The 144,179-nt window shown below is 36.4% G+C and overlaps 2 protein-coding genes across 2 annotated transcripts; both read right to left on the bottom strand.

Moving 5' to 3' along the window:
* Nucleotides 1-7,759: 7,759 nt before the first annotated feature.
* Nucleotides 7,760-8,158, bottom strand: LOC148943205 (uncharacterized). Its single transcript, XM_089101764.1, has one exon. It carries the CDS (start codon nucleotides 8,156-8,158, stop codon nucleotides 7,760-7,762), a length of 399 nt encoding a protein of 132 aa, XP_088957890.1.
* Nucleotides 8,159-63,379: 55,221 nt separating this feature from the next.
* LOC148943204 (TAR DNA-binding protein 43-like) lies at nucleotides 63,380-126,873 on the bottom strand. The gene is made up of 8 exons (XM_089101467.1): nucleotides 126,783-126,873; nucleotides 113,260-113,429; nucleotides 110,042-110,203; nucleotides 73,966-74,220; nucleotides 70,091-70,383; nucleotides 69,419-69,549; nucleotides 67,486-67,676; nucleotides 63,380-64,520 (listed from the first exon to the last, which is right to left on the bottom strand). Exons 2-8 carry the CDS (start codon nucleotides 113,300-113,302, stop codon nucleotides 64,261-64,263), a joined length of 1,335 nt encoding a protein of 444 aa, XP_088957593.1. The 5' UTR covers nucleotides 113,303-113,429; nucleotides 126,783-126,873; the 3' UTR covers nucleotides 63,380-64,260.
* Between the last annotated feature and the right edge of the window lie 17,306 nt (nucleotides 126,874-144,179).

The raw sequence follows: 144,179 nt of genomic DNA, 5'->3' as shown, positions 1-144,179 counted from the left end.
CAAATTTAAAACATCAAATTCTTAAATAAAATTAAATTAAACTAGAACTCTAACAAAAACTCTAAGCTAAGACTCTAAGGTAAAACTCTAAACTCTTAACTAAAACTAAACTAGAACTCTAACAAAAACTCTAAGTCTTAGCTAAAACTCTAAACTAAACTAGAACTGCATCACAAACTCTAAGCTAAGACTCTAAGCTAAAAAACTCTAAACTCTTAAATAAAAATAAACTAAACTAGAACTCTAACAAAAACTCTAAGCTATTAACTAAAACTAAACTAAACTAGAACTTCAACAAAAACTTTAAGCTAAGACTCTAAGCTAAAACTCTAAACTATTTACTAAAACTAAACTAAACTAGAACTTCAACAAAAACTCTAAGTTAAGACTCAGCTAAAACTCGAAACTCTTAAATAAAGCTAGACTAAACTAGAACTCTATCGAAAACTCTATTATAAGACTATAATATAAAAACTCTTAACTATTAACTAAAACTAAAATAAACTATAACTATAACAAAAAACTTTAATCTAATACTATAATATAAAAATATAAACTCTTAACTAAAACTAAACTAAACTAGAACTCTAACTAAAACTCTAAGCTATGACTATAAGGTAAAACATCGAAGTCTTAGCTAAAACTAAACTAAACTATAACTCTATCACAAACTCTAAGCTAAGATTCTAATATAAAAATCTAATCTATTAACTAAAACTAAACTAAAACAATAACTCTAAGCTAAGTCTCTAAGCTAAAACTCTAAACTATTAACTAAAACTAAACTAAACTAGAACTTCAACATAAACTATACGCTAATACTCTAAGCTAAAAACTCTAACCTCATAACTAAAACTAAAATAAACTAGAACTCTAACCAAAACTCTATTCTATGACTCTAAGCTAAAACACCAAACTCTTAACAAAACTAAACTATAACTCTAACTGAAACTTATAGTTAAAAGATCAAATTATTAACTAAAATTAAACTAAAATAGAACTCTAACAAACACTCTAAGCTAATACTCTAATTTAAAACTATAAACTATTAACTAAAACTAAACTTGAACTCTAACTAAAACTCTAAGCTATGACTCTAATGTAAAACAATAAACTCTTAACTAAAAGTAAACTAAACTAGAACTCTAACTGAAACTCAAAGGTAAAAACATCAAATTATCAACTAAAATTAAAATAAATTAGAACTCTAAAAAAAAATTTAAGATAATACTCTAAGTTAAAACTCTAAACTCTTAAATAAAAATAAACTAGAACTCTAACAAAAAATCTAAGTCGTAGCTAAAACTCTAAACTAAAACTAAACTAAACTAGAACTTCAACAAAAACTCTAAACTAAGACTCTAATATGTAACTCTAAACTCTAAACTAAAACTAAACTAAACAAGAACTCTAACAAAAACTCTAAGCTAAGACTAAGCTAAAACTGGAAACTCTTAACTAAAACTTAACCAAACTATAACTTTAATTAAAAATCTAAGCTATGACACTAAGCTGAAATTATAAATGCGTAACATTAACTAAACAAAGCTAGAACTCTAATTGAAACTCTAAGTCCAAACTAAAACTCTAAACTAAAACTAAACTAAACTAGAACTCTAACTAAAACTCTAAGTTAAGACTCAGCTAAAACTCGAAACTCTTAACTAAAACTAAACTAGAACTCTATCAAAAACTCTAGGCTAAGACTATAAGCTAAAAACTCTGAAGTCTTAACTAAAAGTAAAATAAACTAGAACTTCAACAAAAACTCTAAGCTATGACTCTAATCTAAAAACTATAAACTCTTAACTATAACTAAAATAAACTAGAACTCTAATTGAAACTCAAAGGTCATTAAATCAAACTCTTAACTAAAATTAAACTAAAACTCTAACTGAAACTCAAAGGTAAAAAATCAAACTCTTAACTAAAATTAGACTAAACTAGAACTCTAACAAAAAACTCTAAGCTAGGACTAAGCTAAAACTCTAAACTCTAAAATAAAATTAAACTAAACTAGAACTCTAACAAAAACTCTAAGATAAGACTCTAAGCTAAAACTATAAACTATTTACTAAAACTTAACTAAGATATAACTTCAACAAAAACTCTAAGCTAATAGCCTAAGCTAAAACTAAAAACTCTTAACAAAAAATAAAATAAAACATAAAAATAACTGAAACTCAAATGTAAGAAATCAAAATCTTAACTAAGCTATAAATTAAACAAAAAACTCTAAGCTAAGACTCTAATCTAAAACTCTAAACTAAAACTAAACTAGAACTTCAAGAAAAACTCTAAGCTATGACTCTAAGCTAAAAACTATAAATTCTAAACTATAACTAAACTAAACTAGAACTCTAACTGAAACTCAAAGGTAAAACATCAAACTCTTAACTAAAATTAAACTAAACTAGAACTCTAACAAAAAAACTCTAAGCTAAGACTAAGCTAAAACTCTAAACTCTTAACTAATACTAAAATAAACTTCAACTCTAACTTAAACTCTATGCTAAGACTCTAATCTAAAACACCAAACTCTTAACTAAACCAAACTAAAACTCCAACTTAAACTCAAAGTTAAAACATCAAACTCTTATCTAAAATTAAACTAAACTAGAACTTCAACAAAAACTCTAAGTTAAGACTCTAATCTAAAACATTCTATACTTTTAACTAAAACTAAAGCAAGGGCTGGGTGGTCCTTTGGGAGCCGGGGGAGTGCCTTGGGGGGTCGGGGGGCCCTTGAGTACCGATGGGTCCTTTGGGTGTCCGGTGGACCTTTGGGGGCGGGGGGACGGCCTTGGGGGGTCCGGGGGCCAGTTGGGAGCCTGGGGGACCTTTGGGGACCGAGGGTGGGCCTTTGGAAGCCTGGGGAGGGCCTTTGGGTGGCCCGGGGATGGCCTTTGGGGGTCTGGGTGGGCCTTTGGGGGCTCCGGAGGCCCTTTGAGACCTGGGGGGGCCTTTGGGGGGCCGGGAGAGGGCCTTTGGGGCACAGGGAGGGCCTTTGGGGCACAGGGAGGGCCTTTGGGGCCCCGGGAGGGCAGTTGAGGGCTTGGGGGACATTTGGGGGCGGGGGGTGGGCGTTTGGGATCCGGTTGGGCCTTGGGGAGCTGGTTGGGCCTTTGGGGGGCCCGGGGATGGCCTTTGGGGGTCTGGGTGGGCCTTTGGGGGCTCCGGTGGCCCTTTGAGAGGTTGGGGGGCCTTTGAGGACCGGGGGCTTCCTTCGGGGCACAGGGAGGGCAGTTGAGGGCCTGGGGGACATTTGGGACCGGTGGAGGGCCTTTGGGATCCCGTTGGTCCTTCGGGAGCTCGATGGGCCTTTGGGGGAGCCCGGTGAGGGCCTTTGGGGGTCGGGGGGACCTTGGAGGACCGGGGGTGGGCCTTTGGGGGCCGGGAGGGGCCCTTTGGGGTCCGGTGGGCCAGTTGGGAGCCTGGGGGGCATTTGGGGACAGGATGATGGCCTTTGGAGGTCCGGGGGGTCCTTTTGAAGCCCAGAGAACCTTTGAGGACCGGGGGCTTCCTTCGGGGTGGGGGTAGGGGGCGCGGACCCCTTGGGGGTGGGGGTCGAGCAATCGGGGCCCTTTGGGTTGGGGTAGAGTAATCGGGGCCCTTTGGGTTGGGGTAGAGCAATCGGGGCCCTTTGGGTTGGGGTAGAGGACCTCACAACACTGTTCAATTGAAACTTGTGTATTATAACGACCACACTCAAAACCTCCTCCAAAATCTCTTCAAAAATCATATTCTATAATGTCTCTAAGTGTTTCGACGAAATAATTCCATAAACTAGCTAAAACGGTTTCGCCAAAATTACCCCCTAAACGGAATTTCAGCGTGTTCCTTTTGTTTGGCATCTCTGCGCTAACGCATTTCAAATTATTTGGAAACCTTTTCGCGCGCTAAGATCAAAACGTTTGCTCGGAAACGATTCTCTTGTTAGAAACAACAAATTAATTTTCCTTTCGTGAATCAATTCTCTTTAGAACAACAAATTAATTCCCCTTTCGTGTCAATCAATCAATCATGACATCATGTGTGATCTAACTGTTTCTCCTAGACAATTCTCTTTGGAAATGCAAAGACATTAATTAACTTGACGTCATCTGTCAGACATTAATTAACTGTTTCCCGGGAACTCGTAACATTTGGCTTGGAAACAACAATAACAAATACTGTTTCCCGGAAACTCGTAACATCTGGCTTGAACAACAACAAGAAGGAAGTGTCAAAGTTCCTGTTTTTCCATTCTCACTGACAAAATCCATAAAACCATCAAATAATCAACACACATAACCATCCATGAAAACAGACATAAATGTGAGAAAATTCCTGTTTTTTCATTCTCACTGAGAAAGTCCATAAAACCATCCATAAATGTGACAAAATTCCTGTTTTTCAAATTCTCACTGACAAAGTCCATAAACCACGTGGTTCTATGCCCATATAAGGAGCCCCAGTCCGACCTTTAGGGTCATCTCTACTTACCCTCTGATCTCTTTTGATTCTTAAACTAAACTAGAATTTTCAATTTCCAATCAAATGAATCCTCTCTGAAGTTTTTACGAGCATCCCTTCCATAACAGCTATATATGCCCGCCGGGCATAACTTACAACGTCTACCCCGGGCCCTGAAGGATTTTGTCGACCCTGGAGTTTTTGTTATATAATCTTTGAGCCATTTAAAAAAAATGGCTCTCTCAAAGTTTTTATTGAAAGGGTTTGAGAAAAATAAGGCGTGGAGAGGAGGGGCTAGTTGCCCTCCGATCTCTTTTGACTCTTAAAAAGGGAAAGAGAACTTTCAATTTTCAATCAAATGAGCCCTATCCGAAGTTTATACGAGCATCCCTTCCATAAGAACCATATATGTCCCCAGAGCATTACTTGCAGCGCCTGTCCACGGGCCCTTGGGGGTTGCGTCGACACAGGAGTTTTTATTATCTGACCCTTGAACTATTTTAAACGAAATGACTATCTAAAAAATTTTATCAGATGGGTTTGGAGAAAAAGGGTGTGGGGGTCAGGGCTAGTTGCCCTCCGATCTCTTTTGACTCTCAAAAAATGAGCTAGAACTTCTAAATTTCCAGTCAAATGAGCCCTCTCTGAAGTTTATACGAGTATCCCTTTCATAAAAACCATATCCGCCCCCAGGAAAACACTTACAAAGCCTACTCCCTGGGCCCGGGGGGGTTGTGTCGACACCGGAGTTTTTGTTATCTAATTTTTGAAGAATTTAAAAAAATCTCAAAATTTATAGCGGATGGGTTAGGGGAAAAGGGTGTGGGGGACGGAGGGGAGGCAGTTGCCTTTGGATCTCTTTCGATTCTTAAAAAGTGAACTAGAACTTTTAATTTCCAATCAGATGAGCCTTCTATGAAGTTTATACGAGCATCCCTTTCATAAAAACCATATATGGCTTCAGGGCATAAATTAGAACACCTTCCCCCAGGCCCTGGGGGTTTGTACTGACACCGTATATTTTCCTATCTGCCCTTTGAACTATTTTTAACAAAATGTCTATCTCAAAATTTTCATCAGATGGGTTCGGAAAAAGAAGGCATGGGGGGGGGGAACTTTCTATTACTTTTCTAGAACTTTCTATTTACAATCAAATGAGCCCTCTCTGAAGTTTTTACGAACATCCCTTCCATAAGAACCATATATTCCCCCGGACATAACTTACAGCGCCTGCCAACGGGCCCTGGGGGTTGCGTCGACACAGGAATTTTTGTTATCTGACCTTTGAACTATTTTTAATGAAATGGCTATCTCAAAATTGTTATCGGATGGGTTTGGAGAAAAAGGTGTGGGGCGGGGCTAGTGAACTAGAAAAAGTGAACCAGAACTTTCAATTTCCAATAAAATGAGCCCTCACTGAAGTTTATACGAGCATCCCTTTCATAAAAACCACATACGCCCCCAGGACAACACTTACAAAGCCTACTCCCGGGGCCCTGGGGGGTTGTGTCGACACTGGAGTTTTTGTTATCTAATTTGAGAACATTTTTTAAAAAAATGGCTATCTCAAAATTTGAAGCAGATGGGTTTGGGGATCCTCCAGGCCCTGGGGGGCTGTATTGACACTGCAGTTTTTCTCATTGCCCTTTGAACTGTTTTTAACAAAATTTCTATCTAAAAATTTTCATCAGATGGGTTCAGAAAAAGAAGGCATGGGGGGGGGAGGGGCTAGTTGAACTTTCTGTTACTTTTCTAGAACATTCAATTTTCAATCAAATGGGCCCTCTCTGAAGTGTTCATGAGCATCCTTTCCATAAGAACCATATATTCCCCCAGGGCATAACTTACAATGCCTACCCTTGGGCCCTGGGGGGCTGTGTCCACACCAGAATTTTTGTTATACGGTCTTCAAACTATTTAAAAAAAAAAAAATGTCTATCTCAAAGCTCTTATCAGATGGGTTTGAGGAAAAAAGGGCATGGAGGGGGGGGGGGGGGTTAGGTGTCCTCCGACCTCTTTTGAATATTAAAAATTGAACTAGAAATTTCAATTTCCAATCAAATGAGCCCTATCTGAAGTTTATACGAGCAGACCTTCCTTAAGAACCATATATGCCCACAGAGCATAACTTACAACGCCTGCCCCTGGGGAATTGTATCGACACCGGACTCTTTGTTATATGATCTTTGAAGTATTTTTAAAAAAATCGCTGTCTCAAATTTTAGTTCGGATGTATTTGGGAAAAAAGGGCATGGGGGGGGACTAGCTACCCTCAGATACCTTTTGACTCTTAAAATGTTAACTAGAACCTTCAATTTCCAATAGAATGAGCCCTCTCTGAAGTTTATACGAACATTCCTTCCATAAGAACTATAGGTGAGAGAGGGGTGAAACCGTACATTTTGAGGATTTTGACCCCTAAAAAGCGTACTTCTAAAGATACAAACTTCCTTTTTATACGAATAGATAACTCGATTATTCACTTTTCTTGGTGATATTCATCGAGTCGTTTCTTGGTGAGAACCAAAAATGTGTGACCTCTTCAAGTGTCCAAAGCCATCCCACCAGCGGGTGACTTCGGACACATATGGGGCATTTCTGGACATTCATTAGTTAATGCTTGTAATTTTTGATTCAGCTATTATTAACATTTAATTCAGATAATATACAAGTTAAATGTTACATTAAATTTATTTTATGGGAAATTGGGCAAAATCACAGCCAAATACAAGAGCTTTGGCTGTTTTCCCAGTTCCTCCTACTGATACCGGTGCAGGAAGGTTCATAATAATGTCTTGAAAGTCAGTTTCTGCACAATCTCGACATTCAGAGAAGATGAACTTCCTACCAGACTTGCGCAGGCAGTTTATTTTTGCTACTCTGCCACTTATTTCTTCAATTTCACCAACATAGTAAACAGCAGAGTTTTGCTTCTTTCCAACCATAACCTCACAAGCACAAAATTTCCACAAGATAATTCTTCATCTGTCTCAAACTCACTAATAATTCCACAATGTAAAGACTCGTCATTGAGCTGTATATCTATGTCTGAAATGCTGTCTCTAGTTTTGTCAGCAATGAGTGAAACCTTTGACTTTTTTAGTGACTTTTTCTTTTTCTTAGCAAGACTTAGCTCCGTCTCTGCTTCTAGTGCTCTTTTTTCTGGCGTTTCTGTCAGAATTCTACTTTTGCCTTTTCTACGGTTTTTGCGCGGACCCACTTGCATTTTTGCCTGTGGATTTGGTCTGATGCTTTAAGGAGTTACTGCCGTAGGCAGGTTTGACTGCTGTTGAACCAACAGCAGTCAAACAATTGGATGTAAAGGCCAAATTACTGCCTTCTCAAAACCAGCTGTGATGTTTTGAGTATTAAGCTTTTCCATAATGGGATACTTGCAAACTTTTGCTATTTCTTGTATTAAATTTCTCTGGCCTGGGTTCAATTGCAGCCTATTGTCACACGACTCCCTGATTGCATGTTTCAATGGTGCATACACTGAAACATCAAGGGGTTGGAGACGATGGGAGCAATGGGGCGGATAGGTTAGGAGACGGAAGCCGTTATCTTTACACAAGGAAACTACTTCTACTGAGATATGGGTTTCATGATTGTCAAATAAGAGTAAAACAGGGTCTTTTTTCTGGGATTGACCTCTTTTAGAAAGTGCTCCATGGAACAAAGGAAATTGTTCAAAGTCATCCATCCACTGCAATGGGCTAAGCTAATGCATCCTGGTGGTACATCTCAATACATCCTCTCTAGAGCTTTGACCCTTGGAAAAACAAACACTGGTGGAATTGTCTGACCAATTGCAGATACAAAGCATAGCATTGTGGTATTTTCCCCTCTTTCTGCTGACAAAGTCTGTGCTACCTGTTTTGCTCCCTTTTTAGCAATCGCCTTTAGGGCCTGAACAACTGTGAGTAATCCTGTTTCATCGTAGTTCCAAATTTGACCATGAAGAAAATTAAACTTGCAATGTAACTCCTGAAGATTTCTAAAGAAGGCACCAATTACAACGGCATTAAAGCAGGCAGCACGAGCCTGGCTTGTATTTTCGGGTTTTCTGATGGACAAACTGGCGTTCCGCTTGATGAAACTTCTTAGCCAATCCACTCCTGCTCTCTCATTCAGTTTCCAGCTTGATGGGAATTTTATCTTCAACGTTATTGCCTATTGGTAGGCTAACTTTCTTGTTGCATAGGGAGTCGGACCATGGTTCAGCAGGGAATATTTTTGAGTTATGCAGCAAGCTCTTTCTCTTCTTTTGGAGTAAAAACAAACTTAGTGCTCTCCTGAACAATGTCATTGTCAAAATTGCTACCACTAGCACCACTCTGCTCAACATGCTGCATTTTTGCCTTGTATCGTTTCACTGCATCCACAAGGGTACTCTTCTTCAGGGAAAATTCTTCTGCGGTTGCTCGGAAAGACAACTTCCCATGTATAAATTGAATAACAGCACGCCTGACTAATTCTGGATCAGGAAGACCACTCCCCTTTCGAATGTAGTTGCAAACGATCTATAAAAGAAAATTATAATCGTCAGAATCTAAAGAGAACAACATGGACATTAAAACAGTTCTACGCCAGGCTTTGAGGTGTGCTTTGAGGCATAGAATGGAAAGATGCCTGCAGGCAGTGTAATGTTTAGTTTAACATTATAATACAAAACATTAAACAAAAAAACTTTAAAGAAACACATCAAACATTTGCTTATGTTCATTTTTCTTACGTTTCTACTAGTCAAACAAACATTTCGGGGGTTTTCATACCCTCTACCCCCCTGGATACAGCCTTAGACTCTACTGTTTATCTTTCTGATATAAGTAGGCATTGAATAAAGGTTTATTGTTCAACATATTAGTAAATCACTTAATAATAAGTATTATTTTTAAATATGACGAGTGAAAATGAATTGAACTGATCTACATAGCTGTGAAGGTGGACTGTAAATCTAAGCTTATATATATGTCACATGACTCCTTTTGAATTATCACTGTCTAATTATAAATTCAAATCACATATATTATAAAACTAAAAATTATAATATATAAAACAATAATCTATTGAATGTATACAATTCAGAGTATATATTTTAAACAAGGAGGGGGGGGGTAAGGTTTATTGGTACACCAGTTAAAAAGTATTGTATAATATTCTATTAATATTAGATTTAATATTTTTGCCATAAAAAGTGACATGACAAGACTATTTTAAACGTATAGACAGTCAAAAGTACACCTTAATTTTGGATAGAAATTAAAGGTTAAGCTTAGCCAAATCATAGAAAATGCTGTCCAATCTTGAACACAGGATCTTAAAGTTGGAGCAAAGTATCTAAATCATAGGCAGACTTAATTTTGGACAACTTTGATTCAAGACAAAGTTTATTACACAGAGTAGTTGTGTTTAAATAGGCTAGGCTGTAAGGCAAGGGTTAACTTTTGTCTAAGTGTAAATGTTGAAAACAAAGTTTGATAGTCAAAATAAATTACTTCAGTTTCTCTATAACACAACAGGAACACGATCAATTTTACCAATATTCTGCTTCAAGCTACATATAGTTCCATTTTCCAACTTACAAAAGACTTCCGTCAGTACAGGGCGAAACCGGAAACCACGAAAAGTGTCCGGAATCGCCCCCAAAAAAGTGTCCGGAGTTACCCTGTGTTGACGCCATTTTGAAATATTTTTTTCGTAGATAACGGTCTGATATTTACTGATGAAAATTACCATGCAAATAGCAGGGGTATACCTTGTCTGATCGTTCTAACTCACAGCTCAAAAGCTGCAATAGCATAGAAATATTTGACAAAGACTACAGGTGTCAGGATTTCCAGCAAGCATAAAAAAACTTCCTTACCTCTTTTTTTGGTTGTCTCTTCTATCGAAAATTTAAAACTTGCACCATATGTGTACATGTAGCATATCTAGTGGTAATCTTTTGAATGGATTAGCTCAAAAACTTTAGACGACTCGTCAAACGTACGGAGTCGCCCCTGTGCGGTCTCGCCCCTCTCTCCTATATGCCCCCAGCGCATAACTTACAACGCCTGCCCCCGGGTCCTTGGCGGTTGTGTTGACACCGGAATTTTTGTTATGTGACCATTGAACTATTTTCAACAAAATGGCTATCTCTAAATTTTGATCGGATGCATTTGGGAAAATGGGCGTGGGGGAGGAGGCTGGTTACCCTCGAATATCATTTGACTCTTAAAAATTGAACTAGAACTTTCAGTATCCGATAAAATGAGCCCTCTCTGAAGTTTATACGAGCATTCCTTTCATAAGAACCATATATGCCCCCAGGGCGTAACTTACAACGCCTGTCCTCGGGCCCTGGGGGGTTTTGTAGACACCTGAGTTTTTTTTATCTGACTTTTGAACAATTTTTAACAAAATGGCTATCTCAAAATTTTCATCGGATACATTTGGAAAAAAGGGGTTGGGGGGGAGACTAGTTGCCCTCCAATCTCTTTTGACTCTCAAAAACTGAACTAGAACTTTCAATGTACAATCAAATGAGCCATCTCTGAAGTTTTTACGAGCATCCCTTCCATAAGAACCATATGTACTGCCCTCGGGCCCTGGGGGCTGGAGTTTTCGTTCTATGGTCTTCGAACTATTTTTTAAAAAATGCCTATCTCAAAGTTCTTATCAGATGGGTTTGAGGGAAAAAAGCGTGGAGGGGGGGGGGCTAGGTGCCCTCCGATCTCTTTAAGGTTTTTATGGAAGGGATGGTTGTTTAACTTCAGAAGAGGCTCAGTCTTTCTACCTGAAAAAGACTATGTAAATAGAAAACGAACAGAAATTAATCAAAAAACCTTTATGCAAAAAATAAGTTTTCCAAAAAAAGTAAAGAACTCCATTAAACCAAAAATGAAAAAAAATCAAATCAAATAATCTACCAAGCCTACAACTACCACAAATCAGTATCAACAAATAAATGAAACTCAAAACAAACAGAAATTAAAATAAGTCAAACTCAAAACGCGCAGAAATGAATCTGAGTAGGGTTCTAAACCCTATGCTTTTTAAAAGCCAGAATATAATTTGTACTTTACTGAAATTTTTTTTTTAATGTTTTAAGTTTTCGAACTTTAAGAAATAAACATTTAATTACGATTTTAAAGAATAAATATCGGCTTACGTATATTAAATTTTTTTCAGTAAATTCATTTGAATTTTTTCATAATCTCTCAACCTCACAACCTCTTCAACCTCTCTCATCCTCTCCAATCTCTCAACTCTCAGTCTGTACAATCTCTCAACCTCACAACCTCTACAATCACAACCTTTAAGGATTTTCTTATCGATGCACACATAACATATATTTTTTTAAATACATTGAAGTACTTAGTATAATTAGAAAAAGAAAATATCACCATTTAAAATTCCTGAAAACTAAGTTCCTAGTAGTATTTGCCACCCTAAGGAAATTTCATGGCGGGGTGATGATGACCTGCGTGCCTTTTCCACCTCTGTACTGGTAGATAAGGGAATGTAACATATTAGCTGTATAGAGAAACATTCTAATTAATTCCTATTCCCCCCTTCCTCTTTCAAAGTTTATCTGAAGCCTCGTGAAGAGTAAGCAGTTTGTCCATCAAAATGTACTTTTGTAGGAATCTACCCTACCCCCGTCCAAATAATGACTTACCCCCAACCCCCCCCCTCTCATTATAGCTGATACGCAATTACAGATAACCAAACATAGCCTAATTTCATTACAAATAAAGGGAATCAACTTGGTTGAATCCAGCACTACCGCCTTGTGGCATTACTTCTTTTGTAACTTGTAAGCCTAAAATATAGTTATTGATACTTTTAAATCAATTAGTTTCTCAGGATTTTAAATTGATTGCAAATTCTTCCTCTTCGGGTAAATTCGTAGTTTCGTGCCCTAAACCGCCTAAACTGTCACCCAATCACCGCCGCTATTTTGGCCTCTGCCCCCCCCCCCCCTGGCAAATTTTCTGCCTTGCCCTTGATAAAGGGTAAAACTGGGGGTGGGGGGGCGATATCAACCCAGAAGGGAATCTTATTAGACAATTCGAAGTTTTTGTACCAAACAGAGCTCAAAATCTTGAGTCTATAGAATCTATAGTCTATGAGTTTAGTGCGACAAGCTTGTTAAAGCTTACTGTATCTTTGTATTAATAAATAAATAAATAAATAATTGCAATTCACTTACTTTCCTTTTCCTTAAATAGCTTTCAATTTCATTAATATACAACGAAAATAACTTTGGTGACAAACTACAACCTTGTTTTCCCCCTAACCTGCTAAATATTTCCCTTGATGTTTCCTTACCAACCCACACTACAGACTTTACCATCAAATACATTTGTATTAAAATTTGCACAAACTGATGTGGTAATCCTAAATTAATCAAACAATGCATAAGAATTCCCCTATTTACACTATTGAAAACACCTTTTAAGTAAAAAAGGCCACAGGCAAATTTATCATCTTTTTTCCTGGTATATTTCCTAATTGGACTGGTTAAAATAGAAATTTTATCTATAGTTCTATAATTTTCACAAAATCCTGCTTGTATTTCAATACCTTTCTTCATTTTTTTTTTAGCCCCTTATCTATTCCCCAACACTTGCAAAAATCTTGCTTAGACCATTGCCCAAACTGATCATATGGTAATTCCTGAGATCCATACTATCCCCTTTTTATGTAATGGTATGGTGACAGATGTGTTCCATTGCTCTGGCCATTGGGGGTTGTTGATAATTGACAAAAATTTTATAGCAATGATTTGGATGACCCCTACTTTTGCCTATTTTGATACTTGCATTGGGAGTCCATATAAACCAGGAGCTGAATTACTCTTCATTTTTTTTTCATTGTCTGAACTATTCCATCCTTGGTGACAGATTTTAGCAATTTTTAGTCCTCTTCCTTCATCAGTCTTTCTATAATTCTTCCTCACACATGTCCCTACTCATTAAATCTCCATTGTATGTGTAGCTCCTGATTTATTCTAATTCCTTATTTTCTAAGTAGTCTGGCCATCTTGTTGCCTTGATTGCATTCTTTTTTTTGTTTGTATTCCCAGTTGATTCTTTAACAAGCTGCCAAAACTTTTTTGGTTTATTCTTTCTAAAGACTAACCTTAGCCTTTCAGTCTCAAACTTCCCTTTTCTACCTTTTTAATATTCCTTTCTTTCCCTCTTGTAATTCTGACACTGTTGTTGAAAATCCTCTCCTTCATTTAATTTCAATACCTTCAGTGCCTCCCAAAGTTCCTCCCTTGTATTCCTACACTCCTCATCATAGAATGTTATAATAGCCTGGTTTCCTCTATTTCTGCATATTTTCTCTCCTGCACTGTAAACTACCCTACCCAAAATTTCTAGTGCTGAATCAACATTCCCTTCTTGGGCTAATTCTAGACTTCTATCCAGTAAATCCTGATTGCTTAATTCTGTCAATAATTCTTCAAAATTATTTTTATCATCTTCCTCTACTCTTAGTCTGTTATGAATTCCACCCCCTGGATGAGATCTACTTTTACTTCTATGCTGCTTAATTGTTGAGGCTGCTTCTACAACCTTTAACGTTGCACTGATAGGAAAGTGATCAGATCCTATGAACATTAATGCACCAAAATCTACCCCCCTTTCACTCAAAGACAGACTAGTTAAAATGTAATCAATTATGTTTGGAGAATGCCCTGACAAACAAGTAAACTCCCCCAGATTCTTATCATTTCCAAATCTACCATTTAATATCATTAAATTTTCATACCCATAAAATTCTAATAACTTTTTACCCTAGTTATTTCTATGATGGGTGTGGTCCATACTTGTCCTCTGTGTGAGAGTCATAACAATATCTTCTAAATTAACAGTGGATATATCATCATGAACAGAACCCAAAACCGGTAAAATTGCTACACATGCTCCTGTAAAAGCATTAAAGTCTCCCAGAAAACAAAAACTATGATTCGAGAAATTACTTAAAAACTTAAGTTTTTCGTATTCTAAAATTAACCATGTATCCTCTTCTGAAAAAGAGCTTGTTTCTGGGGGAATATAAACAGCACAAAAATAACTGGGATGCAAGCAAAACACACTCTAAGCCAAACCAAGTTATAAGATTTACTTTTCAACCTATACATACTTGTAGTCCCACTAAAATTCATGGAAACTAACTTTGCTACACTGCCATAGCTTCTTCCATTTTGATTGGTTTCTATGCACTCTGTAATGCTTGTATTCCTTAAACACTTTTGGTTCTTTTAGCCATGTTTCAACTAAGCTTGCCAAATCAATATTTCCCTTTTGTTTCTCTAATAAATGTTCCCATTTTTTACTGCTTACCCCTAGGATGTTTCAATGCATTATTTTGAAGTTTGTTTTATATCCATGACCAAACTTATCCTATGTATCTACTGCCAAATAACTGTCCGAATCTTAGCCCCCAGTTTGCACTTTTGTCCCTGAACCAGTTGGTTGATTGGGTTGCATATAATTGTTATGTTCTCATTTTAATCCTTTTTTGTAATTTTAGTCACTTCTTCCACCTCATATACATAGAGTTTCACTTGCAATTTTTTTGTGAGGTATCAGCATGTCCAAAATCCGATGTATTAAGCTGGGGGTATTGATCTTGTTACCCAAATACCTACTGGCTTGATGCCATTTTCAATTAAAATTTTCTTCCTCATTAAAAGCTTTTTTCTTGCTTCTCTCTCTGTCTGCAGAGCATCATCAGTTATAAAAACCTTTGCAAAAATTACTTCTTTTTTGTTTTTTAATCTTTTTGCATTTTTCAAAATCATGGTTCTTGTTTACAAATTTTCTTTTTCCATCACCATAAATTTCTATTCTTTATTTATATATTTTACACCATATCTGAAGCCCTGGGCGATTTCCAGACCATTTGTTATTAAATTCTCAAATCCCGTTTTTGGTTCTTTTTCATTGTTCACTCCCATGTTCAAAATCTTAATGCTCTTTTGTTTTTCCCTACTTTCTACTTTCATTAGCCTTTCGTTTACTCCACTCAACTCTTTTGACAATTGGACACTATCTTTCTGCGTTATGGATATTACTCTTTACAGTATTTGTCTATTTTTCAATCTCACTCTTTCTCAACACTAATACTGCCATCTCTTTATAGGACCCGTCCAGGACACCAAGCCTAGATTCTATGGCTTAACAGAAGATCTCAGGTCATGTAATAATGTCAAATTAGACTGTACAACTGTTAAAATCATCAATTTATTGTCAGCTAGTGATCTTATACTGATCTCTTCAACTGTTTGTGACTCAATTGAAGAATTCAAAACAGAAGAGTCTAGATTCATACTGCTTACTAAATTCAAGAAGCATATACTGTTGTAAAATTTACCGATTAGAGATTTTTGAAATTCTGAATTTCAGTTTATGCACTATCGCCTTCTATTCTTAAATTGCTTTAAAAATGATGTTATTAGTGAATCAGAGGAATTCAAAACATAATTCAGATGTCGTTAGTGAATCCGAGGAATTCAAAACAGAGGAGTCTGAAATGGTTTCAGCAAGAGAAGACGAGAAGAAGATAAAATCTCGAAACGGACGTTGTTATGTAATTTTTTACTTATGTTGTATATGTATTATTTATTGTTTGAGCCACGGCTTAATTTCTATTTCAAAAAAATCAATATTGCAAAATTCACCAGGTAAACAAATAGCAAGTGGAGAACTTATATACTCCATTTCTTTATGTATGTACATTTTTACTCATTGTATAGCAATGGCTATTAAGCCCAAATTTAAAAGAAATGCCGTTATGACGTATTTTATTTTTGGGGTGGGTGGGAATGCCTTATCTTTTTTTTTCTCATCACCAATTCCTCTTTTGTCTTGGGAGTGCTTTTAATGGGTGCTTCACTGGGGTTTTAAAATGCTTTGTACCACAAATGATCGATCTGTGTTTTGTTGATAGACAGGCTGAAACTTACAAATTGATTGCACAAATTATCTTAGAATTAGGATAATATGAATTCCTGTTCTGAGGTTATAAAAAGCACCACCGGGTAAGCTATATATTGCCCAAAAAAATGCAATATTTTGGTTCAAACCTTACATTTTTCTAAACCTCTCCCTACCCTAAAATATCTTTTCTCTCAATTTCTAGAAAGAGATATTCACTCAATAAGATCAGAAATTTGTCTCAGCAACATATATCAATATCCTTTAGTTTGATGATTAAACTAAAACTCCTTGATTAAACATGATTAACCTTCTGTCCAAAGCAATAGGCTGCACAAATATTTCAACGGCTAAGACATTTGAAACAGCTAAAATGGTATATTCAAAGGAATTAGTGACGAGTTCTCAAAATCTTTGCTGTCTGACTTCGGTAATGGAATAAAGCTTTAGGCTTCAATAGTTTTAAAAATAATATTAAAGATTTAGTATAATTGTAATTGTTTTTTCTTTGAAGAAATGAAAGGGAAGGATGAGAAATATGAGATTCCGTTTCAGTCATGTTTTCAGATGGGTATAGGCAATGTATGGTAGCAGTTTTCCGTAAATGGTAAGTAATAAAAATTATTTATGTCGCACATTACAAGCAAGACCGTATCCAGGGGGTGGAGGGAAAGGGGATTTGACCCCTCCCCCCGAATTAGTTTTGCAACTCGTAAAAATGTAACAAAAATGAATCTGAATTCTGAAATGAAGAAGAATATTTTCTTCGCGTCTTCTCTTCCTGAGACCATTTCAGACTCCTCTGTTTTGAATTCCTCTGATTCACTAACGACATCTGAATTCTGTTTTGAATTTCCCTGATTCACTAACGACATAATTTTTAAAGCAATTTAAGAATAGATGGCGATAGTGCATAAACTGAAATTCCGAATTTCCAAAATCTCTAATAGGTAAATTTTACAACAGTATATGCTTCTTGAATTTAGTAAGCAGTATGAATCTAGACTCCTCTGTTTTGAATTCTTAAATTGAGTCACAAACAGTTGAAGATGTCAGTATAAGATCACTAGCTGATAATAAATTGATGATTTTAACAGTTGTACAGTCTAATTTGACATTATTACATGACCTGAGATCTTTTGTAAAGCCATAGAATCTAGGCTTGGTGTCCTGGACGGGTCCTATAAAGAGATGACAGGTTGAGAAAGAGTGAGGGTAAGCGAATATGGTATTTCACTTACCCTGCTCGTCTGGGCATCAATCTTGATTCTCCCTACGGAAGAACTAGGGCCTAAGTTATCCAAACAAATTCATTACTGAGGTCATTGCAGAAGTTGCTTAGCTTTTAATGTAAGGTTGGCTTTAGAAATTGCTCCAGGTGCAAACCTGGATAGATTTTGTGATAAGGTATTTTCCTCAGACGAATAAAGGATCCCTTATTTCAGAAAGTAGATAAAAAGGGGGTCATATTCTGTTAAGTTTTTTTTTTATTGTTTTAAAGATATATTGGCATCTGACATTTTCTCGCATCTGATATAACTGCAAAACTGTTTACTAAGCTATTCTCAAAGAGAGGATTAGCAGAGTATTTATAGATTAGGGAGGTCAAAGTGTGATTGAACCTTAAGCTACCCTGCTTTCTTCCCTTGGGAACAGCTTAGCACGCGACTTTTTTCAGGTTATCTCTTAAGTGTCGAAATGTCAGATACAACCATAGGCGTGACACATCACTGTTATGTTTTTAGAATTATAAAAATGTTTGTGTAATACTAAATGTGTAACTTGATATTTCCGGGAATAGCACTGTCGTTACAGTTTTAAGTTTGGGGGAGGGAGCCATTTAATTTCGGGGAGGGAGCTGTTTAATTTGGGGAGGTCGTTTACTTTACGTTTGGGGAGGAGAGTAGTTTTAAGTATCTTTAATGTTATTGTCGTTGCAATTTTTTGTGACTGTTTGGGGGGGGGGGATTATGCCCAAAACTTTTTATTTTCAGGAATGGCACTGTCGTTACAGTTTTAATCAGATAAGTGTTTTTATGATAATTTATGTTGTATATTTGCTAACCTAAGTTACCATTTATTACGTCAGTGACAATTGTACATGCTGATTATTTTTATTTTTTTTTAATAAAAGAGTTAACAGTTCTCCTCTTAATTCGTTTTCTGATTTGGATTGGCTCTTATTTATATCTCCCGCTCCGTGTTCGCGTTTAAAACCAAAAAAAAAAAAGCAAGCGAACAAAATATTCAAAACTAGAAGCAAAAGCAAGTTATTGGTTTGTCATGAGTTTAATTAAAATTGAGGATTGTATTGCCACTCTACGGTAGGTATCTGATCAACATTCACCGCGTAGAAATCAGCGGCGTCAATTTACGAAAATGTCGGGTCAGGGTCAAAGCGATTTTTTTTCAAAGTGTAGGTGGGGGAGGGTTAAGTTGCTTTTATTAATCATTCTTTATAATGAAGAAATAAATAAAAGGCATTTTGAACACCCCCCCCCCCCACAAAAAGAGATTTTTCAAAATTTAAGGGGGGAATGCCCTGTTCCCAATTGATGCTACTGGTAGAAATTAGATAAGCGGGAAAAAATGTAACTATCCCTGTTGTCAAATTAATGCAGTATATAAGACTTCCTGCTTCACACGCATTGATTTTTCGTCACGTTTGGCTGCTCCGGCCTTCAGCTAGATTTCTTTTTGCTTATACAATACGGTATTGACGGCAGCCGCCTTCGAACTTTCATCGTTCATTTAAGCAAAAGTAAAGAAAATCAAGGACCTCTTCCCCATTTGGTAAATCTCACCCGAAAATTATTTTCTCTCCCGCTGAAAATTTTTCACAGATGTAAAATAACAACTGTATTTTGAAAGTTAAAATATTTAAAAATTTAAGTTAGGATTATTAACTTACCTGTGGGGTGTTGATGGATAATTAAAATCCAGAAAATGTGAACGAAAGTAACTGTCAAGTATTCGTATTCATGGACCTCTGATTTCAGTCAGGGCAAAAAGTATTCGTATGATTAAGTGGGCGTTCCGACACTGGATTCTGACTCAGATTCTGTCCAATTTTCCTGCTCAAAATGGTTGAAAGTCCAAGGTATTTTCAGAAGTAGGCAATTGACAATCATAATTGTCACCTAACTAGGTATCTTCAGTTCTGAAAATGTTGCTCGATAGTTCCTATTTTCAGCTTTCAACCATTCTGAGCGGGAAACTTGGACAAAGTCTGAGACAGAATCTATCGTCTTAATGCCCAATAAGAGGGTTTGGGACGGGTATTTTATACCTCTAACCCATGCAACAGTGCAATCAACAGGTTCTTAAAGTTTCTTGATGATCCGATTAACAGTGTAGTAATGCATTCAATTTTACATGTTTAGATAAGTTGAGATCTGCTCTCCGTTGGCTAGGGTTACATTTTTTGGGGGATTATGTTTCATTAATAAATATGTCGCATTCCAAATAAGTAACTTATAAAGCGCAATTGTTTTCTGAGGATGAAATTGGTAGACTCTAACTCCGGATCCAACAAGTATAAATAGAGGAAATCAATGACAGGAGTGCCAACTGGGGGAAGAGAGGGGATTGACCCCCCTTATTTGTTTCTCCTGTGCCTACCCTGTATTTTCGAAAGCATATTTTGACTCTCCCCTCCCGTACATCTTCTTGAATTGGCTCCCTGGTCAATGAATGGGACAGAATACCCCATTTGTGAACAAAAACCAGGTTTCTCGTTTTTTTTTTTTTTTTTTTTTTTTTTTTTTTTTTTTTTTTTTTACTGAGACTTTGAAATGTTCTATGCTAGGAGTGGATTATTTTAATTTGGATTTCATTTTCAGACTTTTGTAACCACCTGATGATAATTTAATATATGTATGTAGTTAAATACCCATTAATTATTCTTTTAATTACTCAAAATAAAAACAACACACCTTAGGAAGATAATAGTTTGCAAAAAAGGAAAAAAAAATGATTTATAATCTGGTTTATTACTTTAGTCCCTGTTTTTCCTCACAATCGTCACTGGACGCACAGTTTTATAGTTAATATATTTGATCAGAGACAACTTTTGGCGTGTATGACAGGCTTATTGATTGTAATTGAAAGAAAAAAATTCCATAATTTTGCTATAAAAAGCAGAATAAATATAAAATAAGCTTGTTTTGAAATAAATGACAATGGGAATGAAATGGGACACGCGACTAATGGTACGAGGCACACATATTCATCCAGTGCTTTAAAAGCGTATGTTTGCAAGTGGTAACCTAGTTTTCTTATGTAGAAAAGCCAGTATACTATTGGTAAATGTTTTCAATTTATAAGAAAGTGAACACTCATCAATGGAAATTCCTTTTGCCAAGCCATCATGTGACAGGTGTTAAGCAAGGTTGTGTGAGGTTGAGGCTCTATTGTACGTAACTACAAAACCTGCTTTAAAAATATTCCAGGCTTTAGAGGGAATCTTTTAATTTGAACAAGTTCGCGTAAAAAACTAAAAATGAGCGTCATCCCAGTCCAAAAGCTAGTATTGACTGCAGCCATCTTTCGGTTAAAACGCCACGTCCGTCCACCCCTTAGTCTGCCAGAGGCAAAAGTCTTGAAAGGGCTCAGGACTGAAACAGAGGTCAGATTCTTGACAGCTTTCACTGGAATATTACAGAAATTGGCTTGCCTCCGGGTTAACAGCGAAATCCGGGTGTAGAATAAGTTTTTCCCGAAATTGTAGATGTGGCCGTTGTTTTGAAGAAGAATTATAAATTCTTTAAAATTTAGCTAGGAAACCCCCGATCAAAATTGACCTAGGAAACGGCCAAGTTGTAAATTTGGCCTTTTTTTTCAAGAAGATTCACAGATCTTTGTAAAATTGAGCTAGAAATTTCTTTGAAAATTCCTGCTAACATTGGGTTAAATTAAATTGTATGCTATTGAAAGGGAATTTGGCATTTTTTGAGGAATAAAAGTCAAATTACTGAAGCAGAGTGCATGCCGGTAGCCTAATTATATTAAAAAAAAGTTATTATAAAAAAATATGATTCGTCTTAAGAATTATATAAATTTCAAAGGTATTCGTGGTTTTAGTGAAAGGTGTATTTCACGATCTGACCTCAGACTTTTTCAATTAAAACTATGTATTTAATTTACAAAAAAAAAAACTTGGTTCGAAAATTGCGGGCATGTTGCAAAAAAAAATGACATCTACTCTTGCCTTAACTTTTAGAACATGAGTTTTAAACCTTTTGCTGCTGTTGCGCTTCTATTATTGCTACGAAATAATCAGTGAAATTTTACGAATTACTAACAAATCTCACAGCCATTAACTGTTTTTCTATGAAATTCATATTTAAAAGTTTAACAGCACTTGAGTCTTGAGAACGCTTCCTCGTTGAAAATTGTCATCGTAATCGGATCTGGGGTTTTCAGCATATTTAACAGTACTTGAGTCTTGAGTACGCTTCCTCGTTTAAAAGTTTCATTCCATTTGGATCTAAGGTTTTCAGCATATTTAACAATAGTTGACTCTTGAGTACTCTTCCTCGTAGAAAATTTCATCGTAATTGGATTTGGGGTTTTCATCTGAAAATTCCATCGCAATTGGATCTGGGGTTTTCAGTAAAAAAGCTGGCGAGAGCTGTTTACCATCCACAGAATCGCTGTAGTTTCCAGTCAAACCCTTAGCTCTCAATTTTTGTGTTTTGCGGAAAATCGCAGTGAATTTCAGACTGTAGAGGATTTTTACTAACCTTTTTTTTTTTTATCGACAAACGTAAATGCGTGTGCGTTGAAACCTTCCAGCACACTTCGTGAAAAAACGTATTTAGTTAGCTATAGTTATACTACAGCCAACTTTAAGCGTTTTACCGCCCCCCCCCCATATTCAGGGCTACTCTGATAATTTTATCCACGTGCCCTAGTTGACTTTTCGTAAATTATGTCATTGAGTGGAGTCAGAGCGCTGTCACATTAGGAATGTTGTAAATGGATTTTTCGACAAATGTGGCCATTCGAGAATCTGAAAAGGAATCCATTTAAGTTTTTCAGGAAGTTTTGGGAATTAGGGCAAAAATCATGAAGTTGTAATAATAGATAATGATGGTAAGTCTTTTAGACAAGGCCCCATATTTTAATTTTATAATATATTACCACACTGACAAAAGGCAAACTTCCTAAAAAGGCAAACCATTGCCCAGAGGGTTGTGGGGGAGTGTCCTCCTCGAAAACATATTTTCTATCTTGAAATCAACTATGCTGAACAAAATGGCTATCTTAAAATTTTGATTGGATGTGTTTGGGGGAATGATGGGCGTGGGGGGGGGGTTAGTTGCCCTCCAATCGCTTTCGACTATTAAAAAGGGCACTAGCCACTCCAATTTTCAATCGAATGAGTGCTTTTCGAATTTTCTATGACAAATCCTTCGATACCAAGTGCCCGGGTATGGAGAAAAAAAATAATACATTGTGCCAACATTGTTCTTTACTTAGGCAGCCCTATTGCGCTGCCTATGATATTGGGGTCAATTATGTCGAACGCTTTCTGGAGATTAATTAATAAAAGATTCAACCAAGTATCAGGGTTTCCAAGGTTTTAAAGAATGGTGTCAAGAAGACTAACAAGGTTGTATGAAGTAGATGTCTCCTTCAGGCTTCCCAATTGTTGTAAGTCAATAAGTTGTGACTTGACCAAGGCTTCTAAACATACTACTACTACTACTAACAACTCAGCGCAGCACCAAACCGCCTGAGGCCAACACACCTACGCACGCTCCTCCTCCACCCTAGTCTATTCAAAGCCTTCCTTTTTACACCCACCCACGAAGTTCCCATTTCCTTTAAATCTTTCTTTATGACGTCCTCCCACCCCAGACGGGGACAACCTGCTTTCCGTTTAGCTCTAGATTGTTGGCCAAAAAGAACAATCCTCGACAATCTGTCATCCTTCATCCGCACAACATGCCCTAACCACCTCAACCTTTCTTTCATTTTAGACCTAGAGAGCGGTATTGAACCACATTTGTCGTATAGCATATTGTTCTAAATACGGTCAGTCAGCCGGGTATCCAGAACAGTCCTTAAGCAATTTCTCTGGGAAACATCTAGCAAATATTCATCCGTTTTTTGGAGCGCCCATGCTTCAGAGCCATATTTTACCACTGTCATCACTGTAGCTTCTAATATTCTAATCTTGGTTTGCAGACTTATCTTCCTATTCTTCTAGCCTTTTTTTTAACTGTGAAAAATCACCCTGAGCCTTGGCTATTCTATTTTTAATATCTTCACTGCTCCCACCATCTCTACTAATAATACTACCAAGGTAAGTGAAGCTGCCCACCTGATCAATCTTTTCGTTACCCAACATCACCTTTTCATCTTCACTTATTCCTAGCCTTAGTGACTTAGTTTTCCTAACATTAATTTTCAAACCAATACTAGCACCCTGAACTCGCAAAACCTCTAAAACTTCATTCATTTTGCTCGCACTTTCATCTAGGATGCTTAAATCATCAGCATAATCCAAGTCCAGGAGACTTTTTCCTGCCCATTTTAGTCCGTGGTCTCCCATTGCCTTTCCTGCGTTCCTTAAGACAAAATCCATCAAAATGAACCATATAAAGGGGAATAGAACACAACCCTGCTTAACTCCTGATTTAATAAAAAACCAGCTGTTAACTTCATTTCCCACCGTAACCGCAGCAGTGTTATTCTCGCACTTAGCACTAATCATTTTAATGTATTGGCCTGGTATACCATACAAAGATAAAATCTTTACTAAAGCTCCTCTATCAACAGAATCGAACGCTTGCTCATAATCTATAAAACTGAGGACCAAAGGTGTTTGAAAACTTAGGCACTCAATTATTAACCTAAGAGTGAAAATTTGGTCAACACATCCTCTACCTTTTCTAAAACCGCACTGCTCTTCTCTCAAAACTTTGTCTACGGCATCTCTCAGACTAAAAAGTATCATATTGCTAAGGAATTTGGTGTCTACAGACACCAGACTAATGCCTCGATAATTAACACACTATCTTATATCAACCTTCTTATAAATTGTCTTCATTAAGGTTTTACTAAAATCTTTGGGTTCTTACTCTTTTTCAAAAATAATATTCATAATCTTCAGTAACTTAATTCTAACATCAGAGACACCATATTTAAGAAACTCATTTACCACCCTATCAGCCCCTGGAGCCTTATTATTCTTTAATCCTTTTAGTACTGTTGCTAATTCCTCCTCACAAAACAAATCTTCCTTCACATCCAAGGTATCACAAACTTTTTCATTTTCCTCTATATTTTTCCCTGCAACTCTATCTCGGTTAAGCAGGTTCTCAAAGTGTTCGGCCCATCTCGCTTTAGCTTTTTCCTTATCGCTAATTGCCACCCCATTCCTATCTTTAACTGGGACAAATCCGGATTGACTACTACCTCTCAATTTGTTTAAGTGCCAGTACAATATTTTACTATTATGCCGTCTAGCTGCATCTTCTAAATCCTCGGCAATTTTATCCATGGCCTCCACTTCACACCTCCTTAGTTCATATTTCAATGCTTTCTCCACTTTCTTTACATTTCTTTTGTTTTCATGCGATCTATCACTCAGATAATTCTTGCACAAGTCCTTTCTCCTTTCTATTAAACATAAAGCTTTTTCACTAATATTCTTAGCTGCAGTTCTTTCTTTCTTCCCTAATACACCTTCAGCAACTTCACAAATTATTTTTCTAAAATTATTCCAACCATCTTCCACATTATCAAATTTTAAAATCTCAAGTTTAGTATTCAACTGTTCCTGGAAAGTTTCTCTCAAATTCTCATACTGCAGTGTACTAGCATGATAACTTCCCGGGAGGTAGTTACCCTTCCGATATTTCAGCTTTAAATAAACCCTTGAAACTACTAGATGGTGATCTTTACTCTTAACATCAATAACAGCACTCCTATATACCGTAGTAACTTGTATTGATCCTGCCAGTCTTCGGTTTACTATAACATAACCAATAAGGTTTGCTGTCTTATCATCACGTGAATACCATGTTAGCTTATGAGCCATTTTATGACCAAACACCGTATTGGTTATAACTAGATTGTTATACCTACAAAATTGCAAAAGTCTGTATCCATTACTGTTTTCTTTTCCTAAACCAAATTTACCTAAGCTGGGATACCATCTATCCTTATTTCTACCAACCTGGGCGTTAAAATCTCCCAGTAATAACATCATATTTCTGCCTGGGGCCCTGTCTATTTGTTCTTGTAGCTGTAACTAAAATTAATCTGAGTCACTACTATCTCTATCAATTGGTTCAACAGGGGTATATACTAATATAACTGATATCCTGAACTTTTTAATCATAAAATGGGCAATTAGTATCCTATTAGTAATACCTTTCTAGCCGAAAAAAGACTTGGCAACTTCCTTATTCATCATGAGCCCTACTCCCTGTCTATGTACCCCATCCTTCCTGCCTGAGTAAACAAATTCTATATCACCTAATTTCATACTTCCTACCCCCGGGATATGAGTTTCTGAAACTCCTAATAAATCCAGTTTGAATCTTATAAATTTGTCTATCAATATGTCGATGTCATGGCCATTTTTTAACGTCGTAATATTGCAATTTCCAATTTTCATGTTCTTTAAGTGATTGAATTTTTTTCGCCTCTGGAAAAGCAATGATCCCGGATACCAGTGCAGGACGGGGATCACATATCTTCTCAAGTCTACACCGAAGTGCTTAAGCCGGCTTAGAACCAGACAGCAATAAGTCCCTGGGACCTCCAGTTGGATAGAGACTTTGTGCAATTCTGGGCACATCTTGCTTACAACAGGGTTTTCAGCACTTGGTGATGCTCTTCTATCAACAAGAGTCAACATCCTGCACCGACAATCTCAAGCTTATTACCTCCAACTCATTATATATTCATGCCTACAAATATTATGCTACTACGGAGATGCAACCCGTAATAGATAAATTAGCTAGGAAGAGGTTTTTCAGCCCGAAGACGCCCATCAAAACATACAAAGCCCAGATGAATTATCCATTAGTCAGAATCCCGTGCGAATGCTGTGTCGCTTACTAGGCTATAATTTCCTCGAGGGGAGCCACTCCTCAAGTGGGAATAGAGTTGACCGCAAGGTCCCCAGTCTTGCAGGTACCCCGAAAAGGTCGAGGCAGCCCTTTGCAGAGGCCATTGTCCATAGATCTGGATCTTACGCCCTGCCACAGTTGTCCTCCTATAGAGGATCCTCCCGCGATGGTGTTCTGCATCACCATGCAATTTAACCCATTGCTGGAAGAAGGTTTGCAACTCATGGAACTTGTGGACAAACCAGTGGGCCCTTTTGAGTGTACATTCGAGGGGCCTTCTTCCTCCTCCGCCTGTATTTATGAACCCGGGCGAAGGTGCCCCAGTTTCTATTATTGACCCACAGGGACAAGGTCCCCCCTTGGTCCGTGCCTCCTGTGGAGGTACCCTACATATCTGTAGGGCGTTCCCCTATCGCCACCTGGGGACACGCCGAATGGCCTGGGGAGGCCAGATAAACGGATCACTTTTGTTTTGCAAAGGCCATAACTCAGTGACATATTTAACCTACTACTTATAAATATACATAACTCACTGACTAGACCTATATAAGTTATATACAGAAATATATAACTCAGTGACATATTTAACTTACTACTTATAAATATGTGTAACTCACTGACAAGGTCTATATAAATTATGTAGAGAAATATATAACTGAGTGACAAATTTAGCCTACTACTTATAAATATGTAACTCACTGACTAGGCATATAAGTTATATACAGAAATATATAACTCAGTGACATATTTAGACTACTACTTAAAATATGTGTAACTCACTGACTAGGCCTATATGAGTTATATACAGAAATATATAACTCTGTGGCATATTTAGCCTACTACTTATAAATATGTGTAACTCACTGACTAGGCCTATCTAAGTTATATACAGAAATATATAACTGAGTGACATATTTAACCTACTACTTATAAATATGTGTAACTCACTGACTAGGCTTGTATAAGTTATATATATATATATATATATATATATATATATATATATATATATATATATATATATATATATATATATATATATATATATATATACATATATATATATACACACATATACATATATACACATATACATATATATATATATATATATATATATATATATATATATATATATATATATATATACATATATATCGGCACGTACAAACAGGTCCTCTGATTTGATCTGCCATCAGCGGTCCAATTACCCTGAAACACGTATTTTGGCAGAAACTTTCTCAAAATGCCTTTGAAACCAACTTGAGACTTCGAAACCTACTTTTAATTCCTAAAAACATCTAATTATAACATCGCACTACTAATTACTTATTTTTATATATGTATTGAAATAAATTAATTTAAAATTAGTTTCTTCAAAATTTAGAGGTCCAACGTTGAAACCAAGTTTCGCGTTCAAGAGAAATCTGACTTGTCTACCCGTGAAAAGATCTAATGTCGCTTATTTTTCTAAGTTTTATGGAGCACTCGCACCTCGGTCCGGGTTTTTATAATGTTTGAGATAGGGAAAGATCATACTGCCTATTACATATACAGTGTTACCGACTTGCAATTTGTGGCGGGGTGGACCCAACTGTATCGAGACTCAGGCCTCAAAGGTCCAGTGCCTTTAGGTCCCAGGCTACTCAGCTTACAGAGACACAGTACCGCACGCCAGAGCTCGACGTGGGTTCGACACTAGAGCTCGAACCCACGTCCCAAAAGACACAGGATTGCAAGTTCAGTGTGCCATCCACTCGGATAGGGTAACTCTTTTACCACCCACTGTTTATAAGAAAAACTTTTATAAGAAAAAATCTACTGATAAACAAAGTCAGGTTTCTACCAGCACCCAAAGTTTCACCTCATAATCTTTTGAAAGTTTTCTTCTCAAATATTAATCAACCCAAGAAAGTCGAAAAAAAAAACAATAAAACAAATCTACGGGAGCTTGTAAAAAGTAGGAGCAGTAAAAAGTAGGAACATTCAAAACATTCCCAAACAATATTTCTTTTGAAAATCTAGAGCAACCATATTTCGCCAGAAAAGAGAACCATGCAAATTTTTTACATTTAAAGTGTGGATAACAAAAACAAAATTCCTGCTTTGATTTTACAATTAAACATAAAAAGTTTTATTAAAAAAAAATCACCTCTGGAAATACTGGATGGCAAAAGTGATTTTTTCCAAGAGTTTTGTAACAAGTCAGGAATGAAAACAGTGCGAAGTATTACATCCTGCGGAACACTGAGATAGGAGGCAGATTTAGCCCCGAAATCCAGGTCAACGATATAGATTTTCCAGGCGATACAGCTGTGCTTAAGTAAATAAGACGACTTCAAGAACTACTAGATGTGCTTATGAAAAAGGTCAACCATCTTGGTCAGTGAATGAATGCAGAGAAAAACAAATCTATGGCAACTAGCGACTCTCCTCTGTCCATTAAATGTGGCGACCAAGATGTTGAACAAGCTTTCCTCGTTCAGATACCTTGGAAGCATCATCGAGAACACTGGCTCGACAGTGAAAAAATTGTTAACAAGAACAGAACAGGCAAAAGGTGCCTCGAACAAACTATGTCAAGGGTATAAATCTCAGCAATTTTCTCTGCGTCAAAGTTACAACTTTTTAACAGCAATGTTATGACAATACTACTTTATGCCAGTGTTGCCAGAACTCTGATTTAAAGTTGCGCAGTCATAAAAGTGAAAATGCACTTAAAGCCCTATTTTCTATTGTTAATACACCAAATCAACGACCCCCCCCAAAAAAAACTGCCGATAAGAAAAATTCAACAGCCTCAAAAAAGCGCCAAAATGGCGCAAATGTGTCCCATCTGGCAACTCTACTTTACGCCCTTAAAACAAGGCACCTGAATCAGAAACAAGAGAAGAAAGTCCTAGCTTCTGAAAACTCGTTCTTCCAAAGAATACTGAACGTCCACAGATCACAGAAGACGACAAACCAGTCCATCCGTGAAGACGACAACCTCTAGTGATCGACATCCAGAGTGCAAGGTTTAATATATTTGGTACAACTCCTGCGTACGGACAAACATAGACTCCCAAAAGCCACTCTAGACTGAAAACCACCAGAAAGTCATAGCCCGAAAAGACCCAACAATAAATCGCTTCGGACCTATGAGAGGGATCTATGCAACCTGTACAAACCATTCCACCAGAGTGGGAGGACTTCACTGCAGCAGCCGACCTGAGGGATGATTGGCGGCTTCTCGTTGATAGCCTGGGTGCTTCAGAAAGCACAGGTGGTCAAAAGATCTATGGTAAGCTAACTAGTCCTCAGCCAGTTCTTAGTATATTCTCTCATGATGATACCTGATCTTGACCTCAGCCAGGATACGAGGAGATACCTTAAGTCACCTTAACCGCAGGGACGCCCATCCACAAAAAAGTCGGGGGGGGGGGAGCCGAGAGTACTAATTATTCTTTTATTTTTTACCACAAAGGTACAAAAGAAGCATTTTCCAAATCTAGAAGAGGGGGACATACCTGTTGTTGTTTTTTCTTACGAAAATATACAAAAACGTATTTTTCAAAATCTAGGACGGAAACTGCCCAGCCACAAAAAAAAAATCACCAAGAGCAAACCCAGAATTCAATTGGATGGGCAGAGGTGCAGTCATTTTAGGGAGATCTAATTTAACGGAATAGCCAATTCCATTTAAGGAAAACCATATTTAAGCATAGTTTTCTACATTTGAGGAGAGATGCACACTACCAGACCCTCTTGCTTCTAGAATTGCCGCTTGCTCTTACTTGAAAAAATACTACTCCCACTTTTTTAAAGAAAAGACAAATCTTCTTCGTAGTGAAAATTGCTGAAGCCTATCCATCCCTTCCCACTAATAAGCCTAGATTAAAACTAAGCCGAACGTAACAATGACTAAAAACACGCAAGACAAGTCATAATGTACCATGCTTTGCTTACAGTAAATAATTTAAAAAACAAAATTCCAAAATACAATTTTTCAAGCACTTGCAATGATTTGCATTTGTCATAACATCAGCAGCAACACACATAAAAAATAAATTTTAAATATTAATCAAGGTTTAAAAACGTGAGCTACCACAAATAAAGGTGGGCCTACCCCCTTCCAAGCAATATTTCGAATGACGAAATCAAACACATGATTCGCCAATTGATTTTCTGTACATTTGAAAGGAACCCATTTAAAAGGAAGAAAGTATGGATAAAAATTCACTGAATATAGGACTAACGTTTAAGATATAATTATGTTTATTCCTGGAAGTATCAACAGTTCTTGATCTTTCACAGTTATAATGATAAAACCGAAAGGGTTTAGAAATACATTTTGGTTTAGGTAATACGCAAATGATGCTCTGATTTTTGAAGGGTTTTGATGGGGGGATGTCCACTATTTTTCCGAGTTTCAATTTTTGTTCGTTTTCAGTTTGACCTGATTTTTCATTATAACTTCTGTTTATTTTAGGTTTCATCTTTTCATCCATGGTAGTATATTTTTGTATATTGATTTTAATTTTTGTTCATTTTATGTTTCATTTTTTCATTCACAATAATTTTTATTCGTTTTAAAATATGAATTATTATGCGGTTATTTCTACTCGTTTTAGGCTTTAATATGGATCTTTATTTTTCCTTCGAAAATCCTTTTTGGAAATTGTTTTTTTCTAACTTAATATCTGTTCTTTTTTTATTTACATTGTTCTATTATGGGTAATTTTCTAGAATATTTGGAAAGTATTTTTTTTAAGTTTTTCTGCTTATGAGTTAAAATGCTGGATTTTCATTTGACTTTTTGCAAGATTTTGATGTTCACTCAAAATATTCGGTCGGCTGCAGTTTTTTAAATAATATTTTGACGATAAAATTCAGGGTGGATGAAAGGGGAATATTAATCATTCGGACTGGAAATCTGCATCAATGTTTCCTTCTTTACTGGGCTGAAGCCATTCTATCCTGAAGAGCACTTGGGATTCCAGAATAATTCTGAATAGCTTTCTAAATGTACCTGCCTTTCTTTCAATAAGCAAAGGATAATAAATGCTCACACAAATCCTAGCAAAGCATTACTTAATCAATGGTTTTGATGAATACTGCTAAAGGACTGTAGAAAAGAAAAATTAATGATCGTCAATCCATGATACATATTGATAAAACCAAAACTGAAATTTAAGTTGATATAACCTACGCTTTGATACAAGATATACTAAAAGCGAAAGAAATGCTTGGGTCAGCTCTGTCGGTAAAACTGCTTTTGAAACATACAAAGCTACCCAAAAGCATTGTTGCCAAAACAAGAAATAGTGAGAATAAAACAAGAATGATTACTTACCACCAATACTACATGATAACGTGTATCGATACAAACTAAGCTACAGTACGAGATATACTAAAAGAAAAGAGGAAAAAAAAAATACTTGTCAGCTATATTTTGAGCAAGGTGGTTACAATAACATCTCGACCCGTCCGAAACATTGTTGCCAATAGAAGAAATAGGAGCTTCATATCTGACACAGGCAATTCAGACAACCAATGAGAACAACTGTCATTGTGAATTATTATGTTCGCCATATTCCAAAAGAGCAAACTTAAAGGAAGAAGATGGTCTTTCGAACCGAGGTTCCCATTTAAATGTCCAAATCTTCAGGGTTTTCTCCTTATTTATAAATATATAGCCTAATATTTAGCCTATTAGGAATATACAACCTAAACTGAAATATAAGACAAATTAAAGTGAAAGAAAGATAAATGCATTTTATTCAGCAAAACCTTTCGAAGCTCATCAGCTACATCTGAGGATCCACCAAAATCTAACTGAACAAGGTGGCGTCTCGAAATCTTAGACAAAGATAGGACTTTCGAAAAGGAGGGAAAAAATTCAGAAGAGATCTTGATAGGTGCCTCTTCAAAGGGCGTAAACACCGCAATCACGTTTGAAATAACACCCCACTCACTATCAGTGAGAGTGAGGTCCACTTTACCGAGAAGCTGAAGCAAACTTGTTACCGACTATTTCAAATCTTGTAGACTACGCAACATAGTAAAAAGCGAATTCCATCTAGTGATCACATCAGGTTTTAGTTTTTCGGTGCAAACATTGCAATAGAGATTTGAACTTGGCACAACATATCAGTAGCAACGACACTAAGCTTGGAAAAGGCTTAAAATATTTCTAGCTCTTTGGACGAGAGGTAACAATTAAGCGGTTTTATTTATATACCGCACCCCCACATTAAAATATAGAGTTTGGGCGAAGCACAAATCATGTGTCATTCCAGTAACTACATGGGATGCAGCATCCTTTTCGGGCCCAAACTACATTTTGCTCCATTATCAGTTACAACAGCAGAAACATTTTCATAAGGTGAGCCTTAATAGCATCAGCAGTATATATATATATATATATATATATATATATATATATATATATATATAAAGATATCTTTATATATAAACTTATTTATAGACGGCAAATAATAGAAAAAATACAGAAACTGAAAAAAATTGCATTTGTCTCATTGGTATCCCAATTGATCTAATAGATCCCTGATAACACTAGGTAACAGCCAAAAAACCGCCAGGGGTTTCTCAACTGATTTAGACTAATTTCGGTGTTCTGAGTCTGAATATCACATTCATTTTTCTCTATCATATATATATACCGAACAATATATATGTATATATATATATATAGATATATATAGATATAGGTTGTTCCGGGCGGCAGTAAAGGCAAAAGGCCGAGTTTATTTCAACGCGATTCTTGAGGACATTTCTGCGTTCTGGGCATGTATTTCAAAGCTGTAGTTTTCAAAATTTTGCTAATAAGGATATCACAAGACATCTTGTGTTGTAAAACTATGCCCACTTAGATTTGATGATTTTACAATTTACATAATCTATATTTACAATCCGTACTTTTGTAATTAGTGTCTTTTTTTTGTTCGAACCACAAGAAACATTTTCAATACAAACTATACAACAAATGTAGAAAGGACCCCCGCCCCCTGAAAACAACTTTTTTCGTCTTAGCTTCCTAACCCCTTGCCACTATAATTAATTTCGGTAAATTTGCAGTGTACAACATAATTTAGCGAGGATTAAATTGAACGCATCACTTGATTCTTTTTTTATACTTCTTTAGAATACGATAACGCCTTCTGGGGCAAATTCTGTTTTGAGCCCTAAAAGGGCTCTTTTTTTAATTACTAGTGAGAAAAAATGGCCATTTATAGCTGATTCAGGAATGGTAGTTATTAGTTGTCTTAGTCTTAATAATAAAATTTTGTTTTGAATACAAATTGCATTATTTTTAGAGCTGGAAACCCCTCAATAATTATTGTGATGTCATTTTAGAGGGGTTTCAGGTTCTTATTAAGATATCGTACGAATTCGTTTTCTTAACAACATTTTACTATTTCGGCTAAGGAAAATTACAATTACCATTCCTAAATCAACTGCAACTGTTTATTATTTCTCACTCGACAATTTTTTTTAAACATTTAAATTTTTGGCCACTATCTACTGTTTTGCCTTTTGGGGCCCCATTAAGGGATCAAAATGGAATTTGCCCCACAAATAATTAATGAACTCTAAAAGGGCATAAGAAAAGGCATCAAGTGATGTATTCACTTTGATCATAGCTAAATTATGTTGTAAACTACAAATTTACCTTAATTTCTGGATACGCTGTCCTCTTTTTACTGGCTTAATGCGGTGCAACGGTGATAAGTAGAAAACACGACGCCTGATAACTGCATTAATTACAAGAGCAAGAACATACCTGTTTACACTATATTTACAAATAGTTTACATCATATTCTCCCAAAATAAAGTAATCACATACCTTGGGCCGGTGCAGTGGAAGAAGTTGAGACTGCCGGTGTGAAAGATCTCTGGTTCAATCCTGCATGGCACAAGGAACTATAACCTTTAATTACATTAACAAATAATGTTTTGTTCTTGAAGTAGAAATTTCTTATATTGATTATACTGGGCTGATTGTGAAACATTAAAAATTGCATTTTACACTTTTTCTTCACAGACAAGCTCTAGGCCAGGTAATTTTTATTTTGTATTGAAACCTTTATGCTTGAGCTCTCTGATTCACTGAATCAGAACGTGATGAAATTTATATCTTTTTCATTAGTCAATTTCTTTGATTAATATGTTATTACCAAAATTTCATTTTTAGATAATATTAAAGATTGATCAATAATGCCATAATCGTAAGTTGTAGCCAGGTCGTCTCTTACTATTCCAATTAAGAAAAAGCCATAGGTTTTTTCTGTTTGTAATAGAATAAGCTACAATAATCCGGGTTGCAGCGGTAACTGGCAACCTATTAAGAGACAATCACGCCCCATTGTAAAAAGTAACCCATAACTCCTGAAAAAGATTCAGATCAAAACAAGAAGTATACTATTAGAACCGCCTTGTCAAAAACCTGTATATAGCAAACCTTCCGTCCCTTGGCATGATCCGGGTTGCAGCGGTAGCTAGCGACCTAGTAAGAGACGATCACGTCCCATAGTAAAAACTAAAGTAACATGTAAACAAATAAAAAAAGAGATACGTCGTGCTGCTTCTCGTTATGATAAAAATAAATTAAATTACTTAAAACAGAGCAAACCAAAGCAATGGTTTTAAGAAAGTGATTAAATAAAAAAAAACAAGTTTTTTTAACTGAAAGTAAGGAACGACGTTAAAACTTAAAACGAACAGAAATTATTCCGTATATGAAGGGGGCTGTCCCCTCCTCAACGCCTCGCTCTTTACGCTAAAGTTTTTTTATTGTTTAAAAAAATAGAGTTGTGAGAAAGTCAAACTTTAGCGTAAAGAGCGAGGCGTTGAGGAGGGGACAGCCCCCTTCATATACGGAATAATTTCTGTTCGTTTTAAGTTTTAACGTCGTTCCTTACTTTCAGTTAAAAAAACTTGTTTTTTTTATTTAATTTTTGAACGTTTTTGAATTAATGCAGGTTTTGATTTTGGCTCACCGTACATGAATAATTAAAACAAAATTTGCATATTATATTTGGTTAAATGGCTTTCTCGAAACTTGTTTAATTTTATTTACGAACGTTTTTATTAGTAATAAATATACGTAACTTAGAATTAACTTACGTAACGAACTTCTATATTTATAAATTTTTAACACGTACATTAGGGGGTTCGCCCCCTAGTCAATACCCTGCTCTTTAAACTATAGTTCGAATTTTTTTTCCAGTTCTTTAAAAACGACCTCTTAATCACAATCAGTTGATCAGTTGAAAAACTTGTTTTTTTTATTTAATTCCTGATCTTTTTCTTTAATAATGCTGGGAAATCCGGCGCCCCCTTCATAGCAATGTCCCTTCCCCCATGCACACTTCCTTCATGGAAAGATCCTGCCCTATATCCCCCGACCCTCTCCTTCCCCCCCCTACCAGAAACACTCTCCTCTGCAAAAGTCTGTATACTTCCCAATAACCAATACTATATGTTAACATTGAGTAAAGTTCATAACTTTCAGCCCTCCCCCGGGGACTTTGGGGGATCAAGTCATCCTAAAAGACATTTTTATTATATTTTCGACCATGCTGAACAAAATGGCTATCTCAAAATTTTAATCGGGAGACTTTGGGAAAAAAAATGAACATGGGAGGGAGCCTAGTTACCCTCATTTTTTTTTGGTCGATTAAAAAGGACACTCGAACGGTTAGTTTCAGTTCCAATGAACCGTCTCACGATATTCTAGGACCGCTGGGTTGATATGATCACGCCTGGGGAAAAAAAAAAAAACAAACAAACAAATAAACACGCATCCGTGATCTTTCTTTTGGCAAAAAATGGAAAATTCCACATTTTTGTAGATAGGAGATTGAAACATCTACAGTAGGGTTTTCTGATACGCTGAATATGATGGTGTGATTTTCATTAAGGTTCTATAACTTTTAGGGGTCTTTCCCCCGTTTTTCGGAAATCAGGCAAATTTTCTCAGGCTCGTAACTTCTGATGGGTAAGATTAAACTTAATAAAACTTATATATTTGAAATCAGAATTAAAATCTGATTCTTTTGATGTATCTATTGGTATCAAAATCCCGTTTTTTAGAGTTTCGGTTACCATTGAGCCGGGTCGCTCCTTACTTACAGTTCGTTACCACGAACTGTTTGAAAGAAATAGGGGGTCACTCGTGCAAGAACTTTGATTTTCTTCTGGATGAACCGCCTGAACCGACAGCCAATGAGCTAAATAAATACCTAGCTAGCATTGTGCAAACGTTTTCTCCTCTATCGAAAAACACGCTAATCCCCGAAGCTTCGAAAGAAAAATCCCGGAAATTTCAGCGAAGCAAATAATAGAAAAAAAATACAAAAACTGAAAAAAATAGCATTTGTCTCATTGGTATCCCATCTAATAGATCTAATAGATTCCTGATAACACTGGGTAACAGCCAAAAAACTGCCAGGGGTTCCTCAACTGATCTAGACTAAGTTCGATGTTGTGAGACTGAATATCACATTCATTTTTCTCTATCAGGTCAACTTTTTTAGATTCAGCCCAAGGCCTACCTGAAGAGCTATACCTATGCTAATATCAGGGTTTTGAGTTCAATCATATTTTTCTTGAATAATTTATCGAATCAAAACATTATTTTATTTCTCTAAAGTAGCTGCATACGTGTATGCGTGACTGCAAGGTTATTTAATTAACCCTTAGCCAATCAAATTGATTCTAAATTTCATTACCTGGCATTAACCTACATTTTCCCACTGCTTTCACTTGATCGATATTTCACTTCCACGCAATGGTCATGCAGCAATAATGCTGACGCTTTCTGCTACATCTGCGGTGATTACACGCAGTCAGTGGACAGGAAGAACATCACAGTTATGTAAAGTGCACCTACGAAGCTTATTATGAAGTCGAACTGGGTGACCAAGATAAGTCTTGGGCAACACACACGTTGTGCAAGGCGCGTGGAATACCTCCGGCGATGGACGAAGGGTGCGAAAACTTCACTGAAGGTTGAGATTCCGATGGTTTGGAGGGAGCCGTTCGACCATGCTTCGAATTTTTGCTTCTGCGCTGTCAATACTACTGGCGTCAACCGGAATAATTGACCCAGCCTCCAGTACCCAGTTCTTCCAAATGCCCACCGTCCAGTTGCTCATAGCGAAAAAATTCTTGTACCAGTGTTTACAGAGCTTCCCGACAGCTGTTTTCAAAATGTGAGCTTAATGATCTGGTCTGGGAACTCAGCTTGTTGAAGGCTTTCTCCGAGCTGTTGGCCTCCAGACTCAAAGAGAAAAAAATACTTGGTGAGGACGCGTATCACTTTCTTCCGTAGAAGGTATGAGGAATATATGGGCTACTTCTGCCAGGAGGAAGACCTCGGGTACTTCTGTAAATACGTAGATCTTCTTGGTAAACTTGGGGCTCCTCAATATGATCTGAAACATTTGCGACTCTTCTCAGCAACAGGCACTCTATGAAGTGTGCGTTCCTCCACAACGGAAACCAGTTTCTCCTCAATCCCTCTTGTGCACTGTACAAATCTCAAAGAAAAATATGAAGTAGTGAAGTACGTACTTGACTTTTTCCAATGTGTACAGCACCAATAGATTATCTGCATCGACTTCAAGACAGAGAACTTTCTACCTGATCAGAAGTCTGGGTTCACAAAGCGCTTATGCTTTGTATGTATGTGGGACAGTTGAGACAAATCTCAGCACTATGTAAAGAAAGAGTGGCCGGCACCAGAGCAGTTAGAGAAGACATAGATTCCACCGTTACACATGAAGCTTAGAATAATGAAGCAGTTCAACCGCACTCTACCTAAAGGATGGGAGGCTCTTCAACTACCTGTGCCGAGCATTTCCTCGGACAACCATTCAGAAGCTGAAAGCCGGCATTTTCAATCGCCCATAGATATGGCAGATCATGGAGGACATAGTTATAAAACTCAATGAACAAGCTAGAGTAGAAAAAAGTAGAATTAATAAGCAAATTTCGCTTTAATTATTCATGTATGGTGAGCCAAAATCAAAACCTGCATTAATTCAAAAGGTTCAGAAATTAAATAAAAAAAAAGCTTGTTTTTAACTGAAAGCAAGGAGCGACATGAAAACTTAAAACGAACAGAAATTATTCCGTACATGAAAGGGACTGTCCCCTCCTCAACGCCTCACACTTTACGCTGAAGCTTGACTCTGTCTCACAACTTCATTTTTTAAAACAATTCAAAACTTTAGCGTAAAGAGCGAGGCGTTCAGGAAGGACAGCCCCTTTCATATACTGAATAATTTCTGTTCGTTTTAAGTTTTAATGTTGCTCCTTATTTTCAGTTAAAAAAACTTTTTTTTTATTTAATTACTAAGTAGGGGCTATGTTATTGCTCTTTTATCTGTTATTGCTTAAAAAACACTCTCTTTCCCTAGAAAATCGAAGTCAATGCACCAGCTAACAGCACCTACTAGCATTGTTTCGATTAAAATAATGGTTATTTGAATCGTAGTCCAAGTTCAAGTTCTTTATTAATCAATAAAAATGTTTTGACAAAACTATCAAATTAATGACCCATAGTGAGAATAACTCGTGTGTGGGTTTATATACACTCAACAATAAATAAATAATACTATCTCCAGATACTGGAATAAAAAGATTGCTCTTCAACTCTCCGTACGGTAGCAACAAACAAAATCCGAATAAAATCAAAATAACCAAATAAACAAAGCGAAATGAGGAGCATCCACCCCAGAAAATAAATCAAATTAATAATTACTGATTAGGTGATTCATTAATCTTATTTTATTATTAACCAACGAATTACTCAAATCTATACAACTGTGAAATTTATTCCAATTATATATAATACTATGCCTTGGTAAAAAACGGGACCTTTCAGATTTTATTAAAGTCTGATGGACTACAGAACTGCCACGGGTCCAATATCCATGCAAAACCCGATTACCATCCTGAAAAAATTATTATGCAATAAAAATACTCAGGCAAAAGACCTTGAACGTATTTAATCATATAAAGAACAGAATGGAAAGAAGAGAAAAGATCCAGTGGAAGGATATTTAAAATATGATACATACTTTTTGTTAACGATTTACGAGGGTAAGAAAACGGTCTAGGCAGGCAATTTTTCAGTAGACGCAGAGCTTTATTTTGTTGCCTCTGAAGAGGAAGAATATGAGTTTTAAAAGTATTCAAAAAAATAATGGGACAGTAATTTATATATGAATGCACTAGAGAATGATAAAGAGATTTCAGGGCAAAAAACGGTAGAACAAATTTCAGATGATTCATCATTCCAATATTTCTTGCTAGTTTCATTCGAAGATAAATTGTATGGCTTTTAAATGATAAACATGAATCCAGTATTATCCCTAGATATTTAATATCATCAACTCTTTCAATTTCAATGGGTAGGCCTTGAATATTAATCATCATAATTTCCGATGCTGTTTTCCCAGTACGAGAGAAGATGATGAATTTTGTCTTAGTACAATTAATAGTCAATTTTTTTCTCGAAAACCAGAAGATAAGCCTCGACAGTGCTGATTCCAATCTAATCTTCAAAGAACTGAAGCTGGACCTTTTTATATTCTTTGGAAAAAAAATAGAATTGATCTGTAACTAATTTCTTTTTCATTGAGAAAGTTCAGAAGAGAACTTGAACTTTCCCCAATTTCGTTGACAAAATTTAGAATTAAAGTGGAACTTTTTATCTTCATGGAAAATATTCACAACTATGGTATAACTTTTCCTATCTTCTACGAGAAAATTTAGAATAGAACTTTCATTTTTTATGTCTTTGGGGAATCAAACAGTTCGTGGTAACGAACTGTAAGTAAGGAGCGACCCGGCTCAATGGTAACCGAAACTCTAAAAAACGGGATTTTGATAGCAATAGATACATCAAAAGAATCAGATTTTAATTCTGATTTCAAATATATAAGTTTCATTAAGTTTAATCTTACCCATCAAAAGTTACGTGCCTGAGAAAATTTGGCTGATTTTCGAATAAAGGGGGAAAGACCCCCTAAAAGTTATAGAACCTTAATGAAAATCACATCATCATATTCAGCGTATCAGAGAACCCTACTGTAGAGGTTTCAAGCTCCTATCTACAAAAATGTGGAATTTTCCATTTTTTGCCAGAAGAAAGATCACGGATGCGTGTTTATTTTTTTTGTTTGTTTTTTATTTTTCCCCAGGGGTGATCGTATCGACCCAGTGGTGCTAGAATATCGTGGGAGGGCTCATTGGAACGGAAATTAAAAGTTCTAGTGCCCTTTTTAAGTGACCAAAAAAAATGGAGGGCAACTAGGTCCCCTCCAACGCTCATTTTTTTCCCAAAGTCATCCCATCAAAACTTTGAGATAGCCATTTTGTTCAGCATGGTCGAAAATATGATAAAAATGTCTTTTAGGATGACTTGATCCCCCAAAGTCCCGAGGGGGAGGGCTGAAAGTTATGAACTTTACTCAATGTTAACATATAGTATTGGTTATTGGGAAGTATACAGACTTTTTTAGAGGATATTTTTTCTGGTAGGTGGGGGAAGGAGAGGGGCGGGGGCTATATGGAAGGATCTTTCCATGAAGGAAGTTTTCATGGGGAAAGGGACATTGCTGTGAAGGGGGTGCCGGATTTCCCAGCATTATTAAAGAAAAAGATCAGGAATTAAATAAAAAAAAACAAGTTTTTCAACTGATCAACTGATTGTGATTAAGAAGTCATTTTTAAAGAACTGGAAAAAAAATTCGAACTATAGTTTAAAGAGTAGGGTATTGACTAGGGGGCGAACCCCCTAATATACGTGTTAAAAATTTATGAATATAGAAGTTCGTTACGTTACGTATATTTATTACTAATAAAAACGTTCGTAAATAAAATTAAACAAGTTTCGATAAAGCCATTTAACCAAATTAATATGAAAATTTTTTTGTAATTATTCATTTACGGTGAAAAAAAATCAAACCATTCATTAAATCAATAATTTTCAAAAATTAAATAAAAAAAAAACAAGTTTTTTTTAATTGAAAGTAAGGAAAGACATTAAAACTTAAAACGAGCAGAAATTATTTCGTATATGAAAGGGGCTGTCCCCTCCTCAACGCCTCGCTCTTTACGCTAAAGTTTGACTTTCTCACAACTCTATTTTTTTAAACAATAAAAAAACTTTAGCGTAAAGAGCGAGGCGTTGAGGAGGGGAGAGCCCCCTTCATATACGAAATAATTTCTGTTCGTTTTAAGTTTTAACGTCGTTCCTTACTTTCAGTTAAAAAAACTTGTTTTTTTTATTTAATTAAGAACTGAAGTTGAACCTTGCTTGGCGTTGGTGTTTGCAAAAAGTTGTGAAGTAAATCTGTGAGTTAAAAGTATAAGTGCTTCAACATGTAAAATTGATTTAGACGGGATATTAAGAAAGAGCTTGTTCTGAAACGATGTAGTAAAGCTTTTTAAAACTATTACTTGGTGTTGGAGTATGCAAAAAGCCGTAAGGTAAAGTTGTGGGCGAAAAGAATGAGTACTTAAACTTGTAAAATGGGTTTAGGAGGGATATTAAGAAAAGAACTTGTTAAGAAAAGATATAAAGCCTTTTGAAAAGTATTGCTTGGTGTTGGGGTATGCAAAAGTCGTAAAGTAAAGTTGTGGGTGAAAAGGATGAGTACTTGAAGTTGTTAAATGGGTTTAAGAAGGATATTAAGAAAAGAACTTGTTCTGAAAAATGCAATAAAGCCTTTTGAAGGTATTGTGTGGTGTTGGGGTATTCAAAAAGCTATAATGTAAAGTTGTAGTTATAAAAATGAGTACTTCAGGTTGCAATATTGGCTTAAGAGGAAAATTTAAAAAATAAATTGATCTGAAAACTGAAATATAGCCTTTGAAAAGTATTCTTTGGTGTTGGGGTATGCAAAAAGCCATAAAGTAAAGTTGTGGGTGAAATGGGTGAGTACTTCAACTTTTAAAATTGGTATAGGAGGGACATTAAGAAAAGAACTTGTTCTGAAAAAATATAATAAATCGTTTTGGAAAGTATTGATTGGTGTTGGGGTATTTAAAAAGGCATAAAGTAAAGTTGTGGGTGAAAAGGATGAGTACTTCAACTTGTAAAATTGGTTTAGGAGGGACATTACGTAAAGAACTTCTTCTGAAAAGATATAATAAAGACATTTGAAAAGTATTGCTTGGTGTTGGGGTGTTCAAAAAGCCATAAAGTAAAGTTATGGGTAAAAAGGATGAGTACTTCAAGTTGTAAAATAGTTTTAGGAGGGGTATTAAGAAATGAACTTGTTAAGAAAAGATATAAATCCTTTTGAAAAGTATTGCTTGGTGTTGGGGTATGCAAAATTCGTAAAGTAAAGTTGTGGGTGAAAAGGATGAGTACTTGAAGTTGTTAAATGGGTTTAAGAAGGAGATTAAGAAAACAACTTGTTCTGAAAAATACAATAAAGCCTTTTGAAAGTATTGCGTAGCGTTGGGGTGTTCAAAAAGCTATAATGTAAAGTTTTAGTTAAAAAAATGAGTGCTTCAGGTTGCAATATTGGCTTAAGAGTAAAATTTAGGAAAGAACTTGATCGGAAAAATGAAATAAAGCCTTTGAAAAGTATTGCTTGGTGTTAGGGTGTTCAAAAAGACATAAAGTGAAGTTGAGGGTGAAAAGGATGAGTACTTCAACTTGTAAAATAGGGTTAAGAGGGATATTAAGAAAATACGTTGTTATGAAAAGATATAATAAATCCTATTGAAAAGTATTGCTTGGTATTGGGGTTTGCAAAGTCGTAAAGCAAAGTTGTGGGTTAAATGGACGAGTACTTCAAGTTGTTAAATGGGTTTAAGAGGGATATTAAGAAAAGAACTTGTTCTGAAAAATATAATAAAGCCTTTTGAAGGTATTGCGTGGTGTTGGGGTATTCAAAAAGCTATAATGTAAAGTTTTGGGTTATAAGAATGAGTACTTCAGGTTGCAAATTTGGCTTAAGAGGAAAATTTAGAAAGGAACTTGTTCTGAAAAATATAATAAGGCCTTCTGAAAAGTATTGCTTGGTGTTGGGATATGCAGGAAGCCATAAAGTAAAAGTTGTGGGTGAAAAAAATGAGAACTTCAGGTTGTAAAACTTGTTTTAGAGGGATATTAAGAAAAGACCTTGTTCTTAAATAACGTGAAATAGCCGTTTGAAAAGTATTACTTGGTGGGGATGAAAACAGCCCTAAGGTCCGATTGTGGTTGAAACGGGTGGGCACATCAACTTGTAAAATTTGCTTAGGAGTGATATTATGTAAAGAACATATTCTGAAAAGACATAATAAATCCTTTTGAAAAGTATTGCTTGGTGTTGGGGTATACGAAAAGCTGTAAAGTAAAGTAGTGGGTTAAAAGGCTGAGTACTTCAAGTTGTGAATTTGGTTTAGGAGGGACACTACGTAAAGAACTTGTTCTGAAAAGATATAATAAAGCCTTTCGAAAAGTATTGCTTGGTGTTGGGGTGTTCAAAAGCTATAAAGTAAATTTGTGGGTGAAAAGGATGAGTACTTTAAGTTGTAAAATTGGTTTAGGAGGGACAATACGTAAAGAACTTGTTCTGAAAATATATAATAAAGCCTTTTTAAAAGTATTGCTTTGTGTTGGGGTGTTCAAAAAGCTGTAAAGTAAAGTTGTGGGTGAAAAGGGTGAGTACTTCAAGTTGTAAAATTGGTTTATGAGGGACATTAAGAAAGGAACTTGTTCTGAAAAGATATAATAAGGTCTTTTGAAACGTATTGCTTGGTGTTGGGGTATGCAAAAAGCCATAAAGTGAAGTTGTTGGTGAAAAGAATGAGTACTCCAAGTTGTAAAATTGGTTTAGGAGGGACATTACGTTAAGAACTTGTTCTGAAAAAATATAAAAAAGCCATTGAAAAGTATTTCTTGCTGTTGGGGTATGCAAAAAGCCATAAAGTAAAGTTGTGTGTGAAAAAGATGAGTACTTCAAGTTGTAAAATTGGTTTAGGAGGGATATTACGCAAAGAACTTGTTCTGAAAAATATAAAAAAGCCTTTGAAAAGTATTGCTTGGTGTTGGGGTGTTCAAAAAGCCATAAAGTAAAGCTGTACTTCAATTTGTAAAATTGGTTTAGGGGGGATATTCAGAAAGGAACTTGTCCTGGAATGATACAATAAAGCCTTTTGAAAAGCAATACTTGGTGTTGGGGCTCTGCAAAAATCTATAAAGTAAAGATATTGGTGAAAGGAATGATTACTCCAAGTTGTAAAATTGACTTAGGAGAGACGTTACGTTAAAAAAATGTTCTGAAAAAATATAAAAAAGCCTTTGAAAAGTATTGCTTGGTGTTGGGGTATGCAAAAAGCTGTAAAGTACAGTTGTGGGTGAAAGGGATGACTAGTTCATGTTGCAAAATCAGCTTAGGAGGTACATTGCGTACAAAACTTTTTTTGAAAAGATATAAAAAAAGCAATTCGAAAAGTATGGTTTGGTGCTGAAGTATTCAAAAAGCTGTAAAGTAAAGTTTTATGTGAAAAAGATGAGTACTTCAAGTTTTAAAATAGGTTTAGGATGGACATTACGTTAAGAACTTCTTCTAAAAATAAATAATAAAGCATTTTAAAAGTATTGCTGGGTGTTGGGGTGTACAAAAAGCCGTAAAGTAAAGTTCTGTGTGTAAAAAATGAGTATTTCAAGTTGTAACATTGATTTAGGAGGGACATTACGTAAAGAACTTGTTCCGAAAAGATATAAAAAAGCCTTTTGAAAAGTATTGCTTGGTGTTGGGGTATTCAAAAAGCTTTCAATTAAAGCTGTGGGTGAAAAGGGTGAGTACTTCAACTTGTAAAATTGGTTTATAAAGGACATTACGTAAAGAACTTGTTCTGAAAAGACATACTATAGGCTTTTGAAAAGTCTTGCTTGGTGTTGGGGTATTCAAAAAGCAATAAATTACAGTTTTGGGTGATAAGGATGAGTACATCAAGTTGCAAAATTGGCTTAGGAGGTACATTAAGTAAAGAACATGTTCTGAAAAGATATAAAAAAGCATTTGAAAAGTATTGCTTGGTGTTGGGGTGTTCAAAAGCTATAAAGTAAAATTGTGGGTGAAAAGGATGAGTACTTTAAATTGTAAAATTGGTTTATGAGGGACACTACGTAAATAACTTGATCTGAAAATATATAAAAAAGGCTTTTGAAAAGTATTGCTTGGTGTTGGGGTGTTCAAAAAGCTGTAAAGTAAAGTTGTGGGTGAAAAGGGTGAGTACTTCAACTTGTAAAATTGGTTTAGGAGGGATATTAAGAAATGAACTTGTTCTGAAAATATATAATAATGTCTTTTGAAAAGTATTGCATGGTGTTGGGATATTCAAAAATCCATAAAGTGAAGTTTTGGGTGAAAAGTATGAGTACTTCAAGTTGTAAAATTGGCTTAGGAGGGACGTTACGTAAAGAACATGTTCAGGAAAAATATAAAAAAGACTTTGAAAAGTCTTGTTTGGTGTTGGGGTAATCAAAAAGCCATAAAGTAAAGTTGTGGGTGAAAAGGATGAGTACTTCAAGTTGTAAAATTGGTTTAGGAGGGACATTACGCAAAGAACTTGTTCTGAAAAATATATAAAAGCCTTTGAAAAGTATTGCTTGGTGTTGGGGGCTTCAAAAAGCCATAAAAGTAAAGCTATGGGTGAAAAGGGTGAGTACTTAAATTTTTAAAATTGGTTTAGGGGGTATATTCGGAAAAGAACTTTTCTTGGAAAGATACAATAAAGCCTTTTGAAAAGTAATACTTGGTTTGGGGTCTTCAAAAAGCCATAAAGTGCAGTTGTGGTTGAAAGGGATGAGTACTTGAAGTTGTAAATTAGACTTAGGAGAGGCGTTAAGAAATGAACATGCTCAGGAAAGATATAAGAAAGGCCTTTGAAAAGTCTTGCTTGGTTTAGGGGTGTTCAAAAAGCGTAGAGTACAGTTGTGGGTGAAAGGGATGAGTAGTTCACGCTGCAAAATCAGCTTAGGATGGACATTGCATACAAAACTTTTTTTGAAAAGATATAAAAAAAGCATTTCGAAAAGTATGGCTTGGTGCTGAAGTATTCAAAAAGCTGTAAAGTAAAGTTTTAGATGAAAAAGATGAGTACTTCAAGTTTTAAAATAAGTTAGGATGGACATTAGGTTGAGAACTTCTTCTAAAAATAAATAATAAAACATTTTGAAAGTATTGCTGGGTGTTGGGGTGTAAAAAAAGCTGTAAAGTAAAGTTGTGGGTGAAAAGGATGAGTACTTCAACTTTTAAAATTGGTTTAGGAGGGATATTACGCAAAGAACTTGTTCTGAAAAATATAATATAGCCTTTTGAAAAGTATTGCTTGGTTTTGGGGTATTCAAAAAGCCATAAAATAAAGTTGTGTTTGAAAAGGATGAGTACTTCAAGTTGTAACATTGATTTAGGAGGGACATTACGTAAAGAACTTATTCCGAAAAGATATGATAAAGCCTTTGAAAAGTGTTTTTGGGTGTTGGAGTATGTAAAAAACGTTAAATTAGAATTTGTGACGAAAACGGTGTTTTTTTAAACTTGTAAATTTATTTACGATGGATTTTAGAAAAGAAAGTGTTCTGAAAAATAGACTAAAGCCTTTTGAAAGATATTTCTTGGTGTTGGGGTGTTACAAAAGAAATAAAATGAAGTTGTGTGTGAAAAGGAGGAGAACATCAAGTTGCAACATCGATTTAGGAGGGACACTAAGTAAAGAACATGTTCCGAAAAGATATAATAAAGCCTTTGAAAAGTATTGCTTGGTGTTGTGGTGTGCAAAAGGCCGTAAAGTAAAGTTGTGGGTAAAAAGGATGAGTACTTCAACTTGTAAAATTGGTTTAGGAGGGACATTACGTAAAGAACTTGTTCTGAAAAATATAATAAAGCCTTTTTAAAAGTATTGCTTGGTGTTGGAATATTCAAAAAGCTGTAAAGTGAGGTTGTGTCAGAAAAGGATGAGTACTTCAAGTTGTAAAATTGGTTTTGGAGGGATATTACGTAAAGAACCTGTTCTGAAAAATATAAAAAAGCCTTTTGAAAAGTATTGCTTGGTGGGGTATTCAAAAAGTCCTCAAGTATTGTTGGGAGTGAAAAAGGATGAGTACTTCAAGTTTTAAAATTGGTTTGAGAGGGATATTACGTAAAGAACTTGTTCTGATAAGATATAAAAAGCCTTTTGAAAAGTATTGCTTGGTGGGGTATGCAAAAAGTCGTAAAGTATTATTGGGAGTGAAAAAGATGAGTACTTCAACTTATAAAATAAGTTTAGGAGGAATATTAAGAAGAGAACTTGATCTGAAATGATACATTCGGGGGGGGGGGCCAAAACGTTGGAGGGGAGGGGGTCCTTCAATATCTCAAGTTAGCAACAAAAAAGTATTAAAAAATGGGGGCGGGGCGGGGGGCTCTTTGGGGGGGAGGGGGCCCGAGGGTAGGGGGGCCCTTCGGGGTTGGGGTAGGTGGCCTTTCAACACTGTTCAAATGGAAATTTTTTATCATAAAGACCACTGAGTTTTACCCCAAATCATCTTCTAAAATGTCTCAAACTGTTTCGCCCAAGTAATCGCTGAAATGTCTAAAACTGTTTTGCCCAAATAACCTCCTAAAAGTAATTACTGCGTGTTCCTTTGTTTCGGCATCCCTGCGCTATTACATTTGAAATTCTCAGGAAACCAATTCCCGCGTAAAATATATTCAATCTGTCTTGATCACATATGAATTTCTGAAAATATATCTAAGGTGTTCCTAGTTACACTATTATGGCTTCGATAGAAGATTAATATTTATGTCTCAGACCTAAATATCTGAGAAGCCATATTTAAAAATGAAATCCCCTCATGTTTCTTGTCCCAGTCGATTATGCAAATCAATTTCTCAGAAATCTAGTCACCCTTCGTGGATCAATAATCCATGAATAAATTATGTAACATCAGTGAAGGTATTGCGTCACTCCCGTCTGTATCCAATAGGCTTAGAAACATCCCTGATTGACCTTGAAAGAGGTGTCATTGACCCGTTAGTGGATCAATAAACCATGAATAAACTATGTAACATCAGTATGTAATTACCCATTCCTACTTATATAGCCCAAATTTATTTCTGAACTATTATATTTTCATCCTATTTTGTTTTATTTCGTTAGCATTAACGAAACTTCACTTCTCTTGTACTTACCACTTTCTTAACAAGTACCAGTTTAACGCCTGTGCTGGAGTGCCATTTTAGGGGTATTTTCCGTACTAGATTTGAAACTACTGTTTTTTAGTATTTTTACTGAGAAAAAAAAATCGGTACTTGTACGATATAACCCTGACAGTGGCAGATCCAGGGGGGAGGGGTGTATGCCTCCCTAGCGTAGTCTAAAGTATTGTAATTTACTTAATTAACTCTAGTTTGCGTTAATTAAACTTGCTCATAACGCAAGTTTATTTGATCAACCTATTTTGCGCACCCCCCTAAAATATTTTTTCGGATCAACCTTTTTTGCGCCCCCCCCCTAAAAAATCCTGGATCCGTCCCTGAACCCTGACCTAATATTCCTCATCTAAGTAGAACCTGTTTCTCTGACACTCAATCCAAATGAAATATACCTAAGTATGATAAAAACATAATACTTTAGAAACAAATTTGGGCTATATATTCGTTTATTAGGGGGGGGGGGTGTAAAGCATAACGGGCCTGCAAGCATAATGTTCTAGGTACAATTATGTTCCATATTATGAATTAAGAATTGTTTTCTAACTTAACACTGCCCAAATACTTTACCAACACCCCTCCCCCCTTAGGCGCAAGTATATTGCCAAAATTATATATTTCCCATCTATTCTGTCACTTCTCTTTGTCTTGTCTCATGCTAAGCTGAAAGAAACGAGCGAAAAAAAAAACGGTTCTACAATGTGTCAATGGATGAACTACTTGAGTGGTCACGGCTATACCATACAAGTAGCCTACCTAAAATTCTCTTAAATCTTGAAAAAAATGTATGCGGGTATCTTATTTTCTTATTAAACAAGGAGTTCTCACCCTTTCCGATGTTTTCAAAAATTGGTGCCCCCTGCACTAGTACGCAATTCACTTTTATTTATTTATTCAGTGTTGGATTTAAGTTTGATGTGTGTCAGAGTAAAATGCATAAATAAAGACTTGGACTCACGGATGCCTTGATTTGCTGCAATAATTTTGCTTGATTTTTAGATGGAATCCCAGTATGTGACATGCTTTAGAGGCTCCCATTTGAGATATTCGCACGTTTTATAGACTCATAGACTCATAGACTCATTTATTTATAAACAACTATCGTAGCCGTGGCCGAAGCCCCGACTAAATGGCGCTGTTTAGTACATTGCATAAAACTGGTCACTGGCGGTTTAAATAACTGACAAAAAAAGGCACGAAAGAATTGCTGTGACGGGTTGTTCGACACTTTGGCGGCACTAGTTGATTTTTATGGCGGGTGTTGGCGGTGATAGGTGCAGGTGGGGGAAGCAACGAACGGTGTTTCTCGGACGAAAGAAGGGACTGCCCAAAATTGCACATTAACTGTAAGCGCCTATCACGCAACGTTGGCAGTCGTAAGGTACTAAGGGCAGCCTCATAAGAGTTGTATTTCGGGCCTAGTATCACTTTCACTGCCCGTTTTTGAATGGCTTCCAGATCTTCACTTAGGTGTTCAATATTATGAGCTTGAGGGCCCCACACAGGACACGCATATTCAAGGATTGGGCGCACATACGTGACGTAAACCGTCTTCAGCTGACTTTGTAAGAAACCCAGTCGGCGCAAGGTAATTAGCGACTGTAATGCGCAACTACCTTTTTTCACCAGACCGGCGATGTGCGCGCTAAATGAACAGTCGTCACTGAAAGTAACCCCGAGAATCACTGAGGTTGAGGTAGTAGGGTACCAAGGAACCGGGCATGAGAGGTCACGCTTAAGCGGATTAAACCTCATGACTTTTGTTTTATTCATATTAAGCTGGAGGTCATTAATGCTACACGCCTCGAGAAAGGAGTACCTGATCTCACTGCTGAACTGGGGATACACGTCTGACTTTTCAGCAAGATATTTCAGAAGTAGGGAGAGATCGTCCACGTATTTGAATCTGTCTTCAAACTCGAGGATAATGTAGTTAATTACCGCTAAAAACAAAAGAGCTGCCAGCTTAGTGCCTTGTGGTGCGCCACACGTTAGTTCAGCCCACTCAGAGTTTAAGTCACTAGGGAAGAGAGCATAGACACACTGACAGCGGTTACGCAGGAAGTCAACAACTAAGAGCAAAATATGCTTCCTAGCGCCCATCTTTTTGAGGTTATTTGCTGCTGTATAGTGGCGGATCAAGTCAAAAGCCTTACGATAGTCGACTAAAAGCAGGTCAACGAGGCTACTGCCTTTGTCCAACCACTCGGTAATCAGGTGGTAGAGACGTACTAGATAATGCGTCGTACTACTCCCTTTCAAGCAGCCGTACTGAAACGGATCTAGGGCTGGCTGAACTTGGGCTAGGAGCTCTCTATAAATAAAAGATTCAGTCACTTTAGCCATATTAGGTGTAATAGAAATCGGACGAAGCTGATTGCAGGACTTCGGGTCTTTGACTTTAGGTAAGACGCGGACGTAGGCTTTTTTCCAAGCACTCGGGAATTTGTGCTCCTTGAACGACTGATTGATCACTGATGAGAGTGGTTTTGCTAAAAACATAGAATATTCTCTTAAAAGTTTAACTGGCAATTCTCCTGGGTAAGAAGCACAGTTGCTTTTTAACTTTTGAAGTTCTTTATACACTGCGAACTCGGATACTTCAACGATTGTATCTTCAGAGACGTCAGCAATGAGGGCTTCGATTTCGGCTTCGGTGAAGGACGGGTGAGTAGTACAGATTGAAGGGAAAAAGGCGTTCACTTCGGCTGATTTTATCAGCGTTTTGTCGTCTTTCTGTATCTTAATTTCACTGGTGGTACGTTTACCGGTAAGACGCTTGACTTCAGAGTGCCACCTACGGGGCTCAACTTGAAGGAGAGGCGAGACTTTGTCATGAACATACCGTTTCTGCGCTGCTCGTAACAGTTTAACAATGCGGTTACGAAGTTTGTTTGCTTGAACAATATCACCACTGCGACGTAACTGGCAGCGAGTTAAGATAAGCATCTTTAGATCTGGTGTTACCCAAGGTTTGTCAGTATCACTAACAGTTATTTTTTTCACAGGGAAATGTTCGTGATATTTACATGACAGCAAAGAGTTGAAAGTATCAACTTTCTGGTCGATATCTGTCATAGAGCAAATCTCATCAAAGTCAAACGTCCCAATCCACTGTCCAAAGGAACGAATTGCCTCTTTAGTCATAGGTCGAGTGGTAATTTTTACTTTACGTGGTGCTGGAAGGCCAACTTTGGCCTTCCAAAGAAGTGTGTTATGGTCAGAGTTATGCAACGGACCGAGAGAGAAGGGTACTTCGTAATAATCGGGAATGTTCGTGAAAATAAGATCTAAAATACTACCACTGACGTGAGTAGGGATTGAGACAACTTGCTTAAGGTCAAGCATGCTGGAGACCCATGCCTTATTAGTCTGATTGAAATCACCAGCGATTACAAAAGCAGGCGCTGCGTGTCTGCGGCGTAGGTCATCAGTGCAGTTTTGGATATACTGGATCAGTTCTTTTCTGTTCTTTGCACTTTCAGGGTAGTAAACTGCAGCTACAACCAAGCACGAATATCGCTTTGATAGGCGCTTTGGTTTGCATTCGACCCAAATTACTTCATGGCATGATTCACTGGGCTGACTTAGTAATTTACAAGGTAAGTCTTCCCGAAAGTACAGTCCGACCCCACCGCCTCGTCGGTTAATCCCTCGGTCGCGTCTCGTATTAAAAAAACACTTGTACCCCTTGATATGCCCGGTTTCATCGTTAATATCCCAACATTCTGTGATAACAGCAATGGGGGAACTCGTCTGTTTGAGAACTACTTCGAGTTCGTCGGTTTTATTGTTTAGTGATCGGGCATTACATACTAGGATATTGGGAAGTCTGCACTTCGACAAGAAAAACTCAGGTGTTAGGGGAGGTGGGGTACTTGACAGTGACGATACTGGGTCAGCGTACCACGGACGAAGCGAAGGAGGATTTCACTAGGAGGGATGCAGTTAACTACTGTCAGAATACGTTCCCTTGCTGTACTGAGAGACCTCGCTCTGTTGTTAGAAACGAGAACAGGGATAGCACAATTTTTATTTCTTTGGCCTCCTCTTTTCCCTCTGTGGCTACGCTTGGATCGCTGTTGACTTGGATTGACATCTGGCGGCTTTCTCAACAGTCGAAAGAGCCTTAAGTTAATGAAAATAAATGGCGCCACTGTCAGACGAGATGAATTCAGTTCGTATAAATCAGCTTTTCCGTACTTTAATGCCATCGTTATTTCACTAATGGAAACTATGACAGTCCAATTTTCGATTATTCATACCACCACAGCAGAAAAGAAACCATGAGAAAATTCACAAATAAAGCTATACTTGTACGACGCTCAGGCTGCTATTTGAGCGCTCTGGAACGCCATCTCCAATTAAACTCCAAATTACAAAATAGATGGCGCCACTGTCAGCGAGATGAATTCAGTTCGTATAAGTCAGCTTTTCAGTTCTTTAATACCATCATTAGTGCACTAATGGAAACTAGGAAAGTCAAATTTTCGATTACTTACACCATCACAGCAGAAAAACCACGAGAAAATTCACAAATCAAGCTATAATTGGACGACGCTCAGGCTGCTACTTGAGCGCTCTAAACGCCATCTGACTAAGGGTGACCTAGATGCATCTTGACGAAGGGATAGTTATCCGTACAGAACCAAAGGATCCATGTAATACTTCTTGGTTTCCGTAAATAAAATACAATATCAACTATGTACCGCAGTTTCTACCATTTGAAGCCAGGGATGATTGCAAGGACCCAAAAATCACATGAAAAAGTGCAGTGCCGATTTTGAAACCAAGAGCTCAAGCTATCGACCTCAAAATTTAGGAACAAGACTTTCTGCTACCCAAGAGGTTCTTGATCTGGTCGTTACCCATAATCTTATCCATTGTTCTTTTACTTGCCTAATACCTTGAAGCTTATTTTTTTTTCATCAATCCCTGCTCCCTTTAATCCAAGTCTGAACCTTTTCTAATCGCAGATGGAACAAAATTATCCTGAATATGTGGGGAACTACCAACCTTTTAAAGTACCGCTCTTTACGCTAAGGTTTATTAAGACTTGTTATGTTTTGGTATTAAAATCATCCTTCCCTCCGTAACTATAAAATAAATAGAGAACCCCATTTTAGAGGCTCAAAGAAATTTCTAGTCCTTTTTTATAAGTCGAAATGTATTGCAAACCAACCAACAAGGGGTGGGGGTATTAATTTTCGGGGGGGGGGGGGTGTCTCATGGGGAGAGGGGTCGGGGAGGGGGGGGATGCCTATACTAATTTCTGTGACAAATTTGATCTCATCCCATGAATACACCCCCCCAATGTCAAATTCTTAGCCAATGTCTTGTTTCAGGTGCCAAGACATGCAACTTATCGCAAATATGATGTTCGACAGAGAGTTCAGGGCTGGTTTACGTTCACGTTTCATTTTCAAATGTGAATCGTTCAGTGAAGAGGTTACTTTACACACTGAAATGCCCCCAGCACCGAAAAAGACATCGAAACCATCTCACCAATCACATAGTTCGGAATCAGATTTACAGCCAGAAGAAAAACAGACTGAAAAAAAAGTAAAAAAGAACCAATTTTACTACAGAAAGAGTAGCCAAAAGACGAAAGGTCAGCACAGGGATAATAAACGTTAACAAAGAAGCAGTAGTTGGTGCAATAAGCACTGGTATGAGTCATGCCCAAATTCAGGAGCTTTTTTCTACAGTTTGTTCAAACTGTATGTCACAAAAAGTTTTTAAAAAATTTGAAATGGACATTGGTGAGAACTTGGAAAAAACACTTCATCAATATTTACTGAACAATGGCAAGATTGAGCGCAGAATGGCTATTAAAGCAGGCAAAAAAGCCAATATGCATGGTTCAGTGGAGACTTGTATTATAGTCGGTGGTGGCTGGTGCACTAGAAGCTATGACAGTAGTTGTTCTGCGTTGTCTGGTTATGGAGTCGTCATTGGTTTTTATTCAAAAAAGCTTCTACATGTTGGGATCAGAAATAAATACTGTTGCATTTGTATGAAGCATCGAAGGAATGAAAACACTTTGCTTCCCTACCATAGGGGTTTTACGAACTGGCAGGGACCAAGCACAGGTATGGAACCTGATATTTTAGTCGAGGCATCTCGAATCCCTCCAACTATGCACTCTTTAAAATATGTTAGATTTACCGCTGATGGTGACTCTAGCACCCATGCAGAGCTTACAGCCACAGTACCGTACGGCAGATATATCGAAAAAATTGAGTGTGCCAACCATGCATGCAAGTGCCTAAAAAAGAGGGTTTACATGAAGCAAAATGAAAACCTAGAATGCAGGAGGTTTCTTAGTGGTTTGAAAATAAAGAAAATGTGCAACTTTGCAAGAAACGCAATTGCACGCACAACCAAAGAAGGGAAAGGGGTCAAAGACCTTATAAATGAGCTGACAGCGATACCATTGCATTTCTTTCGCGGTGATCATAGACAATGCCCAGAATGCTGCAAAATGGCAGGAAAAATTGTTGAATTCAGCGAAGAAAGTGCCCCAAGTAATATTTTCCTTAGTCATGTGCATTCAACCTTTGACACTTTAACTAGAAGAGTTCGATTTCTCATCGGAAACAGTACTAACAACCTTGCAGAGTATTTTATGAGCATAGTTGCTAAGCTTATCGGGGGAAAAAAACATAATGCTGACAAAAAGAGCCCGATACACAACGCGTGTTACCGCTGCGGGCATAAAATATTCTAAGGGACATTCTGCCCGTTTGAATATTTTTCGCACAAGGTTAGGATCTACACTAAGTCGTTTGTTGAATCGACATTCTGAGCAGCGGGCCAGAAGGGCCATAAACAAGCAGACATGGAAAGCTAAAATACGTCTGTTTAGAAAACCATTTACGAAGAAAGTTTCGAGACCCGACAAAAACTACGGCCCGAAAGCATGTGTTCCAGATTTAGATCCTGATTCTCTTGAAGATGCAAAAAGTGATTTTCTGGACCGTGTTCAGTGTACTGACTTAGAAATTCATGAAATAGAAGAAGCAATACGACTTCAGATAAATTGTATTGACAACAGATGGCTAGAATACAAAAAAAAATAGGATAACTGCGTCAGTAGCTGGAACTATTTGTAAAAGACGGACAAAGACTGTTGCACTGTTAGTGTGCCAAATGCTTTATCCCAAAAACCGCCAGACTAAAGCAATGGAACATGGGCAAATGTACGAACAAATAGCTATATCGGCTTTTGAGAAAAAGATGGACTGCAAAGTGAATCCTACAGGACTTTTTGTTCATATTATATACGGATATTTTGCAGCCAGTCCTGATGGAATAGCCACTTTTTTGTCTGGTGATACGGCGGTTTTGGAAGTGAAATGTCCTTTCAGTGCCAAAAACTTAAATATAGAAGAATGGAGCCTATCCCAAAAAATATTTATTTTGAAAACAAAAATAATGGCACATTACAGCTTAAAAGGTCACATAATTATTTCTACCAAATACAAATACAATTAGTGTTGTAACATAGATTCCGGCTATTTTGTAATTTTTTTTCGGCAAAGGCGATCCATTTATTGAGAAAATCAATCGTGACAAAGAATTCTGGCAAAAAAAAATGCTACCAAAACTACAAAAGTTTTATCTTGAAGCAATATTGCCAGAAATAGTTGACGCAAAATTACAGAGAAATATGGAAATACGAGAGCCGTTTTTATAAAAAGAATTTGAACAGTATTAAGACTCACGACAGACAAATAATTGCTACTATACGAATTAAATTAAAAAAACAAAATATAACAACAAAACGAAGTAGATAATTGCGAATGCCACACTGACTTTCCTTGACGATAAATAAAAGTTCAAATAGGGATAAATCGTTTTAATAGACAGTAATAATTAACAAAAAATACTGGATATTTCTGTCACATTTACAGTGACTGTCACCAGCAGAAACACTCACATCTATTAAAAGGATTTATCCCTATTTGAACATTTATCTATTTAGGAATCTGACATATTAAAATATGATTTAACTATATACGAGAGAGGAAGTCCTCTTATCCCAAGCTAATTATCATGAACTTCAACTGTGTATCGTATTGAAAACTACCGTTTATCGTATTAAAAAAGTACCTCTTAAAAATCTACCCTTTCGGCAATAAAAGGGGAGGTATCATTCCCTTAGAGCCTATTTTACACACTTAGTCCAATTGATTCCTTTAAATTAAGTAAGGTTAGAGGACCCTGTCTTAGTATTATCTAAAGGACCTCTCATCAAGGGTCTGAAAATTTTTGCCTCATTCTTCCCCTAATAAAGACAAAATATTGCCTTTTTGTTCATACATATTGTCTTCATACAAAAATATATCATGTCAATAAAAACCATTCTTTTTGTATTGACTGCATATACGTTTAGGGATAAATGTGCCACCGTGAGACAGCATTGCCTTTGAAACTCGGAGATTATTAAATAGTTTTTCGATAGTTCTTAGCCCATTGTCTATATTAAGACCCTTGCTTGAAACGCCTTATTTTGGCCAAAATTGTTTCTACTCCACTATATCTTAGATACTTATTCTAAAACACCTTCAACCAAACAAATTATTACCCTTTTTTTGCTTGAAACTGATGGTTCGAAAAAAGTTACAAATATCTGTCGTAGCTGGTACAACAACAACAACAGGAAAAATGTCTTAAGGTTTTTTCTTATATATTTATAATTCCAGGATCATTTTGTCTCTGTATCGAAATTCCAAAAAAGGAAATTTATCATCTAACTTTATAGTCAATAGTAAGAATTAAGTCTGCTTATTAATTTTGTTTAGTATTCTTTGGAAAAAAAGAATCAATTTCCCTTTCAACATATTTCCTATATCACAAAACATATTCTATATACCTTATCAAAAATTTAGGCTTTTTTATCACGCTCTGCTTCAACATTTGCTAAAAGGGGAGATAAGGCCCCTTCTATACCTAAAACTCTTACCTTTCTAAAAAAAAAATTCGAAAAATAGAAATAATAGAAGGAGAGTTCCCTCTGCCTTGCTCTAAATGTTTGGTGTTTACTGTCTACAGGTAAAATAATGGTTTTCTTTTTTTTTGAAGAAAGAAAACTTTGATTTGTTTTTATTTATATCAAATTTAATCTTTATCTTGACATATTTTGAAAACTTCCCAAACTCCTTCTTTATAATCACCATGATAGAAAAGACAATGACGACACAGCAAAAGGAAGGTTTGGCTGGGAAACTGTTAATGATATACCTTTCCCATATATCGGAGGCAACGCTGTAGCGTTGCCTATAGTAAAGGCCATACGGTTCCAATGTTTTATTATTTATTTATTTATTTAGAGGTACTTCATACGGAAGGGGTCGTCGTAGAAACTTTAAAGGGGGCTCATTCGATTGGAAACCGAGAGTTCTAGTCCCCTTTTAATAGTCGAAAATGATTGGAGGGACACTAGCCCCCCCCTCCCACGCCCGATAGTCCCCCCAACACCACACAACAAAATTTTGAAATAGCCATTTTGTTCAGCGTAGTTGATTTCCAGATAGAAAATATATTTTTGAGGAGGACCCTCCTCACAACTCCCAGGGCAAGAGTTCTAAGTTATGCCCTGGTGGCATATAAGGTTTTTGTAGAAGGCGTTGTCGTAGAAACTTCAAAACAGGCTCATTCGATTGGAAATTCAAAGGGCTAGTGCCCTTTTTAATAGATGAAAGTGATTGGAGGGCAAATAGCCCCCCACCCACGCTAATCAGTCCCCCAAACACATCCAATCAAAATTTTGAGCTAGCCATTTTGTTCAGCGTAGTTGATTTCCAGATAGAAAACATGTTTTTGAGGAGGACAATCCCCCACAACCCTCAGGGCAAGGGTTTTAAGTTATGCCCTGGGGGCATATAGGGTTTTTATAGAAGGAGTTGTCGTAGAAACTTAAAAAAAGGCACCTTCAATTAAAAATTCAAAGGGCTAGTGCCCTTTTTAATAGTCGAAAGTTATTTGAGGGCAACTAGCCCCCCCACCCCCGCCCATCATTCCCCGAAACACATCCAATCAAAATTTTGAGATAGCCATTTTGCTCAGCGTAGTTGATTTTCACATAGAAAATATGTTTTTGAGCAGGACACTCCCCCACAACCCTTAGGACAAGGGTTTTAAGTTATGCCCTGGGGGCATATAAGGTTTTTGTAGAAGGCGTCATCGTAGAAACTTCAGAAAAGCCTCTTTCTATTGGAAATTCAAAGGGCTAGTGCCCTTTTTAACAGTCGAGATGATTGGAGGGCAACTAGCCCCTCCCCACGTCCATCATTCCCCCGAAGACATCTAATCAAAATTTTGAGATAGCCATTTGGTTCAGCGTAGTTGATTTTCGGATAGAAAATATATTCTTGAGGAGGACACTCCCCCAAAACCCTCAGGGAAAGGGTTTTATGTTATGCCCTGGGGGCATATAAGGTTTTTATAGAAGGCGGTGTCGTAGAAACTTCAAAAAAGGCCCATTCAATTGGAAATTCAAAGGGCTAGTGCCCTTTTTAATAGTCGAAAGTGATTTGAGGGCAACTAACCCCCCTCTCACGCCCACCTTTTCCCCAAACACATCCAATCAAAATTTTGAGACATCCATTTGATTAAACGTAGTTTTAAGTTCTGGAAATTAGGTCTTTGAGGATGACAACTCCCCCAAAGTGCTCAGGGCAAGGGTTGTAATTTAAGGATTCTCCAAATCCTTCATATTATTCCTTATGGAAGGGATGCTCGCATAAACTTTAGGGAGGGCTCATTTTTTTGCAAAAATTTATTGTCCACTTTTTAAGAGTCAAAAGAGATTGGAGGGCGACTAGCCCCCCCCCCCCCCTAACGCAGTCTAGAGTAATGTAATTTACTTAATTAACGCAAGATTACGTTAATTAAACTTAAAGCTCCTAACGCAAGTTTATCAGATCAACCTATTTTGCTCCTCCCCCCTAAAAAAATCCTGGATCCGCCCCTGGTGTAAGGGCACTATAACTTTTAATTTGTAATCCAATGAACCCCGTTCCAAAGTTTATGCGATCACCTCTTCCACATAAAGTGCCCCTGGAAAAATACATTTTTATTTATTTTATGAATATCCGAAATTATCTGAGGGGAATATGTTTGGAGGAGCATATTCCACGGCTGGGAAATTTCTGCTGGGTGGAATTTAACGCGGGGGAATTATCAGCAGAAAAAAAAATGTTCTTGGAGGGGGAGGAATTTCCCAGAGGGTGTTTTCCAAATGTGAATTATTCAGGGAGGGGACGACCAAACCCATTCGACGATATTCTAAATTTTACATCTGAAAGTAACGGGAATAAAGAATCAACGGAAATGTCAAAGATAGCACTTCGGGTTCCTTTGGGCGAATATTTTCATGTCTTTTGAAAAAAAGATGTTTTCAAAAGACAGATTATTTTCATTTGTATTACTTTCTCTGTGGCTGCTCAATTATGCATGTGAGAAGGGAGACTTCCCCCCGCCACTGTTTACGCTAAGGTTTCAGTTTTTATCTCAAGGCTTAAAAATGAACACAATGCGATAAAAGTATAACTCAATAGCATATATAGAATAATGTATGCACATAACACGGAACAATTAATCAAAATTGCATATTATGAGTTGAGGCTCACCCAAATGATGGGCCAGGGGGCTCACCATTCCACAATCTATGAAAGCAATCCTGCAATAACTAAAAATATAAAATATTTTTGAGTATTTTAACGTCTTCCACAACTCAAACGGTAAAACATTCTACAGCCCAAAGAGTCTCTCTAATCTCCTAAATCGGGAACGAAGGAGATAAGTGAAGTTCCGCCCCGTATTGGATGAGTTTCCAACCTCACCCTCCCCCTCTCCTACTGTCTAAGCTAAAGTTTTCTTCTTTATGCCAACTACGGTGCCCCACTCCAAAGACTTTAATAGGGTTAAGTTTTGTATGGGAAGAGCACATAATAAATCTATCATAAAATACTTAAAATTACAGCCATACTTAAAATAAGGTTAAAATACATACTTTGCGATAAATGCTAAATTATTGTGGCTCAAAAAATCCGAAAAATGGTCTGATCAAAACGATACTGTTCTTTCTGCATCAACAAATGGAAAAACCTAGCTATTGTTTTTAGAAGCTATTATTTCGATCCATTCATTGTTGCGTGAAAAAATCAGGTTTGATTTTTCAGAGGCATGTAATTAAGCTGTCTATAGCAAAGGCCATAAGGCTTCAATGTTTTATTATTATTAATTAAAAAAAAACTTACATAAAAAAAAATTCTAAGAAGAGTAAAGAGCCATATTGAACTCAGGACCAGCAGAAATTAATTCCTATTATAGTTAAAACTAAAAAAGACCAGAAATTACTGTTAAAAGAATAAACAAAACCCCGAAGGAACAGAAATTAAAATTAACTATCTGACAAACATAAAGATAACCGTTTCAAACATAAATAAGTGAATAAACCTTTTGTAGCTTCAATATTTTTATTATATTCTCCCCAGAGCTGATTTATATGCAAGGATTAAAAACAACGTTTTGTTAAAAAGATTTTAAATTTTAAATAAGAAAACTCTGCTGTCAGACAAACCCCCTAGGTCCTAGGGACAGGAAGGGATTCTCGTATAAACTTCAGGGAGGGCTCATTTGATTCGAAATTGGAAGTTCTAGTCCAGCTCTTAAGAGTCAAAATTGATCGAAGGGCAGATACCCCCCCCCCCACCACCCCTTCCTTTGAACTAATTCTGTTTATACCTGAAGGCCAAATGAGAGTTAGAATGTTTTGGTATTAACACACACCTATTAGGCATCTGCTCTCATAACTAACAAGGAAAGAAACAGAGAGTGTAAGGCTGTGGCGGATCCAGGGGAGGGGCGTGGGGGAGCCCCCCCTAACGTAGTCTAAAGTAGTGTAATTTACTTAAGTAACGCAAGATTGCGTTAATTAAACTAGCTATTTTTTCAATCCATTCATTGTTGTCAATCGCAGTCCACAAGTTATGCAAGCTGTCTATTGTTCATACACAAGATTTTTATCAAAGAGGTAATCGTATAGACTTTGAAAAAAGTCTCATTCGATTTCAACTGAAAGTTCTAGATCCGTTTTTTAAAGTCAAGAATAATCGGACAGTAAGCAACCCCCCCCCCCCCCCATGTCATAAAGACTTGAGACTTTTTGCAATTAAAAACGAACAAAAATTAATTTAAAAAAAACTTTCCGAAAAATAAGTTTTTCAAAGAAAAGGCCATTTTAAACTTAAGCTCAGTAGATAGAAAAACCTTTAAAAATTCAAACTTAAAACGACCAGAAATTACCATTAAAGAATAAATGAAACCCAAAACGAACAGTAATTACATAAACAGTCATAGCAAAAAACATACAACAAGTAATAAAATAAATGAATAAATATATCTGAAAGCGAGTAATGCTTAGATTGAATATTAAAATAAAGCTTAAAACTAAAAAAAAAAAACAGTTTGCTATAAAAGTATAAATAAAACTTAAAACGAACAGAAATTAAATAAACAATCAATGCGAACAAATATACGATAGATATTAATGTAAATGAATAAATAAATCTTAAAACAAGTGAAACTTAAACTGAATATACCAATCAAGTTTGAATCGAATAAAAATAACTACAAACAAGAGTTTGGGTATCGCCTCACTGCAGAAGCCTAAAACCTACTGCATCATTGGGACTGCACTGAAGACGAATAATGTCACAAATAGTTTCTTTTCTACTTAATGTTGACAATAAATGTTAAGACCTCAGTAGAATTTTGAACCCCTGACGTTTCAACATTTAATGTCATTATACACAAAAAGTTCAGCTTCATTTATTCGTTTTTCCAATGATTCGCTACCACAACTGGAAATTCACTACAAACAAAATTTGGAAACTGCACCCTTATTTAACTGCAAAAACCTAAGGCATTCATCGCCATTGGCGCTTCACTGAAAACGAATTACTCGTATATTACAAATTTACTCTTTTCCAGTTCTTACAGCATTGAAAATGAAAATAAAAACTACAGTGAAAAAAAAAATCTTGAACTGATGGATCTTCAATTTGATTTTGTTTATACTTTCCAAGACTGTTCAAGACTCATATAGTTTTCAGTAAGGCGCCAATGACGCAGTAGGTTTTAGGCTTCTGCAGTGAGGCGATACCCAAACTCTTGTTTGTAGTTATTTTTATTCGATTCAAGCTTGATTTGCATACTCAATATAAGTTTCACTTGTTTTAAGATTGATTTATTCATTTACTTTAATATCTATTTAATGTTTGTTCGTATTGATTGTTTATTTAATTTCTGTTCATTTTAAGTTTCCTTTTTGCTTCAATTTAAAACTATTCTCTTTTGTTTTGAGCTAGCTATTCAAATTAAGTGCAATTATTACTCGCTTTAAGATTTGTTTATTCATTTAGTCCAGTAATTTTTTCGTGTTTTTCTCTACGATTGTTTATTTCATTACTTTTTCTTTCTGGTTTCTTTTATTCTTTAATAGTAGTTTCTCGTCGCTTTGAGTTAGAATTTTAACGGGTATGTGTATCTGCTGAGCTTAAGTTTCAAATGGCCTTTACTTTTCTTTGAGAACTTTATTTTTCGGCAAGTTTTTTTTTTTTTTTAATCTTCAGAAATATTTAAAAGTATACACCAGTTACAACATTTGAGCAGAAAATTATTTGAGCAATCTCATGATTGTTTTCACTAAGGGTATGACTGTGTCATAAAAATGTATAAACGTGACGTAAATAAAAAGTATAACCAACCACAAATCCATTTTGTGTACTTCAAAAAAGTGTTACACGTATTTCTTCAGAAGTAAATAGAATCGGAAAACTATTTGCCCTGTGAGACGCTCTAACATTCAACTTCATACCATGGTTAGTTTAACCACTCAAAAACTAAATCCTCACTTAACATCTCTTAGATGAAGCCAGTCTTTTTATTACTCAATGGACAATAGATATAAAATACACACTCACAAAATACATTGATAATCTGTAGCCAAGCACAATTCACACTCGACCAAAGTCACTGTCACAATGCCATAAACGTGTTAGATTTTGTCTTTATTCCTTCAAATGTGAAGTCGCTACATAGCTAGAAGCATTATAAGATTTGGAACATGTAAAAATCAAACAGAATTCCAAGGAGATTAAGGAAAGAAGACCATAGATTATTGATCTGATACAATTGAGCCAGAATCCATCAAAATGTCTTTCTGAGTGAATGACAAAGTGATTCAAATAAAAAATAATATTGAACGAGATTTATAGCCAATAAATAAGTTTATTTAATAGCCGCGTGGCGTTTATGTAATGTGAAATATTTTTCAGATATATGAAGCATTAGCTATCAATAATATTTAAGTTAACTTTTTGTTTCAACAAAAGCAAATAAAAAGTGGCGATAAAATTCACCTAAAGCCGCCAGAAATTCAAGCTTGGTTTAAAAATTCCATTGCTGAGTTTCTTGTATAAGAAAACACAAGGGGTTAAAAACATATTCCAAATCTATTACACTTCCAATCTCTCGACATAGTCGCATGATTCAGCTCCACCACTTATTCGAACTATAAACATTATAATCCGGCTGACCTCTTCCACCCTGGTAATTTGATCCAAAATTGTTGCCCGACTGCCCACTACCTCGGCCCTGACCACCTGACTGAGGCAGGGGAGGGGTGCCACCTTGACTGTGAGGAGGCCCAGAGGTCACCCCAGCTTGTGCTAGAGCAGCAGCAACTACGGCAGCTATTTGAGCTGCCTGGCTGCCTTCTGCTGCAGGACTAGGTCCATAGCCTCCACCTCCTAACAGAGTAAAAATACAGGTATTAATCATCTTCTAATGACACTTCATCGGTACATAAATTACACAAACACAAATAACTAAAACCTACACGTTTTGTTCATCTAATTTATTGATTTGCCAAAGAAAACACAAGTCAACAAATAAAATATACTTAAATATTTCTAAAGTAGTGATTGAGGCAAAAAGAGTTAACACCCCAAACAGTAGTCTATGAAAAAAAATAGCACGACAATTCATTTTAGGTTAAAGAGGTATAGTGGTATAAACTCCTTTTTAGTAATGCATGTAATTAGATTCGTCAGGATTCTATTGTGCTTTAATCTTTTTATCACCAGGATCTTACGGACAACTTTTCCATTGGACAAGTGTCCACTTTTTGGGGTTCAGAAATATAGGTGCACCGGCCACATGAAGGGGCGATGAAAAAGTGGTATGTACAAGCGCGGTATGACCTTTAATAAAAGCCGGATAACAAAGCGTTTCAACCTCTGTACATTCAAGCGTGCTTTTCTCAGTATTCATAGAGAGAGCGCTTTAAGCGCTTTCCATGTAAACGATGTTTTGTTGACAAATTAAGTAAAGAAGTATTTTTTCTAAATGAAGTGAAATCAAATATAAAATTTAAGGCTGACAGAAATTATCCTATCAAGATAATCTCCTCCCCTTCTTCATTCCATAGATTTAATTTAGACTGACGCATTGACTATATACCTCAATGTTAGTATTCTAGAAGAAAAAAAAATCTGCTATTCCCCAATTTAGCAATAAATAACAGCCTCAATAAATTAGTTAGTCTTTCTTTCAGGTTTCGTAAAAAAATAGGAAAATATGGAAACTCAAAGAAAAAGACGCATAATCTTTGGTTCCTACTGGTCCTATTTTTTTTAAACGAAAAACGGCTCGCGGATACCGGATGCGGGAAATTCGCAAAAATGTTCACACAGAAACAGTTCACTAGAACCGTTGAAGCGCGAAGATACTATGTTATATTTAAAAAGCATATGCATAAGAAGAGGCTAAATCAAATTTTAGAAGCGAAGAAAAATATTCAAAGGGCTAACATTTATATGTTAGCCTTGGCTAACTATGCCTAATGAAAAATATAAGTCTTATCTATAGCATGCTTAGTTTCTCAGTTACCTGCAATTTATGGTTCTACAATCCTTTTAGTTTAAAATAACGGATACGATTCTCAACGGCTCAGTAGAAATATTTTAATACAGTCGTTGAATCGCGGTAACGCAGAAATTGCAGCAAAAAACGAAGGAAATTTGACGTATCACGGAAAAACAACCGTTTTTGCGTGAAATCGCATCAGTGGGAGCCCAGGGTAAAAAGGTAAACAAACTGGGGCTACGTTGTTCTTTGTTTTTTTTTGTCAAAACTATCAAAGTATTCTCTACTTTACGAAATGTCTATGATAATTTAAATGAAAAATTTAAAATTTTTGCCACATTGGATGCCAACATTATGGTTGGTTCCCAACATTCAACTGAATTAAACTTTCTTTCGGGTCTATTTCAGGAGCATAGAAAAACCTTATCGCAAAGCAAAATAAATCCTTGGAACTGGTGATGTGAATGCTAGCTTGTATTCACACACTAGTACTATATAGATCTAGAAAAAAGATTGAGAAAATAAAAAAAAAGAACACTACCGCAAAATGAAAGCGATATGAACAATTTAGAGGTATAGCCATAGCATGTTTTCTTTTGGCCCATTTTGCTGGCTATATGTCACCCTCCTTCGCTCATTATGTTCGACTCCTCGGCAGTCTTTAGTCCTCCTATACTTGTTACCATCAAGTCATATCATCACTGACTGTTACCATCAATGACTGTTATTACCATAATGACTGATGGTAATGACTGTTACCATCAGTCATTACCATCAAGTTACCATAAAGTCATATTTCTAGTTTTGTCCCCATTTTTTTTAGCCTATATACATTTTCATGGCTCCAAATTTTGACTGATTAAAAAAGTCAGCTGTTACGAATATGCTATTTTGAACCGAAATAAGCAAGAGCCTTCATTTAAAATCTTAATTCTATATCAGTAGTGAATGCTCTCTATAAGAGTGTGACTAATTCATTGGATTTATCAACAGAACAAGCTGGTAAGGCAATGAGTAATTCGAAAAGAAACCCACCAAAAAAAGGCCTACGCCTTGAAAAGTATAGTACGCCTTAGTAAAACCGAAAACTAATTTCGTTGGTGAACCCTCGACATGGGAATAATATCTGGTGAGTAATAAGATGGGAAGGTAATGAGAGCCCCACCTATTCAAATAGGTTTTAATCTAGGAGCGAAAATCTTCTTTTCTACGTTACAAATAAAGCCAAACTGATAATTCTAATCATTTTTTGGAAATTACGACCCTCCCCACATACAATCTTAAAACCTCCCCATAATTATGACCCTCCCCATATAGAATCTTAAAATATTCCCACAATTATGACCCTCCCCACATAGAATCTTAAAACCTCCCCACAATTATGACCCTCCCCTTATATTATCCAAAAATGTCCAAAATACTACAGAAGAGCTTAGTTTATTTTTGATTGTAATAGTTTTTAGTTTTACCTTTTGACCAAAAAATCCTTAAAATTGCAACTTTGATATTTTAAAATTTGAACTTGGAACTGTTGTTACTTCTATATCCCGTCTATCTGCTCAAAAATTTCGAATAAGCTAAGTGAAAGCTGTACTTATCTGTTATTTTGGGTGGAGGGGCCCTTCCATCCCTCCTCCGTGTCCTTCCGTTTTCGGGAAGGCCAGAGTTTATGATTACTATAAACATTTTAACAACAGCCAGTAAATTCTGTGTACAAGCACCAGATGGCAAAAGGCATATTTTCTTATCAGAAGATTGCCTGAGGGAATAATTTCAATTATTCCAAGTGGCTAGTAGTCTAACGATATCAATGTTTACCTCCTGAAAACGCAGTAATGGAATCTTTACCAGAATAGTGATATCCTCCTCCATTGTTGGGGTCATAGTACCCTTCTCTCTCCTTTTTCTCCACAGCCTGTGACTTGCTTAATCGGGGTGTTGCTTCAAGGACCTTCACCCGGTTGTTCTTTATAACATGCTCTCCTTTACTAATTAGAGAAGCAACATTTGGATCTACAAACGTTACAAAGGCGAAACCCCTAAAAAAAAGAAGCGATTAGTATGAATAAAAAAAATATATATATATGATGATTATGAAGGTTGAAGGTGCATATGACAAGCAATTGGTATAACAATATTCACATTATTGGAGTAAAAGAATCTTCTTCTCCGGAATATTACTTCAGTGAACTGATTCAAATTTTTAATGTTAAATACTTCATCCCGAAACAGGGCAGTAAGCCATGACCACCATTATTATTGTGGAGAACCTGACTTGCAGAAATGAAACCCGCAGAATTATCCATTTGCTAAGACATTCTCAAGATGGACAACTACTGTTGTCTTTATTTTGGAGCTGTGGTCTTAAAAACTCGCAACCCAAAATTGACATAGCATGATTTATCACTAGTATTTTTTATTTTTTTTATTTTGAAGACCAGACCTTAAATAATGAAATAACACCGTCTATTGACAGGTAGACTAGTGCTATACATCTTCAAAAAACAAAAAGACAAAAAGTTAGTCGTTTAGCCTGAGTTATCCCGAAAATTCAATTCAAACAAAATAAAACATGAGTATTGATCTCTGATATCGCCTTACATATAAGTATAATTTCCTGCTCCCATTTATATCGAGGGTCTCTTTAGGAGGATGGGGAGGGTGCACCAGACTTAGGAACCTCACATTCGAAAAAAAAAATATCAACCAATAATTAGGAACTTGACGTAATCTTCGTATAATAAGCATTTAACACAAACATTTATTTTCATTAAACATCAAAATAATTGTAAGTCATGCTAATTCTAATTAATTGATAACTTCGGATCAAGTGTTAAGAGTGACTAAAATAAACCTTTTACAAGTTATGCTCCTGAGATGTTTTGCCATTCAATCCGATTGAAATTTCCGATTTTAAATTCGTTTTTTTTAATAGTGAATAAGATTCTTCTATGGACACCGATTCCCCATATGTGAATCGCATCAAGTAAAATTTACGTATATGTGGGAAATCTTCTTTTTCAAAGATATTTTAAAACGAAAACTGTTTCTTATTATTTGATCTAAAGTTAAGAAAAACGATGTGACAAAAAGTTGAAATAAGAATTTGCTAATTAAAAATATATGATACAAAAAATAAAAATCCAATTTTTTTTTATGAAGATTCATGATTTTTAAAATACTTGATTATTGAAGCTTCCCGATTTCTAACAACGATATGTACTAAGCTTGAAACTTTTTTAAGGTTTTGAATTATTGTAATCCCTTGTCAAAATGTATACAAATATTTTTACAATTACCAGTTTTTTGTTCTTTAAGCAATTTAATATAAACTTCTCCATACATGAAAGTCTTCAATTTTTCCACAAAAGTGTGACAACGTCATTGCAATACTGATGTATATAAAATGCAAATTTTAATTTTAGGGCCTTCCTACTGACATTATATAACTGGTTGCGTTCACATCTGTAAGCCTAATCACATAGCGAGTGGATTTTATCAAACAAAAAACAAACTAATTTTAAATTTTCAGGCATTTTTCTAGTTTGAATTAAAACATTAAAATTAATGCTCAGGCACCGTAAATATTTTTGCAGTTTACATAATAACTTCAGTAATTCGGAACTCAACTTCAAAAAAAATTTTCAACTTTTTTTCATGTCTTAAAAAGACATTGCTTATACTTATAAGAAAAGAAATTGGTTCTTTGACTCTTAGGGTACCCTATATACCTACCGAGTATTTTTCCTTTTTTAATAGTTAAAGAAAAATTAAACTTTACCTGAAAGGGTTTTTGGGTATATAGGTATCAGCAATTGCTCCAAACTCCGAGAAATATTCTTTTAATTCGCCTTCGGTTATTGCTGGATTTAACTGCCCGACAAACAATGGATGTGAGGTTTCTGCTTCAGTCTAAATAAAAGACAATGTCTATTCAGGAACAACATTGGAAAAAACACATACTTAAACTTTTGAAGACCCTAGCTACTTACATAGCTGGATCACAATTGTTATGCAATGTTGTAGTACATCAGTGGATTGAAGAGAATTGTTGACAACAAATACCGATCCATTTACATTCACTCATACATTGTTGTAGTACATCACTCATACAATGTTGTAGTACATCAGTGGGAAGAGAATTGTTGACAACAAATACCGATCCATTTACATTCACTCATACATTGTTGTAGTACATCACTCATACAATGTTGTAGTACATCAGTGGGAAGAGAATTGTTGACAACAAATACCGATCCATTTACATTCACTCATAATTAGCAAGTACAAATCACTCATAAGAAACAAATTGGTCTCCTGAAGGATACTATGCTCTTTGTAGTAGGGAGGGGAGGGGAAGTCTTCCTGTGCTTTCGCACATCCTTCCTGTTTACATGCAAAGCTGAGTAGAAAGGACACTAAAAAAAAAAAATCTTGATTGACTAAAACTAACCTTTTTGTTAGGTATCTTGACTTCACAAAGCCGACCGCCAATAAAATGTTTCTTGGCTAAAACTTGCACCTGACTGTCGAAATCCTTGAAGTGAATAAATCCAAAGCCTTTCGATTTACCAGTGTGCGAATCTTTCTTAATTTCAGAAGTTACTATTTCACCATACTGAACAAAATACTCCCTCATCGTGGATTCATCACAAGAAAAAGGAAGACCCAACACAATAAGGTCGACTGTCCTCATTTTGGACTTGGCTGAGCTTGCTACATCTTGATCTACCCTTCGTTTGATACCTGAAAAATAAAAGTAAACATTTAATGCCATAGCGTTGGTTCAGTAAAGAGTAATATTCCCTAGTGTTGTAACAGGTAAAATTGGGTATTTTACCGTAATTTTACGGACCACCGTACAATTTACCTATTATACGTAATTTACGTATTTTACCTATTTTACTGGTATTTAACATATTTTAGCGGTATTCTACGTATTTTACCGTTACCTTACAAATTTTACTGACATATTTTACGACGCCTTGCAATTTTCACAGCTTGAAAACGTGCTATTCTGTGTAAAAATATCTCTCTTTAACAGATAGACAAGGACAGGTTTGGATACGATTCTTTGAATTTTCGGTATTTGTATGATATAGCCCCTACCGCTCAAGTTGTTCATTAATTAACGCATTATCGAACCGTTTTTTTTTTTTTTTTTTCGTTTATTTCTTTCAGCTTAGTGTGTGACAAGACAAAGAAAAGTGACTGATTAGATGGAAAATATATAATTTGGGCTATATATTTGTACATTAGCGGGGGGGCGGGGGGTAAATTAATTGGACAGTGTCAAGTTAGAAAACAATTCTTACTTCATACTATGCAGAATAATTGTACCTAACACATTAGGCATGTAGATCCGCTACACTTTACCTCCACTCCCTAATGTGCAAATATACAGCCCAAATTTGTTTCTAAAGTATTATATTTTTATCATAGTTACTTGGGTATATTTCATTAGGATTCAGCATCAGAGAAACATATTAGAAAAATAAAAGTAGGGGCTATATCATACAAGTACCGATTTTTCTTTCTGTATAGCTGTATTACGTCAGGTGTGTTAAAAGGTTGTCTGTGTGACTTCAGTCTCTTGTTATCAAAACAATAAAGTGTATTATAGATTATAGTACAGGTAATTAGATATTTGAAATGGTGAAATATTAGCTAAAATAAAATTATGTTAGTTCTGTGAGCTGTTAAAGACAGAAAGAGCTGCAAGCGAGATTGAAATATGACAAACAAGAAAAAAAATCAAATAATCGTGAAAAAAATGGTACTGTTAGCCAATGGACAGAAAAGAAGCGAAAATTATAGAAGCAGATATTTTGTCAGGGACTTCCGACCAGCCGTCTTCGGTGCTCAAAAAAAGAAGGAAAACTAATTTTTTAAAGTAAATCTAACAGAGCAGAAGAAAGACTGAATCAAACAGACCAAAAAACAAGCTATATTAAATGAAAGATTATTCACCATCAAGATTGGGCAAGAATTCTCTGTACTTGTTAATTAGACAGGACACACTCAAGTTTTTGATCTGAATGTAAGATCCGAGAAAACTGGTTTCAGAGCCACAAAGACAAGTGACGAGTGACAGAATGCATTAGTAAGTAAGTATGACGGTACAATACCTTCAAGGTCCAAACCGGCGGTGCTGATCTCCACTTCAGGGCCCTTCGGCCAGGAAATGCAATGGGCGGTTTGGGGGCAGTCATCCTGTGCTTTTGCACACCTTTACTGCTCACCTTCTCCAGGTGCTCATTTAGAGATGGGTCGAATCTAGCTGAGCTTACAGGAACACCAAACTGACCCCGTCCCAAACCAAGCAACTGGCCACACCAGGGATTAGGATTATAACACTAAAATAACACCAGTAATTTTATAACACTAATATTCCCCCATTTTTTTTTCCTGGGCTCACCATATAGGATGGATGGTCGTAAAAACTTTGAAGAGGACTTATTCAATCGGAAATTTATAGATATGCCGTTCTTTTAGGTCAAAATCGACTGGAGGGCAACCTGATTTCCAATGCACCTCCAAGCAACTCCACGGTCCCACATGGAACTGAATCAAAATTTCAAGAGAATATCTTTAACTAAATCAGTCTAAGAATCCCCAAATTGTGCATCCTAAGTGACATTATATGTGTAATCGATGTTGATACTAGCTCTATTTTATTTTAGTCGTCATAATTCAATTTTCCAGCAACTTACTCCTCTAAACTTTACACGGAGAGCCCAAATTAAAAAAAAATGGAAACTTTCAGTTACTTACAGGGTAACTGAAATGTGTGTCCTAGCAAATTCAGTCCCCCCCCCCTTGCATACAAGTCAAGTCTACATTATCCGTCTTGAGTCAACCCAAAAAATCTCGATCGTCATTTAGTTTTATGACTAACTAGAGTTAGTTCTGCCCTAGGATGGATGGATGGATGATAGACTATCAATCAACAAGTGAAACATCATTTTTAAAACAATCCTGAAAAAGCTTTTTCTCTTAGCTTTTTCCTCTTAGCCTTTTCTCCAATTAGCCATGGCTTGAAGCCAGCAATTGGATTTTAATTTGTGACTTTCAATTACTTACAGTGTAACTGAACTGAAGGATAACCTGCCTTCTTCTCTTCAATTGTTGACTCTTTTAGTGTTTATTCAGTTCTGCACTATGTGGTGGGTACTCGATTTTATCTAGATCAATTTAATGCATCACAACACTTTGTTAGTTACATGTGTTAAACTGTTTTCTATTGCTATTTGTGACGTTTATGTCAATTGTCAATTTTTATCTTTTATTTTGTCCTGTTTCTTTTGTCTAATTTTTTTTTTTAGAGATATTAGTTTTCATTTCATAGTGACAAGCAGTTTGCTTTATGGTAAATATCTAAAAAACAGATAGAATAAATAATGGTGTATAATAAATCAAACTTAAAACAAACTTATAATACTATCAATGATTAAATCAAGCCTAAAAAAAAAAAAAAAATTCAAACTGAAAACAAACACAAATTATCAGTTGAGTCCAAAATACGAGTCAGGCTGTTACTCCCTCCCACCCCCTTCAAAAAGTTAGATTTACACTTTACTGAAAACTAAACATAATGATTCAAAACTGCCAATTGAAAATTTAATATTTTGTTAGTTGTCAATTTAAATGAACTGGAATTAAAAGGAAAAAGTAGTGACGAAAATAATAATGCTAAATTCATTGTTACAAATATATGTATTTTTAGAGGTCACTCTTATGTTTTTTCTTAATTTGTTTTTTCTAGAACTCAATTAGTAGTTCGGCTTTTTAGAATATTATGATAAAGAATTTTTATTTTTACAGGCTCATCAAAGAAAAAAAAACTTGAGAGCCACTTGTTTTTGTTATTTGCAGATTCGTTTCATCCTGAGACCAAACTTTAAATCCGTGAAAAGTACTTTAATAATAATTCCAATAGTTAGCCACCTTGTCAATGTAGAATCTTCATGTACCCAGTACAACCTTGAAATCCCTAGCTATGTATGAATTATGGCAGATGGTGAATTGAACTAAAAACTGACAGTTTACAAAGAACACCTTTTTGATTTTGGATGGCTAATGTACTATGGCTGGTAGGTTTTATCTCTTACATTCTGGATGTTAAAGATACAATTTTACTTCAAAGGGTTTTTATTCATTTTTCTGGAAAGATTATTCTGATCTCCATAAGTTTAAATATACATTTTCAAGGACAAACATTCCGCTTCCCTTCAAACATTGTAAAAGATTTGTCCTTAAATAAATCAATCTTCTATAATTTTAAAAATTTCTTATGAACGAAGGTAAATCTCTGAAAGCAGTTCTTACCTTTGGCAAAGGTACAGAAGTAGACATGGTTTGACCATCCATCCTCTGGGGGTAGCAACTTTCCTTCACTGGCTCTTAGTCCTCTCATAGTCCCTGTTTCTGGAAATTCGTACCTCAATCCAATAGCATCTGGAAATTGAGCTGTCAGAGTAGCTAAACACAGAGAATTATCATCTTCTGTTGGTAATTCCACAGTTTCATCAGAATCAGGACTTCCGACCAGAATGTAAGTAATTTTTGTGTAAGAAATTGAAGCTAAAAGTATAAGCTTTAAAAATACAAAACAGGAGGAAAATAAATGACATCTTCAAGTGTGTGAACATTCTAAAGGAACCATACAAGCTACAGCCCCTATTTCAATTTATTTTTTTAACGTTTTATCTACACTTTTAGTTAATTATTGCTGCTTAGTAGGTATGCATTTTTATTTAGAAATCCTCAGCCCCAAACCAAAAAGATGTTTCACTTTTTCTGAATAAAATTATTGTGCTTTTAAGTCTTTTAGTTGATTTTAGACACACATAGTAGTGGCTCACTTGCCGATATGCAATTACTGCATAGGAGCTAGGAAATGCCTATATTTTGGTGCAAATAAATTGATATTGCATATCATACCAGCACATACAAAAAAACAGGTGGGACTTTCACCTATAATATGTTTAAAGGCCCCATTCCAAAAAAATAGAACACTGTAGCAAAAATACAATTTTTCCTGTTTGCAACCCTAAGAAGAATTCCTCTTCAAAATTACTCTACCCTGCCCTCTCCACCTAACAGTTTAGCCAATGTTCACCTATGTTATACAAAATGAAGCAACAGTGTTCAGCAATGTAATCTTTACAGGTTTGTCTTCATATTTGGAGCCTCAAAGGAAATAGTTTCTTAAAAAAACTCGTAAGCCTTTTTTTTCTTTTGCTGTCCTGTGATGCCAAGAAAATTTTATTTAGACTGTTTTAGTTTTCAAGTTTGGCAATGGCTATTCAATAGCAGTTAAACTAAGTGAAACAAGCTTTAAAGGCTAACAGAAGACATTTAAGGTATTATTAGAGGAAGATGCTAGTTTTTGTTATTTATGAATAAATCTTACAAACTTTTTGCAAATTAATTTAGCTTTTATACAAAAAATACCTCTCCATGGGCGGCATTATTTAAATTGCCCGCATCCAACAAAATAATAAGATAATATCAAAGAGGCAAAACTCTGCACAAGTCCCAACTATAAACAATTTTAAAATTTGCAATATAATATTAAAAAATCAATAAACAAACTTGAGCTGTTATTATAAGTTCTTAGTATAGTATGTTTTAATCTCCAAAGACCTACTCCAATAATTTGAGTGCATAGAGATACATAAATAAATAATATAGGGCAAAATACCACTCTTTTTCACACTGATGAGCCACTAGTGATATTACCTTAAATCACATCTTCTAGCAACTAAGGTTGAAGAACCTGTAGATGTCACCAGGTAACGTTGACTTGATATTCATGTCACAGTTCATGAGTGGATCATCACAAATTACGTATATACAGGACAGTTTGGTTTCATTGTTAGGTGTCACTAGAGGTATCGCCGACTGGGTGTGTTTAAGAGCTAAGAGGGTGGGTGGCTCAGGCTGTGTAAACTCAGCAATTCAAACCCAATTGGTAGCACCACCCTCCGGATATATGACTGGCCTTGGCCAGCCATTACCTGGACAGTTTAAAGTTGAGGCCATGGCACAACAGCAACTTTGGATAAGTGTGCCAGGTGGTAGAGGGTGACAAATGGCAGTTTGCATAGGGTGCCATAACTGAGCGTTCGCACCTAATAAACTCTTCTGGATGATACTGGTTTGTCCCACTGCAGGGACGTACGCAGGGGGGGGGGCTCCATTCCCGCCCCCCCCCCGAAATCTCATGATTTTTTTCATTTTCCCATAATTTTCTTATTTTTCTCACAGAATAATGGGTTTGAAGGATTTGCCCCCCCCCCCGAAACAAATTGGGCCCTCCGAAACAAATTCCTGCGTACGTGCCTGTCCCACTGTATCTTCCATGACTTGCCGCTCCAATGACTATTGACACCAATCTTGAAGCTGTCAACTGATCTGGCTGACATGGTAGATTTGTTGAGTGAGTTCCACAGTGGAACAACGCAATTGGTAAAGAAGTTGAACTTCTCACGCTTTCTGCTAGATTTTTTATGCAGTTTTGGGGGGTTTGCTTGAGTTCTGGTTTATTCACTGAGATTGATAACGGGCTTAATGATGTCCCTGGTCATCCTCGTAAATACGAGGATGACATCTCCTCTCTTTCTACAGTATGTTAGAGCAGGCAGGTCAGACTTTTCTAGTCGCTACTTGTAGGAGATTTGTTGTTTGGCAAAAGGGACCTTGGCTGCTCTACACTGGAACTTCTCAAGTATCTCCATGCCACGCTTAAAGTGCGGGTTAGCAACCAACATGCCAAACTCAAGCTGGAGACAAACACAGGTTGCATAAACTACTACTACTACTGCTACTAGCAATTCACCGCAGCACCAAGCCACCTGAGGCCAACACAGCTACAAACGCTTGATCAAACCAAGACGTTGTTTGCCATAGCTACTTGGTTCCAACACTGACTATGAAATTTAAGCTTATTGTCAATTGTTACCCCAAGATCCCACTCTTCCTTGGCACTCTGAATGGGCATATTGGCACCCACAGAGTCAACCATGTGACAACTATAGCAGGGATTGTTTGGACCAAGATGCAGGACTTTGCATTTGCATGGGATGAACTCAAGTATCCAGGTTGTTTCCCACAGACAGAGGCTGTTGAAATCTTTTTACAGAGAAAAGCATTTTTTTATACAGGCTGCTGGACCAAAGAGTTTGGAGTTATCTGCATACAGTTCTAATCAATTCTTGACTACCTCAGGAGTATCATTTACGTATAAATTAAACAGTGTTGGTCCTAGTTTAGTCCCTTGGGGGACACCACTCTTAACGTGAACTGGTGTGGAGCAGATGAGGTCACCTCTTTCATCATATACAGTGACAATCGGGATTCTATCAGATAGGAAGCTGTGGATACACTGGGAAGCATTACTGTCTATCTGATATGTTATTGTATAAAATGCAGTCACTGGATTTTCTTAAGAATTATTTAGCAAAAACCTCAATGATCTATTGAACAAGAGGTCATCAACTTTTTTAAATCATAAATCAGGTGTCATGTGCCAAGCATGGTAGACCTGCACCAAGCATTGTGGGGACTACGCCACAACTAGTAGAGCTGTTCCACATGCCCTATGCTCTAAGATCTTCACCAGGTGGTAAAAAATCAGTGACCATTCACTGTTGGAAAATAATTTTTATTACTTATAGTTTCCCACTAGAGATGCCTGAAATTAATTCAATGAGAATGTAATTAACAGATCTACAGCCCAAATTGGGACCTGAGAAGGCTTTTTGAAGTGTTTTCCTGACATTAAGACCAATCCTTAACAATTAACACTGAACATTAATATTTGGGAACGTCTGCTTATAACTATTATTCTGCATTATCTGATAGCTCTAAAAGGAAACTGATGCATTACATAAGCTGCACATAGTAATTTACAACTTGAATTTTTTTTTTTAGGTAAGTTAGTGGTATCATGCATGTCCTAGCCTCAGTTTTCTTTTCTTCTAGTGTAAGGTACAATACCATTGAATGAGAGTGGAATTATGGGAAGCTACTATATTTCATAAGCACTTCAGTTTTTTGTATTCAGGAATGTAGTCTGCCCTTGTTATTATGTACGAAGTTTCAAGGACAAATTTGCAAATATTTGAGTATATTCCCATTGGCAACATTTGGTAGATAAGGTACTAAAACCGTACTTTTGCTGGTTCATCTAAAAGTTATTTTTATATTTCCAACTGCCTCACTGAAAGTTTTAACCATTTAGGAGGCAATAACATGGATAGAAGCAGGAGCGTCCTGTGGAAGGGGGGTCGGGAGGTGTGCACCCCCCCCCCCCCAGCTTTTTTGGCATTCGGTAGAATTTTCGCCGAAGGCGAAATTTTCAGCTGAAATGGGCATCCTGGCGAAGCTATGATGGCCATTTCTAATATTTCTTTCCCGTTTATGTCCATATAGCATGATTTAACGTAGCCTATGTATTTGATTCCCATTTCCTACCCAATTTATGTGGATTTGGCAGTTTTATCCCACTAGTTCCGCTTAATTGAAAATTCAGCGATTTAACGTGTTCATTTGGTTGCCTTTCGTTATCGAATTCAGGGAATTCTGCTGTTGTATTGAAGTGGTTCCACTCATTTGCAAGTTTGGTAATTTGACAAGTTCATTTGGCTGCCATACGTTACCAATTTTAGTGGATTCAGTAGTTCTATTGCAGTAGTTCCACCTATTTGTGAATTCAGTGATTTAAGGTGTTCATTTGGTTCCCTTTTGCTACAATAGAACAAATTTGGTGAATTCGTTAGTTCTATCGCGCTAGTTTTGCTCATTTGCAAATAGGGTAATTTGACATGTTCATTAAAATCCACTGGACTCCTATTGCAATTCATTAAACATTCTCAAATTTTGTTGTTGTAGGCAGTTTAAAAATAACCAAATTCGGTTGCTCTACTTGTCCTGGTCTGTCACTAAGTCACTAAATTTTGTCGAAGTTTTTCTTGAAATGGGCTTATTTTGAGTGAAAAAAAAAACAAACAACAATATATGCATATTTTTATTAAATATTTAATATATTGAGGCGGTTAGAAGTTAGGTATTTATTATAATGCATTCTTTGCGGCCTGTTTTCCATAATTCTCTGTTGTAGTTTCCATAATTTTGTTTCTAAAGTGTTATAATATCATCAAACTTTGGTATATTTCATTAAGATTAATCTAACTTCACCTATTGGGTGTGTTTTGTTTAACAGACTAGTACCAATGATTTTTCACTTGACTGACAAACAACTTGTCAAATCAAGCAATTTTTTATTTAGTTCTAAGAAAAACAATTCAAAAGCAACTTTACTCCAGCTTCTTGGGAATTTTTACCATTCTATATAACTTTTAATTCATCTCCAATTTAATCTGTTCTGTAAATTTTTCCACTCCCCTTTCAATGCTTCTTACAGTTGGATTTACCATGCCTTTACCTTACCCAAGTTAGATGTTCAGTGCCTTTGAAAACAAGAAATTTGTTTTTTTTATTTGACTGTATTTTTGTCTGTCAATTGACCAGTTTGAAATGGGTTCAAAAGAAAGGCACAGCGGAATTTTGTGCACAGTTAGATTTCTTCTGAGTAACGTACTCGTGGTTTTGTGAAATTAGCTTGGGTGGTAGTTGTTCTGACATTTGCTTTGAAATGTCAAGTGCTGATAAGAAGTGAAATATTTCTGCAACCAGACCCAACCATACAACCGTCAAATGCTATGAATGTGACGCTAAAATAAATAAAGACAATTTTAAAAGTCATGTTTGTCGCATTCACAACAATCAGAGGCAACGCTACAGTGTTGCCTATAGTAAAGGCCATACGGCTCCAATGTTTTATAATTATTTTTTTTTTTCCAGAGGCACTTCATATGGAAGGGGTCGTCGTAGAAACTTGAAGGGGCTCATTCGATTGGAAATCGAGAGTTCTAGTGCCCTTTTTAAGGTTCAAAAGTGATTGGAAGACAACTAACACCCCTTCCACGCCCACCAGTTCTCCAAACATATCCAATCAAAATTTTGAGATAGCCATTTTGTTCAGCGTAGTTGATTTCCGGATAAAAATTATGTTTTAGAGGAGGACACTCCCCGATAGCCCTCAGGGCCAAGGTTGTAAGTTATGCCCTGGGGGCATATAAGGTTTTTATAGAAAGCTTTGCCGTAGAAACTTCAAAAAGGACTCATTCGGTTGGAAATTTAAAGGGCTAGTGCCTTTTTTAATAGTAAAAAATGATTGGAGGGCAACTAACCCCCCTCTCAAGCCCGCCTTTTCCCCAAACACGTCCAATCAAAATTTTGAGACAGCCCTTTTGTTCAACGTAGTTGAAAATTCAGAAAATTAGGTCTTTGAGGATAACAACCCCCAAAGCCCTCAGGGCAAGGGTTGTAATTTATGCCCTGAGGGCATATAAGGTTTTTATAGAAAGCGCTGTCGTAGAAACTTCAGAAAGGGCTCATTCGATTGGAAATTTACATGGCTAGTTTTCTTGTTAATAGTCGAAAGTGATTGGAAACCAACTAACACCCCTTTGTTCCACGTAGTTAAAAGTTCTATAAATTATATGTTTGATCAGGACACTCCTCCCACAGTCTTCAGGGCAAGGGTTCTAAGTTATGTCCAGAGGGCATGTATGGTTCTTAGGTCAGAAATACTGGTATAAATTTCAGAGAAGGCTCATTTGATTGGAAATTGAAAGTTCTAGTTCATTTTTTAAGCGTCAAAAGATATCGGAGGGTAACCAGCTCTCCCCAACCCTTTTTTCCCAAATACATCTGATAAAAACTTTAAATAGCTATTTTTTTAAAAATAGTTCAAAGATCATATAACAAAATTCCGGTGTCAACACAACCCTCTAGGGCCCGGAAGCAGGCATTGTAAGTTATGCCCTGGGGGCATATGAGGGTCTTATGGAAGGGATGCTCTTATTAACGTCAGGGATGGCTCATTTGATGTGAAACTTAAAATTCCATTTCATTTTTTGAGAGCTAAACGAAAGTCGAGAACATCTAACCCCCCTCCTCCAAGCCCTTTTTTCATCAAACCCATCCGATAAGAACTTTGAGATAGCCATTTTTTAAAATACAGTTCAAGACCATATGAAGAAAACTCCGAGGAAGACACAGCCCCCCAGGGCCCGAGGGCAGGTGTTGTAAGTTATGCCCTGGGGGGATATATGGTTCGTATTAAAGGGATGCTCGTAAAAACTTCAAAGGGCTCATTTGATTGGAAATTGAAAGTTCTAGTTCAGGTTCTTAGAGTTAAAAGAGATTGGAGGGCAACTAGCCCCCCCACGCCCCTTTTTCCCCAAATGCATCTAATGAAAATTTTGAGATAGCCATTAAGTTAAAAATTACTCAAAAGTCAGATAACAAAACCCAGGTGTCGTCAAAATCCCCCAGGGCCTGGGGGCAGGCGTTGTAAGTTATGCCCTGTGGCCTATATGGTTCTTATGAAAGGGATGCTCGTATAAACTTCAGAGAGGACTCATTTGATTGGAAATTGAAAGTTCGAGCTCATTTTTTAATAGTCAAAAGGGATGCTCGTGTAAACTTCGGAGAGGGTTCATTTGAATGGAAATTGAAAGTTCTCGTTAATTTTTTAAGATTCCAGATCGGAGAGCAACTAGCCCCCGCCCCTCCACGCCTTATATACATCAGATGAAAATTTTGAGATAGACATTTTGTTAAAAATAGTTGAAAGTTCAGATGTCAAAAACTCCGGTGTCGACACAGCCGTTGTAGGCGTTGTAAGTTATGCCCTGGGGGCATATATGGCTGTTATGGAAGGAATGCCCGTATAAACTTCATAAAATGCTCATTTGGTTGGAAATTGAAAGTTGTAATTCAATTTTTATGAATAAAAAGTGATCGGAGGGCAGCTAGCCTCCCCTCACATTCCATTGATTTTTTTCCCCATGAGCAGTTCATATAGAACTGGTCGTCGTATAAACTTCAAAGGGGGCTCATTCGATTGGAAATCGAGAGTTCTAAGGCCCTTTTTAAGAGTCAAGGGTGATCGGAGGGCAACTAGCCCCCCTCCCAAGCCTTTTTCCACAAATATATCTGATAGAAAATTTGAGGTAGCTATTGAATCAGATAAAAATCTTACAGAAGCGATGCTCGCATAACCTTCAAAGAGGGCCATTTGATTGAAAATTGTTCGGGCAGGCGTTGTAAGCTGTGCCCCGGGGGCATATAAGGTTCTTATGGAAGGGATAATCGTATAAACTTCGAAGAGGGCTCATTTGATTGGTAATTGAAAGCTCTAGTACACTTTTTACAAGTCAAAAGTGATCGAAGGGGAGCTACCCTCCTCCCCCATCCCCTTCCCTCAAAATACATAAGAGGAAAATTTTGAAAGAGAATTTGGGCTAGAAAAACTTCAAGGGTCAGATTAAAAAAACATTGGATTCAAAACAGCTTCGCAGAGCCCGGGGGCAAGCGTTATGAATTATATTCTGGGGGTATACGATTGTCATGGAGGGGATGCGCGTATAAAATTCATAGAGGGCTCATTTGATTGGAGAAGGAAAGTTGTAGTTCAATTTTCAAGAGTCAAAAGGAATCGGAGGGCAGCTAGTTCCCCCTCCACGTCCTTTTCCCCCAAATGCATCAAATAAAAATTTTTAGATGGCCATTTTCCTAATAATAGTTCAAAGGTCAGATAACAAAATTTTCTGTATTTACACAACACTACAGGACCTTGGGCAAGGCGTTTTCAGTTATGCTTTGGGGGCATATAAGGTTCTTATTGAAAGGAGGATCTAGAATAATTCAAAAACGGCTCATTTGTTTGGAAAGTGAAAGTCCTAGTTCACTTTTTAAGAGTCAAAAGAGATCGGAGGGCAACTACCCTCCCGCCCTCCAAGCCATTTTCCCCCAAATGCATCAAATCAAAATTTTGAGATAGCCCTTTTGTTAAAAATAGTTAAAACATTAGATAACAATAACTCTGGTGTCGACAAAACCCCCCAGGGCCCGGGGAAAGGCGTTGTAGCTTATGTTCTGGGGGCATTTATGGTTTTTATGGAAGGGATGGTCGTATAAACTTCAAAGAGGGCTCATTTGTTTGGAAAGTGTAAGTTTTAGTTCACTTTTTAAGAGTCAAAAGAGATCAAAGGGCAACTAGCCCCCCCTCCACACCACTTTTCCCCCAAATGCATCAAATAAAATATTTAATGCATAAATTAAATCAAATCAAATAAAAAATAGTTCAAACATCAGATATTAAAACTTCTGGGTTTAACATTAAGTTAAAAAGTGTTCAAAAGTCAGATAACAAAAACTCAGGTGTCGACACAACCCCCCGGGGCCCGGGGGTAGGCGTTGTAAGTTGTGCCCTGTGGCATATATGGTTCTTATAAAAGGGATGCTCGTATAAACTTGACAGAGGGCTCAATTCGATTGGAAATTGAAAGTTGTCGTTCACTTTTTAGAGTCCAAAGATTTGAGGGCAACTAGCCCTCCCCCCGCCTTTTCCCCAAACCCTGCCGCTACAAATTTTGAGATAGCCAGTTTTTTGAAAATTGTCCAAACATTAGACGGCAAAAACTCGAGTCTCAACAAAACCCCACAGGGCCCGGGGGGAAGGCGTTTTAAGTGTAGTCCTGAGGCATATATGGTTCGTATGAAAGGGATGCTCGTATAAACTTCAGAGAGGGCTCATTTTATTGGAAATTGAAAATTCTAGTTCACTTTTTAAGTCAAAAGATATCCGAGGGCAACAAGCCCCCCCCACGCTCTTTTTTCCCCAAACCCATCCGATACAATTTTGATATAGCCATTTTTTTAAATAGTTCAAAGGTCGGATAACAAAAATCCGGCGTCGACACAACCCCCCAGGGCCCGGGGGGCAGGCATTGTAAGCTATGTCCTGGGGCCGTATATGGTTCTTAGTTATGCCCTGTGGGAATATATGGTTCGTATTAAAGGGATGCTCGTAAAAACTTCAGAGGGCTCATTTGATTGGAAATTCAAAGTTATAGTTCAGATTTTTAGAGTCAAAGAGATTGGAGGGCAACTAGCCCCCCCATGCCCCTTTTCCCCCAAATGCATCTAATGAAAATTTTGAGATAGCCTTTAAACTAAAAATTGTTCAAAAGTCACATAACAAAAACTCAGGTGTGTTAAATTATGCCCTGGGGGTATATGGTTGTTATGGAAGGGATGCGCGTATAAAATTCATAGAGGGCTCATTTGATTGGAGAAGGAAAGTTGTAGTTCACTTTTCAAGAGTCAAAAGGGATCGGAGGGCAGATAGTCCCCCCCCCACGTCCTTTTTTCCCAAAATGCAGCAAATAAAAATTCTGAGATGCCCATTTTGTTAGTACTAGTTCAAGAGTCAGATAACAAAATTTCCTGTGTCAACACATCCCTCCAGGGCCCGGAGACAGGTGTTGTAAGTTATGCCCTGAGAGTATATATGGTTCTTATGGAATGGATGCTGGTATAAACTTCAGAGAGGGCTCATTTGTTTGGAAAGTGAAAGTCCTAGTTCACTTTTTAAGAGTCAAAAGAGATCAGAGGGCAACTACCCTCCCGCCCTCCAAGCCATTTTCCCCCAAATGCATCAAATCAAAATTTTGCCATAGCCCTTTTGTTAAAAATAGTTTTCCCTCCTTAAACTCCTTAGAAAATTTAAATGCCCTAAATCGAATTGTTTGAGGATTTTACTGTCATTTGTACGGCCAACCCTTGAGTACGCCTGTCCTGTTTGGCATCCTGGCATTTCCATTGAATTGTCGGACAGAATAGAGGCAGTCCAAAAAAGGTGCCTAAGAATTATCTTCAATGAGGGTAAAATGCCTTATATTTCCCTTCTTAGGAGAGCTAATCTTGTCACCCTTAAGGAAAGGAGAGCAAAAATTGTCTTGCGTTTTGCTAACAATGCCCTTCAAAAACCCTCGAACAACTCCCCTTTTCCCTGGTCAATATTCACCCTTTCGACCCCGCCTCCCGCGTTCTGTGTCAACAAAAATCCCCCTTCTTGCCCCAATAAGAGTTTGCACTGAAAGATATAGAAGAACTTTTATCCCTTCCATAGTTGACATTTTCAACTAGTGAATCTCCGCAGCCTCCCCCCCCCTCACTCACTTCTTAATTCATAGTAATTAATTTTAATGCCCATTTTGCAAATTTAGAGGTTTTATATTTATGTTTTTAGTCACTAACTAACTTATGTTTTTGTTTTAATTTTACTTTATCCCCTTGTTAATTTTACGAGTTTTCGTTTTTTTGGCAATTTTGTTGACTTGACATTGGACTTATAATTTTTTGACTTTAATTTGTTTTTGTTCTTACCGTGTTTACCCAATTTACATTGACCCTTTTATAATTTTCTGTTGTTGTTTGATTGTTTGTTTTTCTTGTTGTTTTTTCGCTTTATTTGACGCTAAGGTGCGAATTCGGCCTTTTTGGGCTTGTGATAGCCGTTTTTCAGCAATAAATCTTATCTTATCTTATCAAATCAAAATTTTGAGATAGCCCTTTTGTTAAAAATAGTTAAAACATTAGATAACAATAACTCTGGTGTCGACAAAAGCCCCCTAGGGCCCGGGGAAAGGCGTTGTAAGCTATGCCCTGGGGGCATATATGATTTTTACGGAAGGGGTGATCGTATATACTTCAGAGACGGCTAATTTGTTTAGAAAGTGTAAGTTTTAATTCACTCTTCAAGAGTCAAAAGAGATCAGAGGGCAACTAGCCCCCCCCTCCACAGCCTTTTCCCCCAAATACATGAAATAAAATATTTAGTGAATAAATAACATCAAATCAAATAAAAAATAGTTCAAACATCAGATATTAAAACTTCTGGGTTTAACATTAAGTTAAAAATTGTTCAAAAGTTAGATAACAAAAACTCAGTGTCGACACAACGCCCCAGGGCCCGAGGCAGGCGTTGTAAGTTATGCCCCGTGTTCATATATGGTTCTTATAAAAGGGATACTCGTATAAACTTCACAGAAGCTCATTTGATTGGAAATTGAAAATTCTGGTTCACTTTTTAGAGTCCAGAGATTTAAGGGCAACTAGCCCTCCCCCGCCCTTTTTTCCTCAAACCCATCCGCTACAAAGTTTGAGATAGCCAGTTTTTTTTAAATAGTTCCAAAGTTAGATAACAAAAACTCCGGTGTCGACACAACCCTCTAGGGCCCGGGGGGTAGGCGTTGTAAGTGTTTTCCTGAGGCGTACACGGCTCTTATGAAAGGGATGCTCGTATAGACTTCACAGAGGGCTCATTTGATTTGAAATTGAAAATTCTAGTTCTCTTTTTAAGTCAAAAGATATCCGAGGGCAACAAGCCCCCTCCCCCCCACAATCTTTTTTTTTCCAAAACCCATCGGATAGAATTTTGAGATAGTCATTTTTTTAAATAGTTCAAAGGTCAGACAATAAAAACTCCGGCGTCGACACAGCCCCCCAGGGCCCGGGGGACCGGCATTGTAAACTATGTCCTGTGGCGGTATATGGTTTTTATGAAAGGGAAGCTCGTATAAACTTCAGAGAGGGTTCATTTGAATGGAAATTGAAAATTCTCGTTCATTTTTTTAAGATTCAAAAGAGATCGGAGAGCAACTAGCCCCCGCCCCTCCACGCCCTAAATGCACCAGTTGAAAATTTTGAGAAAGAAATTTTGTTAAAATTAGTTTAAAGTTCAGATATCGAAAACTCCGGTGTCGACACAGCCCCCCAGGACCCAGGGGTAGGCGTTGTAAGCTATGGCCTGGGGGCATATATGGCTGTTATGGATGGGATACTCGTAAAAACTTCATAGAGGGCTCATTTGGTTGGAAATTGAAAGTTGTAATTCACTTTTTATGAGTAAAAAGTGATCGGAGGGCAGCTAGCCTCCTCCACACATTTATTTTTTCCCCAGAGGCACTTCATATAGAAGTGGACGTCGTATAACCTTCAAAGGGGGCTCATTCGATTGGAAATCAAGAGTTCTAAGGCCCTTTTTAAGAGTCAAAGGTGATTGGAGGGCAACTAGCCCTCCCCCTCCCAAGTCTTTTTTCCACAAATATATCTGATAGAAAATTTGAGGTAGCCATTGAATCAGATAAAAATCTTATGGAAGCGATGCTCGTCTAAACTTCAAAGAGGCCCATTTGATTGGAAATAGTTAGCAATAGTTCAAAATGCAGATTAAAAAAAAACACCAGTGTCAATACAGCCCCACAGAGCCCGGGGGCAGGCGTTATAAGCTTTGCCCCGGGTTCATATAAGGTTCTTATGGAAGGGATTCTTGTATAAACTTCAAAGAGGGCTCATTTAATTGGTAATTGAAAGTTCTAGTTCACTTTTAAATCTTCCTCCCCAATCCCTTTTCCCCCAAACGCATCAGATAAAAATTTTGAGATAGACGTTTTGTTAGAGATAGTTCAAAGTTTGGATTAAAAAAACATAGGTTTCAACACAGCTTCACAGGGACTGGAGGTTAACATTGTGAGTAATATTCTGGGGGTATACGATTTTCATGGAGTGAATACTCTTACGAACTTCATATACGACTCACTTGGTTGAAAAATGAAAATTGCCGTTCACTTTTCAAGAGTCAAAAGGGATCGGAGGGCACTTAGTCCCCCCCGCGTCCTTTTTTCCCAAAATGCAGCAAATAAAAATTTTGATGTGGCAATTTCGTTAATACTAGTTCAAGGGTCAGATACCAAAATTTCCTGTGTCGACACATCCCTCCAGGGCCCGGGAATAGGTGTTGTAAGTTATGTCCTGGGGGTACATATGGTTCATGGAAGCGATGCTCGTGTCAACGTCAGAGAGGGTTCATTTGTTTGGAAAGTGAAAGTTCTAGTTCACTTTTTAAGAGTCAAAAGAGATCGGAGGGCAACTACCCTCCCCCTCCACGCCATTTTCCCCAAATGCATCAAATCAAACTTTTGAAATAGCTCTTTTGTTAAAAATAGTTAAAAGGTTAGATAACAAAAACTCTGGTGTCGACAAAATCCCCAGGGGCCAGGCAAAGGCGTTGTAAGTTATGCCCTGGGAGCATTTATGGTTTGTATGGAAGGGATGGTGGTATAAACTTCAAAGAGGGCTCATTTGTTTGGAAAGTGTAAGTTTTAGTTCACTTATTAAGAGTCAAAAGAGATCAGAGGGCAACTAACCCCCCCCCCCCTCCACGCCCTTTTCCCCCAAATGCATCAAATAAAATATTTAATGCATAAATAACATCAAATCAAATAAAAAATAGTTCAAACATCAGATATTAAAACCTCTGGGTTTAACATTAAGTTGAAAATTGTTCAAAAGTCAGATGAGAAAAACACAGGTGTCGACACAACCCCCCCCCAGGGCCCAGAGGCAGGCGTTGTAAGTTATGCCCTGGGGCATATATAGTTCTTATAAAAGGGATGCTCGTATAAACTTCACAGAGGGCTCCTTTGATAGGAAATAGAAGGTTCTGGTTCACTTTTTAGAGTCGAGAGATTTAAGGGCAACTAGCCCTCCCACCCTTTTTTTCCCCAAACCCGTCCGCTACAGATTTTAAGATAGCCAGTTTTTTGGAAATTGTTCAAAAATAAGATAACAAAAACTCCGGTGTCAACACAACCCCCCCAGGCGGTACAAGTGTTGTCCTGGGCCGTATATGGCTCTTATGAAAGCGATGTTCGTACAAAATTCAGAGAGGGCTCATTTTATTGGAAATTGAAAGTTCTAGTTCACTTTTTAAGAGTCAAAAGATATCCGAGGGCAACAAGCCCCCCCCCCCTCACACACACCCTTTTTTCCCCAAACCCATCCGATACAATTTTGAGATGGCCATTTTTTTAAAATAGTTCAAAGGTCAGATAACAAAAACTCCGTCGTCGACACAACCCTACAGGGCCCGGGGGACAGGCATTGTAAGCTACGTCCTGGGGCCATATATGGTCCTTATGACAGGGATGCTCGTATAAACTTCAGAGAGAGCTCATTTGAATGGAAATTAAATGTTCTAGTTCATTTTCTCAGAGTAAAAAACAAACAGAGGGCAACTAGCCCCTCCCGCCCTCCATGCCTTTGGGTTTATCGGATGAATAAACCCATCCGATAAAATTTGAGGTGACCATTTTGTTCGAAATAATTCAAACATCAGATATTAAAACTCCGGGGCCGACACAACCCTCCAGGCCCCAGGTACAGGCGTTGTATGTTATACTCTGGGGGTATATATGGTTCTTATAGAAGATAAGCTGAAGAATACGGCATTGGACTTTACAGTCCCTATCGGCGGTGCTGATCTCCGTTTCTTGGCCCTTCAGCCAGGAGGTGCAATGGGGGGGTTGGGTATAATCTGTCATAAGCAACAATTAAGTTTTAACATGTATTTTATTTCCCTATCTAAGCTTTGTGACTTCTGGTCAATGCATAAATCTTTGATTAATGCTAGTTTGAGCGTGAAAAGACTGATGCGACTAAAAGGCCGACCAGAAACAGAATGTTTCTATATTAAGGAGCAAACTGTGCTTGAAATGTCGATTGAGAAAGACTCTCGTTAGTAGTATGTACATATTGAATTTGCTTGCTGCCCTAGGAATTTCTATACTATTTGCCGGGACGTATACACCTTTTCAAAGAGAGTGAGTATCCTCTCATGTGGCCTTATACTTTGCTTGCTGCCCTAGGAATCTCTATGTTATTTGCGTACGCCTCTACACCTTTTCAAAGAGATTCAGAACTCCCTCACATGGCCTTATACTGTGCGTACTACCCAAGGAATCTCTATATTATTAGCAGACGCCTATACGACTTTTCATAGAGATTCAGAAATCCCTCACCTTGCCTTATACTTTTCGTACGGCCCTAGGAATCTCTACGTTTTTTGCCTACGCCTCTACACCTTTTCAAAGCGAGTGAGTATAACATGATTGGTGATAGGGATTTAAACCAAAGGAATGGTTTTCTTTACAATTCATATAAGTAAGAGAATTGAATTCAGCGAGAATAATTTATTTGAGTGCATATTAGTAGAGAAAAATGAGTGGTGCATTTACATTATTGGAGATTAATGATGGAGACGACAACAGCAGCAACGATATACGAGTACCCAATGTGGCTGTGGAAATAACCGCTGGCTGTAAACTATGTCTTGAATGGGACACTATGTATGCTAGATACGTGATATCAATAAGCAAATTTAAGCAGGAGCAGCAACTATGTTTTGCTGGAAAAGTGAATATTCTCCATATAAATAAACCTCGGTCAGCATTAGATGTCCTATCGAAATATATTGATGAGAACAAAATGTATCAGTGAATATTATTATTGTAATTAAGTTCAATAAAATTGTTTCTAAATCAATGGTATTTTTTTCTTTCTACAGTAGACTAGCGTATATTTTTTAGAGTATAAAAAATTCTGGTTAGTCTGAAGTTGGTTGTAAGAGTGTTAGGACCAAAAAAAAATTAAAAAAATTGATGGATTCAAGAAATAGCGAATCATGAGGAATCTAGTTCTTATGGAAAAACGTTTGATTCTAGATGACGATTTTCTAGAGCTGTCTATTCAAAGGAAGATATTTTCTCGGGGAATACATTTCAACATAACGAAAACTGATTCTCCATCATTAGACTATTGTAAGAAGCTTCTACACCGTTGTTCAATTGCATTTACACAATTTATTGATATATTGATCACGACACGGTAAAATGATATTGTGGATATGCTTTTAAACATTAGTTTAGAAATTTAGGACTTTTTTCATAAGAAAGATGGTGCTCAAGGATGATTTACTCCTCTCTCTCTCTATCCTAGACAATTTTTTATTGTTGCTAGCTCAGTTTCATTGTGGCAGTGAGAGTGTCAACACATGACAAAATGTTCCATACATGTCCGCTATGTATGTACACACTGGGCAGCTGGTCATTATGTGAGAATAGCATAATGATTGATGAGTATGATGAAAAGTGTAGATTATGCAGCCCGTATAAATTGCATAGAGGATATGCTGTACAAATTAAAGATTGTAAATCCTGTTTTGAAGAGGTGTCTGACTCTCATCTTAGAGAACATCTACGCTCCAATTGTCACTAAGATAAATGTAAGCAGTGAGACAATAAAAATCCAAGTATTATTTGAAACTATTCTAAGCGTAATTATAGCCTATTGTTACAAGATTGGTATCGCCGTGGTTTTTGATTGTTCTAGGTGGAGGAACCGGGTCAGCGATTCAACTGCTGGAATAGCAAAACAAAATGGTTTCTACGTCATCGTTGTGAAGATAATGGATCTTTTGATTATAAGCCCACTGATTTTTATTTGGCTCTGACGGAATGTGATTCGCCACTTGAGGACACTGTTTGTGAAATTGCTTCAAATAAGAAAATTGAAACATGTGAATTATATAGAATGAATGAGAATAGTATCAATGACTATACAAAGAGATATGACAAGAGTGAAGTCACGCTCTACTGTAGAAAATGTGACCCTGACATTGCAGTACATCAGGATCAGTACACTGTGAATTCAGACAGTCTACCTGCACTAGTTGTTGTCGACGAATACCTATATCTAGTAGAAGATAAAATCTAAAAAGTAGGAAAGTCGTTTTATTATGTATATAAATTTTTTTTTATTACTAAGCAATTCAATATACATTTTTACAGAATTATATTCTTATGCCATTAAAATCAATATTTAATACGCTTGTAAGTATATTTTACACTAGAAAGTCATTCAATCGAGGTAAGTAAACGTAGATGTTCATAAACTGCTGGTAGGTATAGCCACGACATCTGAAAATTAAAAAGAGTAGTGCATGAAAGCCACATGTCTTAGTTGTTAAATCCTATACTCTTCGTTGATTTTGATTAATAGTTTTTTTCCTGCTTTCAATAACGTTACAGATGTATGGAGCTTAGAATTTATACGATATGCTACGAGGGTAAAAAAATTCAACGTTATTCACTGTTCGAAAGATGCATAGCCATTCGCCGATCTTTAAAGTCAGACAGAATGCTATTAACAATTATTAGGGTGTTGTTCACACTTGTAATTTTTTCAATGAAGTCCGAAGGTATACAATAGGACTTGTACTGGGACATGTATGAATACATCCTAAATACATTGATTATTCGGTTTGTGTTCATGGTGCTAGGTCTAGTAGAACACTGCCATCGGGTGTGATTTCCCAATAGATTTCAAATTGACTCAGTGATATTAGGGTGATACTCTCAGTCAGAGCATCGTCAAATGTACAATCTAAACGTACATTCCCTGTTCGTACTATGCTCATATCCTGAGTCCCTGACAAGTCCAAAACAAGAACCCCATTATTTTTTGAAAACATTGAATCGGTTATTCCATTTTCAAATAGTTGAGAGTCGTGATCTAGGGATTGCATAGTCAACTCGTACAGAGTTCTATAGGATTTTTTGTCAAATGAAAGGGTGTACAGTGGAATACCATTCACTTTTCACACAAGGCTAGATAGACCAAAAAAATTAAAATCGTGGGGGGATTCAGTCCAGGATCCAACGGCACTGCCACTCTTCACAAAGGCCAAAGCCATTTTTGATGGGATTTCTCCATTGATAAATGATGAATCGCTATAGCTACAAGAGCCGGTGGTAGTGTGACGTTGATTGGTCATCGTATAGGGGACAAGAAGTTTAGTGTTGTTACCATTGGCTCTTGTCTTCTCCACTGCCAATTCAACAGAGCTCATAACCTGTTGTTTTCGGACGTGGAGAATTGCCGATATGATAATGACATTTGCATCAGGTGCTGCAGGAAGTGTTTTTTTCAAAATGAAATTCGATAAGGCCATTTGTAACTTTATGTCAATCTTGACATTGGGGGTTAGCCATTGGGATATATTGAATATCTCATGATTTAATTTTCCAACCAGATGATACTCCTGGGTCACTGCAGTAGTCAACTCACCGTCAGTATCAACACCTGATCGATATTCATAGCCCAATGATTGCCTTATCAACTCCTTGTATGACTTTGGTGTCATCATCATAAATTGTATGTAGCTTGCATAGTTGGATAAATTATTGCTAGTGCTCACCAATGCTCCATTAATAAATACATTAATTTATTTGAGTAGGGTGTGTAGAATACAGTTTTTATAAGAGAGACAATCAGCAGTATTTGGAGATGTATTATCTGACTTTTTCTTCACCGCTACATTTAAATCAATAAATGTTGATGACAAATCAATGAAATAATCTTCATTGGAAAATATTTGAAAGTGTATATTTTCCGAGAGGGGTTGCTGGGGGTGAAATTGTTCATAGTAGCCATACTTGACACTGACATCAACATTTTCAGCATTGAATAGATTCAATGAGGAACTGATTGATGGATATGATTCCGAGTGGGGGAGATAATTCATCTTAAGAGAAGAAATCAGTATTTGATCTAACAATCTTTTTCTTTTTCTTTTTCTGCTTATTTGTCTTCCTTGTTTTATTCCTCAAAGTACTTGTTGATGTACTTCGCTTCCCGCCTGGGTGGAGACTGATGAGTGAGAGACACACATCCTTTTCAATCCCTCCCCATTTTGTCGAGATTTTAATTGTTCACCAACGGTTCTTGCTGAAGATCTAATATTGTCCTTAACACTCTCCTTGAAATTCGTGCCCGACCCCAATCCTGTAGTGTGGAGATAGCAAAATTTGATGCAGCAGGCACAAGATATTTTCTGGCAAGGGGTAGTGCAGAACGGAATAGCCTAGAAAACCAGCTAACAAGATCATAGCCAGAGATTGTAGTACGACCCTTGTGGTAGCCGAATCCATTGCCGAATTCACATGGACTCGAATCATCAACATAGAAATTGAAATCAGGGCAAATAAAAGGATTTCTTCTATTGCTCATTTTAAGTGATTGTTCTATCGTCAATAATGAGTCTAAAATGATATGTAACCAATACTAAGCCTCTCTTTATTTCTAGAGGTTCATCCAATTCACTTCCTAGTGTTAGCTGACAGAGTTCCAAATATAAAGTGTTTACAGGAAGATACTGAAGCTGCTTTATTTTGTAGTGATGAATAAGTTCATAGGATGTTTTTCGTTCAAAAACATGTAGGAGGAGTAGATTTGAACTACCGATTCTCGACGTTTCCACAAAAGATGCATAGAAAAATATGCAAGAGTCCGAGGTGAAACCAGGTGGATAATCAGCAAAAATAAATTGATCCATCCCGTAAACGGCGCCAGCATTTTTCCCATCGATCTTATTATGTTTAAAGCGAAGAACGTCTTTCAGATTATCACTGAGAATAATTATTTCAGTGTCAACAGGTGAAGTAATTTAAATTCTATCATGTTCCAATAAATAATTAAAATGGAATGTACCATTCCTACGATATGAGATTTTTCTATTGATTGTACGACACAAATCTGTCATATTATCGTATTCAATATATTTCAATTTGGCATGTAGATATTCACTATATTTAAGTGCTTCAACTCATTCATAGTCGGCAAAGAGTGTCCAAACGAATGGTATAACGTTCAAATCATACACATGATCCTTTCTCAGGATGTCATAGGTATTTTTGAGAATACAGTCGACAAGAACCACTTTATACACACCGTGAAATTTGATGGAGGGGGAGTTTTGTCCAAAAATCACTTGTCGTATTCAAGTCGTTGTAGAGAGGATCGGAAACGTTGGACATGAAAGTTACATAAAAATCATTGGGCATTGTCAATATCTTCAACACTGATCCAAGAATCAAAATCAGAGTTGTATCCTAGCCACCGAACAAGTAACTGTTTCTTACCCCTGCGAGTACGAGTCTTTAATATCTTTTCAATTGATAAGATTTCACAGTTATTTTTTACCTTTTGCAAGTCTTAGTCTCAGAAGCTACCGATAATCTTTTCATATCTGGCGTTACACAGACAATAAACTATGGGTTTAGTGTTTAGGGTTGTTGCAATTTTCTGAAGTTCGGTGGACCAGAAGTAATTATTTTTTTCGAAAACATTAGTTTTCCCATTAATTCGAGCAATATCACCAACATTGAATTTATTTTTCTTCTTGACAATCGTTTCATTGGAATACTGTTTAAGAAAGGTGTCAATTGTATCATGATCAGAATGATGAACTTCCGTTGGGGTTGAGTTGGACAATGATCGATGAGGTCGTTGATTATAAATCAACATGATTTTATCTAGATCATGAATTAAAGCCGATGTATTTTTCAATGTACAATATCTTGAAATTAAAAGTCGAATAGTTCTTATCAATTGTTCGGCCAATGCAGCCTTTATAGGACTATGACTTTGATAGAGCAGTGTGCTATATTTCACTAGTACTTTTGCAATATGGGGATTAACAAATTCACTACTGTGATCCGTTTGAATTTTTTTATACGAACCCTTTTCGAGAATACTTTCAGTGGCTTGGCCAACTTCAACACGTCTCTTTTATCGCAATGGAATTGCATATGCATAACAACTATAAAAACTGCTTGCAAGTAGAATGTATTTGTATGTTGCATTTTAACGTCTTTGAAGCTCATCTAGAGTCAGGAGATCTGCTTTCATTATTTGCAATGGGAAAAAGACTTTAGTTTTTCGATATTGATTGGCACGAAGTCTATGATTTCTATGCAGAGTGTAACTTGATTCATTTTGTAGATAGTCTTGTACACTTTTAGTGTGAACACCCGTGACTTTGAAAAGAGTGGTGGGGGAACTTAAACTCCCCACTAAGCCAATATTTTCATAATCACCTTTCAGAACTTCAACCATTTTTAACGTAAACACGTTGTGTAACGTCCGCTACCCTTTTGTATACTGGATGGTGATGGTGACATGAAACGTTTTCACTTTGTTCTTGTCGCCATTGTCGAGTTTTTTCCACTAGGTTTGCTAGTATTTTCCAATATTGATGTATAATTTTCTTTTTTTTCTTCTTCGTGTTCATATTTTAATGGCGTCGATGTTGATGATGATGATGATGCAAGTTCATTTATTTTTTTTAAAAACTTTCTATTGCTTTTAAGACTTTTGGGGACGTTTAATGTGTTTAGGAAGTTGTATAGATGAACGTCAAGTGATAATAGTACTTTACGATTTGTAACCAAGTTATTGATTAAATAAAGTAGATTATAGCTCTTGCCCTGAATTCTAATCCATTTCTCATTGCTCTCAACTTGAATATGATCTCTACCACTTTCCATGAGATAGGTTAGGGGTCGTGTAATTTGTTCACGATATTAGTGAGGCATTATATTTCCAATTTTCAATACAATTGAATCCGATTCCTCCTTCTTTAACTGTGTTCCAGCAGCACACTCTTGAGGAGATGATTCTTTTTTGGGATCAATACCAGCAGCAGCAGCAGTGGGCTTCGACTGATAGGACTTGTGTTTATTTACTCGGCGAATTGTATCTTGAAGTAAAAGCATTTTTTTATCATCCTCAATATTTTCATTGTCAAGGAATTTACTCAGATTGTTCTCAAAGTGTTCCACGGGTGAGAGAGCGAGTTCTATTGGAGTCAATTTATAGGTTTTTGCCATCTAGAGAAAACTGTTTACAAGTCCTGCAATTTTTGCAGTAAAAGTGTGAAAAAGCTACCACCTACCTGAAAAGGACGTTTCCTTTTAAAATTCTTTCCTTTCCTTTTACAGACCAATGTAATTACAAAGGAACGATGTTGCTTTGCCTGTTGCTTAACTATTTCTGGCAGTTGAACATTACTCTTGGTCAAATTAAAAAAAATTTCAGATGTTAGGTTAATGAAATCATTGTCACAACCGAGTTTGAGCATGGCTTTTCTAAGCGGAGGTTTTGAAGTGCTTAGAACTGAAAACAAATGTCTATTTCTATCTAGTTTTTTCAGCTTCATGATAAGGACTAATAGGTCTTTTTGTGTTCACGGGGAGATATACTGTAATTTCATTGTCGAAAATATCTGTGACTACACGCAGATCCTCGGGTGTATTTTGATTAAGATTCAATAGGATATAACCGTGGGGTTTATTAGTTGCCTGATTGTATGCTGAGAGCAGAAATTTAGGGGCACCTGGATAGATTTGTTTATTGAGGGTTATTAGCGAGCTAGAATCACGAACAACTCTGTAGATGATATAGTAGGTGCAGTTTAGTGCAAGTGTTCGCATACATTTGCTCTGATGAAAGAGCTTTTGTAGATCTAGTGTAATGGAAATCTGTTCAAGATGAGACCGAACAGGAACAATTGGAGCATTTCCGGGGACCACTGTTAAATAGATTCTGCCAGATCGTCAATTATCAGCCAAGAGTTTGGTTCAATTATGCTAAAAACACCAAGTCCCTGTATGAATTATATCTGCACAAAACCCCTGGTGGCAGCAATTGCTTTTATTTTATCGTATGACTCCTGCCAAATACTGTAACAATAGTAGATTTTTTTCAGATTTTCCACAAATATTTAATCACAATTTTTAATTATTTTAGTCAAGAGAGTTGTTTTTTATAACATTAACGGTCAAAACAAGAACGATTTGTATGGTGTTTTAAAGTTATACGTGCTCTCTTCAAAAGTTCACTCGGCGGACAACTAACCGTTGACCATAGTTTTCTTATGACTAAATGATTTCCCTACTCTGTTCAAGAATAATAATAATAAGAAGAAGAAGACGAATAAAAGAATCGTATTTTCTTTTATTATATGCATAAGAAAGTAACAATACATAAAAAAAATACTACATTGAAAAAAAAGCACATTAAACATGAAAAAAATACACTTTTTTAAATTTATTTATAATAAAAAAAATACAACATTTACGTAGGCACAGAGAGAGAAAAACACTTAAATAAATATTTTTTTTGTTTATTTATAGAAAAAATACAACATTTTAATAAAGCACTTAAAATAATATCACTTTTTAATTTGAATGAAACATGTATATTTACAAAAAAGAATCTGCTCTAAGTCAAAAAAGATAACTTTGATAGTGGCGGTGCACCCCCCGCTGGCGTCCACCCCCCCCCCCCCGGGCCGCAAGGCCCCCCCCAAAAGTTTTAGGAAAAAATGTATAGTATTTTACTAAAAACGACCATGTACGTGTAGGAAACCTCTTCGACCTGATACGAAGGTACTTAGTGACCAAGGGGGAGGGTCAACACCGCATCTTGAAAAAAATAGAGATTGTTGGAAAGATTATTTATGGCAGTTTTTTCTATATTTACAGTAAAGTTTCTGTTTTTGAGGGATCAAATTATCACTAATTTGGATCTTGGAATCTTATTTTGAACAATACGATCCCTGAAGATGTCCAAGTCGAAATTCTTATCTACACAGCACGTGCGCACTCCTTTGCCATATTTCTTGATTTCCGCATCGTTTTTCTGTATAAAGTATACCTTTGGACTTACAAATATACCACGGGAAATCATGTCGTTTCCCGTTTCTGATTTAAAAAATAAAAGCTGATTTGGCGCCCGATGTTTCACTAAATCTGGGTAAACCCTACTCCAATTGGTGTAGTCTATCTGTGAGCTAATAATTTCACCGTGGACCAAATCCTCAATTATATTTGGGGTTTTTACTTTTAACAGTAGAGAATCCGTGTCCCCATAGCAGACCTCTACTTGCCCCTTTTCCGGCCACTGTACCCTAGCCACATTGTAGTAAAATTCCAACATGAGCTTTTTAGAGATCTCCAAGATCGCACTGCCTGCAGCAATATTTTTATTTAATACAATGCGTCTTTTTTTCCTATTCAATAGTACCATGTCTGGCCAATGATTGTGAAGGAAGTGTAATTTGGATCGGCAATAATTCGCGCATTATCTTCGGGATTGGTCACAACGTCACAACTATTCCTATTGCAAACATTCTCACACATTTTGCCGAAAGCTGAATTCAAAATGAGCTTATAAATTTCTTTTTCAGCTTTCGTCTGCACTTCAGAACGTTTGTTGAAAAAAGTGTCAACAAACGTTTTCAGATAGGGTTTTTGATTAAACTGGAGTGCTCTGTGAACCTTTGTGACGTTGAAACCGTTGTTGCACATCCATTTTAAAGTCACATGATGTACAACTATGTTTTTTTCGGCAGAAGATCAGCAATAAGTTTTTGTTTTGAAGGTGACCGATGTAATACGTCCAACTCGCCTAAACGCCTATTGCGAGGGCTCAAAGAATCCTTAGCCACAGTTCTATTGATGCACGTTAAAACAAAATGCTTTACTGAATTCTGAAGCTCGAGTTTTATTTCCAAATTAATTTCAAAATACTGTCCCACAGGTCAGTTCTCCTCAGAACTCTCAAGGCTCCGGAAACAGGAAGCTTGAGCGTCATTCAGTCATTTATAGTCACCGAAAGGTAGCACATAATAGCACATGGCCGAGGGGTAGAGAGAATTCATATCAAGGAAAACTGCATCCGATTTTGTCCCCGTCTTCTCTCCAGTTGGATCAGTTTCGAAGATACGATCCCCGTGAAAAACATATCCACCCCTCATTGACCTTTCGATGAACAGATGTTGATCAATGTCTGTGATTGGCCCAATTTTTTCCCCACTAATTTTTAGGATGAGGTCCATCACTAGATGAGGAGACGAAAAATAATAGCCCAAATCAAGATTCCTAATACATTTTGTCCGTATTTTTACACATAATGTCTAACAAAGTTAACACATCACTCGACAAATACGGCTTGCAGTAGTAAAACCCATTTTTACACCCTCCCTCTGCCCACACTTTTTTAGCAAAACTGTATTCGTCAGAGGTGCACCTATGATCCTATAGACTATTGTAAAACATTTAAATTGATGGAATAATTTCGTTAGTAAATCTTGACATAGACCAATAGTAATTATAGGTATATATGCACTTGACCAACAATCAATCATATCGATCATTTATAAATTCCTATTTGAGAAGGAGGGCAGTGTTGCAGCCGTCATCGTTTTTCTGTATTTGAATTAATTCGCTCAAAAATTTGGGGAAAAAACTGAAGGAGTCTAAAAAAAGAATTTTATTCGTATAATCAACGTCGTCTTCAACAAATTTCCAAAACAATTCCAAAACAAGCAACTTTTCCGATGATTTAGGAATGATTTTGTAGGAAAAGCTGTCTATCACCCACGCGTTGTCCATTGTTCCATTTCTTTGAAGATGTGCCATTACTGGCAGCACAAACTTCAGATCGTAATGAGAGTTATGTATAAAAAACGGAAGAAAGACTTATTGTTTAATTTTATATTACGTGATTTGTGAGCCCACCCCCGAAAGTTACTTTTTCCCGTTGAATTGGGGTCAATAAGGTGATTATGATCCTGGACCGCGTCTTTTGGGGCAAGAACACCCCTACAAACCCAACAAATTGTCCCCTTTTCTAGTTCCAGTTGCTCCTTATCTGATAGTTATTGGGTAGTTGGTGTGACGCAATCGTGAAATTGCGCTGTTTGCTGTTTTTATTAAAGATATCAATAACTTTTCCATGCTACCCTCCTCATCCATAGCCAAAAAAAACTCTTCCAACTGCATTTTATTGTTGGAATAGTGACGGGCGTGCGTACAGGAACATGCAACTAGTTTGTGTTCCTTGACTATATTTGGCCTTGATGGGTCTGATACTTCAACCAGTCTTGACTCACAATCCAAAGATACTTTATCAACTTGTAGCAGGAACTTTTTGAAATTTTTAAATTGTAAAGTATCTTTGCCTTTTATCAGCAGTTCTATTCTTTGATTGCCATGAATTTTGTAATGCCCCATGTTATCCGAGAATGATTGCTCATATCCAAATGAGAAAAGACACATGGGGCAATAGAGACATTCTCCTTTGTTTTTGCTTTGGGATAGGAGTCGACTTATTGCTGTAACGGGGAAAAAATGACCATAGGAATTTACATCTTTTGGGGTCTCGTAAATAACCCAAACCCAATTTTTAACATTATCTACTGACGGTGTCCTAACTAAATACAAAACCCCTTTTATTTGGTTTCTTCCCCCCATCTAGAAATTCTGAGTCATACTGGAAAACAACAAGCCCCACCACAGGATTTTCGTACGCTTTATCAAATATGCTTATCTCTTTCAAGGACACCGGGTACCTTCCCTCTAAACAGTCAAAATTTAATTTAGAAAAATTTCCTCCACTTTTACGAGCAAGTTCGTCGAGATTTTTCATTGACGATTCATTTTTTAATGTTTTATGGGCTGCTGCTAAAAATGCATATTTAAAGCATTGCTGCCCCGTTTCAAATTCGAAGCCTTGAACTCCTCCTGTAACCGACAAATCTGGGTGGCATTTTATTCGTCGACTACCCCACCCTCCCCTTAAAATAAAGTTTTTTTTAAATCTACTGAGATTCAGATCCATGTGTTCAATGTATAAAATTGTGGACCCACTTCCCCTCTCATTAAACGTGTCCAAAATTGATATTAATTTATTTACCCAGTTGAAAAAGTTATCCTCAAATTCATTTAGACCAGGGTAAAAAGTCTGGTTGCCAGTTGAAAAATGAAAATAAAAAATATCCCCAGATGTCCTCTTTTGTAAATAAACTTTTTGATTCACTGATGCTTTAACCCTCCTTGACCCCCCCCCAATTCTGAATCTGAATCTCAATTTGTGATCGAATTCTGTCGATGTAGCTATGGAGAACATTCACAGGGTCAGTTAAAATAATGCTCCCGACAACTACGTTTTCCTCGAGAGGGTTAAAGTCTACCCTATATGTTTGTAAGTGACTTAGAGCAGGCTCTAACAAATAAAATTCACGTAGTTCCGGGGACATACCACTATTTTCATGTCCTGCACCTATTTTTACAGGATCCAATTCACCAATAGTGAAACTATCGTCAAACATGTCCCCGGAAAAATTATATCCAACGATTTGCATTGTTGTATTACTACTACTACTACTACTATTAGCATTAGGTCTATCATTAAGGGGACTGGTGGGGGGTGGCATATCAATGTCAATAGCACCATCCCCCGTCTGTTCAGTTACATTAGATGGAGATTGCATAAAGTTCCCTAGGCTAGTTAGCATGTCTTCCAGTGTGTTTGGAGACAATTAATCAAGCCAGACTGTATTTTCCTGTGACATAGTTTGTATGTGAGGATCCGGTTCAGTTGCACTACTAAAATCACCTAAATGCTCAAGCATAAATCTATCTACCCATTCTGGATGCTCTATCATATCAAAGTCACAAGTTAAATCATCTACGCTAGCCATATCCCAAAAACATCGCTAAGAAAACCTCTATGCCATTCCATATTGCCTAAAACTAATGATGATGGTTCGTCTCTGAACTTCATTGTTGGTACTAGAATTAGTTCAGGTCCAGTAAGTGTTGATGTTTCAGCACCCAATAGTATTGCTATATCATTAATCTATAAGAAAAAGAGCTTATTTTTTATGTGAAATAGGCATTATTTATATAAAGTTGATAAACTATGTAAATTTTTCATAGTCGTTGTCCCACCACCTGAACAATTAAAAGAAGAAAAAAAAGTTACATTGGAATATGTCTTTCATAATGACAACTGAACATGTTAAAAATATATTTGGTTTAGTCATGAAAATAAAGTCTTATTCTTAGAGGATAAGTTAGAACAAGAGAATGATATATAAAACTAATGGTTTTATTCGAAAAAAAAATATAATTTTCAGAATGAAAATCCAAACTAGGGATACAACTCAAGTCCCTGTCCCTCTTGATTGTAAGTCTAAATAAAACCCGACCATCGTTCAACCGAGGCAGTATGTTCTATGAAGCATTGCTCTTCAGCCTCGGTTAATGGGCATGCATCCCATCCATTGGTTGCTGGTGTTGGTGTAACTTTCTCCCTTTTCTCGACAATCCGAATTTTCCTATGTCGCTTGGCGACGGATTTGATTGAAGTGCCGGTAGCAGTAAACCTGGACTAAAGAAATCATTGTAAGGGAAGAACTTTTTTCTCCTTCCATATCAACAATTTAAGTGCCCCCCCCAAAGCCCCCCCCCCCGGAATTAAAGTGTCTTTTGCTTAACACCTCCATTTCGATTTCTCCCTGCACGAACAATAAGGTAATAAATTTTTATTTTGATCGTGATTACACACACACATAATACTGCCGTAAAATTTGCCCTGAGAACCCCGATGGCAACTCTTGCAACAACTATGATTATTAACTGAATAAGATAATAATGAAAATAATTAGTGCAATTTGTGCTTCACTAATCATAACAATTGTTTTTACTAAATTCATGGAGATGGAATTTCTGGTTGTTAACACATAATTCCTGACAAAAATTTTGATTAATGAACATCAGCTTGCTTTTGATAGTAAGCGATGTTTTTTTTTGTTTCTTCGTGATTGAAACCTATTGAGAGTCGTTTTAATAGTTCCACAGGACACAATTTTTCTTTTGAAATGAAAAGATTTTAAAAATTTACAAAAGATTTAAGAATTAAAGCTTAGGTAAATAGCCCCCAAGACCATCCTTGTGTTTCAGACGTCGTTCATAAAGAATTAATTAAAAACACTTTTTCTACAAAATAACTTTTTCAAAGAAAACAAGCATAGATGAAGCTGACAGGCCTATAAAATTGTAACACCCAGAAGGTTCCTGTATCTCATTACCCCAAATATATGCATGCTAATTCAGTTATATTTTGCCGCAAATTTTTACATGTCAATCGCGAAATAGCATTATTCACCACAAGCATATAAGAAGTCGATTTACTAAATTATTAAAATATTTTCAGAATATCTATTTAAAACTTACGTCGATAATCACAGCTAGCTCGCCAGATTCCTTCTCTCCTTCGGAATGCGGTGCGAGACGAATTACAGTTGGTCTGATTGCATTCAATGATTCGATTAATCCCGTCTCGGTGTTATCCTGAGTTTCATCCAATTTTGCACGTTTTGCTGCGATGGCTGATCAACAGCATTCTAAAATAAAAATCATTTTAGTTTTCAAATTATTTAGCTTATGAGAGGGCACTGCCCCTTCAATATCACAGTACCAAACTCCAAAAAGTTGAAATAATTACACAATTTAATTAGCTATTTCAATTCTTACTTATTCAGAATATTACTAGAAGGCACTGGGCCTTTCAATTTCATAGTAACAAATACAAAAAGTTGACATTAATAGATCTTTTTTTTATATGCAAAGCTATTGAGACTTTTCATGTATCTAGATTGCGAAATACTTAAAATCACAGAAAAAAGGAAGAAAGAAGACTCCTAGACATAGCCTAAACCAAAAAAATTATTAAGTATATGAAGGGGTTCGCCCTCTAGTCAATACCTCACCCCTTTACGCTAAAGTTTTTTTTTAGCACTTTCAAAAGAGGTATCTATTCTAATTAACCGGCCTTTGTGATTCAAGAGTACGTGATTTGAACAAAATTCGAACTTTAGCGTATAGAGCCAGGTATTCACCAGGGGTAAACTCCTTAATACAAGTGATAAAAACATATAAATATAGAAGTTTCGTTATGTAAGTTAATTCGTAAGTTAATTCATAACTCAATTTTGAGAAAGCCATTTAGCCAACAAATTTGTAAACATGCTCTTCTTAATCAGATAGTGAGAAAACATCCCTTTTCAGGTAGAAGAACGTAAAGCGATTTGATTATTTTACTGGTGAAACTACCCGCCCTGTTTGAATATTAACACCCTTTTCAGGTAGAAGGATGAAAAGCGATTTGATTATTTTATGGCGAAACTGACTGGCCCTGTTTTGAATATTTACCGAAATTTGAAGAAAAAAAACAGGGACTTTTTAATTAGAATAGGAAGCTTTTTTGATAGTGCTAACAGCTTTAGCGTAAAGAGCATGATATTGAGGAGGGGGTGACCCTTCATATCCGGATTAAATCTGCCGAAACTAATATGCAAATTCTATTTTAATTTTTCATATACGTTGAGCCAAAATCGAAGTGAACCTGCCTCTTTTTTTTGAATATTTACTAAAATTGAAACACATGGACTGTTTAATTAACACATGAAGCGTTTTTAAAAGCGCTAATAGTACGGGGAAAAAAAATGTAAGTAAGGAATGTAAAAGAAATTCTTCCATATCTTAATGGCGAGACAAATAGATTTATTTTTTTATTATAATATAAGAAAATTTTACTCACCAGAAGTCGCTTAGAAGATTCCTTATCTCTATCAATGTAAATGATCGTAAAATATAGATATCGATAGAACGAATGAACTATTCAAACTGTATAAAATTCTAATCTGAAACTTGAATATATACAAAAAAAAATAACTGAATATATTAACATCTAAACAAGACACACTGGTTTTCTGACACGGATTTACCCTAAAAGGAATGTATACCATATATATCATGAAGTAGAAATCTAGTCTACGTAAATTATGTCAGAAGCTTGTTCTTCATAACATATTGCGCAAGTCCCAACTAGCACAAGATGGACTAGAAGTATAATACCATGTGAGGGAGTTCTGAATATCTTTGAAAAGGTGTATACGTCCCGGCAAATAACATAGATTCCTAGGGCCGTACGCAAAGTATAAGGCCATGTGAGAGGATACTCACTCTCTTTGAAAAGGTGTATACGTCCCGGCAAATAGTATAGAAATTCCTAGGGCAGCAAGCAAATTCAATATGTACATACTACTCTCGTTTAACAAAAAAAATAGTATTGTGTGTTTTTCCTTATTTATGCAACCCTTTATGCTTTATTTGTATATTGATATCTAAAATTTTCTTTTAGACCACAGACCTAGTTTTTTTACAACCAGTTTTTGGTTCATTTTTGCCGATGTCAACTAAATTTTGATGCAACTTCAACAAATTTTTGGTTCATATATTTTTCCCAATATTAACCAATTTCTGATGCATTGCAAGAGCTTGTAGTTAGCAAATCCCAAGGCAAATTTCTTTGTATCCAGGACCTAAAGGTTTTTCCTGTTCGAAATACACATCAACAGCATCCAGTAACTAGTGAAAATTTACTACCAATTAATAGACTTACAAGTGAATTTAGATCAGTGATATTCAAAACTTAAGATGTATAAGCAGATGGTTTATAGATGGTGTATAAGGATGATGGTTATGCCATTCATTAATTTAAAGAAAACGTAATATGTTGTGTTTAAGTGAAATTTATGACTTCTAAGAAATTTTATGTATAATTTATCCCGGGCATTCCTAAGCCCCGGAAGATAAATTTTAAATCAACCAGATTATCCAAGTAAATTAAAATATTAATGGGAATTAAATTTAAACTCAAATTAATCAAATAGTTTCAAATATAACTTTAAATCTATTTAAGTAAAAACACTGATATAATACTTAAGCCATTGTGAGTCAAACTAAAAGAGAAGATACATATTAGAAAAGGATGTGAAAAGAGAAATTTATTGTCTTCCAGACGAAATGAAAAAAATAGAAAAGAGTATAACAAGGATGAAACACAAAAATTGATATTCCTGAAATCAGACATGGCATGACATTTGGCAATAAAACATAACCCTAAAGAAACCAATTGAGGTTGTATGCACATAATGACCCTTAAATAATGGCAAAATAAGAAGCATATTCAAAACACTTAAAATTTGTTGTTCCAGAAGTAAATTATTTAGAATTGAGGACAACTCTTGCTAAAGCAGAGAGCACTGTGGTAACCATCTAATTAAGCAGAAATAATTTAATAAGAAATAAAATATTTATAACGCAAAAAAATGCAAATTACTAAGTTTCAAAATACCAATGATTTACTAAGATAGGTGAAAACATCCTTTATGTGAGGTTTGAAAAGGAAATTGCTACTAACCACTTTCTTGGTTAAGTACGTAAATTGGTGGGTTTTGATGTGGTATACTTTCAATATATAATGTTAGATTTCTGGGACCGAGGGCCCACTAAACTATTTGCCGGGCAAACCTTTGTTCGTTTTATTTTAGAAATACCTTGGAATATTGTAAGTATTCAAGTATCTTATTGTATTGTACTTTATTGTAGATTGCTTATAATTGTTGACTATCTGGGACCATTAGTCCCCATGACATAATATATATAGATATATATATATATATATATATATATATATATATATATATATATATATATATATATATATATATATATATATTTTTTTTTTTTTTTCTATATATATATATATATATATATATATATATATATATATATATATATATATATATATATATATATATATATATATATATATATATATATATATATATATATATATATATATATATATATATATATATATATATATATATATATATATATATATATATATATATATATATATCCAGACCGTGTAATTGGGTGGCATAAATAAAATTATTATATTATAAGCAATCTCTCTACAACCTTATTTAAGCTTCTCAGTTAATTCCCAGTAGGTACGCTCAAGATAATTAGTCAGGCCAAGGCCTAATAGCACGCTACCGAGATTTACTCACCTTAGGACCGTAATTATACCTACAAAGGGTAGATTAACACACCAACAAAAACCTACGTTATAACAGCTGGTGGCAACATAAACCTACTTTACTTCAGATCATAAATTGCTCCAATGGGATCAACCAGCTGCAGTTCGTCCATGACAGCTACAAGCTGGGACAGGATCTAGTCCAGCGAGAAAAATGATCAGCATTCTTTTTGTTCTTTTTTCTATTTAATACAAACTAAATTGCATATACATTATACATCCATATCCACCTCAGTAAAAAAAAAAACGTTTTCGGCAGCGCGTCAGTCGGGCGCCATGTCCATATTCCATTAAAACAAGTTTTTATCGGTCTGTTATGCTTCGTCTAAAGATGAATCAATAGGAGATTCAGGGGTCTATAACCAAGCAGGAGGCGCATCAATATGCGGTATTCCTCTTTGCTTTTGAAGCTAAATTTAAACTTTGTCAGGAAAAAAAAATACAATACATAATACAGGTTTAAAGACTTAAAACAGCTTCTCGAAAATCAAAGCAGACATCCCGAAGAGACTTTTTCGCCTGTAGCAAGGCTTTTAATTTTCAATTGCCAAACTTTTAAGTTTCCCTCTCAAACGTATATCCCGAAAACGAAAGATGAATAAGGCCTGTTGCACGTCAAACATGAGCTACTGAAAATGGGTTTCATTGAGTACAACGACAAGCGTCATGAAAACACGGAAAAGGAAGAAAGCAAGCACTACCGTTTATTGAAAAGCGAGAGATTGAAAAATTAAAAAAAAAGAATCTTAATCCTACAGATTATTGAGTTTTGTTTTTATACGTCACTTTTGGTGTTTTGAATAGGTTTGAAACTCCTTCCTTATAGGAAAAATCAGCGTAAACGGACGGTGCTCCACTGGACAAAAATCGGTGAAGCGCAAAACAAATTGGGCAGCCATTTTTCCGCTTTGGTCCAGCTATTCGCCACCGAAAAGAAAACCGGCGCTTCCTCGGAGACTACTGGTTCCTATCTTTAACCGGAACAAGTCCAAATTGACTATTCCCTGTCAATTTATTAACATACCAGTAGAATATCTTCCTATTATACTGCCTGACAGCATCTTCCAAATCTTCAGCAACTTTCTCCATGGCCTCCACTTCAAACCTCCTTAATTAATATTTTAATACTTTCCCCGCTTTCTATACTATTCTCGTTTTACTCGTTTGCATGCTTTGATTTTTTAAAATATTGAAAAAAATAAAAAAAATCAATATAGTAATTCAGATGAATGGAAACACCTAATGAAAACAAACTGAATATTTAACATACAATTAGTATGCAAAGGGTAATTTCTGCAATGAATTTTAGACGTATAAAAAACCGTTCAGTAGCCCCCCCCCCCTCCGGAAATATGTACTCCCCATTTTGCACTCCCAAACTTTTGTGTAATTTGATAGATTTCGTTTTTTTTTTTTAACAAAGATACACAGAGGAAGGTATTTTTAATACTCTAAGTGTCAATTTTTCCCATCCGATTGGCATCCCTGGGACCTCTTGCTTAATGTAAGGTTTCAACCAGAATGCTACCAAGAATTGTTCAGATTTTATGGATATTCTTAATCAAACAATGCTCAACGAGTAAGTTAATAAATTACGCATTTTTTTCGAATGTTTTAAATTAAAAATAGTATAGCTATTTCAAATATAAGGAAAATTTCCAGGGGGATTCTCTGTGGTAGAGAGTTTCCGAAGGGGTGGGGGGAAATTTGTCTGCTGAGGTTTTTCATTGGACAACATCCACATTTGTTAATTTTTACCTTTTATTTTAAATGAAAAAAAAACAAAGCGCACTTTTTTGGAGCCATATGGCACTTTATAATTGCTTTATAAAGTCAAATTTATAAAGTGTAGTCAAATATAGAACTTAGTTCACAAAAGAACCCACAATTGGCTCTCTATGATACCTATGTGTCCGAACCAGACTTTCCATTCCAAAAATGCCACCCAAATTGCGCTTTTGGTGTACCATGTGACACTTTATGTCTAATATATAAAAAAAACGATAAGATATAACAATTAGCTTTTGTAAGTCCTTAAACAGCTCTCTACAGGGGCGTCGTTTAGAGGGAGAGGGAGTTGTTCCCCAATAATTTGGACAAAAATTATTATATAGCCAATACCCCTTGACTATCCGAATATGGACCCCTCTTACCCTCCTCCTCAATAAAATTCTAGAGCTACGCCCCTGCACACAACCTTGACTTTTCGGACAAACCCAGGATGAAATACACCCCGTTTTCCAAACGATAAATCCTGCATGTAAAAATAGGCGAATTGCATAATTTAATTTCTTTCCGCGGCGTCATGGCATCACTGGAGGGATGATTCTTCGGCCGTTCGACTATTTTGAACGAAACACGTTTTTGAAAATTTTGAACACTATTTGAGGGAGGGGAGTGGTTTCCTTCCGGTTACTCCTAAACATACCCTTATAGTTTCAAATTAATACCCTGAACCGTTCCTGAGATATTGCTCATATGCCGAAATAGGGGTAAACTTTAGTGCAATTAAGGGGGAACCTCCTCTGGAGCTTCTCTTATAAAACTTCCAAACTAATATACTCACCTTACTTCCTGAATAAAAACAAATGTTCCGAACTAATATGCTCGCCTTACTTCATAAATAAATTCAAACTTATTTTCATTTGATCAAGGTATAATTTCTGATTACATTCTGAAATAACTTTTAATATATAACCCTGACTTTTCGTGTTTTTTTAAGAAATAACACAGAAGAGGAAAAAATTGAACATACTGAAGGAAAAGAAACGCCGACAAGCAAACTAGCAAATGATAGCTACAAAATGAAGTAGACAAACCGACCTTCCAAAACATCAAAGCATTTTTATCTTAATGTAGGTAACTTGTTCTAATGTACTGTTTCCTTCTGTTAATTTCAATCACACTGTAGAAAAATCCTAGCGAGAGAAAAATTCCTATACTGGGATCATTAGAACATTATTACAGCCTACATTTTTGGATTATACATCCCAAAACATACCTTCATTTTGACGGTCTAGTACATTGGTCTCAGGGAAATCCAGCTGAAGCTTCAATTGTGTTGAAGTGACTGTTGAGTCAAACTCATCTTTAATAGGCCTATCCAAATTGGTTTTCTGAACAGGAGAATTCACCTTATTTGGCATTTTATCTTCTTCTAATTCTGAAAAAAGAGAATCAAAGTAAATAGAAGGACCTGAAAACTTTTTAGAAATTTTCAATATTTTCGGAAACGCAAATGAATGCTCCAATCCAACCAAATATAAATGGATATCTATATATTAAATCCTAAATCTTATAAAACAGTAACTACAAAGGGAAAATTACTATAAGCTGTATACGAATTCTTATTTCCACCCTCCTACTCCTTAATATCCATAAAAATTTACATATATCCTGTAACACCAATCCTTTTTCTTTCAATATTCCCAAATTAGATATGATCTTTGGTGAATATGGATGTTACACAGGACACAAGTGATTTCACATGAGAACAACTAAAAGTTCTTACTAAAGTTCTTTAGCCGAAAAAAAAATGCATGCTATCCAATGGTTTGCGTTGAGCAGGTACTGATCTCCATGATTCACTTCCTTTGGCCAGGAGTGTAATGTGTGGTTGGGGCAAATCATCCAACGATTCCTGTGTTTTCTTCCAGACTTCACCAGGTACCCATTTAGAGGTGGGTCACCTCTGGCTGAACTTACAAACCATTGACCCCCTTCCGAACCAAATAACCAGCAACACTAAGACTCGAACCCATGTTCTCAGTATTTCAAGTCCAGTATGCTTACCTCTCAGCTATGACGCCTCAAAAACTCAATACGATCTACAACTTAAGAACAATTAAGTATCTTACGCTACTCAGTAGAAACGCTGAACTACGAACAAAGCAGCAAAAGGAAAATATAAAGCAATAATACCTTTTCAAAATCAATACAAAATCCATAAGAGGAAAACGTCTGGAAATAAAAGCGTCAAGATGTCGCCACAAGTCATCTTCCATGCAATTTAAGTAGATTTTGACCATATTCATCATGATTCCAACATTAAAGTAAAACTAAATCTTTTTTATACCTGGGCCAATAGTAACCTAAATTCTCCAAGGGAATTTTGATGACAGTGGATGAATCGAACAAATGAGCTTTTTCTGCTGATTCCAAATACATAAAATTCGTTAAGTTTCATGTAACTCATCAAAAGCTAAGAGCATAAAAATATTTACCTGATTTTCAAAAAAGGGTAAATATTTGTTTAAATTTGTTAAACTGGTACCCGTTTTCACTTCTAAATGGAAAGGCAGTATGGTCAAAGAAATTATTTATGTGCTTGGAACTCACGAGACTTCTAGAATTTGTCGTAGTCACCCGTAGATAGAAAAAGGTTAGTGATCTTAATTAAAATCACACCATTAGATTCAGTATATCACAAAACTGGTCAAGATATTTCAAGCTTCTATGTACAAAAACCATAGAATTGCACCTTTTTTCCAAGAAGAAAGACACGAATACGTGCTATTTTCCAGGGGTGATTGCATCGAATCGACGTCCAAGATGATCGGAAGAAAATTCATTCAAATTAAAATTGAATGTTCTAAAACCCTTTTGAAGTGACCAAAAAATTAAGCCACTGAAATTAGGCATGTTTACCATTTTGTGGTACCCAACTCTGACTCTGCCCCAAAGAGGACCAGGTTGGTATCCCGTATTGCAGTGCATTCGTTTCTGAACAGTTACATAGTATATACAAGACGATTTGTTAGTAAGGATATTTACTTAATGCTTGATTTGGCTGAGCTGATTCACTACATTTCTGATGAAATTATGTTTAGTGGTGCTTAACTAAGCATCAAAAATGATTAAGAAGGGGTGGTGGATCATTGTGTATATAGCAGGCCAGATACCTAAAAGTGCATTTTAATGCCCAGCTGTCTAACTGTGAGGCTACATATATATATATATATATATATATATATATATATATATATATATATATATATATATATATATATATATATATATATATATATATATATATATATATATATATATACATATATATTGAAATGGCTATAGGGGGGAGGGAAGGACACTAATATCTTTACTGGATGACCCCGATGATAAATAAAGGTTTTTTCTGAACAAAAGAAAAAAACGTTTTATCACAATACTCTTCTGTTAGACCTTTAATTTTTTAATCATGTTCTGGCCTCAAAAAAAGTGATGGGTTCCAAATGTGCAAGAAACAGACAAATAAAATTATTTTGAAGTTTACAGAGAACAATTAAATTTGCTTATAATCAGACAGCAAGGAATTCCCGGAAACCCTTTTTGTATGGGATCTTTCCACATCACATAGACCATTTTGGTGAGTTTGTGGTCTTTTCAACTTAGGGATATGTAAATATACAAAAAACGAATACGAATGAATGTGCATTGTCAGTTAATATACATATACTGATATTTAGTAATTAAAATGTTAATTTTATTTGATTTATTAAAGTTATAAAAGTAAAAACATTTATACTTTTTTTCAGTAAAGTGCAAATTTTGTTCTGGCCTTGGGAAGGCATAGGGGTTTTGCGCCCAACTAATGTTAATTTCTTCTCGTTTTGAGTTTGACTCGGTTATTTATTGCAATTTCTGTTCGTTTTGGGTTTCATCTATTTATCAATGCTGATTTGTGGCAGTTTCACGCTTGGTAGATTATTTGATTTTATTTTTGCTCATTTTTTGTTTAATGGAGATCTTTACTATTCTTTTGAAAAACTTATTTTGTGGAAAAAGTTTTTTTAATTAATGCAAAAAGAAGGACCAAATAGCAAAGGCAAGAAATTTATCAAAAAAATGAAAAGCTTCCTTCTGAAAGCCAGAATTTTATCCTATTTTTTGGCTGTTGTTTCAAATTTGTTAGCTTTAAAACTACAGTGTCAGCAAAAGTCGGGTTTTGGCTGGTCAGTTGCCATAATTGTCAAAATTTTTAAATACCCAGAACAGAAATCCAGAAGTAACAAAGTGGAAACACTGGCCTACATAAAAAATCCTTTCCGTGTGATAAATAATATATGTATCCTTTATTTTCAGAAGTTTAAATTTTGTGTTGAAGGGATGGTGCATTTAATGATTTTTAAGCTTTCACTGTATTACCCAATCAAATGAACACAGACAAATTAAAGCTTCTCATATTAGTTATTTGAGTAAACCTGTAGCAACATCAATTACCTTTCTTAATAGTAGCAGGATCAGAAAGGCCAGTCCTGTTCATATTTAACCAGTCAAGCCACAAACACACAATTCGTTTTCTCAACGAAATTACTCCTGCATTTAACTTCAAATCTTCTGAACTGATTATAAACAGATTAGCAAAATCGAGTTTCACATAAACGCAGAACCTAGAAAATATTAACAATAACTAAAACGAAATTCATTTTAGAATCAACAGTACATGTATTTGTTTAATAATAAACCATGGTTATAAGCACATTAGATCATTTTGAATGAAGGGTGTCATCATGAAAGCACCTTGGTGTTTGGATGTTGGGAAGCTTCGTTGTGTTTGAGATTGCCAAATGAATTTTGTCTTGATACAGTGTTAGTAAGTAACAAATGAGGCTATGAAAGTCTCAACCTTCCAGTTGATCAAGGTAAAAAAAAAAAAAAAAATTACCAGTGTTGGTAGTTGAGGCTTATGTTCCTATTTACACCCTCTTAAAAAACAATACCCATAAATTTGGTCTGCAGCAAGGAAAATTTTAGTAGCCAAAATATTTTTAAGATCTATACAAATTTCAATATAAGAAGAGGAGATGACCAAAAATGGGGTTTTTAAGGCCAAACGAGAATACTGAATAAACAAATAAAGCAAATATTTCGAGAAGACAACCGTCTCTCTTCTTCAGCGCGAAACAAAATAATATATTTCGTTATATTTCGAGAAGCGGTTGTCCTCTCGAAATATTTGCTTTGTTTGTTTTTTCAGTTTTATCCTTTGGCCTTAAAAACTCCATTTTTGATCGTTTCCTTTTCTTATATTATGGTAGGCCAATGTGGTTTGAGAAATTATCTTTATACAAATTTCACTGTTTTAGTTGTTGTTTCCTGTTGTTTTACAATTCGAAATATTTGCATATAAGCGCTTCAAGCCTCTACAATGGGGTTCTATGATTGTTTTGTAGGCTGTATCCAGGACTTTTGTTTGGGGGGTTATTTTTTTCAGGGGAGGGGACAAAAAACTTTAAAAAACACATCAAAGATATAAAACTGATATTTAATCCCTCTTGGTTTCTGGGAATAATTCTGGTCAATGCTGTTGTTATGAAAGTAAAAGTAACATGAAGCCCCAAAATGAGCAGAATTTATTCCATATAGGAGGGGGACTGCCCCTTCCTCATCCCCACCTCTGCCTCATGGTTGTAGTAACTTTGGAGGATGCTCTTTCAATCAGAAATTGAGAGTTCTAGTTCTTATTTTATAATTCAAAAGTGATTGAAAACCAACCAGCTGCAGGGGGATTGTATTTTTTGTGGGGTTGTATTTTCCGGGGGAAGGTGTATTTTCCATGGAAGGATATTTTTCGAAGGGTATTTTCTGCAGGGGACTTTCTGGGGGAATTGGTATTTTCCAGGATGGGGGGGGGTAAATGCCTAGACCTGTAGACAGTGACAGGCCAAAGGGAACTCCCACTAAAACAGCAGTCATCAACCTGTGGTCTATGGACCACTGGTGGTCCATGAAAATATTTAGGTGGTCCACAAAGAAAAGGGACCATTATTAAATAATGTCCCTTTTTATATTTAATGAACATAAAAAGAAATAAGGAAACTTATCATAGATTAAAAATTTAAAATTTATTATTATATAGCTTTATTGCAACTGAAAAAGCTTAAAAAAACTAACATGGGGGCTTTGTTAACACATTTAACAATGTCTGCTGCTGTACATACTTGAATATACATACATCTATATCAGGATGCATTTAATGATTTCTATCACTGTACATTCTTGAATCAGCATACGTCTATGACAGGATACATTTCCATTTGGCTTGCTATTTCTGCAAAGAATTGAAAAAGTGGCTGAAGATACTGAAAATCAAGTTGTAAAAATGGTGAATAATGAACCATTCTATTCAATTCAACTTGATGAATCTACAGACACAAGTAACAAAGCACTTCTCCTTTGTTTTGTAAGGGTTGAGTTTCAAAGAAAATTACAAGAAGAACTTCTTTGCTTGCTGAACTTGCTAGGCAAAACAATTACATTTGAGATTTTAAAGCACTTGATAGTTATTTGCTGAAGCACAAAATCGAGTGGAAAAAATGTATTGGCATGCAAACAGATGGTGCTGCATACATGACTGGACATTGCTCAGAAACTGCAGCAAGAGTAAAAAATGTTAGCCACCCAGACATTCTGTCTACTCTTACATTGTACATTGTGAGCAGCTTGTGGCAAAAAAAGAAATATCCCCGGAACTAAACAAAGTATTATACAGTGTTATATAAATTGTGAATGAAATTAGACATAAAGCTCTGAATTCTTGAATGTTGGAAATGCTATGCAAATAAATGGGTAGCCAGTATACTCAGCTTCTTCTTCACACAGAGGTAAGATGGCTATCAAGGGGCAAAACTCTGAGCCATCTGTTTGTCCTGCATGAAGAAATTATATTATTTTTTCAGCAGCAAAATAATCAGAAATTTCAAGGACTATTGTCTGATGATGACTGGGTAGCAAATCTGGCATGTAGCCAACCTGGCTTATATTTTAATTCTGCTAAATGAACTAAACATATCCTTGCACGGACAACTTAACGACATGTTTACATTATAAGGAAAGATAGATGCTTTACAAAAGAAAATATCACTTTGGCAGACACAGTTGGCAGATGGAGATCTACAAATATTTATAGATGTTGATGAATATATGGAGAGAAGGATCTCAACCTTCAAGGGATATCCATGATTATTCAACAGCACCTACAGTCACTAAAAGAATATTTTGATTTGTATTACCCAAGGGAAAAAGATCCAAGACTTATAAATATGCGGATAATAGGTTGATTTTTATCTAACATTGAAGAGGACAAATTAAGCATAAAGTAAAAGAAAGCCTCATTGATCTTCCTTGTGATGACTGTCTCAAATTAAAATCTAAGTCCCCTTTGTCAAGAGCTGATTTTTGGGTCTCTAAAAAATGAATACCCATTACTGAGTGAGAAGGCTATGAAAATTTTGATTCAATTTTCAAATATATATTTATGTTAAAAAGCATTTTCATCCATGACAATAATTAAAACAATAATAGTGAAAATAATTTGGTACTGCTCCCAGCTTGAATAGATGCAGTGGATTGTCTTGTGGTAACATTATTGAAACCAAATTGCCATATCATGATGTGAAATAAACAAGAGCAACCATCACACTAAAAACGTCAGTTTTTTTGTTCTTTTAGTAAAAATAATTACTATATATTTTTTTACCTTTATGTGTATTTCCCATAACCTAAATTAAAAATTTTCTGATTATCCTGTATGGATGTATTAACAACACTTTTTTTCCTTAATCCATATTAATAGTCTACAAAATAAAAAATGACCCATTTAGTGGTCCATGAACTTCTAAAGGATGGCAACCACTGTTTTAACAGACATAAAAAACGGAAAAATATAAATATGGCTCTAATGGTTTGTGATGTCCATTTTTCTTTGTTTTTGTGACAACAAAACAGATCTTTTCCATGAATCACCTTGACAGGCATTTATATCATGACTTTAAAAAACAAACAATTCCAACATGGGCATACTGAAGGGGGGCAAGGGGGCTGCTGTCCCACCCCCCTAGAACTTCAAATTTATGCTAGATATGGCTAAAAAACCAGGTGGTTGAAAAAACAGTTGATAAAAGGTAGATGGTTGAAAAAGCTAGAAACAAACAGCTGAAATGACAGAATAAAAGTCAAACAAGAGGCAATTATCCATAATGTCTTGGAAAAATTTAGCTCTAATCCAAGAAGATAAATGCTGAAGCTTATTGATGATTTTTGGTGATTACTTATTAATAAGATTCCATAGGTGTGATAGAACTTGCTGGCAATGTAAGGTGTTGTGAACTGACAATATAACTTCAGCTTCCCCCCTGCCTTTCATCACAGAATTGGCTGCCCCCCCCCCCCTAGACAAGAAGCTAATGTACACCCATGAATTCCAACAAGGTTGAACATGTACAAATTCTAACTTGTATTTAACCAATGATAATGCCTCATATTTGTAAAATACTAAAAAACTGAGTATGGTGGTTCAGTTGCATGAGGGTTCAATTATGCAAGGGTCCAATTGCATGGGGGTTCAGTTACATGCACACTCACCAGCACAGCTTTCAGCCAGGGAAATCAGTTGAGATCAATCTCCTCAAGACATACAGCATTATAATAGACCACTTGGATAAAGGAATTTCTGTGGACTTGATTCTATTGGAAAAAGAATTTCTGTAGACCTAATTCAAGAGCATGTGATGTTGTAAGTGGAGTCCCTCAAGGCACTGTTTTGGGTCCAGCTATATTCCTAATATATAACAACAATATGGTAAATGGAATAAAAAAAAACAACATCACTTTCTATACTGATGACTCCAAGGTGTTTAGACCCACTAATTAACAAGGTCTGCAGGTTAACCTTCTTAAAATCCAAACATGGGCACAAGATTGGCTGCATGTCTGATCCCAATTCAATGCCAAACTCAGTACTTAGGACAAGTCCCAAAGAGAAATATCAAGGAGTAGGCCTACTAATAGAAGAACAACTAAAGTTCCAAGCACACTGGCAACAAGCATCTTTGTCATCAAAACCTTCTATGGACAATTTGCCCATATATGGTTGAGTGGGGTGAAAATTACCCCATATACTTTAGTTTGTGAGATTTCTCAATAGCCCCTGGGACTAAGCCATTGTGGATCCACGTAATCTTTATACACCATGCATAGAATCTATGGTGAGTCAGTCAAATTCCAGTATCAATCCTGAAAGGAGATAAGGGCATAAGCTAGTCTATACCCAATAGTAAATTTTTGTCAAAGACAAAAGAAACTCCCAATTCCCCTAAAACTTCTATTTCTTTATCAAGATAATTCAAAACCCAAAACTAGTGGAGAGGACATCTTCAGGCTGAACAATTATAATTTTCCAATTAGGCCTAGGATGTTTCTCTTAATTCTAAAAGGAGAAACTGTTTCATCAATATTTATAGAGCTGTGAAAAGATTATGACTTGCTTTCAGGGTCATTAGTAGCCAAATGCATCCCCCCACCATACGTGAGGGCCCTGCTTGCTTTCTACATGCCCAGTTCTCGAATGGAAAATAGGGCAAAACGGAATGGAAAGAACATTTTTCTTTGACATTCTGGAAAAATAGAGACAGGTTTTTGGACTGCCCCTACTTTACTATAGCATGACACAATGTGAGCATAGTAACAAGATCCCAACTGTTTATATGCCTTCTTGGTGCAATTTTCACTAATAACTTGTTATCATAAATTCAAAATGTGGCCTCTGTTTTGATAAGCAATTGTAAAGAAAAATTATATTTAATATTTGTGATTTATAGAACAAATATCAAGCAATAAAAGTTTCATTTTTAAAATCAGATTATAATCAGCTTTCTGTTAATATGTGAATAATACTGATACACTGAAAGGATATACACATCAAAATAGGATAATTGTTATTACTAAAACGAGGTCCTTCTAGGTAAGTCAATAAACTAATCAGGTAAAATCCTAGTTTAGCTACTTTTGGCTATCATGGAAAGGGGTTAGGTAAGGAAACTGAAACTTTCAGTAATGAATCCAGAGCCAAAAACATACTTTTTGACACAGAAACATTTTATCTTAATTTTCAGTTACTACTTGCTTTTTCTCTGGCTTTAGTTCTGAAAATACAATTGCTGTTTTAGAGTAGAATTTTAAGCCATATTGATGATTTTTTCAAAATTTAAGAAATATATTTGCAGATCTTTGAAACCTCATAAACTAGGATTGGGCAAAGTTATGAAGCTGAAAACAGCTTTGTTATACTTCACTTAAGCAGAAGATCTATTTTGCAAGGTTTCACAGTAAATATTTTGCTGCTCATATTATTGACCTACAAATAAAGTGAACTAGATGCCATTTTTATGCCATTTCTGACTATAATAATTGCTGTTCCTGCAAATTCAGTTTTAAGCCCTTTTTGAACCCTCAAAAATAATAATTTCTTTCTATGTTTTTGGAAAAAAAATGGTTAAACGATTGGTTTCAAACTTGCTATTTCATTATATAATCCATTTTTTGTAAGTTATATAATCTGCAATCATTGATTTGTCACAATTAAGTTATATCAAAAATTCAAAACAATGTCTCCATTTTTCTATCTGCCATTTTTCTTTTGCCAACTTTGATATTTTTTCAACATATAGATGAAACAGCAGATTTTAAGCAGCATAACATAATAAGATGAAAACACAGAGGAATTGTTTTGAATTTTTTTATTGAACTTAATTGTGATAAATAAATGTTTGTGAATTATACAACTTTTACAAAATGGATTTACTTTGAAATAGTAAGTTTGAAACAAATGTTAAAATCTATTTTTATATCAAAAAAATAAGGAATGAAATTATTATTTTCAAGGGTCCAAAAAGGGATTAAAATTGAATTTGCAAGAAAAGTGATTATTATATTCTTAAAAAGCATAAAAAAGGCATCAAGTGGTATATTCACTTTATTTGTAAGTCAGTAATATGAACAGCAAAATATTTACTCATTTCTATGTTTTTTGGTATAAAAAGGATCAAAACATTGGTTTCAAACTTACTATTTCATTAGAAAATACATTTTGTTAAAGTTCTATAATCTGCAAGCATTGGTTTGTCAGAATTAAGTTGGATAAAAAAATTCAAAACAATTTTTCAAGGGTCCAAAAAGGGTTTAAAATTGAATTTGCAAGAAAAGTGATTATTACATTCTTAAAGAGCATAAAAAAAGGCATCAAGTGGCATATTCACTTTATTTGTAAGTCAGTAATATGAACAGCAAAATATTTACTTATTTCTATGTTTTTTTGGTATAAAAAGGCTTAAAACTTTGGTTTCAAACTTACTATTTCATTATAAAATACATTTGTTAAAGTTATATAATTTGCAAGCACTGAATTGTCACAATTAGGTAGGATAATAAATTCAAAACAATTTCTCCATTTTTCCATCTGCATTGTTTCTTCTGTTGACTTTGATATTTTCTGGTATTCAGACTTCATTGTGTTAACACCATAGTTCTTTTGGATATAACCTTTGGATTTACTTTTATAAGCGGATTACCGTTTTGCAAGCTATTTCAAATTCCCTTGGGACAGTAAATTGTAGTTGAATATCTATGCAATAACTGAATGATGGGTGCTAATAACTAGTTTAGACTTGAACTTATTTATTACTTAAAAGGATGAGTGTGGTATATATTGAATATATTCTTGATTATGATGGAGCTTGTCCATTCTGCACTGCTAAACTTTGTACAGTCAAATTTTCATGAAGGAGTGGATAACGAAATTATTGCCAAACATGTGGCTGACTTTTTTGATGAAAAGTCTATTATGATAGCTAAAACTGACCTATGGTCTCGAGTGTTTGTGGGCGAACGTGTGCCTTAACAGCAAGGTGATCTAGCTAATTACCATCACATAAAGGATATAATTGAGACCTTTCAGAAATGCGAGTCTGATGATTTTATTTTGCCTACTTACGTGATTATTTTGCCTACCAAGGTTCCTGTCACTCCAGTCATTGCATATTCAAGCCTTGCATCAAGGCTTCTAAACATTGACTCCAAACTCAAGCAAATTCATGAGAAAATTGTGTCTTATGATCTAAAGTTTCCTCCTCTTAGTGACCCCAAGCCCCAGCCAATCACTGATAATCATGCCATTATTGTCATTCCAAAATTTCCATCTCACCTTAACAATCATAAACAAATAAGTAGAACAACAGGGAATTTTTTTTTTTTTTTTTTTTTTTTTTTTTTTTTTTTTTTTTTTTTTTATACAAGACAGTGGAACGGAACTTTAAATGAATATTTTTAGCCTATATCCAAGGGCCGTCCTCAGTTTTGCTGAGGACGGCCCTTGGATATAGGGTTGAAATATTCACTTAAAGTTGCTTTCCACTGTCTTGTATAAAAATTTCCCTGTTGTTCTACTTATTTGTTTATGATGGAAAGGCAGTGTGGTCTTTGTTGCTATTTGCACCTTAACAATCCTGCAAAACGCTGTGAAGTGATTGACCTTATACCTGGTCATGAATGTATTCATAGCATAAAGCCCTCCAGCAATAAATTGGTGGTGCAAATTGATCAGATTGCTGCTAAGGACTTTTGCAATTCTGTTGCCTCTGTAATGAGCAACTGTGACATCAAAGTAAATGAAACAAAATATATTGGTATTGTGAAAGGTTTATCAAATGCCTTTGACGTGGGCATGCTAATTGGTTGTGGCAATATTAAGGATGCAAAACGAATTGGCAATTCTTTTGCTGCTAAAGTGTTTTTTGAAAATACAATTGCTCTTGCTAATGTGCTGAAGCTTGGCATGAAAGTTGGTCATGAGATTTTCTGTGTTCATGAGTTCCAGCATCCACCAAGGTGCTTCTATATTTGCCAATTGCCTAATCACCTGAAGGGCTCTTGTAATAACCCTAAACATTGCTCCCATTGTGCAGAAGAACATGAATCATTGTGCAATTCCCCATGCCAGGCTACCCCTAAATGTGCTAATTGTCATGGCAATCATGTTTCATTTTCTCTAAAATGCCAAATCCTTTTAATGATGTAGTTAAACGTTCTAGTCAGCTAAAAAAATGACTATTAAAATCAAATTTTCTATATGCTCATTCAACATTAACAGAACAAAGGATAAGGATGATTCTTTGAAGCAGAAACTATCTAATTTTGACATTTTGTTTCTACAAGAACATCTTTTGCCTTTGGTGAGTTAGAACTCCCTTTGCAGGAGTAAAGAACACTTGGTTTTTGCTAGAAGTGCCCAAAAACTTCCAGGAGACCTTCAGGTGGGCTGGCCTGCCTATTAAAACATAAACTACTCCCACTATCCCCTGTGTGTTATTGTGAATGTGATTATTTCATTGCAATCTGTCTTGCTAACCTAGTTCTTATTAATGTATACCTCCCTTGCAACCAAAGATCATTTTCCTCTCTAACAAAGTATACTAAAGCATGTTATTTTTGGATTTGCTACCTAATGGCTATTGGGTTTTTGATAAAGATTCATCCCATTCATACATACATAATAGCAGTTCATTGTCTGATATTGATCACTGTGTTGTTTCTTCTGGTGTTTCTATTAGTGATATTCACATTGACCAGGATGAATGTGATTATGACCATCTGCCCCTTTCAGCCACTGTCACCATCAATATGACTTGGGCTGAACAGAACTTATGTACTAATTACAAAAAATGGATAACCAAAAGAGACTGGAATAAAGCAGACTGGCCTCTATATCTATCAACCCTTGCTCTTCTTTTGTCTACAATTAAAGTTCCATATAATTTACTCTGTACCAGTGTGATATCCCCAAAAGCTTGAGTTCAGCTGAATATATATTACAGCCAGGTTGTTTCCTGCCTGAAAAAAGCTCAAGAAGTGGTTGTCCAGCTTTGTTGTTTTAAGCTTAAGACTAGAGGCTCAATATGGAAATCTGACCCTGATTTAATAAATTGTGAAAAATTATGGCTTAGAATTTGGGTAGCATGTGGCTGCCCTTTAAGGGGTCACCTTTTTTATATTAAACAGAAAACAAAGCTGGAGTTTAAATGTTATCTTTGTAAAGTAAGGTACAATGGTGTAGAATTTCCAAAGACCTCTAGTCAGTGGAAACAAGTGATTAATGTTGCAAAATTTGATTCACCTCCTAATGCCTCTTGGATTAATCATTATAGTAAGATTTTTTAATATTATAAATTATATGGTTCACTCTCAGTTTGCTAGCCTTTGTTCTTGTGTATTACCTGCAAGAATTTACCAAGGCCTTGTGCCTTCCATTTCTGCTGACCATGTTATTTGTTGTGTTAAGAATTTAAAATCTAAATCATTGGATATTGATGGTAATAGCATTTTTCACCTTCATATTGATTTGAAAGAATTGATTTATCATTTGCAGTTATTATTTCAAATTTGTCTATGTATGTCTTTGGTGCCTGATTCTTTTTTGTGGGGGAGTGTCACTTTGATTCTTAAATGTGGGAAAGATCCAACTAATTGCACATCACATAGACCTATTACGGTAGCCTGTTTGCTGAGCAAAGTTTTTGAAGATGTCCTGCCTCCTGAAATTCTTCCAAAAGTTGATTATGTGTCTAATCAATTTGGGTTTAAACCAAATATAGGATGCCAACATGCATATTGAATTCTTACTTCTTTTTTAATTCAAGCACAAAAAGATGGTTCTGAAGCTCATTTATTTGTGTTAGATATTTCAAAAGCTTTTGACTCAGTTTGTCACAGCCAACTATGGTATTCTCTTACCCAGCTTGGAGTGAATTCATCTGTTATATGTGTCCTTTGTTTTTGGTATGCAAATTCATATGTTCAACTTCGGTCAGGAGAGATCTTTTTTGGTAATATTCCTATTCAGTCTGGACTTAGGCAGGGAGGGGTTCTGTCACCATACCTTTTTAATGCTTGTTTATACCCTGTGCTTTCTTGTATTTTTCCATTGTGTTTTATGGGTCTAACTAATTTATCTTATATTGCTTATGCAGATGCTTTATTACTCATTAGCCCCTCAAAATTCACCCTAGCTAAGTCTACTCAGTTTGTTTCTAAGCTTATTGAAAAAAATTGGCCTCATGCTTAATGCTGAAAAATGTGAGTATTTAGTTTTCAATGCTAAAAACCCAGGTAGTGATTTGAGTTGTAGTTCTTTTTCAGTTAAGCTGGCTCCTGCATTGTGTTGGCTTGGGATTAGAATCTGCTATTCTATTTCAGCTATCCATGCTAGTGCACTTGCAGATATTAAGAATAAGCTTAAAGCAGGTTATGCTAAAATTGTCCCAAATTGTGGCTGATGTTCTTGTAAGGCATTGGCTAAACTTTATTCAATGTATTGCAACCATTCCATTCTTTTCCTATCAGGTTTGCACCCATTTTTTAATACCAGTGATATGCAGGATATTAGAGTTTTGTATTTCTGTTATTGTAAATATCTTTTGTATTTGCCTCATTGGTATAGACACCATAAGATTATTTGAATGTTTAATGCAACTGATACATTGATGTCATATAATAAGTTGGACTCTAAGTTAAAAGATGAGGCCTGCAAGTGGTTGGGTCCTTTTCATCCTCTTGTGCAATTGTTCTGATTTGCATTTGTAGTTCTTCTTACTGATATTGTTTTGCATGTGTTTTGTTTTGTATGTCTTTTCCTTTTATTATTATAGATAAAACAGTAGTTTTTAAGTGGCATAACAGAATAAGATGAAAACATGGTGGAAGTGTTTTGAATTTTTTACTGAACTTAATTTTGACAAATCAATGTTTGTGGATTATACAACTTTTAAAAAATGGACTTATAATGGAATAGTTAGTTTGAAACAAATGTTATAACCCATTTTTATATCCAAAAAATATAGAATTCAATTATTATTACAAGGATCCAAAAAGAGCTTAAAATTGAATTTGCAAGAAAAGTAATTATTATATTCTTAAAGAGCATGAAAAACGCATCAAGTGGTATGTTCACTTTATTAATAAGTCAGTAATATGAACAGTAAAATATTTACTAGTTTCACTTTTATAGCACATAGATTTTCTAAGATGACCAAAGGTCACTGTGTAAATTTCTAGGCAGCACTACAATTTAGCTAGGATGAAAGTAAAAACATCATTTGATGGTTTCTTATGCTATTTCATGATTCAATAATTGCTTCTGGTTCTAATTGCATCTTGAGCCCTTAAAGGGGCCCTAAAGGTATTTTATATAAATTATGAAATAGCATTAAAAAAGCATTAAATGATGTTTTCACTTTCATCCTAGCTAAACTATATGGCCCACTGCAACTTTACCCCCCCCCCCCCCCTAATGTCCAAATATATACCCTGAATTGTTGACAGCAAAGTTATGAATCGCAAAATTCAGTTCTTTTTTTGTTGACAGCGTTTGAAAAACTTGAAATGGTAGGAAAATGGTTTATATTTGAGTTGCCTAATAGATGAGTTTTGAATTGTTATAAATAAGTACTTTTGGAATATATTACTCTTGAACAACTTATTTATGAAGTAGTGATATATTTTTAACCACTTTTCAATAACTTAACTAGTGTTCATAACTTCTTTGTGTGGTTAAAAAAAATGAAATACCTTTGGAGCCCCTTTAAGGGCTCAAGATGCAATTAGCCCCAGAAGCAATTGTTGAGTTAAGAAAGAGCATAAAAAGGGCTCAAGATGCAACTTGCACCAGAAGTGATTATTGAATTATGAAAGAGCATAAAAATATACAATTTTTGGTAAAATTCTATTTTAGCTATCTTCGAAAGGGGTTAGGTTAGGAAAATGAAACTTTCAATAATGGGTCTATAGGCTAAAGTATGTCTCAAGAAGGTATTTTAAAGTACCTAGATCTACTCCTCTCTCTAGAGGGTCCTGAGATTTGTTTATGTGACAGGTCTATACCTATTGAAATTTTGACAAAACAATGCTTTACCTTAATTTTCAATTATCAGTTTCTTTTTCTCTGGCTTTATTTCTGAAAATGCAATTCCTGTTATTTCAGTATAATTTTAAGCTACACCAGTGTTTTTTTCAAAATTTAGGAAATGTTATTGTATAGGGTAAGACACCCAGTAGTCGGCCACCTGCCTATTCTCGGACAGAATGTAACTAACAGGGAACCTACCTCTAGGCTAATGTGCCTGGTGGTTTCCCTGGTCACTATTAGATATCCATATGGATATCTAATAGTGAAAACCAGGGAAACCAGCTATGTATAAAAACTTTCTAGCGTAATAAACTTTCTAAGCACATTAGCCTAGAGGTAGGTTCCCTGTTAGTTACATTCTGTCCAAGAATAGGCAGGTGGCCGACTATTGGGTGTCTTACCCTATCTTTAAAACCTTATAAATTGGGATTGAGCAAAGTTGTGAAGCTGAAAACAATTTTGTGGTGCTTCATTTAAGCAGAAGATCTATTTTGCAAGGTTTCACTTTGATAACATGCAGGTTTTTGAAGGTTGTCAAAGGTCAGGACCCTCTAGAGGGAGGAGTGGGCAAAGGTACTTTAAAAAACCTTTGAAGGTAATAATTTAGCCTGTGGATCCATCCCTGAAAGTTTGATTTTCCTTACCTAACCCCTTTCCAAGATAGCCAAAAGTAGCTAAAGTAGAATTTTACCACAATTTTTTATACAATCCTAAAAAGGACTTAGGCCTAGGCTATCCTGGATTTGCCTCTCAGTTACTTAGACTATCTGTCTTGGCTTTTTCTACAATTAGCCATGTTTTGATGCCTGCAAAATATTGATTTTAATTAAATGATGTTTTCGCTTTCATCCTAGCCTAGCTAAATTATAGGGCCACCTAGAAATTTACCTTTTCCTATTGGTCAGTTGATGATGAAATTTATTCCAAGCAAAATAATCAAATTGGACCCAGTGAAATAATCAAGGATTTCTATCTAGTTAGTAATTCAGAAATTTAACTACTAGCCTACCTGAAGAGAGTGATTAAAAAACTCTCATTATAGGCTAATATTTTTTTTAATTTCCTGTGGATTAGTGTTGCCGTACTGGCCCCAGGGTTGCGAAAACTTTTAGGGACAAAAGTGTCCAAATCACCCAAATGGACACTTTAAGTGTCCCTCTAGAAAATTAGCCAATATACAGGGTTGCCACTATGAATTTTCAAAACCTGTGAAATTGGTCCTTCTTTGTTCTGTTACCTCGCGGTCTGTTACCTGCATGAGTTCTGCAGGTATTTCCAGCTTTGAGAATAACGCTACCAATAAATTAAGTTTAGTGCTAGTTCAATTTGAAGAGATGGCATAAAAATAGTCATGAGAATGTCAACAGAGCGAAATTTTATTTCGATTACCGATACCGCTACCTATTTTAGTCGAAAAGTATAGAACCAATCATAGAGATTCATTTTCACTTCGGCATTTTCAAAAGTTTTGCGAAAAAGATGCGAGTCGTTGATCTTCGGTAGCTATTAAGGATCTTTGGGCGCGACAAGGTCCGAGCGGCTGTAGCAACGAAATGTCTATTTTGACCTACATGGTTTTGAAGTTAAACAAAAGACGTCGATCTCCTTAACCACTCAGTCAACTGGTTCGTCAAGTGATTAAAATCGTTTAACAATTCCCCTATCTTGCCCTTTTCTGAACAGTTAGAAGTTTCACTTAGCAGAGATTACGTTTTCGAAAACTAATAAAGTGAGAATACAAGGCCGATTGAAATAAATTAGCTTCGGTTATACTCGATAGAATCTGGTAACCAGCGTTTGACAAAAATCGCAGCTGAAAGTGTAGGATAAGGATCAGAAATATTCGCTAGCGGCTATAAATAAAATTGAGCCGCAACACAGCTTTTCTGCGAAACTCCTTTCTTTCTATGACAGCAGTGTAATAATAGCCATATGCACACGGCTACACGCCAAAGGGATTTACGCGGAACGTGCCAGCAAGGAATGGCAATTCACTCCTTTTTTTCAGCCTTCTCAGCGGCCTTGGTGACTTTGCCACTGGCAGTAGGTGGGTCCTTGAAGTTGACCGACTTGATGACAAACGTCAACCGTAAGATAGAAGAAAAAGATGGATTCGATAGTTTTAGCATACCACATTGGTTAAAATATTAGGTCCTATTCCTATTCGGTTGATAAATGGTGTTCGCGCAGGGCGCAAAAACATATAAGAAAAATCCCCAAGCCGTTACCAATGCTTAAAAGTAAAGTATTAAAAGCAGTGGTATTTATAAAAAAAAAAGAAGAAAATAAAGACATTTAGTTTTGATCTAGAAAAATATCCGAAAAGTGTCCTTTTTTTCAAAAAGCTGCCTTTTTTCACCCAATAGTATCCCGGTGTCCCTCAGAGTGAAAAAGTGTCCAAAAGCCACTAAGAGTGTCCATTTGGTATCCCAGACTGGCCTGCAAGAATTTAATATTCTGAGAGAAAAAACTTACTAAATCGTATCTGTTTTTACTAAATGCTCAAAAAAAATTTGGGCATTGCAGAATTCTTTGATTCAATAGTTTAATTTAGACCCAAGCACCTATAATAAAACAAGCACAAAATAAGCACAAGAAAGCAATATAAGCAAAAGCATACACAAGCAATATATAAGCAAGCACAAGCAAATATAATAGATAATGCTACATCTCCCTTCTTCACACTTAACAAGGTCTATATATCAAGCCATGTTATTGGCCTAATCGCTCTGCCACTGCGGGTCCGGGGCAATTTCAATGATGCAGAAGGGAGTGGTGTAACTTCCGCACCTACAGAGGGTTTCGAATGGCGCGTGGAGGCAGGTCTGATGTTTGGTCATGAGTTTGGCGACAGTGGCGCCTCTTCTTTGTGTGACTCCTGACCAGTTTCACAGGCTTCTTCTGTTGGATAAAAATCAATGTGCGGATATGCTACATGGGAGGTGTCCAGATAGGCTGTGTCATTGTTTTCGTTTCGAGTTGTTGGGGTGCCCGTGATGTGGGGGTAGGAAAACGGCGTCCAGAGATGTGGGTTCTGTTTCTTCGCAGCCTAGATCCGTCAGCGGTTTCAATTACATAGGATCTAGGGTTTTCATGTCGGGAAATGATTTTGGGTTTTGTCCAAGAGCTATTTGCCATTTTCTTGATAAATACTTTGTCACCCGTCTGCAGTTCTGGGAGTTATTTTGCTGATTTGTCATAGTAAAATTTCAGCCTATTCTGTTCAACCAACCTGTGCTGCATGAAATCTTTTGTTGGGACAATTCTTGGTTTTAGCTGTTGGTATGTTGATGGTAGAATTGACCGGAGCTGGCGACTCATTAGAAGCTGGGCTGGAGAAGCATAACTGTCAACTGGGCTATTCCTATATTCCAAAAGAGCAATATGAGGGTCAGCTCCAGCTTCTTTTGCTTTAGTGAGTATTTTCTTCTGCAGATTTGGACAGACTTTTCTACAAGCCCATTGGATCTTGGGTATATGGGGCTAGATGTTTTCAAGCTAATTCCCCCAGAGACTGAGCCAAATCTTTGAATTCCTGGGAGAAGAGTTGTGGACCGTTGTCAGAGGAGGTGAGCTGGGGAATCCCAAAACGTGAAAAATTGGTTTTCATTTTTTCTATAATGGTGGACGAAGTTTGACTTAGCAATTTTTCAGTTTCAAAAAACCTGCTATAATAATCACTGATTATGAGGTAGCATGCTCTGCTCCACTCGAATAGGTCAATACCGAGGTGTTGCCATGGGATTGATGGTATCTGGCTGCTTCTTAGCGGTTCCTTCTGGTTGTTGGCAGAAAACTTCGAACATATTTCGCAATTCTGGACAAACCTCTCTATTTCTGTATTCATCTTTGGCCAGTATACGTTCATTCTTGCGTGCATTTTAGTTTTGTCCATTTCCAGGTGATCATGGTGGAGTTGGTGTAGAATGTTAGTTTTCAGCGTGTGAGGTATGATGATCGGCTGGCCTTTCAATAGCAGACTGTCGTGGACGCTCAGTTCGTAATAGATATTCCAGAAGGCCAAAACTTCCATTGGGCAAGACTGATTTTTTGACGGCCAGCCATCACGTACAAGGGATGCGAGTGTTACTAGTTGGGCATCTTGGCGTGTCTCATGCCGGATATCCTCAAGTTTAAAGTCACTCACTGGTAAGGATTTCATCACTGTATGAACATAAACTTCGATGTCGTTCTGTAATTGAGTGTCTGTGTCAGGTAAGTGAAGACGTGATAGTGCATCTGGTATCTGTATTTCTGCTCCAGGGCTGTATCAAACTTCTAAGTCGTAGGGTTGAATCTGTATCATCATTCGCTGGAGCCGGGTGGGTGCATCATGGACTGGGCGTGGCAGGATAGTCTCTAGTGGGCGATGGTCAGTTGTAACAAACACTTTGCGATCATGTATGTAGTGGTGGAAGTGTTTGCATCCAAAAACGATGGCATACAGCTCTTTCTCCACCTGTGAATAGTTCTGCTCTGTCTTGCTTAGCGCCCGTGACGCAAAACCAAAGATTTTACCTTTCAAGGATAGTTCAGCTGCCAGCCCATGTTTTGATGCATTTACCTTAAGGTCCAGTGTTTTGCAATCATGTTCAAAAAAAGATAAGCTGTCCGATATAGACCTTTTTATTTCTCCCATTGATGATTTGTGGACAGCTTTCCACTTGAATTCTGTGGCTTTTGTCAGGTCTCTCAATGGCTTGTTCTTTGAAGATAGATCAGGTATGTATTTCGATAGAAAATTCAACATTCCGAGTAACGTCTGAAGCTCCTGTTTTGACTTGAGATTCGGCATATCCTTTATCGCTTTTATTTTTTCAGGATCAGGCTTTATTCCTTCTTTGCTGATAATATGTCCAAATTATTTGACCTGATCTTTTGCAAATTCACATCTGTCTTTGTTGAATCGAATTCCTGCTTCTTTAGCTCTGTTGAGAACTGCAGTAAGCCTTTTGTCATGCTCTTTACGGGATTTTTCCGTATACTAAGATGTCATCCACAAGTATTCTGATGCCTTTAAGACCTTCAAATGGGTCAATCCACGCCAAATCATCCAATCGTGACTGCGCGTGAAATTCCAATTTTGCTGAAAAAATTCTCAGCTGTTCTCTTCATTGATAGTACACACAGGATTTTTTTTTTTTTTTTTTGAAAGCTAGTTTTTCAGGAAAAAATTTCCAAAGTTTCAAAATTCGCAAAAAACGAGGTTTTTTGAACAAAAAAAATAATCAAAACAGTTGGTGTTTTTTTCAACTTATTTATCCAATTATCTAAACTGTCAGGAGAGATTGGCTAGAAAAAATTGAGGCAATCCGATAACGACGGAAGAACTGACGGCCAACCGAAGTTTTTGAACCCTTGTGCGAAAAAGCAGAACTTCAAAAATCTGTAAATTCTTAACGGTAAGAGCTAGGATACCATTTTTTTTATTCTTGTCCTCTTGTCACCAGGTACAAAGGGAAGTTTTGCATTTTGTCCTATCGCTTTTAGTTTCGGAGATATTTTCATAGAATTATGACAAATTGTGAAAATTGTCACTTTTCATCCCCAAAAAAAGCTCTGTAGGCAACGCGATCCAGGAAAACTACTTATTAGGTCCTAAACTACCAAACATGACCTACCCTGAAACCGTAAAAACCTCGATGGCAAAATTAGATCCTGATTTTTAAAAGAAGATTGAAGTTCGACCGTTTTTCAAGTTTCCTGTTATCATAAAAATGCAGATTCTTCTATCGCCAATTATCGCATTTTTATTTGGTTAGCGAACATGTCTTTTAATATGGCCACTCATGCTGTATCTCGTGTAACCAATCTCAAACTTTTCTAGTTTGAATGTAATTCATCAATTCAGGCACCTGGTATTCTTAGTATGTAGCATAGTTTACTAAAGTTTTTTAGCCTACCCTTCATGTGAACTTGTCCGGAAATGGCTGATTTTATATTTCTTGAAACAAATAGACGCTTCTTCAAAACTACTTAGATCAATTAAGTTAGAAAAAAATGAAATAATGAAAATAAAACAATTAATGGTTGCTTTCTCTGCTTTTCTTCTTGTAAGTTTTGAATGTTTCTGTAACAACGGCTACTACATCTGGCTCTAAAACAAAGTTTCTTGCAGAGCGACTACGAGACTCAGGAATAGGCAGCTTTTGTAGTAAGTTAGCAGCTGGTACTATGCGCGTGTCGTCAGGCCGAGGCCAACGAAAACTTGAGCATGGTCCATTTGGGTGCATAAACTTAGCTTCAACTTCGCCACTCTCCTCATCAATGCTTACAACACACCCCACCCACCAATCAGAGCCATACACACAGGCTACGTAGTCTCCCGAGTCCAGATCGGTTAAAAGGACGTTCTCGAAATCTAACCGCAACACAATAAATTCTTCCCTTGGCAAGATAGTACCCAAATTCGATAAAACGCAAGCACTGATATTATTTTTGCCTTTGGGCCTAAAACTGTGAAATGACTGAGTTCCAGGAATAGTAATAGCTTTCTCAAAGCGGTCATCGAGGCAACTTTCGAAGTTTTCATTAACGTTATTTGACGAAACCCAAAATACTGTAATGTTGGGTAGGGACTTATCTGCCCACTCATAAAGATCGTGTGCCGTAAGTATCTGATTGTCAAATGGCCTTTGCAAGCTGGCGCGAGCTGCTAGTCTTTTCACAGTACCGCCAATCCAATCACACGCATTCTTTCCATGACACGAAGCAAAGAAATTCCACTCAGCATCTAACCCAAAGTCACTGAAATGGCAGCTCAAATTTGCAAAGTTTTTTCTGTTTTTGTACTGGGATCCTGCACCGTCGCTGAAATAATAGATTTTGCAAAGGCTGGGAATCATAGCCTTAACGTGAAGCAATACGACTTTCAAAAAAGCGTGAACTGCAGGAGTGTTATGGTCCATGTGGTCGCTGATAACACACAAACTGTTGCTGAACAGGCTATCACCCCTACGCCAATATACCACAAACGGATGTAATGTTGCCTGAGAATTTTCCCAGTGAAAACCCTGAACTGCGTCTTGGACCAAAAAGGAAAAATTTTCTGCAAAGTCTAAAGGCAGGAGGACCTCATTGGAGCAGAGATTCTGCTTTAGTTGGTCTATGTAATTTTGCTGACGGACTGAAATGAAATGGTGTACTGTAAGGTTCCGGATTGACTCGACGAAATTCGGTATGAACACATCTATCGTTTCTTCTACTTGTCTAAGAACTGTTCGGTCCACATGTACCCACTCTTTATAGGTCACTGAATCAGATTCAGCTAGTTCCTCCCAGAGAAAACTCTCCAAGTCGTTTTGTTTATAAACACATACCGTGCACTTGTGTAGCATGCACATTTCATTTCTGATAGAGCATACAACTTTGGACATCAAATCCTCGAGCGAAATCCTTATATCAGCGCCTAATGATTCAAGCTTAGCATTTTGGTGGTATAGAAAAACACATACCGAATGAACCCCACTTGAGCCAGCTGTAACACACCAGGGTGGCTTAAGCTCAGCAAATTTGCTGCGTCCGATTTTGAAATCCGGCTTGTCCTCATTGTCCTTCTTATATAACTCGTAAAGTTCAGAAATATTGGCCAGCAGTAATTTCTTTTGTTTTTGTTCCCTTTTGCCATCGATTTTTACGGAGACGAAATCTTTGTTGCCTGGAAGCTGCCGGCTGTTGACGTAAGATTCATAAAAGTCCAGAACAGCCTGAACTACATGTGGCTTAAGAACATTAGGTGGCTTTTTTTAGGTCAAAAGAGGCAATATTCCTCCCTGCTTTCTGATATTCCTAGCTTTTCTAACAAGGTATTCCGATACTTGGAAAAAATCAGATACTTTTTGCCGGGGCCATGTCGGAGGCACTAGAGTGAGAAGACTAAGTTTCCTAGATAAGGTATCCGAGGTTTCAAGTTTGGTTTTCAGGGAAATACAGAAATCCTTTGTTTCTGTGTCGTTCATCAGAAAGGGGACAGATTCTTCAGCAGACTCCATAGAATTCTGAACCAATGACGAAGCTATGCATTTGCGCTTCAGCACAGGAGAGGAAGTAGCACTGGTTGGAACACTCAAAGCGACATTAATAATTTTGGAAACGGATTCTGCAATCGTTTCGGACTTCCGTTTAACGTAGTCTTTTTTTTGTCCAACAGAGATTTTTAAGGAATAAGGCTTGAGCGGCGAGGTCCCAATATTTTCAAATAAACTTGAAACAACTGTAGCTGCGTTCGCTGTAGATTGTCTTGAGGAACAATCAGGCTGGGAATTGTATGAGAAAGATTCGTCGTTAGAAACTTGGGGGATATTAACAATGTCATCATCGGACTCTTCGTAGGCACGATCGTCAATTTCGGTGCGGCATTCAACACACACCTTGTAACCGGGAATAAGTTTGAAACGAGACAAGGTTCTAGCGTTTTCTAGTGTTATAGCTCTTGTTCCTTTCCGAGGACAAGAGGTGTGCAACTCAAATGGATCACAGCAGATTCTCGGAACAGCCTTAGCAAACTGATGAAGGTAGAATTGCTCATGATGAAAGCAAATACGCTCTATGGAGCTAATAAATGTTCTCAATAAAATTGTCTCGCGACTCTGATCTGAAAGTTCGGTAAACTGTTTAAGTCCTTCTTTGCGAAAAAATGTTTTCCTGTGACACTCACTATTTAAATGAAGTCCAGCACAGCATTTTTCAAGAGCTATTTTTTCTAATTCCGACGTCTAACAATCCTCACAGTACGGTATGAATTATACTTCATTCACGGTCAATAGCAATTATTCGACTGTGAGTGAAATATCTGAACTTCAAATAATTCGATGACGCATCCCACTAACTTACTCTGGAGAAAGGAATCGGTCAATTTGTGTGATTTCAATATTTGAATAAACTGCTTGGCAACAAAGAATTTAAACTTGCAGCAGTTCATTCCGCATGCATTTTGTTAACTTGAAAAACGGTCCAACTTCAATCTTCTTTTAAAAATCAGGATCGAATTTTGCCATCGAGGTTTTTACGGTTTCAGGTAGGTCATGTTTGGTAGTTTAGGACCTAATAAGTAGTTTTCCTGGATCGCGTTGCCTACAGAGCTTTTTTGGGGGATGAAAAGTGACAATTTTCACAATTTGTCAAAATTCTATGAAAATATCTCCGAAACTAAAAGCGATGGGACAAAATGCAAAACTTCCCTTTGTACCTGGTGACAAGAGGACAAGAATAAAAAAAAAATGGTATCCTAGCTCTTACCGTTAAGAATTTGAAGATTTTTGAAGTTCTGCTTTTTCGCACAAGGGTTCAAAAATTTCGGTTGGCCGTCAGTTCTTCCGTCGTTATCGGATTGCCTCAATTTTTTCTATCCAACCTCTCCTGGCTATATAGATAATTGGATAAATAAGTAGAAAAAAATACCAACTTTTTGGATTTTTTTTTTCAAAAAACCTCGTTTTTTGCGAATTTTGAAACTTTGGAAATTTTTTCCCAAAAAACTAGCTTTCAAAAAAAAAAAATCCTGTGTGTACTATCAATGAAGAGAACAGCTGAGAATTTTTTCAGCAAAATTGGAATTTCACGCGCAGTCACGATTGGATGATTTGGCGTGGATTGACCTTAATGCTTCTTCCATTTTCCTCCGGAATTCATCTTGTGCCGACACAACGCCAAAAGGATATCTCCTCCACCTGTAGCGTCCAAATATTGTGCTGAAAGTTGTTAGGTACGAAGATCGGGTAGAGAGTGATAGTATCCAATAGCCTGAGGAAGCTTCTAACTTGCTAAAAATAACTACTCCATCTATCTCAGCAACAGCCTCCTCGAAGGTTGGGATAGGGTAGTGTGGGCGTTTTATGGCCTTATTAAGGTCCACGGGGCCAATACATAATCTGACAGTTCCATCCTTTTTCTCAACCATTACCATGGCATTTACCCAATCTGTTGGTGCATTAACCTTTTCAATGATGTCAAGGGATTCCAACCTATATAGTTTGTTTTTAAACTTCTCTTTCATGGCTAGTGGGACTTTTCTAGCTGGGTGTACAGTTGGGGTTGCATTGTCCTTTAAATGTATCTCGCATTCTGTTTCAACTTTCCCTATGCCCTTAAACACGTTAACATTTTCATCTTCTAGGGACTGTTCAATGTTCAGAACAAGCTGGATCAGGTTCAGGTCTTTGCTTGTTTTGAGCCCAATTATGGGTGTGGTATTTGATTTGACTATGTAGAATACATGTGATTGTATAGGTCCATTTTTGTAGCTGCATAACAGGCTGCATACCCCAAGGTAGGGTATGGCTGATCCACAGTAGCTGGTGAGTCGTTGAGTGGCTTTGGTTAGCTTTGGCTTTTCTGACAGTTTACTTAAGTATTGAGATGGGAGTATGTTGACCTGAGCACCAGTGTCAACCTTAAATTTGATCTTCAGCTCTCTACTGACAAATATTTCTGCAAAAAATTCATCACTGCTGGAGTCTTTTCCAATTGCATATAGAAATACCTCGGTTTCTTCCTGATTTTGCAATTCACTAGTGAAACTAGGGCTCTCTGTTGCACCATTGTCAACAGCATTCACTGCCTTGTTTCTGCAGACTTTAGCGAAGTGGTTATTCTTTTTGCACTTTGAGCATGTTTTTCCTTTAGCAGGGCATATGTCTTGAAGAGAGTATGTGCCACCACAGAAGTAGCACTCTGCTTTCTTATGAGGGGGATAGTATTTGCTTTTTGAAATGGCATCCACTTCTTGCTTGATTTCTTTCTGTTTAAATTTTTTGAGTTGCGCTTGGGTTGATTCATATGCACGACAAATTGTGAAAGCTTGGGTAAGGGTGAGACTGTCACCAATTCCCAAGAGTTTCTCACGCAGTCTAGGATTTGTCACTCCACTTACTATTTTGTCTCTCACCATCTCACTTTCATCAGTATATCCACATGGTTTGACTAGAATTTTTAGTTCTGTTATGTATTTCTCAACATTTTCAGTGTCTCTTTGGTCTCGCTTTTGGAAGATGTAGCGTGAGAACACTTGGTTTTTCTTAGGGGCTGCATACTATCTGAACTGTTTCAAATACACCTTGAATTTGTCTTTATCTGCTTCTGTGAGCTCAAATGTGCTGAATATCTCTCGCCCTTGATTACCAACCCATATGAGAAGGAAGGCACATAGCACTTTCTCTGACTTTTCAGCAAGGGGACCTTCGCACATCAGTGTTGCATGACTCTTGAACTTGGTCCATTCAGAAGCAAGATCATCGGTGTTACAGGTGATTGATGGTTGACTTATATCCATGACTTCTGACACCATGTAGAATTCTTTGATTTAATAGTTTAATTTAGACCCAAGCACCTATAATAAAATAAGCACATTAAGCACATAGTAAGCATAAGCAAGCAATATAAGCAAAAGCATACACAATCAATATATAAGCAAGCACAAGCAAATATAATAGATAATGCTACAGTCATTATAAAGCATTACTTTTACTATATTAGGAACATCAATAATCACGATTTTTTCCTTTCTTCTTCTTTCTTTTGTGTTCTTCTTTTCTCTGTCTGTTTCTCTTATTTTTCGTTTTCCTTCAAATAAACCTACTCCTGTCGCTTGTCACTCGAATATTATTTAATATTTTTGTTAATTAAAACTACAAATGTCACTGCATAGGCTGTTCGATTCGTTGCAGTTATGGGAAGTGGAATATTTCTTTTCCCTAAAAAGCGAGGAGCTACTTCTGATTGGTTGAGGGTAAGAGCAAGCTTGCGCAGTACAGAAGCAATATCCAGCTTGAAGGGTCTCTGTTTTATGACTCCGTCGTAAGTCTGCTGCTAGACTATTTTTGTTCGATGGGGATTGGTCACGACAGTCGGAGAAGGATGGACGACAACCTGCTGTGAATTTTCACCAGTCGGAAACTACTGTCCTGTTTGTTCAAATCACTTATTGCACACCTGACCAAACCGGATAACAGTTGTTCATTTACGCCTGCAAGAAGTAATTTCATAAGGGCAACAGTTGTCTAACCACTTCTACAGTATCTTGTTGGGAGAAAAGATTCTACTGGAAACGGAATGTGAGCGACACTTTGCCTAGTAAGCCTTGCCTGTACTTAAAGGCTCTTTCTTGCCATCCCCTTACGTGGTACTGTCCTGACACCAATGAAGCGCTCGAGAACCTCGAATGCATCGATCCTTCTGCTGCTTTGTGCAGCTCCGTATATTGCACAGTAATTTACTGACTGAGTTGACTGCAGTTTACTGCTATGGGTAGTTATTGGTGCCTGACAAACAAGAAACTGCCTTCAAGGCAAAACTTCAGGTGGTTCTAGCATTGTTCTGAGCCGGTCACTTCTTTTTGATGATGAACTTCTTGCATAAAACTATTTATTTTTCTACCTGGAGATTACCATCCTTACAGAAATTTTATTTATTTAAATATTATCTTCTCAAGATCAGCTGTTAGAATAAATCACAAACCAATTTTATCAAACATGTGAAAATCATCGAATGCATGATAAAAAAAAAAGACATATCCTTTTCGGTAGTTTAAATGAAGACGAAAAAAAAATTCCAGCCTCCCAGGTGATATGACATAAGCGCATTCGGACACGCAATGAAAACAGGGAGAAAGTAGTGAATGTGGCCACTATTTTCTGGTAACCAAACCACCCTTGAATGGAAAAGTGGTAGACACTTTTAAAACCAGTTGCATGTCTGGACAAACCTTCATCCATATTTGGTATTTCAACAAGGTTGTTGTCTTTTTAAGTGCTGCAAGAAACGAGTGGAGGCAAAAAAAAAAAACTTAACTATTCCTCAATGTCCACAAAATCTATAACCTCCTTCTGAACAGTTAAAGAAGATTCTCTTAATTGCTACTCTGAGATTCTTGACGCTAACTACTGCGGTGTGGACCAAGTCGCTTCTCCCCCATTTTAGTTTTCTCTGCGCGCCATTTGTTTGTGTGCATCATCCCAGCAAGGATTCCCGTCTTCAGCCTATTCCGAAGCTTTGTTTTCTTGTTTGACAAAACTTAGGCCTGCCGTTGTGACTCAGCAGACGAATGGGGGGGGGAAGCACAGCTGGAACATAAATTCGCAAATATCATCAAACATCGGTTCCCCCCTTTCATCTCTCACCAGCCGCAGTTTTTTCCAGAACATATCAGGTTCAAAAATGTCACAAACATTTTTGTTCACAAAGTCTTTCCTGGATTCTAAGTATGACCACTGCACATCAAGGATGTCTTTTTTTTCCTCTATTTCACTATTAGCATTCCTCAACCAATTGGAAAACAAACCATGAGTAGCACGAGCGTTCTGACTTAACTGCTTAAAGCAACGGCAGGATGAATGCACTCAAGGTTCTTGAGCGTCTAATCTTTGCTGTCGAACCTCTTGACAATCTGCTTGCAGAGCTCTACATAATATGACCTGCAGCTTTTTCAAAATTCTGCAAGCTCACTTTTTCAGGCCTTGCCTTCTCCCGACTATCCTTATCAGTGACAGCGTTATTAAATTGGTCATCCAGAAACAGAACCAAGGCACTCCACTGTTCTAAAATCTGGTAAACCGCTGATTCAAGAGACATCTATTGCGTTGCACTGAGTGACCAGCAATATGTGTTTGGTAACATTTGTAAACTCTTGAAACTGTTCATACTCCTTGGCCCGTTTTGGGCTAAAACTAATACAGTTGACTAGGTCTCTAATAAAGTCTTCCGCGCTTTCAAGTAAGAGTTTTGAAGCTTGAGAACAGCACAGTGCCAAGGAGTGACTAGAACAGCCTACGGTAAACAAGTGAGACACCTGCTCTTTAAGTACATAATAATTGTTTCCAATACAAATTTTTGGCAATAAATTAGAAATTTATTATTTGTTGTCAATAATTTCTTTTTCTTCTTAAAATTGCCTAACTTGCAGGAGCCATGTATTGTAAACTGGAAAAGTTTGGTAGTGTTGCAAACTTGAAAAAAAAAATATATACCAAACTTTTCAAGTTTGCAATATATGGGTCCTGCAAGTTAGGCAATTTTAAGAAGAAAAAGAAATTATTGACCATAAATAATAAATTTCTAATTGCCCTCCATACACTTTAGACTATTAAAAGGGCATTAGCCCTTTCTATTTTTAATGGAATGAGCACTTTTTTTAGTTCCTACGATAACTCCTTTGATACGAAAAGCCCTGGTCTAAACAAAAAAAAATAATAATACATTGTGCCCACATCGATATTTACTATAAAAATGTCAAGCATTCGAATCACTTTCGACTATCAAAAAGGACACTAGCCCTTTGAATTCCCAATCGAATGAGCCCTTTATGAGTTTCTACAACAACACTTTCTATAAACACCTCATATGCCCTACGGCATAAATTACAACCCTTTCCCTGAGGGCTATGAGGGGGTTGTTATCCTCAAAGATCTTATTTCCAGAACTTTCAACAACATTAAACAAAACCGCTATCTCCAAATTTTGATTGGATGTGTTTGGATGAATGGTGGGCGTGGAAGGAGTGTCAATTGCCATCCAATCACTTTCGACTATTAAAAAGTGCACTAGCCATTTCAATTTCCAATCAATTGAGCACTTTTTGAAGTTTTTACGACACACCTTTCTATAAGAACCTTATATGCCCCCAGGGCACAACCTACAACTCTTGCCTTGAGGGCTCTGTGTGGGGGGTTCATCCTCAAAGACCTAATTTCCAGAACTTTCAACTACATTGAACAAAATAGTGATCTTAAAGTTTTGATTGGATGTGTTTGGGGAAAAGGTGGGCGTGAGAGGGGGGTCAGTTGCCCTCCAATCACTTTTGACTATTAAAAATGGCACTATCCCTTTGAATTTCCAATCGAATGAGCCTTTTTTGAAGTTTTTACGACAACGCTTTCTGTAAAAACCTTGGAAGTGGTTGCTGATGCATTGGATTTGGCAGTGCAGTAGCTTTTGTCACTTTCCACTGAGCTATTGCTAATCATGCATGAAAGGTTTCCGGTAGAGTTACCAATAATATCTTTCGTAACACTAATACTTACCCCATTTACATGGTTTACAGCTTGGGGTTAGAAATCTGCATTTGGGCCGAGGAAGAGACTTTTCCCCCGCTTTCCAGGTTTTTTGGCCCAATACGAAAGTCACGGATTGCGAGATTGTTTTTACAAGCAGCCGCTCGCTCTTTAAGCTCTGTTTCAATATTTTTGTATTTTTATCATTCCTGTTTTCATCGATCACGTCAAATTTTTACTGCTCCTTTCCTTGAAAAGGGCTCTTTTTAAAAAAAATTTAATCTGAAAGGACGACACAGTAAATAAAAGGGGAGGTGTTGCATTTGGGTTTGATTGCTTGAGTGAGCACTCTGTTTTAGACGACAGACGCTGGTTATGGGACCTCAATCGATTCTGTAGTTGCCTGAGAGAAACTGATTGAGAACCCTAGAGTCTTTACTGGAAAAGTTGATGCCGTATCCAACAATGGTGGTTTTTCGCAGCAGCTTTTGGCAATAAATTAGAAATTTATTATTTATGGTCAATAATTTCTTTTTCTTCTTAAAATTGCCTAACTTGCAGGAGCCATGTATTGTAAACTTGAAAAGTTTGGTAGTACTGCAAACTTGAAAAAAAAAAATATATACCAAACTTTTCAAGTTTGCAATATATGGGTCCTGCAAGTTAGGCAATTTTAAGAAGAAAAAGAAATTATTGAGCATAAATAATAAATTTCTAATTGCCCTCCATACACTTTAGACTATTAAAAAGGGCATTAGCCCTTTCTATTTTTAATGGAATGAGCACTTTTTTTAGTTCCTACGATAATTCCTTTGATACGAAAAGCCCTGGTCTAAACAAAAAAAAAATAATAATACATTGTGCCCACATCGATATTTACTATAAAAATGTCAAGCATTCGAATCACTTTCGACTATAAAAAAGGACACTAGCCCTTTGAATTCCCAATCGAATGAGCCCTTTATGAGTTTCTACAAGACCGCTTTCTATAAACACCTCATATGCCCTACGGTATAAATTACAACCCTTGCCCTGAGGGCTATGAGGGGGTTGTTATCCTCAAAGATCTTATTTCCAGAACTTTTAACAACATTAAACAAAACCGCTATCTCCAAATTTTGATTGGATGTGTTTGGATGAATGGTGGGCGTGGCTGGAGTGTCAATTGCCATCCAATCACTTTCGACTATTAAAAAGTGCACTAGCCATTTCAATTTCCAATCAAATGAGCACTTTTTGAAGTTTCTACGACAAACCTTTCTATAAAAACCTTATATGCCCCCAGGGCACAACCTACAACTCTTGCCTTGAGGGCTCTGTGTGTGGGGGGGGGGTCTTCCTCAAAGACCTAATTTCCAGAACTTTCAACTATGTTGAATAAAATTGTGATCTCAAAATTTTGATTGGATGTGTTTGGGGAAATGGTGGTCGTGAGAGGGGGGTTAGTTGCCCTCCAATCACTTTCGACTGTTAAAAAGGGCACTAGCCCTTTGAATTTCCAATCGACTGAGCCTTTTTTGAAGTTTTTACGACAACGCTTTCTGTAAAAACCTTGGAAGTGGTTGCTGATGCATTGGATTTGGCAGTGCAGTAGCTTTTGTCACTTTCCACTGAGCTATTGCTAATCATGCATGAAAGGTTTCCGGTAGAGTTACCAATAATATCTTTCGTAACACTAATACTTACCCCATTTACATGGTTTACAGCTTGGGGTTAGAAATCTTCATTTGGGCAGAGGAAGAGACTTTTATCCCGCTTTCCAGGTTTTTTGGCCCAATACGAAAGTCACGGATTGCGAGATTGTTTTTACGATCAGCCGCTCGCTCTTTAAGCTCTGTTTCAATTTCTTTGTATTTTTATCATTCCTGTTTTCATCGATCACGGCAAATATTTACTGCTCCTTTCCTTGAAAAGGGCTCTTTTTAAAAAAAATTTAATCTGAAAGGACGACACAGTAAATAAAAGGGGAGGTGTTGCATTTGGGTTTGATTGCTTGAGTGAGCACTCTGTTTTAGACGACAGACGCTGGTTATGGGACCTCAATCGATTCTGTAGTTGCCTGAGAGAAACTGATTGAGAGCCCTAGAGTCTTTAATGGAAAAGTTGATGCCGTATCCAACAATGGTTGTTTTTCGTAGCAGCTTTTGGCAATAAATTAGAAATTAATTATTTATGGTCAATAATTTCTTTTTCTTCTTAAAATTGCCTAACTTGCAGGACCCATGTATTGCAAACGTTCTATATAATTTTTTTTCAAGTTTGCAATGCTACCAATCTTTTCAAGTTTGCAATACATGGCTCCTGCATGCTAGGCAATTTTAAGAAGAAAAAGAAATTATTGGCATTAAATAATAAGTTTTTACTTATTGCCAAAAATTTGTATCGGAAACAATTATTATATACTCAAAGAGCAGGTGTCTCACTTGTTTAACTTAGGCTGTTCTAGTCACTCCTTGGTACTGTGCTGTTCTCAAGCTTCAAAACTCTTACTTGAAAGCGCGGAAGACTTTATTAGAGACCTAGTCAACTGTATTAGTTTTAGCCCAAAATGGGCCAAGGAGTATGAACAGTTTCAAGAGTTTACAAATTTTGCCAAACACATGCTGCTGGTCACTCAGTGCAACGCAATAGATAGAACAGTGGAGTGCCTTGGTTCTGTTCCTTGATGACCAATCTAATAACGCTTTCACTGATAGGGATAGTCGGGAAAAGGCAAGGCCCGAAAACGTGAGCTTGCAGAATTTTGAAAAAGCTGCAGGTCATATTATGTAGAGCTCTGCAAGCAGATTGCCAAGAGGTTCGACAGCAAAGATCAGACACTCAAGAACCTTGAGCGCATTGATCCTGCCGTTGCTTTAAGCAGTTCATTCAGAACGCTGGTGCTACTCATGGTTCGATTTCAAATTTGTCGGGGAATGCTAATAGTGAAATAGAGGGGAAAAAAGACATCCTTGATGTGTAGTGGTCGGAGTTAGAATCTAGGAAAGACTTTGTGAACAAAAATTTTTGTGACATTTTTGAACCTGATATGTTCTGGAAAAAATTGCAGCTGGTGAGAAATGAAAGTGGGAACCGATGTTTGATGATATTTGCGAATTTATGTTGCAGTTGTGCTCCCTCCCCCCATTTGTCTGCTGAGTCACAACGACATGCCTAAGTTTTGTCAAACAAGAAAACAAAGCTTCGGAATAGGCTAAAGACGGGAACCCTTGCTGGGATGATACACACAAACAAATGGTGCGCAGAGAAAATTAAAATGGGAGAGAAGCGACTTGGTCCACACCGCAGCAGTTAGTGTCAAGAATCTCAAAGGAGAAATTAAGAGAATCTTTTTTAACTGTTCAGGAAGAGGTTATAGATTTTGTGGACATTGAGGAATAGTCCAGTTTTTTTTTTTGCCTCCGATCGTTTCTTGGAGAACT

This window comes from Artemia sp. Qi Xiang Cuo, chromosome 15 (assembly GCF_049724085.1).
Source record: "Artemia sp. Qi Xiang Cuo chromosome 15, ASM4972408v1, whole genome shotgun sequence".
NCBI classification, from domain to species: domain Eukaryota; kingdom Metazoa; phylum Arthropoda; class Branchiopoda; order Anostraca; family Artemiidae; genus Artemia; species Artemia sp. Qi Xiang Cuo.
The sequence above is the reverse complement of the archived record's forward strand: the minus strand, read 5'-3'. Positions and strand labels throughout refer to the sequence as shown.

Excerpts from the sequence above, each read along its gene's own strand:
- LOC148943205 (XM_089101764.1), bottom strand. The coding sequence starts at position 8,158 with ATGGATGACTTTGAACAATTTCCTTTGTTCCATGGAGCACTTTCTAAA.
- LOC148943204 (XM_089101467.1), bottom strand. The coding sequence starts at position 113,302 with ATGAACAGGACTGGCCTTTCTGATCCTGCTACTATTAAGAAAG. Across the intron at positions 110,204-113,259 it reads TCCTGCTACTATTAAGAAAG|AATTAGAAGAAGATAAAATG; the intron begins GTAATTGATGTT and ends CTCTTTTTTCAG. Across the intron at positions 69,550-70,090 it reads TCAAGATACCTAACAAAAAG|ACTGAAGCAGAAACCTCACA; the intron begins GTTAGTTTTAGT and ends TCTTTTATTTAG.